Source organism: Pangasianodon hypophthalmus, chromosome 10 (assembly GCF_027358585.1).
Source record: "Pangasianodon hypophthalmus isolate fPanHyp1 chromosome 10, fPanHyp1.pri, whole genome shotgun sequence".
Classification (NCBI taxonomy): Eukaryota; Metazoa; Chordata; class Actinopteri; order Siluriformes; family Pangasiidae; genus Pangasianodon; species Pangasianodon hypophthalmus.
The window spans coordinates 6,570,751-6,673,566 of NC_069719.1; the positions used below are offsets into that span (position 1 = coordinate 6,570,751).

Consider the following 102,816-nt stretch of genomic DNA (forward strand, 5'->3'; position numbering starts at 1 on the left):
TGTGTGTATGTGTGTGTGTGTGTGTGTGTGTGTGTGTGCCTAGAGAGGTGGGGGTGGTGTCAAACAGAGAGCATAAATTGGAGCTGAAGCGTGCGCGCTGCACAGTGCATCTGAGTTTGTGTGTATGTGTGTGTGAGAGAGAAAGTGAGATGTTCTTCCTCTTCCTCGTGCCTCCTCTCCCTCTTCTCCTCTGTGGACCTTTATACATATATACTGCCTCTGTTATATATGTATATCCATTTTAAAAAGATATTCCTCTTTATTTATTCCTCGGAGTGGCTACACTCCACTGAAGGATTTTTTAGGTTAAGGTATGGAGATTCTTTCTGCTTTTTTTTTTATTTTTCAGGGAGGTGATCTGGAGGTGAATGACACTCCGCCTTCCCCACCTGTGTTTTTTTTTTTTTTTTTTTTTTTAATTCTTGCATGTGTGATACAGTGCTACCTGGCTATCTTTCTACCTACATACCTCCCTCTATCCTGTCCCATCCATCCATGCAAATTCCCACCGCCATCCTGCTTCTTCTCCTCAGTCGAGGTGCGTCTTCGTCTGGAAGCAACTGCCGCAGGAGGTTCTCCACGGATGGAGAACAGAAATAGCGCCGGGGGAAACGGGACATATATGCTCCTTTCTCCGGATTCTCCAGTTATTTTTGAAAAGAAAAGGAGGACAAGATGGTGGCGTAGGGATCTCTGTCTCTGACGGCCATCGCTGTAACAGATTTTAATTGTTTAATGTAAAAAAGATGAAAATGTATCTATATGTAATGTTCTTTGATTTAATATTGTATTGTATGTTATGTTATGTTATATGTATGAATATACAGGGGTTACAATAATAACCTAGTGGTTTATAACAGCTGTATGTTGTGCATGCATCTCTGTGAATAGGGAATGCAGAGAGAGAGAGAGAGAGAGACAGAGAGAGAGAGAGAGAGAGAGAGAGAGAGAGAGGCGAGAGGCACAAGGTGGGGGTAGGGAAGGATGGAGAGAGAGAGAGAGAGAGAGAGAGAGAGAGAGAGAGCGGTAGAGCTCCCTTCAGTAGAAGGCGGATAGCTTTACATTGCGGTGTGTCTGTGAGCTTCAACATGGACGACGATGCTGAGGTGAGTCTTGAAAAGATGCTCGAGCTGAAAGAGCTGACAATTCACACCTCTCTCTCTCTCTCTCTCTTTCTCTCTCTCCCTTTCTGTTGTATATTAGCATATTAGCATGCATAGGAACGTGGCTGGTGCTCTGGATTCCTGCAGGTCTATGCTGTAACGTGTGTGTGTGAGTGTGTGTGTGTGTGAGAGAATGTGTGTGTGTCTATGTATGATGGGGCTGCTTCTTACATAATGCTCTGTTGCTAAAAGATAAAAAGGAAAAGCAGTGAAGTCGACTCCATGCCGTCTGGCTGCGGAAGGCGTTCAGATTTCATCTCACATCAGGATCAAGATCCCTTGGAAAGCAGGTCTATGCTATATGCTCTGTCTCTCATACACACGCACACACACACTCACACAGTATTTACACAACAGGGAAGAAGATGGCGTCATGATGGATGTATGGATTCATTTGGAAGCATGCTGAATGGAACTGCAATTTGATAGGGCTGGGTGTGAATGTATATGAAAGAAAGAAATTAGGAGCTTGTGCATGGACCGCAATTACGGAAACAAGAGGGCAAGTAAGGAGAGAGAAGATATTACGACAGACTAGAGGACGGGAAGATTACGCACGCCATAGACGGAGCGATAATGAGAGAAAGGAACAGGAAGAAAGAAATATAGATGTAGGTGTGAGCTATGGAACCATAGGTTTGAGCTCTTTGTGTTCACAGTGGACCTTGATTTAATTTCAATACAATTAAGGCACGCGGTGAATGCCAAGAGAAGAACCATTACACACCACCCTGCTCACAGAGACATGGAATGTGTAGATATGAAGATAGATAATCAGCATAACCTCAGAAATGACACAGGTTATGACACGGCCTAACACCAACTAACAACATTTACTATGTAATACTTACGCTATTGTCTGTCTTTGTGCATCGGGCCCTGTGCAGGATCCTGAAATAAAGCTTTATTAAGCACAATTGTGGATTGGATTGCTTTCTTTTCTCCTTCTTTCCTTTCTAGCCTACATTATTTGTAACACCTGCCTTCACATGACAGGCCTTGGTCATTTTAATATTTTGACAAATGTCAGCCTGTTATCCATTTTTAAGCAGAAATTCCTAATATTACAAGCGTAGCCTGATATAGACCTTTAAAAGGTCACAGGCTGCATCCAAAACCTCATTCTATCACATTACAAGCAGAAATCATAGCTCTAAATAGGACACCACTATAGCTTTTTAATTGTAGTACACCTGGATGCCTTTTCAAACAGAACTCTACATATAGAGCATTATAATGTGGAGCAAAAGGTATTTTTCACAGCCCTTTGTAGTGTGTATATGTAGGGAAGAAGGAGTGGGTTGGGATACAGCCAGAGCTTTAAAACAGGCCAAAAAACAGCCAAGGTTGCATTATTATTGTGACCTACATTCAGTACACACAACGCAGAAATGCCAAAATCACAACAAACAGCATGGACATACTAATAAAACTGGACATTCATATTAAAAATTACAGAAATGTATATATATACAAGGCTTATTGTGAATATATCCAAGACTACACTGTTAATCAGATATATTGCATATATTTAGAGAAACCAAGCACAGACCAAGCCCCTAAATACTCGTCTGATTTTATCCTTTGGATTATATTTAGGTTATAAATCTGTCATTAAAGCAGCCTCTGCGTGATCAGAGACATCAGGGCCTTTACTGCTAAATTCACCTCCAGATGTGCGCGCGTGCAGAATGAGGCGCTCAGGAAACGCAGCACAAATGCGCAATGAACCTGAACTGTTTATGAGATGTTAAAAAAAAAGAATAAAAAATACCTGCTTCAGCCTTTACCAGATGCATCAATGCAGACATGTTTCACTGACATTGCAAAACACAAAATGCGCAAATATTGATTCCATTTCATTATCTAGTACAAAAAATAAAATAAAATAAATAATAATAATAAAAAAAATAATAGAAAACCCAATCCCTTGAACTGTCCTTCTCTGATAATTAATATTTATTTATTATTTCCCCTCTCGACTAATAATTCACCCTGATGTCCTTTCAAATCAATAAAACCACGCATTATATGCACAGCTGATTTTAAGATTAGATTCCACAAATCTAATCTAAATACCCTGAATAATATGCTCCATTCAATTAAAAAATATATAATGCATAAAATCCAGCCTCGTGCTCGTTTTGTAGAGGGAATGAGCTATAAGAAAAATCCTACTGTCATCTGAATAAGCGAATAATGCTAAAGCACAATCTGATTGTGATTAGTATTGATTTTTATTTATAATTTGCTTATTATATGCCATTCAAGACTGCTGAGAGAGATCAACTTTTTAAAAAAAAAATATCTGAAACATTTAAGAATCTCTGCAATGCATTTGGACACCGTTATTAGGCCTAAACTCTTAACTGGAATTATTTTCACGCATTTTCTGATGTAAATACAAAAGTAAATATAAGGCTATAGACAGACATTGGCCACGCGCGCGACTGGCAGCAGTCTGATAAAACGCGCGCGTGACTGAAATCCGCCCTCGACCCCCAACCTTAACACAATGCAATAATGCAAAAAAAAAAAAAAAAAAAAAAAATTTACAATGCTATATAATGTATAGCTATATAGCTACAAATTTACACTCTCTTTTTAAATATATAGTCAGTGACATACAGTAATCAATATGTAGAAAATACATTATGCATTTTATAGAGTAAATATATAGTAAATGGAATTGTATAAATGACATGGCTTTATTTTTATGTTCATATTGCAATGCATGCTCACCAGGTACAAATAAAAGTATAGAAATGCATAAAGATGGCAATAAGATGTACAGGATATAAACAATAGAAAGGTATATGATAAATATGATATTTTTCTGTTATTCTTATTTTGTTTATCTGTTAATGCACTTTCTGTGGGAATATATGGCATATAGATGCATTCATTTTGCATCTACAAATGTACAAATGTACATATATATGCATGTTTTGCTATGCAATCTATCTATCTATCTATCTATCTATCTATCTATCTATCTATGCATAACAACACATTGATTTTATATATTTAATATTCAATATTAAATAAGAATATGGTTTTAAAAGATTTGAGATAGCTTTGAATTTTAAGGCTTTATCTTACAACTAATTGTGAATGTCTCTGCACATGCATTGTGTGTGTGTGTGTGTGTGTGTGTAGCTATATATACATATAAGTATATAAATATATACATAAATATATATGTGTGTGTGTCATTCAGGCCACTCGGTTAACAGACATTTCTGCTATCTACGATCATCCCCTTGGTGTTTTTCATCAAAAAAATTATAAAAAAGCACCTTAATCTTGTGTCTTTGTGGTGGTATATTTTGAGACCCTGATTGGACAAGACTGAAAGGGGGTTGGGGTTGGGGACGGGCAGACGGTGACTGTCTAAAATGCACTGCTCTTACAGACACGTGCCGTCCCCCATCCTGCTGTCGTGTCAGTGTCCCTTGAGACTGTGTGTTCCTCTGGGACAGCAAAAGAGAGTGAGATGCAGAGAGAGGTCAAAAGTGGAACCCTCAGGCACCCTGATTTAGAGAGGCCATAGGCATCGCCACGTGCCACTTCACACACTGTTCAGTCCAACCACACACACACACACACACACACACATGCACAAATCCACACAAGAACCCAAATTTACACACTTCCTAAAATGCATGTCTATGATCACCCACATTACTACAGTATCTACATGACTTCTTGCAATCGCTCACACAATTTCCATCTTTTGCAATAATGGACCTAAATCTTTAATGAGTAGAAGGCCTCTAGTTGATGGATGGGTTTAACCTCCCTGACAGGTCGACCGTTGGAATATTTACCAAATGCAACGGCGTCTTCAGCACATCTGAATAAAGGGCCAGAGAGAGAACAGATCCACTGCTACTTTTCTTTGGGGGGGGGAAATCATAGCTCTGTGCTTTCTGCTATTTACTGTCCATGTTAAACCATGCAAGGATATTACTACAAAATATAAACTCACATACATACAGACATGCTGAATAGCAGATAATCCTATGCTGAAAGCAGAAACAAACACACACACACACACACACACACACACACACACACAAATGTCTACAGTATATACAGTGCTGTCTTAGGCACATGCAAAGAAGGGCTGTAATGCAAATATGCCTTCAAAAATAATGAAATTAAATGTTTCTACATAAAAAATACTTTAATGTGCAGTAAACAGAAATAAAACTAAATGACAAAAACTAAAATAAATAATAATAATAATAAAAAAAAACTAAACAACAAACACACACAAATATATACATATATATATATATATATATATATATATATATATATATATATATATATATATATATAGCCTCAGGTACAGTTTGTGCAGTTTTATAAGTAAATGAGCTGGTAAGTTTTACTGAGCGTCTTGGAGAATCCGCACAGGTCTTCTGGAGACTTTGACTGTCACACTTACTTTTTTTTTTTTTTTTTTTGTATGCAAACTCAGAAGCCTTCATTATTTTTTTTCTGTCTAAAGAAATGGTCTGTTATGTCTTTCATTACTGACATACAAAACATTTTTCTGTAACATTTCATTTTTGGTTGGAAAAGTAATGTTTGGAAATGTTTTTTGTACTGACTCAATAATAAATATGCACTGTAATGTACTGTAACATACATATACATATATATATATATATATATATATATATATATATATATATATATATATATATATATATATATACATATATATATATATACAGTATATCCATGAATACATTGAAAGTAATTGATTCAAAAATATCTCACTATATCTTGTAGTATAAAAATCTTATCACAATTCAAAACACATCTTTTTTGCTCTTTTGTGTGTCTGAAGGCTGTTCATTTGACAGACCATGTTTAAAATCCATAAAATGTATAATTATAAAATATCCACTCTTCTTACTTTTGTTTGTTGGTGCAGGTGTGTACAGGGAAAAAAATGTGTGAGAAATAAAGTTCAGTGTTTTGTCATTCAGAATAGTGGACTGGATTACAGCTTTAAAATTCACAATAACATTACAAATTCCTCTTTGTGACATATTAAAAAAATAAAAATCGCATAATCTAGTAACATTTTTGACCAGTGTATATAAAAGCAGCTGCCCTTATATCATGCTCATGATTTTTACAAATCAAACACACACTTAATGCATTTTCACAAATTCCTGCCAACATGAAACCCATGGATGCTCTGAGAGGAATTCTGGGAGACTCATGCCAGGGAATTTGCAGGAGATGTGCTGCCCTCTATTGGCCTGGGCCTTTTATTTCTGCACCATGCCGCCATTTCCTGACTAGTCTCTTTTCCTTAAAGGACAGTGTCCACCTTTTTCTCTCCCTCATCAAGTTTCAACACACATTTACATATTTCATTATTAGGAGCTGGTTGAAATGGGGATATGCTTTAATTTGAGCATTTGGAGCATAATTAATAATCTCTGATAGTCTATTTGTAAAGACTTTGCTATACTTACTTACCTGAGTAGCTACACATGACATGAAGTTCATGCTGAAAGGTTAACAGACAGCACTATGAAAATGCAAAAGTCTTATAAACCCAGTGCACTTGCTGCTTGTTTGAGATTTTTTTAAACTTCAGTCCTGTCTTTAGTTGTGTACTTGTCTGAGTCCATGACCGAGATGCCTTTTAGGCACTGTAACTCTTAAAATTGAACTTTATTTGAAATTGAATGTAAGAAAACATCCATCCATCCATTTTCTGTACCGCTTATCCTACACAGGGTCACGGGGCAGCCTGGAGCCTATCCCAGGGGACTCGGGGCACAAGGCGGGGGACACCCTGGCCACGGTGCCAACCCATCTCGGGGCGTAATCACACACAACAGACAATTTGGCTGATGTTGCCAATCAGCCTACAGCGCGTGTTTTTGGACTGGGGAGGAAACCTCCAAAGCAGGGGGAGAACATGCAAACTCCGTGCACACAAGAATTGGAAACCCCAACCCCAGAGGTGCAAGGCACCAGTGCTAACCACTACCCCACCATGCCACCCTGTAAGGAAACATACCTGTAATCAATCAAATGTGTTAATCCAGGTACCAAGCGCTCTCTCTCTCTCTCTCTCTCTCTCGTTAGAAATTGCTGCATAGCTTAACGGAATTGAGTTTTTTTTAAAGCATAGAATTAGCAAATACACAAAATGTGGTTAACTAGCATTCATGCTAATGGCATGAGGAATTTAACGACATTCTAATCATTAACTTAAAATGTATTTTTAAATGAATACTTTCAATCTATAATTTGAGTAGAAGGTTGTATGTTCAAAGTCAATATCACAACATCATTGAAAATAAAGAAAGAGGAATGCGAGAGGTACTCTTCTTCTTCTCACGATCTTCAGGAAATTCAAATGATGTAAGTTCTTTCTGTCACTTGTAGAATATTCCAAATGTCATCGGGGTAAATTTGTTCAGGTTTCATTGACTAAAATGTACATTTTTTATACGCTATAATGGACTCATGAGTTTTCAAGCATGAGACGTTAGATGCAAATGCAAAAGTAATAAGATTTTTAGTACTTATTAATATTTTGAAATATTTTAATGATTATTTCAAGTGTAGGTGTGGGTATAGTGGGCTAGGACATGCTGTTTTCTACGTGTTGTAGAGGTTTTATTAATGTTTTAAGTAAATTATCTGACACATGCACATAGCATCATGTGAAGGACACTTTACCTGTGTCTTTCACTACACTAGTTCTCTGGCCTACCATGTGTTTAAAGCTCAGTTCATTACTTAATGTACCAAAAGCTACTATGAAACAAAACATTTTAGATATATTGCTAGTTTACTTAGATCTTTCAGCCTCACGATAGCTTTATTACCATTTTTTTGGTCCTCATGTGGAGAGACAGTAGCAACCAAATAGCAGTCACTCATTTTCAGCAGGCGATTGATCCTGGTCAGGGTGGTGGTGGATCCAGAGCTTATCCCGGGAACAGTGGGTGTGAAGATGGACGCTTCTTCGCAGGGCACCACGTACACACATTCACACCTAAGGTTGATTTATCTTAGCAAATCCAAGTACTGGTATGTTTTAGGAATGTGGGAGGAAACTTGAGAATCCAGAATAGACACAGAAAGAACATGCGAAACTCCACACAGACAGTAACCCGAGCTCATGATTGAACCGGTAATACATTTATCAAGTCTCTTAAAGCTAATGGACCACCAAGCAATTTCTTTTCTTTTCTTTTTTTGCATAATTAAACATTCAATATGAGCCTGTTCTTAGAGAGCTCTGTACTGACCCCTAGCTGCTTGGATGTAGTGAGAATATCACCCTCATTTGGATTGTGGAAGTCCTGCTTAAAAGATAGCAAACGTTTTAGTATCATCACAGTTTCCCAATCCTGGTCCTGGAGTATCCGCTGCTGTGCAGACTTCAGTGCTATCTCTGCTCCCAGGATGCCTGATCCAGCTCATTTACAGCCCTTCCTGAGTTGAAGTGGGTATGCTAAAGCAGGGAAAACACTAAAATGTGAAGAACAGCAGGGTACTTCAGATCAGGGTTGGGAACCTGTGCTCTGGCAAGCCTTGCATTTCATCAGTCCAGGAATTTTGAAGAAAGTTTGTTAAACATGAACACATTTGAACAAAGCAAATTCAATTGTTAATTCATCTTCATTAAAAACACTTTATTCTGGTCAGGATTCCTGTATTCCAGGAATACACCCTGCCAGTCCATCATCTGGCATTTCCATTGTCAAACACACATACAATCACATCCAGTGGCAATTTAGCATAGCCAGTCCACCCACTAGCATGTCTCGGGGAGGTTGGATGAAACTGGAGAACCCGGAGGAGGAACATGCACATACAGTAACCTGAGCTCGGAGACCCTCAAGCTGTGAGGTGGCCCTCTGCACCCCCGAGCTATACCCACAACACAAACCTACTTGTTACAACCTAACATTGTCAAGCTATGTCGCAACAAATTACTTACTTTACTCACCAAAGGATATTTAAAGAACAAAATTAGGAATGGGAGAACAAAAATGATAAATTCATGTAGTGCGGCAGAAAAAAGGCATAACTGACGTACAAGAACGAATTTCCCACATTTTACTATTATTATTTTTACATGGTCCAACATTAATTGCTTCCAACTTTCTCATAGTGTCTGACTGCAAGGTGTACAGATGATTCACCAAATTCATTTTCCATTACACACTATCTCTAGCCATTGCACTGAACTCACAAGATAACAGCAGACAAAGATACAAATCATCATGCATATTGACTTTCCCTGAGGTGACATGATCTAAACGTGGCAACCATCATGGCAGGAAGGCTTGTACTTTTAAGTGTACATAAGTTAACCGATTACATTATGTAAGACAAGTCAAAACTACGATGCCTCTGGATATTGTAGATTAGTCACTAAGAACTTCTGCTGTAACTACACAGACTGTCCTGTGCTCATCCCTGTACTCATTTACAATACACTCACACTGAACATCCTTTCAACACATTCAGTACTGATTGACTTTACATTATACACCTGTAGAGGAGGAATGATGTGTATATTAGCAATTATTATTATACAAGACGACGATTGGTGCCCTTTTGAGTCTGGCTCCTTTCAAGGTTTCTTCCTGAGAACGGTGAGATCTTGATAATCTGCTTTGGCATGTATGTAATAAACAAAGACTAGCCTGTGCTCATCTTCACAGTACACTCATACTGAACATCCTTTCAACACATTAAGTACAGTTTGACTTTATATTATACAGTTATGAAAGAGTAATGCTTTATAATAATTGCACTATCCAGTGTCACTCAGAAGAGGATGGGTTCCCTTTCAAGTCTGGTTCCTCTCAAAGTTTCTTCCTCATGTTGTCTCAGGGAGTTTTTCCTTTCCATGATCATCTTTTGGCTTGCTTATTAGTAATCAAAATCTGCATCCAGATGTCTGTACAGCTGCTTTGTGACAAGGTCTATTGTTAAAAGTGCTACACAAATAAAAAAAAAGAATATGTAAAAAGGGATGTCAGCCACTCAACTGTTTAAGAAAAAGAAAAAGAAAAAAAAAAAGTACAGAGTTGAAAACTAGCACTGCCTAATTACTTAGTGTGTCTGCTCTAGTCAAATGCACACACACACACCCACCCACGTGTAACATTAGACCATACATAATTTGACATCTGTTCGCAAGCACATCTTCATTTCAGCTGTCAGCAGAATCAGCACTTGAGAAGTCTGAAGTGTTTTTTTTCATACCAACAACCGGCAAAAAGCCTTTCAATTCTCTCCGTCACATTCTCACTCATTCAACAACCACCACCACATCAAATACAACAAAAACATATGGAACTCAACCATAGTTGTCTGCAAACTTTTGAATGTATAACAATTTCAAAGACCAGACTTTGGAAATGGGCCATTTTTGCAGCACAATCTATCATCACACCCACTGCTCATCTTGCATGCTAAATCATATCTGTTTTTTTTTTCGTTCTATATGCACAACTGCGCTCGAACAAAACTGAACCACACTACATTTTTTAGCAGCTTTTTATTATTCTGATCAGTGTCAGAAGTTTTGCAGGACCCCTTTTAAATGCACGAACATTAACATACTACAGGAATGGTGGGTGGAGTACGCAGGCGGCTACTGAAGGGATCGAGGGTGAAGGGGAGAACCAGGCGATTTGGGGCATGGGTTAGTGTGGGGAAGTGAAGAATGTAGTCAAACAAGGTGAGAATGCAACACGTCTTGTGCTGAGTATACCACATTTATTTTCATGAACTGAGTAATAGAAAGAGAGGGTCCACAGCCCACCTCGCTGCTGACTTAAGAAACAGAGAAGAGAAAGAAAAATGGATGACAAGAAGAGAGCAGCCCATAGCAACATTGTTAACTTGAAGGGAAAAAGGCAAAAAACAAGGTCAGAGAAGACTTTTAAACACAGCCCCATTTTTGCACACCATAAAAAATTATACAAATGACAAACTGAACATTTCTTGGTGTTTGCTTAAACTGTCCTGACCAAAACCCGCTCTTACCTCCAGGCATAAAACAAACAAACAAACAAAAAAAAATCCTGAATATTCATTATGATTAAATGATTTCACTCTTATAAGCAAGGGCTAAGGACGTCTTTCCTTTTTTGTGAAAGGCAATGACATTTTGCACAGGCTACTGTAGAATTATTCACAATGTAACATCCACTCAAAGGCCACTCCCACTGTGCATCCTGATGGGATCATTTCCAATGACACAAAAAAAAAAAAAAAAAAAACTGGGGAGAGATTAACAAAGAAATGAAACAGACTGCCCGTTCAGGCAGGGCCTTAGAATCCAATACTAAAAAAAATCCACTATAGACTTTAGTGATGAGGCAGACCAGCCTTGCTCTTGGACTGTAAAAACAAAACAGTTAAAAAAAAGAAAAAGGGAGAAGAAAAGAGGAAGCAGCAAAAAAAAAAAGGAGAATGGGACGAAAAAAGGAGCGAAAATGATCACCTAAGCATCCTATAGAATTAAGTTGTAGTCCTATGAATAATCGTTTTTTTTTTTCCTTTACTACAAGTTCAAAGTAAGTCTTTTAAGTCAACAGAAATCAAGAGAAGAGTCTTCATTTAGGTTTTTTTTTTTCATTCATTTTTTTTTCTTGCTTTGAATCCTTGGTTAAGTCTTTCCCCAGAATAATCAGTGAAAACATCTGGATGTATAGTTGGGGAGAGCAGGACCATGTCAGTCTTTTTCCCCAAAGAGAAGTGGCTTTTACTTGACACGTCCTTGACGATCCTAGGAAGAAGTGAAAGTGAGAGAGAAATCGGTAATCAAAGAATAATAAACCTTCATAACAAATACAGGGCTTTATAAATGGTGTAGCTGATGCCATACACATATATACTTATTGCTAGCATAAAAAAAAAAAAAAGCCTGTCTGGAAATATAACAATTCAACTGGACAATTTCACATGATGCTCATTCAAGAGTTTTGGCTAGTTGGCAAAAAAAAAAAAATGCCTCACACTGCCTTTTGTTTTATTGCTCCTGACAGTTCATATTTACAGCTGCAAATAATTAAAAAATAAAAATGAAATACTACTCTTCCATCTCTAAGAGAAGTGCAATACACTATGTAGCTTTTATTCCGTCATATTACACCCATTACACTCGACTGCAACACAAGGCTGATATCAAGTACTATTTTAAAATCACCAGCCACAGGGCAGAGTATTACTACACTTTTTTTTTTTTTTTTTTTTGCATTTTATGCAGCTGTTTCTGATGAAGTCTCAATCTAACTTCTAGAAATGACAGTTCTGTAAAACCCAAAGCCTCATGTACAATTTGAGCTTTACAGCTTTAAATAAATTTATCTACATTTTTACAGTTCAAGCTATTTATATTCCGCTGGCCGCCTACTCCCTGCTGGCTCAACCCAGAATCAGGTCGAGCCAGCCTTTCTACTCATCTCCAATTCTTCTTTGCTAATTTAGGGTGAAAAAAAAAAAAAAAGTACTATCACGAGATTCAGATGTAATTAAGCATATTCCAAACATGTAATCATTTAGAAGAACAGTGCTTGTGCAACAGTGTGGTTTTTACACGGTATATTTTAGTGCTTCCTTGCTTCAACACATCAGATTATTTACCAGACTTGCGTTAGTTTAACATGGACGTGCCGGCCCTGGCTAAATCATGACTTTTGGCTAGCTGGATAATTTAACATAATGGATTGAAATACTGTTGAGCTTAGCAGACTGACACATTCGATTACAGGTTCACCATTCATGTGGGAGTCTGGTTTAATACTGTTTCTAATTAGCATGTCTGCTCATGCTGTACTAACTTCTAACTTCCCTCTAACAGGCCTTTAGCTCCATGGTGTTCTTAGAGTCTGGATTGCACTAGCATGAGAATGGGGTTTTTGATACAAAGCACTTCTATAAGTCACTCTGGATAAGGGCATGCTGTTTTAAAAAAACAAAAGGGGAGCACTTTGAAGGATTTGATGAAATATAGTCTTATAAACGCCAAACTCCATTTTCTGGTTCTTTCAAAGGAAAAACTGATTTGTTCATAAATTAGGTGAATAATTGAGAATTCAGTGTTGCATAAAATCATTACGATTATTATTTTTATCCATTGTCAGGCAGCCCTACAAGCAACCAACGTGAACAACATCCCTTTGTTCAAGGTGTGCCTTACCTGCAGTCTGTAGTGACTCCGGCTGGGATTACTCGAGTATGGGTCGTTCCCCTGGACCTCCACCTGCACAAGTTTAAAAAAAATAAATAAACAGCTGTAAATTTTGTGCATTCAGCTATGGAATTAGAGATGGGCAGTACTGTCACTGTGAAAAATTATAGCTCCAAACCACTAGATCATAACCACAAAAAAGTCAAACACAAATCTACCATCAGCTACTGCTATGTACGGACACTGGCGAAAAAGAGACAGGTCATATCTGGCATTTTCCGTATAAACAGAAAACCCTTTGTGATGAGTGAAGAAAAAAATGATATGATCATCAACACAACAGCATGGCAACCAGTCTACAACTTTCAACGGTGTATTTAAATAGATCAACATTAATCTGCAGTTGTATTTTGGCTAGAGGTGAATCAGAATGCTAATTTGAGATGCACTCAGTGGCAAGTACCCAGAAAGAAGAAAGAATTTTTTTTTTTTTAAATTAAAAAACAAAACAAAACAAAACAAAAAAACAAAACAAAAAAAAAAACCTCGACTAGGGGATGGACGAGCTCAGGGAGTGAGATTTGGGCAGATTTGGGCTTACCTTGCTGATGAAGACGAGCAACAAACAGACACAACATGACTAGCACACAAAATGTGTCATGTGCATTAATGTGAATGTGTAAATACACCACATTCAAGCTACTTAATGAGAAATCTGTCTAATAAGCGACCTCGACTAGGATTAGGCAGGTTATCCGACTAAACAGAGTTTAATTCAGGTATATAAGTGAACTGTTTTTCATGTGCAGTGACTCATGAAGCTTGTGACACAAACTTCACGATCACAAATTAAAAATAATCACGTAATTAAATTGTGTAACAGGTTTGCAGCGTAATTCTGAAGGACCATGATAAAATATTGGTGTTCAAAAGGCGTTAAACACAGTATTGTTAGGAAGTGATGCTGTTTAACAGTGCATGCACACTGCACATGGCACGAGCGTCTCCTTCTGCAAGCATGTTTGAAATTTTTAGTTCTTATTTGTTTTCTTTTACTTATAAAGTATTTTGTATTCATAAAATGGAGACATAATAGTAATTACTGGATGTGAGAAAGGAATCTGAATTTTGGGTGCTCAGTAACTTAGATGATCATTTGTTGACCAAAATATTGTACAATACAATTACAAAGCACAATATTACAACTGGTATTTGTATGAAAGTCAACATTTGTGATACCTTTTCTTGGTAGACACTGAATAAAAGTATTGCTGAACTCACAACACTAGGTAGATATTAAACTACTGGATGCCCAAAGCACAGGAGAGCTATTTATTCTACCATTACATCCAGTTTTGAACACAACACTGTACAGTTTTGAATGTAATGCATCACAGGGACTGTATAAAGATGTCTGAATTGGGCCTGAATTGTGATTCAAACTGAACAGATTTCTGAGGCCTCAGAAGTGTCAGAAAGGCATTTCACACAGCGTGGGCCATGGCATGACTGTCTGCACTACTTCCACAGTGGCTGGCCAGCAGACTCGAGAATAAATGAGCTCTGACAATGTGTCATACATTCTCTCTGAAACACGTTTATTACAATGTTGCTTCATAGAGAATCTGCCCTTTTAAACTGATTCCTCATAGCCAAAAAAAAAAAAAAAATTTTTGTTTCTTTTATAACTTCTTCTGTAACTAGGCATGTTACCACTAGAGGAGTGAGTTTGTATGGAATTGGTGCTGTAGGCTGCATACTTCAGTTTAATATGGAACGAGAACAGAAGAGTCATATGAGCATTCAAACTTTCAGTGACATAAAATTTAAAAACCCTAAACCAAATAACATCTCACATCACATGCACACCTGTATTATAGTCCATCACATAAAAGAATCCCACTGGACTATGTGATTTTGTATTGTGTTCTTTCTCATTTCCATCAAATCCACACAACTTTTTATTTGAATGGACAATGAGAAAAGATGTGCTCTCATATTTCTTGCTGATGTTTCTCTCTCCTTTGTTGGAAAATGTAAATGCTCAGAGCTTTCCAAAGTTCATTAGGATTTGGCTCTCAGAAGCACTTCTGACAAAGCATAAACCAGGCCCCGAAATACAATTTACACAGGATTGGATTTACATCTTACTGCTTTATCACCAGATCTAGCTCAAGCCAAGGAGCCAAGTAACACAGCTACAGTAGCATTTAGTAGCCAAGTAGGAATTCTATATAATTTTGGCCAGATGAGGTCAGCTTCAAACAAAGTCGAATGCTTATTTACTTAAGCACATTCATGGAAATGTAGGGTTAAGTTCCCGTAAATCTGGCTCTAATACGGAGATGTGTTTAGGCATGTTATAAACTTGTATCTAAACTCCAGGCAGCAAACTGCCGCATGAAAGCACGTGTTTTAACAATAGGGGCAAAGCAGACTGAGTAACCAAACAAAACTGACAACTGCTGAACGCATTTCTATACACAACTAGTAGCTAGCCCGTTGTTACCCTGCCAATTCATACTACTACTACTACTACTACTACTACTACTTCACATATACACACACACACACACACAGTATAATGACCAGAATTTCTACCTCATATTAAAATGCACTGATAGCCTCTTGTGACTGTATTTTGTGGCTCATGTACATACAGTTTAGCAAGTATATGTAGATAAGATGCATGTAGATACAATACATAAGTTTGTGAACACCTAACCATCACACCCATGTGGGCTTTTTGAGCATCCCATTCCAGATTTAGTCCCCCTTTGCTGTTACAGTAACCTCCACCCTCCTGGAAGGCTTTCCACTAGCTAACGTAAATTGCAGCTTTTCACCTGCCTTTCAATCGGATACACTGTTTAGCATCAGGGCAAACTAAAATGCAGCAGTGCTGAAATAATCTGAGTGCTGGCAGTTAAATGAACTTCAAAATGACATTACAGAGGGACACAAAAGGTGATTTGTCTTCTCTATGACTGATCTATTCGCTGTGATGCCACATGCACCTATTGCCTACGAATGAAGATTCTACACAGGACACTGTTTAATATGCTACTTGTCCTTTCCATCGTACTAACCTCCTCTTTGGAGTTTCACACTGCAATAATCTTTTTAAAAAATGAAATCCTCCTGTGGGATTTTTGAAATGCAAAACCCCACATCAAAGCCTTTGTTTTATTCCGACATTTGCAACACACAGCTTTGTACAGTGAAAATATCTTAAAGATTCTACACTTGCAACAAATTCATCCTGATTTCAAAGTATGCATACTGATTTCAAAGTATTCGATTAAAACACCTTAATAAATAAAAGTAACAACGAAAAACTGTACTCTAATCTTTAAAGATGAAGATGTAAAACAAGAACAAAGTTGGAATCGTCCGTCTTCTATCTCTTCATGTGTGGTTCTGTCTTAATGGTTTTTATTGTTTTATTCATTTATTTCATTTTATTTGTATTTTACTTCACTGTTACTATACAACACCCTTTTGGCTGCCACTTGTGCTATAGAAATAAAGGAGATCTGACTTGACAAGCTTTTGCACAGCTCACTGATATGTTTCAGATCATTAAAAAGCATGTACTGCCAAATGAGTTGCTGAGAAAAATACACATTCAAATTGTGTGGGAATATTCAAAACTCCTTGTTTTGTGCTTCAAATCTGTTGTGTATCGTTGTCAAGTTGTATAAGCTTGCACAGCATCAAATATCATAAAAAGATAATTTTTCCCTACTAAAAGAACTTCACTCATAAAATATTGCACCTACTATCTACCTCTAGTGAGAGCTATGTAATGACCCCAGCTGCTTTACATACAGCACTAGCATTCACTAAATGTTTGTATTTTAGTTTGAAGCATGCTGGTGTTTTAGCGACTGGTCTCAAACCTGACTCTGGCACCAATTGATGGAGCGCAGTGGTAAAATGACAATGTTGGTCAACACTTCTGCAAACTCCCACACTGAGTTATTTATACAAGCTCAACAGCAGTCTAGACAACTTTACTCACTTCTGCAAGTGGGAAAGATTACCTTTTTAACACTTTCCTCCTCCTCCTGGCGCTTCTCATAGTGCGAGAAGTCGTCAAAGATAGAGGTGGTGTGCTTGTAGCCCGCGATGATCTTGAGCACCTGCCGCGCCTTGTCGAGCGGGACCTCTTGCGTGTCACGCGAGTTGGTCACTGGCTTGTTCTCGTTGTTCTCAAGGCGGATGTGACGCAGCTGACTGTTGGGCACGTCCTTGACAAAGATCCAGCGCACATCAAACCGACCCTTCCACTTATCCTGCGACCACACGCCGGCACACGTGTTGTAGTCCACGGGTGAGCGCATTTCGGCCACACCACAGAAATGGCCGCTACCGTTGACGCTGAAAAGCAGGTACAGGGGGCCCTTTCCACCCAGAGAGCGGTATGCTGCGTCCAGTCGCTTGTTGCCATGCTCTGTGCTGCACCACACGTTGTACTTGATGGAGCGATGGATGTCGTCCTCCGAGTAGCTCTTAATAATAAACACACGTCCCTGTTTGGGGTTCCAGTCAAAGTCCTTCGGGTTGTAGTTGTTGACAAGGCGCAGCTTCTCAAGGACCGGGTGCGGCTCTGGTGGCACACTGACTCCACCTATTCCGGCACTGGGAGGGGACTGGCTGGCCCCACCTGCTGCATCTCCAAAGCCGTTGGCACGATTACGAGGAGGGACCCAGCGGGTCTGTTGAGAAGGTTGTGGTGGAGGGGGTGGGCCTTGAAGTTGGGGCGGAGCCATACCTGGTTGCCCATTAGGAGCCTGGGGATGCTGTCCTAAAGCAACAGTAGGGGGTGCAAGCTGTCCGTTGGTGAGGGGAAGCTGCGGCACCCCTCCGGCAGGTGTAGCTGGCTGAGGGGAGGCCTGATTGGGTGGCTGTCCATTGGTGGGCAGTGCTGGCTGTTGGGGTGTTGCTGCTTTCGGCACCGCCCCTTTGTTATCCCATGTGCCAATATCCATGTTGTGTTTGATTGGTGGAGGGGGAAGGTTCGTGCCCCCCAAGGTGCCTTTAGTCTTGATCTTAGGCTGGGGTTTGGCAGGCTTGCTGGCGATGTCCGCCCAGGACGCCACTTTGGCAGGCGCGATGGAAGGTGCAGGCATGCTGGGTGCTGCTGATACCTGATTCAAAGGTCCTCCAGGAAGTCCAGAACCAACAACTTTAGGTGTCATGTCTCCTGCCCCGATCTTAAGCCCTGCCATACCCTGGTCCAAACTGTTCATCCCTACAGCCTTGTTAAGAGGCTCATTGGCGGTGAACGGAGACTGTCCATCAATCACAGCACCCCCGAGTGAGCTGGGTGCGTAGGCATAACTCTGTGTGGACTGTCCCTGAGAGCTGCTGCTCCCCCAGGCAGAGAAGTCGATCCCACTGGGGAAAAAGTTGAAACCATGCTGACCCAGGAAAGGGTTGCTCCCAAGTGCCCCTGACTGGCCAAACATGGCATCCGGGAGGAAGTGGTGCTCCCCATTGCTAAGCTGTCCATAAGAGGCCAGGTAGGGCATGGGAGGATCACCACCTGTGGACCACGCCGCTTCATTAAGCGAGTAGGTGAATCCTATGGAGGGGCTATAGTAGCTAGGCATATAGGAGTCGGACATGGCCGTATATGCATTGCTCTGCAAGAATGGAGAAACAATCCATTAACAAACAAACATTAATAAAAGCACAGAAAGTTTAAAAACTCACTATAAAGCGGTAGAAATAATTCCACTCTCTGATCCAGTGGGCCATGCCTATTGTGATGATGTTTAGCTAATTAACACACCCTTTTTGATTAAACTAAATAGAGAAAACACTAAAACGTACAGGACAGTAGAGCATTAGACATAAAAGATTTAGGTTTAAGCTTGCAAAGCAAAAATTAAATCCTCACACGACCCCGTAATATCCTTGAAGGAATCCTTTGACTGCACCCCCAGACAGAGGAGAGTCCCTGTTCATTTTCATGGGGAGTAACTAGCAATTATGCAGCCCCACCTCCGATTTTACTAAATCTCAATGTGCTCAGTCACACATTTCATCTGACTCGGGTTTCTGGTGCTCGTTTACCACATGCCACTGTTTCAAAGCTAGATGAGTGCACCCAGAGTGTTATGTTATACATCTACAAGAATTCAGTGCTGATGCCATATCCATCTCATCCAAAATGGGTCTTCATCCAAGTGTCGCACATAATATGTAGATGAAAATAAATAACGCCTTAGAGTCTGTTCCTCAGGGTACAATAAATGTAGGAGTAAGCAGATTTAGTATTTGGGATTGAAGATTTATAAATACATTCAGCCAACTAAGTATTATGTAACGTAGAAGAAGAGTTTAGGGCAGCGATTCTCACGGTCTGGGCTAAAGACCCAAAGTCTTTCTTCTTTGGGCATTCTCTGATCTAACATAGCTTAACATGGAAGTTTAATCAAATTTAGTCAGATTAGAAAGAAGACATGGCAAAGAGAATGGCTAAATCCATTTATGTTTCTGTTTACATATTTACAATATAAGGAAGAAACAGAGGCAGAGATTAACTACAGAGGAACCCAGAGATCCTTTTTGTTTCTAAACAGGCAGTAATATTCTGTAAATTGCTATATAAATTTGATTTCATTAAAAAAAAAACCACACAAGAATGTATTATTTGCACTATACCACTAAACAGACACAGGTGTTGCACATGAATACTGCACTTCTGCCTCTTGTCTCTTATTACACAGTTTCCCACGATTTGCAAAGAAAGAGCTACCAAAATCACCACACAAAGAACAAGTGTAAACTTAAAGAAACTAATCAAAGGCTTGTTTCCTGCATCCTTCATGTTGGAAAAAAGTATGCAGAATGTGCATACTCTGAATTGTTAATTTCCAGTGAAACAGTGAACAATGCAGTTACAGCATATTCTATTCAGGAAACAAAGGCCTGTGACCAGGATGCAATTAAGGAGGATAATAGGCACCGAACAAGGAGCTACAATAGTTGAGTCACCATTTATGTCTCCAGGCTCCCTCTATTGTGTGGACGTGTAACAGGACCTACCTGTCTGGGCTGAGCGTTCAGATAAGGCTCGAACTCATCATCATTTAAAGTCTCCTTTTGGGCAACAGCTCCGTTTTGCACTGAAAGAGGAAAAGAAGAGAGGTTACTCAGCACAGTCTACATATACTGAACCTCAGCTGTAGCCACACACAAATTCCACTTTTACCTCAGTCACAAGTGACGTTTGCGAGAAGTGAAATTTATATCAAAACGTATGACCCAAATGAACAACTAGTCACTCCATGCATTACGTGGTAGAAACATATCATGTGCTTGGTTTTCAGCCCTTCTATTTGTGGCTTATGAAAATTATTGCCTGCTGGTTAAAATACCAATTATCGTTCTCTTTTGGAAAGTAAAAAGGTAGAGATAAATATCATGCCACACAGATCCGTGTTGCAAAAAAAACACACGAGAAGACAACGGTAAAGTTCTGGACAAGAATCAAAAACAAAAAACTGAGTTTAAGTGCATGTTAACTCTATATATGCTACAATTCTGAGAGCTCAGATTGCTGACTGAAGAGAGGAAAGAATAAAAGAAAAAAAGGGGGAGAAAAAATCCCCTAGAGATTTTTTTTTTTATTAGGCACAGTGCCATAGATCTTAAAGATCCATCACCAGTGATCAGTGTAGTGTAACCAGGAATGCATGATTTAATTTTAATTTCATGTAATCGTACAAAAGTGGTAGAGATCAAGATCGATCATCATCAGAGCTGTCATTTGTCATTCTAGTTATTACAAGCATAATTAAGTGGCCATTTATGCCGAATTGTTTTAACCCTTGTGTTCTGTTCGGGTCAAAATTACCTGGTTAAAACACTTAACTAGACTAGGAATGTTTTGAACTTTATTTGCTTGGCTCATTTTCTCTACTGAACATGAAAAACTCACACGGTAAATTCACTTTTGGGGCGTCTGCTACACCCTCCAAGTCTTATATCCAATCACACACACTCCTACATGAAGGAGCATCCTCAGGCATGAGAGGTGGCTGTGTGTCTCTTTACCGTTCCCAGAAAACACATGTATTCAAGATGGGTCATTTCAAATATTATTTTTTTTGGGTCAGTATGACTCAAACATTACATTCATTTCTAAGAAGTGAACAGAACACAAGGAGTGTTGTGACTAACAAAACTAGAAAAAGTGCTTTTACTATGATGCAAAAGGTTTCAAATCTACATTTAAAAATGGATCCACTTTGTTTTAGTTCTTAGAGTTAAACTTCATGAACAAAAAGCTTTCAGAAATTAAATATACGACACTCTAAGGGTTCATTCTTTGCCTCATACATATATTTGAATAGTTAAATTCCTGTGATGATAAAGATAGTCCATGGGGTAATTTATATACTGTATGGTACCTGAGTGCAAAAAGTTTAATAACCCCTGGTACAGTGCACTAGATAGGGAGTATAATCCATTATTTTACACGTTATGAACTGAACTTCTATAGGGACTAAAGAGGCATTTGTGATTCAACCCAAGTCAGCCAGGTAACGATAGCTAGCATGCAGTTGTAGCTAGCTATCGATTACTAATTACTGTTACTACGCTTTCTAAACGCGTAAAAAGTTAGCTAACTTCATATTTCTAGAGTTTCTATGATCTCGTGTAGGGGGGAAAAAACCTTATAATTTTCAATAAGTTAGAGAAATATGGTTAGCTGAGCCAGTACACGCATCACTAAGTGCACTTCCTCAGATTCATCTCCAGTACACTAAACCTGGCCTGACCGCTAGCAACGTTAGCCAGCTAGCTACCTTGCTAACTGGCTACCTAACGTGGGCTCATAACGCACTGTTCCGCCAACCCAGACTAACAGCAGACGCGTTGACTGAGTACTTCAAATAAAAAAAATAGCGTATTTGCTCGAAATCCAAAGAGAGAAGTGTGTGAGTGTGTAAGCGACTTGGAGAAAATGGAGTAAACTACAAGGCCTACGTGCTAGTCGTGTAGTTAGCATTAGCGCAGCGCGCGGATCCTCAGCCCCACGCCAACAAGCCACACTGCACCCTGGGTGCCTTCTCACTCCGCCTGTGCTTACCTTTGTTTCCTTGGCCTTTCGGTCTCTGGATTGGGTCCAGGTGATTCATGAAGGTTTGAGTTGTGAGGATGAAAAGAGGGGAAAATAAAAGAGATTTATATTGACCAGTGAGTCGGACAGCAGGTGGTCAGGCCTACCGCTGCACTGCACTACAGAGAGAGAGAGTCACTGCTAGCTACGGCGCTCGTGAAAGGTTCATAAAGTGCCTCTCTTTACCTGTCCCAGAAGGCTGCTGGCTGACATTTCCTTCTCCCTGGGGCCTGCGTATTTAATTTCGTTTTTTTTTTTCTTTCTTAAAGTCAATGCGGCAGGGTATAGGAAATGTCTTAGAGAGTTAGCCAAGTGTCCCTGTCTCTCTATAGAGCTTAAGTGTCTACACAATGGCGGGCTACAGTTCCTCTGCCGAAAGAACGTTTTTTCCTACCCGGATTTGGTCAAATCCCGCCTCCTGAATTATGATTGGCTACTGATTGACGCTCATACCCAGCCCGACCAATAGGCCATCGGAATCGTGAGCCTCCAGCCAATCGTAATCCGGAGGCGGGTCCTTTTTTTAGGAACACAGGTGGGAAAAATAATGTAGTGCGTAAGAGGCTTGACTTCAATATGGCTGAGCGGGCTCGGTCGCGGAGGATGCTCGGAAGATGCGCTCATTTACCACAACAGACTCGCGCCATCTAGCGGCAAGGAGTCATTTTTACAGCCTCGAGTCAGTGATGTGGTGCTGGGGTGCGCGATCTGATTATAGTATCGCATCATAGAAAAGTATCGATTCTTTTCTACGATACACGATAAGTCTCACGATATATAGATTTGCAAGAATAAAATATATTACAAACTAACATTATTTCTAAAATTAATTAAATAATATTTAACACTGTATAAGACAAACAATTTAAAAATCTGTAAAAAAATGTGCAGTAATAATAATAATAATAATAATAATAATACTTTTTTATATAGCATATATATTATATATATATTTTATATAAGGCCTCTCAAGGAGCTTTCATTGGAAAAGAAAATAGAAACAGAAGTACATAGCATAAAACATAGGACATAAGCATGTATCAAAAACAGTAAATAATAAAATGCAATTCAATAATAACAACAATAATGGTAATAATAATTAAAAAAAAAGTCATCAAGGAAAAGTTATCCTAAAGAAATAAGTTTTGAGAGAAGAATTTTGTGTATTATTATAACTACAAATTCTTAACATCAAATCCAGCTGATTTTTTTAAAATTATTTTGTCATTTTATAATTTAATTTCATTAAAATAAATTTGTTATTAAAAAGATTTCACTCAGTGACATCTCAGTAAAGTGTATTGTGACCTAGCTGATCATGATATTGCAAAAAACCCAAAGAATATCATTGTATAGGTTATGCAATTACCATCTTATCTTCTCAGAAATTATGACAAAAAGGTTTTAATGGAAATTACGCATTAACAGTCTATCAGTGTCCAACAAATATTACAAAAATTGGCACAGACATCCAGGAAGAGGTATTACACAATAAAACACATGATCCATGATGTACACCCTCAAGGTCTTATTTGCTCATGCCTACTTTTGATTCAGCATTTTAGGATTTTAAAAATAAATGGTCCTATTTGGGCAAAATATGTAAATTCTGTAAAATTTTCACTATAAAATCATGTTTTTTTCCCCCCTTTTTTAAAAGATATCATGCTCTTGATCAATAACAATACATTCATTTAGCAAGTTCATTATGTTAGGTTTTACATCTTGTGAAATGCCCTATAGTCAATAGTCTAATAGTACACCAACAAAGTAGAACAGTGATAGGAGTAGCTGATAAAAAGAACATTTCATTTTAATCCTATCAATAAGGCCATTAATGATGAAGCGAATAATTATCAACGATATCTGCTGTCATTTTGTTTATTGTCCACTAGATGTCACCCTAATAAAGCTATAATGCCCAATAAAGTTACAATATACAGTAGTAACAGATTTGCATGAACCATTTCCATGGTCAGGGGACAAGAACAGCTCTGTTGTGACAACAGTATGTGAATGTGAAAGTCTGATTTTTGAAATGAACTAAGAAGTGGCACCACCTAATCATGTATGCAAGAAGAATGCATTCGTAGAAGATCTGATCTGTTCCTGATCTGGTCTGCTACAAAATAAATGCAACACTACAGTGCTTATTTAAATGAACATGACCTAGATATAATTCTTAAGTCTCCATGAAATGCTTAGAAGTAATAAAACTATTGGTGGCAAGGTTTATCTGGCAACCTGTCCACCCATATAGTCTCTCTCATGCACACAAACTCTCATTAAGGAGAAAATGAAAAGAGGTAACTAGGCATGTATGTTCTTGTTTTATTATTCCAACCAGTCATCCAGTGTCATTGTGTCCATACAGATCATTACAACACCTCGATTCTGCCTTTCAGCCAATTCTGCATTGACCACATGCAGTTCAGTGCTCTTAACGCACTAAAGAATAGAAGTAAAGGGTGGTCCATTCCTCTTTTATCTGCTCTGCCTCTGCACTGCACTTATTTATACAGCTCACTAAGGGTTGCATGTGATTTTCTTAGTTATGAATCTAAGAACAGCAACATCTACAACAAACACTGAGGTCTAGAATAAAAGTTGAAATGCAAACAGTAGCTAATCATATAACTCATAAAATTAGTCACATGCTCAGTTGTAATCAAACAAAACAACAGTTCTGTAAAGTACAGTTCAATACAGTTCAGTTCTGTATTGGTTTGCTATTCTTTACACATAATAACAGGGAACTCATAATGTAAAACAAACACTGTCCACATTTCCATGGACAGCTAGATTGCCTAATCGGTGACCAATGAGAGAGGAGGAAAGTGACATCATCTGTCCCCTAACAAGCAACATAGTTACATTCCAGTCCACAGAGACTGGAAGTGTCCAGGCAGAGAGTGTGGCTTGTGCTGTCTGGCTGAGAGCCAGAAACACTGCCTTTTCCCCTCTTCTCTGCCCCATGCAGGGAGTGATGGGTCATGGGGTTGCTCTGACAGGTGGCTCTTATATTTATAACGACGCATGAGGAGTGATCTCAGTGGAGTCCCATGGCAAAATGGCTCGGGGGTGACGTTACCCTCATCTCCCTGAAGACAAGAGCTAGAAAAAGATCTCAGTCTGTATATATAGATCTGGAGGACAAGTGCAGATCTAAGATCAGTATTCTTCTTTTACAACTTATTTCTTTTAGCTGTTTATAGTAAAGCCACGCTGGTCCTACTCCAGGATTCTGGGCCTTGGAGCTCCATAGAATAACACCTGAAATCACGTTCCTCAAGCATTTATAATGACTAAAGTAACTTGATGAAGTTGCAGATTTTAGCTTGATTTTGAGTTTTTAGAAGTTCCATTCAGAGGTTTAAATATGCATGGAATAAAACACTCGAAGGCATGCTGTTACATGAAAATAATCAGTGACAGGGTGGTGTGATATAGCCTGACATGAACGAAGTTACTATTACCACCCTGAATTTGATTATTTTCCAATAACATCATGTCCTAAAGTGTTTTATTTCTCTGAAACCACAGCAATAAGTCAATGCTCACAGTTTTGTATTGAAAATGATGCATTATACTTTGAACTATTTACAGTTAAATTTAATGTTATGGAACATCCATGACAAGATTTAGTTCCTGTTAGCACAGCAGGTATAAACAGACGTTTCCTCACCAGGATCTCTTTTTCCTTTCTCTTGAAGTTAATAAGACAAAAAAAAAAAACAAACCCAAACATACAAACAAACAAAAAACCCAACCTCTGTGTACTGAAGACTCTCCCATGGTGGAAAACCTATTGACTGTTATGAAGCGCTGACACTGGAGACTCCTTCCATAAATGTTAAATAAACATCTCCTCACAGAAAACTTCACAAATATTAATGATCATATTTGCTAAATGAACATACTGTCTTTGCTAACTGAATCCATTAATTAGAGCAAGCGCATTAGTATAAGCCTGTGATTGATCTTGCAGATGGAACTACAGTCAGAGCTGCTGGTATAGAAAATGAATCATGACCTTCTGACCAATCAGATCTGAGAATTGAACAGTGCTGTGGTGTAATTATAGATATTTATAGTATATTCATCAGGCATAGAGTGTGTATAAGGTTTGATGTGTCTAAACCCACAGTCAATAACAAACAGTAGATACTTTATCACTTCTGAACAAAATTCAAAGTATGCACATATTTTAATATATCTTATAAATCTCATCATTTGAGCTGTGTGGAGGGCTGAGGTGATGGAACGTAACCTCCCAGCTGATAGAAGTGGCCCTGGCAGTTTGGTGTGTGTTATAATTAAACGTGTAACTGCTAAGTGCTGCTCTGAAAGAATTTTGTTTATTCACATCCAAAACGATGAGACTGTAGTGGCAATGTCATTCTAATCAGTAAAGGATGATGGGAGAAGTCGCCCCTCAATAAGAAAGTCAATGTACTGTAACGTTTGGATATGAGATTAGTATGAAGATGATGCATCAACTAACAAACTTGAAATGGGCTATAGGTTGCTCCAGTTCTCAGCAGAATGTCTAAAATATTTCTAGATTTATAATTTATACTGTATATCTCATTTAATATATGACAGTAGGCCATAAACAGATACAACAATAAAACTATGTTTTTAGTGAATTTAGACTATTAAAAATAGGTTTTATTAATTGACTTTATGAACCGATTCTGCACTATTAATGTAGTAATTTTGACAAAATGCTCATTGATAAAGAATTTGATGAGGAATGATTTATTTTAAAAATGATCAAATGTTGTTTTCCTATCTGATTTTAAAATATTTAATGTATAATTATTCATTATTAATGCCAACTAATCACAAATATCCTTTCTCACCATGCAGTAAGAATGATGATGATAATGATGATGATGATGATTATTATTATTATTATTATTATTATTATTATTATTGTTAACTTTTTATTACAATCAGAACAGGTTTGTGATTGTAACATTTCTTGTCATTTCATTGACGAACGTCAACGTAATCACCTTCTCTCTTTAGAATTTTGACAAATTTCACATGAGATCAGGTTAGAACGATTCACTTAATGGTTTACAGGATGATATGCAGCCAGCGAAACCACGAATCAAATAAATAAAAAAATATATGTGATATCACGCCACATTTTTACAAGGAATTAAATTAACTTAGCCCGTAAACGGTCTAGGTGAAGAAATCTTACAATTGTTTTAAGATTTAAAATTTTTCAAAATTCTTTTCAGTGAAAGAGTCGAGATTGTTGCCAAACCCTCCCTCCCCACTGACTATATTCTACATTAAATATGGTGTTATATGTAGTTCTTGATTACGGAACCATGCTGAGATTATTTTCATCTGTTTTCTTGTCTCAGTTTGATTGGCCTGTTGCTGTAGGTGAGCAGATCTGCCAGTTTACTGGCCAATAAAAATAGCTGCAGTCTCCATGATGTCTTTGCTGTGTAAATCATTGGCTGTGCGTAGGGAGAGATGGGCTGCATCCAAGGAGGTCATGAGTGGGTGAATTTTAGCAACATGGGCTATGCAGATCTTGTGATACACAACGTTTCTGTGAAAAAATGATTCAAAGATCTGTGAATGTGCATAAGCATGAATGAAGTCAGTGCTACCTGAATATTACAGTATTTATATCTGCTATGTGGTGCAGAATTTCCATTTCTGTATTTGCAAAGTTTGGAAGATCTATAGCATACACAGCTTCTGGACTAATGTATTCAGAAGTCGTGTAACCTCTCACACGTAGTTCTACCGTATAACTGAAGGCTTCTGAATGTAAGTAAAAATTTACAGTGCTGTTGAAGTGTTCAGTGGACGTTCCCTTTAAAGCCGGGTGTCACTCTGATGTAGTGAGAGAGCTGATTCTCATAGCTGACATTCTGAAGCACTCACACTATCTCACTCATGTGAAATCGGATAATCCTTCTTCTTACGGTCTCTCTTTCTCCCACTGTCACTCTTTCTCTCTCACTACAGTATAACCTGTAAATCATTGCTGTTTGACCATGTGAGATGACAACTCTCTTACCCCATTCCCTCTGCTCTCTCTCTCTCTCTCTCCTCTCAACTAAATTGCCTTCACATAAAACCAGTTTTAGACTGAATAATTACAGCAGTCTTTTTACTTGCCACACCGAAGGAGATAATCACAATAAAATCTTGCCAGAATTCTTTAACAGACTGTGAGATAACATGTTCTCCATGTCAGATTACATGATAAAGATCCTTTAACGATAGACCTGTGATTAAAGAAAATTACTACATTCTCTCTTGCTTAAGTCATCAATCAGTGCGGAAACAGAAACATTCTTTAAAGCGAGAGTAAGGTATATTAATATATTAAGTATATTTTTTCTGTCCATTAGTATGTTTCATTCACATTTCTCCATTGCCACTACTGTATTTGTAGCTCTCCCTACAAATCTTTGTATGAAGTTTTGCATCATCCTATGTTGTCCTCTCATTGGTGGCTTTTAGGCGAGTTTTGTAATAGAGGTTACACTCTGAGAATTGAATAAAAATATTCAAGACACTGCCAGAACTTTGTCTTTGGTTGCAATGGCACTAAATCGGCCAGTGGTGAGCACATTATGTTCTACATAACACCATTGATCTCAACTCATAACCAAAGAATTCCTTTTTGATGTGTGATTTTTGTTTTTGTGGCCAAAAAGCATACAGCGTAAACCTGGCATGTACACGCCATCTCTGAGTTTGATTAATTTAGCATTAACTGTACAGTACTTCTTGCACCTTAGCATAGCTATAGATGTATATGACACATTATATAGGTTTACTGTTTATATTATATCCATGCTATGCATACATTTTTATATGTTTGCTTTTAAATGTGATTTTACTTTTCAATATTTTCAATATTTATTTTGCTTTATCTTATTTTATCTTTATTTTATTCTTACTTTATTTCTTATGTGTATTTGTGTCTTGTCTTTTAGGTATGCTGCTGGAACACTCTCACTGGATCTTATCTTATTAAGAGGGTTGAATAAATTCTTGTGGTTTAATATTTTATTTTAATATTTTAGGGTTTAAAATCTGCAAAATTAGTCAGCCACTAAATGTATTGGGATTAGGAATGTCACCCATTCATTATATTCTACTGTTAAATTTAAAACTTCTTCTTGATTTTGGATGCATGGTCAGATTAGATATTTTCAACTGGCTTTGCTGACTGGTCTGCCATCTCACTCAGAAGGAGTTCTCTCTCTTTCTTCCACTGTCATTCTTTCTGTCACTACAGTATAACCTGTAAATTATCTCTGTTTGACCATGTGACATGACCACTCTGTTACTCCATCCCCTCTGGTCTTTCATTCTCTCTCTCTCTCTCTTTCTATAAGCAGCGCCCTCGTGTGCTTGTACAACAGGAATGTTCAACAGTAGGGTGACAATCTCGTAGTCCATCATTTACACACACACACACACACACACACACACACACACACACACAAAATGACATCAGTGGCTAGTCTGCATTGCTAGGATATTCCAGCCTGCCAAAGGCCAAAAGGGGAATGTAGCACCCATAGGCCACTTCTGTCATGTTGTCTCTTTGCATGTTGTCAATTTGAGAGGGTTAGCTTTTAATAAATAGGTAACAGAAGAAGGTAGATCTATTTGCCCAGCTCTGAAGCCTATTGAACAGGGAAATGTCACAGTATGGGTCCTATAAAAGCTATGTTAGGCTTTATTACAGTCTGAGCTGTTAAACAAGGACGTTATAGATGCTGTAGTTTGTTAGAGTTTAAATATCTTTGCAAATTTAGTTAGTGCCTCAAGTGACTAATTAGAGTGATAGGCGATTAGATTAGATCTAGATTGTTCTAATAACAAAGCCATTCTTACCATTTCTCAATTTATTAAACATTTAATAATAAAGATTTCTTGATTCACCTATTCTTCGTTAGATAATTAAATTTTAGTGTATTTGAAAATAGATTAAATTCATATACTCAAACTATATACCTAGAATAGGATAGTGTTGTGCATTTTTTGCCCCATTTCAGATACTTTTTTCCTTTCCAGTTACAGTTTAGTAAGGATAAGTGACTGAATTTTATACTTTTATTACACATCACACACACACAACGGTTCACTAAATAAATTACTCCACTGAACACAATTTTGGGTTTTAATTTAAATAATTGATTTTGTGTTATGGAAAATACAACAATCTTTTCCATGACCAAAAATGAAACTTGGGTGGCACATTGGCACAGGATTGCAGTCTCACTGCTTTGGGTTCCTGATTTGATCCCAAGCTTAGGTTACTGTCTGTGCAGAGTGCTGCATGTTCCCCTAGTGGCTGCTTGGGTTTCCTGTGGGCTCTCTGGTTTCCTCCAACTATCCAAAAACATGCCGGTAGGTGGCTTTGCTATGCTAAATGGTGACCTGCACATGCTGTCACATCCGGGGTGTATTCTCGCCATGTGCCCGTTCCTGGGATAGGCTCTAGAGTCACCTCCACTCTGACCAGGATAAACTGGTTGCTGAAGATGAATGAATGAATGAATGAATGGAAAAAATTAGACCCAGTGTTTCAACTGAATAGCAACTGAATAGCACTAATATGCTTTACCTTCATCAGAGCATTTAACAGCAAACAGGAACCAAGTACAACTTTAATATATGTACATAGCAACAGAAAAGCTCTGAGTAGTCTCAAAGGACTGAGCAGTAACCTACACAATTTCTTAATAGAACTAAAGCCTAATTTAAGACTGTGTCTATCTGCTTCATAGAAGGGACCAGGAAATGCACTGGTAAAAGTTACTGTCTTTGACTACAGACACACCGGATCAGAGTCACTCAATGTGTTTAGGTCTACTGTCCTGCTACACACACTCACACACTGCATACAGCTGTCATTGACAATCCACAACCTCAGCCTTAGTGTTCCATGGCCAAAATAAGTCAAACAGGTCACATAAGGTCATTCTTAAAACCTTTTCAACTTATAATAGAGGTAGGAAGTAAATGTGGGAACTTATAATAGAGGAAGGAAATAAAAGTGAATGTTGGTAATCAATGTAAATGTTTAGGGTAAAAACACTACTTTTCAACATTACTAAGCATAAGCAATATTAGCCATTATGCATGGGTCACAATGGCTGCGTGACTCAGACATTGTGACATAGGTCACAATGGCTGTGTGAGTCCATAATCAGTCCTCAACATTACAAAGATGATGAGGAGAATTTGTCAGATGTGGCCAAACCCACTCCCCTTCCCTCCATCCAGGCCCTGCTTTAATGGCTATGCCAACCCAAGGACCAATCCCAGGGGCAAGGGACATGAATTCACTGTTGAGGCATAGGTTCTCGGTGTTACATGTAGGTAACCTCAGGTAATGAGTATGGTCAAAATGTCCAAAGACCATGGGCAACATACCCCAGGAACCTCTGACGGTATCAACCTGTGACCATGACTCATAAGCTAAGAGGGGAGACTTAATCAGATAAAGAAACTGCAAGAATGGAAGAAGTTATGAGTACTCAATGACTCTAGTGGGACTTGATGCACCCCAACAAGTCATGGTCTGAGGATCTTAATGTAGCTATGGTTGAGCTGTTTCCTTTGGCAGCAGATGGCTATCTGGAACAGGTCACTAGCAGCCTCCCAGACACATTAACAACTTTGGTCTATCTTATGTTCCCAGGAAACAAGACAATCTTATATCTCAGAATGCTGAGTGATCCCTGGTGCTGGGCATATTCTCTTATTAATTTGTCTTAATTACTTGCATAGAGCAGTAACTCTGGCAAGAATAAGAATGTACCAGTCCCTGTGGCAATGAAATTTGAGGGCAGCACTAAGTGTCTTGAGCTGTTTGATACTAATGAGGGAGGATGCACAGGCTAATTTGATAATTTCTCTGGCACTGGGGGGAACAGGAGATAATTTCTAGAGACCAAGCATGGGACAGATGGATAGCTGGGAAAGGAATGCTTTGTGTAACCATGCCTGCCCTCAGTAGTTGATCTAGGGTAAGAAAGGAGACTGTTGATTGGAGTGGCTGAATGTGTATTTGGAGGGAACTTGAAGCGCATTTCTAATTTCCCTGCAGTGTTGGAAGCAAGCAGCGCAATAAGACAGGAGAAGGTTAATTACAGTGGTTTTGTACCAAGAAAAGTCTCAAAAGTGGAGAGAAGAAATCTCTCATAAGTTGGATATGGAGGACTCCCAGAGTTCTGTCATGATTAGTAGCAGGGAAAGGTCTAACTAAGCTGCTCTTTAATTCAAGTTGCATCCTGCCAAGACAGGGTGTGCCAGGACTGGAGGGACTGATTGAGCAGACTTGTCATGGTGAAGTTTACTGCTTTTCTCTTCCAGGAATCTGTTGCCTCTGCGTTTGGCAAATTCTTTTGTAACTATTGATTCCAGAAGGCAGGATAAAGTTTTACTGTAAGCAAGTGCAAAAATTGTAAAACAGTCCAAGGTTAAACCAGGATAGTATAGAACAGGCAATGCTCACAATCAATATGAACACACAGTGGTCAAAATACAAGAAAACCAGAACAGTATACAGAGCTATAATAAGGCTCAGAAACTCAGCCGAGAAGCAAGATGATTGACAAAGTATTGTGACAAACTGTTTGGAATGTGTGGGTGACAAGGATGAGGATTTAATAGGGAGTTAGCAAGGTGTAGGTTAGCAAAGCTGGTTGATAGACCAACATAGAGAAGAAGGTGTATGAAATATATACAATCATTTAGTGTTAGTTATATTTTAAGGGTGTAATGCTCTAAATGCTAAATGCTCCTAATTTACGCTCCAAAAAGGGTTTACTCTTGGAATAAAGCAACAGTGTCTACTTAAGCAATATCGCACAAGCAAGAGCGCCAATATTTAGTATAACCACACAGCAACGAGTGGATGTTACTTTTACACAACAGTTCTATAAACAAGAAATTAATATCGAGTAACTGATATTTCGGACACAGTATGGCTAAATGTTTTGTTTATTTTTGCTCCATAGTGTGGAAATAGATCCCGAGGAAGCCATACTCACTTTATAGCACGCCAGCTAGCTAGCTCACATTGATTTGTACATTGCCATTAAAGGTGCTTCTGGTGAAATTGGCATCCCTTATCCTCTTCGTCTGACAAGCTTATATATTTTAAGCCAAAAGTTATATTCCTGAAAAGTATCGTTTGCTATGTTCAGTGACGATGTTGCTAACTCTATTGTAGGAAGTGGAATTTTATGTTGTGAACACAGACGAGCGGAGTGATGTGCAATTGAACAACTCGTGGTATGAGTTACCTCTTACCTGTTGTTTTATTACATGTTTATTTATTGAAGCTCAACCAAATTTTATTAGCTGTTTATGGTGTTAAACCATTGTTATGGTGTGGTTGGACAAGCAGCATAAAATCCTAGTGGCAGTGTACTGCATGCATTACCGCAGGTTATAAAAAAGAAAAGCAGAATTTAATGACACGGTGATCAGTGACACGACCTGAGTTTTTCTTTCAGCTTGTGTACACACATACACTAACAAATACACACAGACTGGATACATAACCTTAGAGAAAAAGTGAGTCAGAGACCATTACAAAAAGAGATCAGTATGGTGGGTTGAGAAATTAGAGATCTACTGTTTGCTGAATTTTCCCCGTTTTCCCCAGTTTAGTTAACGTGAACATGACATTACATCATGCTGTATTTACTTATTGTAGTACGAGTGGGTTATAGCCATTAGTGTCATTAGTAAGAGAAGTGGTGTGCTCACAGCTCTGCATGTTCCACCAGAAGCAGCTGTTTGTCACGCTGTATCTGTGGTCTTGCATCACCCCACCATGTCCAAAAAAAGCCAGAGAGGGAGGCCAACTCACTCTACACCAACCCATCATAAGGCTGCCTACTCAGGAAACTCACATCCCACTGGGATATACTGACAGGTCAAATAGACCGAATATAAACCTGCCTTAAGAAGCTACAAGATACACTCATGGAGCATAATGTCAGTGATCTAAATTCAATGTGGTTTTTAAATTGCTTTTTAAGTTATAATTTGACTTTGATGGATCAAATGTAGATTCAATTCATTTCAATTTAATTTTAGTGTATAGTGTTTTTAACAATGGATATTGTCACAAATCAGCTTTACAGAAATAAATACATTCAGGATATAAATTTATAAATAAATGTATGAATTTATGCCTAATGAGCATGCCAGAGGCGACAGTGGTAAGACGATATGAGGAAGAAACCTTGAGAGGAACCAGACTCAAAAGGGAACCCATGCTCATCTGAGTGACAATGGATAGTCCGATTATAGATAAAGCCCTTCTATAACTGTGTACTACATGGACAAATAGTGCAATTGTGTAACCAGGAAATTCATTACAGTTTTCACATGAAGTCTGTTTTGTTGAATCTATCTGCTGTTCACTGATGGAGACAAACTGATGAAGTGCAAAACTGCTCGCGGCAACCGCAGCCCCAAAGCCACCACAGCAATCTCAGTCCCAAGCCATTACAGTACAACTCCCCATATGAACCGCAGTCCAAAGCCATCTCCACAGTCCCCAAGCGGCACCATCCCCAGCAATCGATGCAATTTTTCCATAGTAGACTTTCTATAGACATTATGAAATATATTTGCAATGAAATTTCACTTAGCAATCATTCTAAACTCACTGAAATTACAGTACACTACCAGTCAAAACTTTGCACACTCTTGACCAAAACAAATAGATTTCACATAGAATTTAAGGGAAGCAGTATGGAGCTCGGACTATTTGTGAACTTCTGGGTAAAGCTCCTTATGAAGCTGGATGAGAAGATGCTGAGAGTGTGTAAAGCTTCATCAGGAATAGTATTAAGAATTTAAAATATAAAATTGTTTTGATTCGTTTAACACTTTTCTAGGTCACTGCAAATTTCGCTATGTATTATTTCATAGTGTTAATGTCATCATGATTATTCTAAAATCATACAAAACAGTAAAAATGTTTTTAAAAAAGCCTTTTACAAGTAAACATTTGACTGGTAGATTACAAACTGATCATCTGGCTATAACCTATTGCCCACCTTTATAATGGCAATACAGTACTTTTCAACTAGATCACAGTTATGTTCACTACGCTCAGGACCACAAAGTTTCGCAACTGAACCTTTATCATAAAGATAACTTGCTACAGAACACATCTTTACGTGCAGAAAATGTACAAGTGAAATAAGGACTAGTTATCAAAATACAAAAATCAACAAAAAAGAAAACACCTGCCTTCATCTTCATGTTTCATAACTAGCCCAATTTGTTGTAAAAAGCATGAACCTGGCAACCCTGCAGATGGGACTCTCAAGGGAGCCAAGGGGGCGTATCTGAAGTCACACAGCTCTCTGTAGCTCAAACATGTTTTTGAATCCTGAGTAGAGTCTCGTATCAGTGCTGTGCTGATTTCTTTAACCCGGGTTCAAGCAGCCGGGAAATTGTGTCTTAAAACAGAGAAAGAAAGAGAGAGAGAGAGAGAGAGAAAGAGAGAGTGTGTATGTCTTTGTGTTTTCGTCTATATGATGTTGACACAGATGCAATGCTAGCCTGTTAGCTCATGAAAACAGTGTTTCACAGAAGAGCGTTTTTTAACCCCCATGGCCTATTTTTTTTTAGAGGAGATAAGTGTGGGCTGGATTAAGTTTAAATGTTTATTACACCTCATATAAGTGGTATTTTGGAATAGTGGAATAGTGTACTTTACTATGCAATCTGTTGAATTGGTCAATACCTGCATTATCAAATCAAGAGCCTTGTATTGTTACATTTTAAATGTCAGAGGGAATATAATCACTGAACTTGGGAGAGCAAATTTGACATAATTTGAATTAAAAAGGACAATTTTCTAAAAAGCAAAGAACAATTTTAACATTCTTCATTTTTTATTCCTTACTTGTACAAATAACCTGGAAGATGTGTAGAACATGATAAAAAAAAAAAAAAGATTATGCCGTAGCCTTAGCAAAAGTGTACTAAGTGGCTGAGAAAACCCGTTTGGAAAACTGACTTCTGGTCTGGAAGGTCTGCTTGTGTTTGGATGGGTCTCCTGTCAGTCATTTTATAGACACTCAGCGGGCCATTGTTGATCCTGGGGGCGGAGCTTCGTTAACAGGGGCGGGAATGGAGTGGGCTCAAGGAGTTAAATTAAAATGTCAAACCCACCTAACCATTAGAGATCTAATCTTGGGGGAAAAGACTAATCTTACCTAATGCTCCTTTAAATGATAATGATTCTATACATATACAACAATTGTGTTGATTAAAGAACTTGAAGAACCTTTTGAAGGATTTACACTGATGTACATAGCTAACAGTTCTACATTTTGAAGACAATCATTTTGCAGATTGGACAGCTTACTTTAAGCAAAGAGTGCACTATTTAGCTAAATAAAAATGAAAGTGATTGTTGTATAGCTGAAAAAAATATGATATAAGGGGCATTCTGAGTTCAAATCACACTTCCTCATTTAACCGCAATGTCCATCCAAAACACACACACACACACACACACACATCAGAGACATTCCACCTCACCTGACAACAAGGGCTGAAATTCTGCAAACATTCTGCACTGTTCTCTTAATGTTCTATAAAGCTTGTCAGACAACTTGTCACACAGAGCTGTACATCTCAACTACAAGAAAGTATTTAAAGCAATGGACAGAGCCTCTAAAAGAAATCAGAGGGAAAAAGGAAAATTGTCAGACTACACCTCATTTACACCCCTCCCCCCACCTCATGAAAACTGGCAATCTCTTTAAGTGCAATTCTGAGTGTGCTACACACAGGTGAGTGGGCTATACAAACCACCTGTAGTAACACACTCCTTTCTCTGAATGTACACTGAACACTTTTTACAAACACTCCCTCACACAAAGACTAAATTTGATAATATATGTTTACTTGTGCATTGCACTACAAATCATCTTGCACTATGTGCTGCTTCCCCCAAAATATCTCTTTTGCACAATTTCATGTACAAAATATCTCTTTTGCACAATTTCATTTACAGTATCTTGAAGTTTTTGTACAGTCTCTAAGACTGTGTATGTATAGTCAACTATTTAAGGTATATGTATAGTCAGATGGTTAACTGTTGTATAGGTCTATTATTGTTTTTTTTATACTTCTATTCTATGTTCATATTTATGTTTTAACTTGTATGTAGCACCGTGGTCCTGCGAGACACGACATTTCGTTCCACTATATGTCCACACATGTAGCAGAATGACAATAAAGCTTGACATGACTTGACTTGATTTCTTTTCTTTCCTTTGTTAGGATCAGCTCATTACCTCTTATTAATTGATCGTGCTCCGAATATTTTTTATGTGAAATAATCCTGGTGCTGTACTGTGAACAAGACTGCAGTCTTAAACTAAAAATCAGCACAAGTTTCCTCAAACTGATGTCTGTCTTTCTGCTCGTGAAAGTGCAGGCTGTGAGTTTGGATACAGAGATTTCTTTGCTTGACTCTTGGTATGTTCAGGGTTGGTGACATGCACTTCACACCCACGTGATTTTCCGAGAATGACGCAACTCAAGACCTTGGAATTATAAGGTTCTGACTTTTTATTTTCTTTTCCAAAAAAAATAAAGTGCTGATACTATAAATATGTTATTTACATACCACAGAATATACAAAAAAATATAAATAACCATAAGGATTAAATGTTGGATTAACTTAGTAAGGTTCAAAACTTTAATATCATCAAATTATCAGGTGCAACATTAGAACTGCAAACTCTCAAACTATCTTCCAGGTTTTAAAAAAACTGTGAGACATTCTGTTTCCATTACCAGTGGACTTGTACTTGTGCCATTGGTCTTCAGTGATTGACTAAGAGAGGAAGTTTCTTCTTTGGTGACTGCCAACCCATTTCCTGGACAGTTTGCTTATCATGTGTTTTTACAAACTGGATGGTGGTTTTTGGATATCAGAGTTCTCTGCTCAATTGTTGCCGTGCATTTTGGATTCATTAATTCAGCAAAACCCCATCTCTACACTATATCTATCTATCTATCTATCTATATATATATATATATATAGAGTTAAGATGTTTGGTTATTGAAAGAAACTGATATCCTCTAATATTCACTCACTGCTCATAGGAGCAGCTGAGGCTTAGTGTTTAGAATTCTGTGCTTGGGATTTTAAGAGCAGAGTTCAACTTTCAGGACAAAGGTTACATTTACAGCATTTGGCAGACACCCTTATCCTGAGTGACTCACATTTATCTCATTTATACAACAGAGCAGTGGAGGGTTAAGGGCCTTGCTCAAGGGCCCAGCAGTAGCAGCTTGGAAGTGCTGAGATTTGAACTTATGACCTTCCGAACAGGACACCAACATCTTAACCACTGAGCTACCAGTGGTGTTGTTGCTGGTGCTGGTGTTGGTGGTGCTGCTGGTGGTGCCGCTTGTGGTGCTGGTGTTGGTGCTAGTGGTGGTGCTGGTGTTAGTGGTGCTGCTGGTGGTGCTGGTGTTGGTGCTAGTGCTGGTGCTGGTGCTGGTGTCGTCTGGACCCAAAACCACAATCAGTTGAGGTTATGGGATGAGTGTCATGCAACTTTTATTTGCAGCTGGCTTAACTGAGACTAATTGAATAATTACTATCAAAATTATTCAGATATTATTTAAATGTAACCCAAATAATTAACTAACATAAAATTAGGTAACTGAGATGAGTTAATGGTGTTTATGCATGCTTTCTTATGTAAATTCTTAATCGAGTAAAAGGTGTGTCTTGAAGGGGAGAGGTAAAGAATGAGAATTAAGAGTGAATGTTTTAAATTATTACATGTACATGTATTACAGTAATTTTTTTAGTTTGTTTTACCATAAAGTTTGTTCTGATGTTGAATTTATTTAATCATTCTAATTGAACGTTACATGTTTTTGGACAGTTTTGCTCTGGGATTAGAGGGGTGTCCTCCAGCTTTATTTTTGGAGCTGGGCAATGACCTAGTGACCCTTCCACACTGCAGCTAGCACAGTCCACTTCTGGACACTTTAGAAAGAAAGTATCTGGTTCTTAGCAATGGCTCCAGATGCGTGTTTGTCAGCAGAATGCCCCACTTTCACTTCCACCAGCAGCCTACATAATCATCCAAATAATCTGTGTGCCAGACGCGCCTGAACCTCCGTTTGAATCCCCACCTCTTTTTCGAGCACACCCCTATATGGCTGTGATTGGCCAGAAGCAGATGACCGACGTCCCTCAAGAAGGAAGACTGGTTCCGAAACTGTGTCTCCAAGCCGCACTGTATCACCTGGAAGTGGGGGCAGGAAAAAAGCGCGGCACAGAGAGACTACCTGAAGGCTGTGCTGATCAGCCCGGCTTCCTCTGTTGGTTCTGCTTTCCTCTTTAACCGGAGATAGCGCGAGGACAGGAGAGCAGCGCGCGCTTTCGCTTCGGACGCACGAGCGGCGCGCGGCGGTGTTTATCATGAGTTGCCCGGACGTGATGCGCCCGCTTTACAGCCATTACGCACCTCACGCGCCTGGAGCCGCCGCGTTCGTCGGCAATTTTCCGGTGAGTTTTTCCCACTTTATTAACTCAAAACTAATCAGAAATCATAACTGTATAGTCCTGTTTTCAATTTCCTAACCAGGGTTTGCTTGGCCAAGTGCGCACCATAGAAACCTCCAAAAGGCGCATGTTTTGCGCTTTTACGCATTAACTGATTTTTTTTTTGTTTGGTATCTGGATCGTACATATTCTCTACTGTGTAAAGTGCTATACCTTAAGAACACTTAAGAACACTGCTTAGTTGTCAGTCATGCACACATGCACATTAATGGGTTTGGCTATTACGACATTGTTTGGCAAAGGCTCTCTCCCATTCAACCCTCTCCCAGACTCCCACTCGTGTCAGCAGTCCATCGTCTCGGCACAGGAACCTAATGGACGCCTCTGGATCAGAGGAGGTCCCAGTTTTAGGAGGGAACTCAGTGCCAGGGAGCCTGTCCTCATCCGCGTACTCCTCGGGTGGACAGAAAGAGAAGCAGGTTGGGGAAGCTGAGTACCTGAGCTCTCGATGCGTTCTTTTTACCTACTACCAAGGGGACATCAGCAGTGTGGTGGATGAGCACTTCTCCAGAGCTCTCAGCTCCTGCACAGGGATGGAAGGCAAGAGGAGAGCCAGCCAGGCCAGCACAGGTGAGCCCTGAGAAGACACAATTATAGTGCATTCCCTTAGGGAAGTCTCTTGTATGCATTTCCAATAACATAGAATTGTGTTTATTAGACTTGAAAAACATAAAATTGACTAAATTTTTAAATTTGACTAAATTTATTTTTAAGAAATAAATAATTTTAGTATTAGGCATTTGATTGAGTCAATACGTAGATGAACACCTGTAGCAGGTTATAATGTAGGCTGTTTTTTTAAGACATCTAGGTGCCTTGCTAAATGCAAGTGAGTTCAGGTATGTACATTTGGTTTGTATTAAAAAATGTTTACAAAAATGATAAATTATGGAGAATTTTGCCAGCGCTACAATTTATATTCAATCTGCCATTTGAGTTTATTTGTCATTTCAGTAGCTGTAACTGCAAGTTTCCTGGCAGCTGACCGGATATCTAAAATGTACAAATGTCCTTAACCATTTGCATGCTCATGGGTGGAGGAAAATCACTGATCGTTTTGACCCCTAAGAGCCTGGGTATTGGCTTCAGTGACAATACCACTGCCCTTGTCCCCCTTTCTGATTATGTTGCTCTCGTTGCCATCTACATTCTACTTTTTTCAATGTGGCTTCCTGCCTCCCAACAGATACTATGTTTAAATATGGTGGTAAGCTTCGAGGCTCGAGGCTGTATCGGCTTCAAACAGCTCAGGCGGCCTAGCTATCCCCACACCAAGATTTATGGCTGACGCCCCCTCCTCTGATTCAGACTACATCACCGGTGTCTTTTTTCGGAAGAATTCTAAATATAAATGTAATGGCTAAAAACATAAAATGCCCCCTGACATTCTACAAGGGCTGACAGGAGGCTAGTGAAAACAACTGTTGGGGTGAGAAGGCGGTAGACACGAATAGGGGAGGGTAGCAGAAGAAGAGGAGAGGTGCTATGTGGTAATAGGGGGGTAGGAGGGGTTTGTTGAGTTGTACTCTCTCAACTTAAGAGTGAGAGATGTCATCACAGGAGGTGATTTAAAGTGGCAAAGTCCTTGTGCTGTGTTGCAAGCAGCATGAAACTGCTACCTTATATAGTTTAAGCTTAGGCTCTATGGAGAGAAGGGACAAGCCCCTGTCTGTCCTTTACTCTCTGTAATACCTTCTGTCCTCTTCAATCTCTTTTCTCTTTCGTATTTATCAAGTCATTCATATTCCTTCTGTCGGTGTCATGTTCGCTCTCTCACTGCCATCTCTCTCTGTCATGAGGCATTGTTTATTTATGTGATCTATTATAAGAGCATTTGAGATACATGCAACACCATATGATCCAACCTGAAAGAAATGAAGTGCAATCATGTGACATGCATGACTTCACTGAGAAGCAGGGGTCCTAATGTGGACACACTTTGCTACTGACAGTCAGCTGCCTTCTGACCCCGCCTGTTGTTTCCCTAATGAAATCCTATATTAGCATGCCATACCATACTGATAAAGTGGTTTATTTAGTTGCAAGTTGAGTGAAGTGTCTTGTTTCTACAGAAGTCTCTACATTCAAAAAATGAGGCTGTAAGAAATGAGAAAGGACATTTTAGGCTTTGATTTAAATCAGGAAAAAGGTGCCATTGTTACAACCATTTAAAATGTTATACCTTCTGTTGCCATACGCCATCCAGATCAGTGCAGGTGCGTTTATTTATTTTTTTTAGCACACAAAAAAGAAATTGAGACTAAACAAGAAAATTTGTTTCATGCCCAAGCAAATTATCAATACGCTGGCATTATGCGAGGGTGAATCAACTGAAAACCTTAAAAGTGTGACATAAATTAGAATTGAATTGAATTTCTAAAAGAATTTGGACACTCGTGAATCATTGAAACACTCGCATAGAACAAAATGGAGATTATGTAGAAAAATTATTCTCTTTTCTACACCTATTTGCAATGAACAATGCAATTTTTTAAATTTGACTAACACTTTCTAACAGCAAATTACACTTGCACCAGCATGAAATGAGTCCTTTAGATAAAATCCAATGTCTTTGGTCATTTTAATCCTGCTATTAATAAGCACCTAAATTAAAATGAAGCTGCTTATGGTTTTGACTTATATCAAAGTCTCCACCTCTTGCTTTCCTTTTTTAAGGCTAACTTTCTTTCTCTTGCTCTGCCTTTCTCTAGAGCCAACATCTCCAAACAGTCGGAGGAATTTCCCTCCATCCTTCTGGGACAGTAATTACCCGTCACCTCCCAGTCGACCTCATTGTGACCCAGCAGGGACCCCAGCCTACTCCGTGGACCCCTACGCCCAAGCTCTACACGCAGGTTTACCTCATGCCCATCCTCACGCACACCCCTCTGACTCCTGGGGCTACACCCAAGGTCAGGTGTATGGACCCCCACGGTCCCTCCATGAACTCTACTCTGCGCCGGGGCTGGAGGCGCACTATAGTCCCCTGCTCATGCCTGCTGTCAGGCCACCCCACCTGCCCCCCACCTTGCCAGGCCATTATGAGGTAGCGAAACTGGAACCTACACCCACGTGGCCTGGACTGCTACCACCAGGAGACATGGCACTCGCCCTAAACATGGACCCAGGTAGGAGCAGTTTACTGTGAGCTTCTGAATCCCAGATCAGTAAAACCTAGGGAACACCAAGTGCAAAAACCCCAAGTTCTTGAATATTTTAAAGAATGGTCTGTGAATTCTGGCTCTGAAAGTTCTTCAAGCTCAGCTATATCATTCAAGTTCTTTATTGGTATCAACTAGAGATGTGCATGGGATTGCTTTTTAAATTCTGATCAGGCAGTTATTATTTTATCTCCCTGTGAAGTTTTCTAATGAATTTATTTGGTTCCAAAATGTAAACAAACTAGTAGCCTAACAGTAGTCTAATTTAAACCACTGTGACCCTGACCAGGCAGTTACTAAGGGCACTGCAAATGCACAGTGTGTCTTTCTTTGTCCTGCAAGCTTAATATCTGACTGCTTGTGTGACTTTTCTGTTGCATCCCTTGGGGTCCAGTCTTATCAGATCTCTAGTCTCAGTCAGATACCCTGTGAAAAAAGAATAGTGCGGAATAGTGTACCTCCTATTCATATCTATATTTGTATCCGCTTAGAACACATCTGTTTAATTAGGAATAATGTTTTCATATTCAGTTACATCCCTATTAGTGAGACTGGAAGCAAGACAAACACTTGATTAAGAAAAGATTCCCTACATCACTATTCGGACATACATATTGAATCTTTTCATAACCACGGTAACCACAAGCTCATTTGAATGTAGCATTAGTTCTAAGGCCAGAGCCAAAAAGACATGTAGGAATGATCTAGTAATATTTCCAAATACAGATCTAACAGTGCATTAAAACGAAACTCATGTATTTGAGATTTTGATCATGAGAACACAGTTACTAAGCAAACTTCGATGCGAAGAAATAACTTAAGACTGAGATTAATAATAGTGCTAGATAGCACATAGCCTTTATGTTTTTTGTTTTTTTTTACAGAAATAATGTAAAGGCAGTGTAAATGAGACAAAACTATCAGGAATATTAACGTTTTCCTCAGATGTGCTCATAAATTACCAAGATAAGACTAAAATTACTAAAACTACAGTTACTCTTAGCATTTGCTTCAAACTGAACTTTAATGGGATCCACCATATTGACAGACAACAACATTGAGCTACAACTCATAAATAAGAAGTTATAAGAATCTTTAGCTCCTGACGCTGTGTTTATTAACTTTCTTTAACATTCTATATAGGTTTATATTAATGCGCTCATTCTAATACGATATAATTTCTGTAGTACTAATTTACAGGGACTGGTATGGCGGACTCATAATCAATGCTTAATAATAAATGGATTACAAAAGTGTTGTTATTTAACAAAGAAAAATGTATAATCATTCATATAGTAAATGTTTCTGTAAGGATACATTTATTTAACATTTATGGAAGTCTTGAGTGTCAGTACTTTGTAACATTCTGTACGTTTTCCGCCACAGTAATATCTTTAGGACGGAGGACATTGCGCTCTCTGGTTTCTTTGTAACATGACAAGTTGTGTGTTTTTGTCCTATTATCCTCGATGTTAAAAATAGAGGCTGGTGAGAGAAACTACTGTTTATAATGTAAGTGATAGAACAGGAACACAGCATTAAGCTTAACCGATAAATGGACAAAAGTATGATGTCATTCATAAATGAATTAAAAATGGTTTGTGTTGGAAAATTGTCATGGTGCAAGGGGAATAAAACACTCCAAGGCATGCTTTTATGGGAAATTCTTCAGCTTTGTGGTGGTAACAGTATCCCTGTTCCACATTGTGCCGCATCACACCACCCACTCGTTGATAATTTTCCTATAACAGCATGCCCCCAAGTGTTTTATTTCTTATATGACTGAATTAGACACGAGTCTTATAACAAAAATAACGTCACATGATATTTGGTGTAAGAGTTATCAGTAACACCTGACTGTTTGCTTGACTCAGTGTTTTGCTCTGCTATAAAAAATCTGACGGAGATGTCATTCTGTTTGCTCTTAACCATCATGACATGCAGCGAGTATATAATGGAGAACAGGTACAAACCAGTGCAAGCAAGTGTTTGTGCTCATTGTTGTCAAGCATCCATGGAGACCTGTGTCTTCCTGTATCCTTATTGTCTTGTCTTTTGTGCCCATGTCTGCTTTGCACTCTAGGGCTGCAGCCGCATAAGAAAGGAAAGGAGCTCTACTGGTTTTAACGACCATCTTGATCATCAACTCGTCCAATTAAAGCTCTGGAGGGCTGAAGACCGACCCATTGTAACTGAGCTCCTCTCTATCAGACCCCTTCGGCCTTGCCAGGTTTATCTGTGCACCATGGAGATAAAAAGAGGATGGAAAGAGAACAGCAGAAAAATGAGAAGGATCCAGCTCTGTGCATCTGTCTTTCGCTCTAATCCTTTCATTCTCTCTCTTTTTTTTATCTCTCCTGTTTTTTTTTGTGTGGTGTAACAAAAAGCCCATCCTGCTGCCAGCACAATCACTTCACTTGAGAAACTTGAATGAACAATGGAGATCCAGGATGGAAAGAAAGAAATGACAAACATTGACAAAGAATTAACAAGCATGAAAAAAATAAAGGTAATAGCAAGTTATTCATGATATATACAACAGCTCTGTGATGGGAATTTCAAATTTTACTTTGTATTATATCGTACATGTGGGACATGGAGAAAATATAAGTTGCCAAAAGGATGTTTATGGTTGTTTGTTTTTCTTATTAATTAAGTGTACTATTTTGTTTTAAATATTAAAACGTATTGACTGAATTTGACTACATTTGAAGGCCAGTGATATGTGGAAGTGTACTATTCAGAAACCTTTCACATTAAAGTAGCTTCAGTTGGGAAATTATGTATATAAAATTTGTATGTATTTATGTATGTATGTATGTGGCATTTTTCATGTATAATTACTACAAAAACCCTGTCCATGAATTCACATATTTTATTTAATTTGTTTTCCTGTGATAGCAAGTTATTATTTTTCATTTGTCATTAACACAATATTAATTTTTCTAGATCTTGAAATAATGAAATTTGCTTTTTACAAGATAACATAATTAAGACAATGAAAAAAAAAGATACTGATAGTTAATCATACTTAATATCTCACTTAACATTCATAACACAAGCCTGTTTCTCCATTTGTTATGTTCTTTTATGTTAGGTTTATTCTAAATTCATCCTGAATGCTACACAGACAGTTGTTTCAAGCAACAATTTTGTTTAAGGCCTACACGCTTTAATTTTTCAAGCAATTAAATTAATTATATCATTAGTTTCGGGGAAAAAATCTGAAGGTTCATTATTCACTATTTCGCTGTCCTGTGATCTCAGAAAAGAATGTGTTATCTTAGAGGATAAATTAACACCACAAGAAAACAAATAAAATTAACTTGTCATGAAAAAAAAACAGAGAAAATGAAATATGTGAATCAGTAAAAGTTTTTAGGGCTACTGTGTATAAAATATGATCTTTGTTCTTTGAACTTTGCTGAAGTTGGAAGGTGAATATTCGTGTTGTATTTTGCTTCTATTTATTTAAATTCACATAAATAAAGTCTTTTTCAGTCTGCTGTAATAGAATAAATGATCATTTTCTCAGATAAACTGGGATTAACTTAACAAGTGCTTTGACATGCTGTAAATCAAACATGACTGAATGCATTGGGTTGCCAAATTTTAGAGTGTGTGAATGCCGGTGAAGGACTGGCATGTAGTGAGAAGCTGTCACTGCTGTTGAGCAAGATGGTATGTGTGTGTGTGTGTGTGTGTGTGTGTGTGTGTGTCTGTGTGTTATTGGCTCCACAGAGACATGCCATGAGCTTGACCTGTATGATGAAAGTTCAGAAAGCTGTACATTTTTTGCACTTATTTAATTTAGCCACATGTGGAGCATCCTAATCCTAATGTATATAGTGGTTTATTTATATTATTTATATATCTAGAATATAGTATACATTTATAGAAGAGAAATGTTTTATAACCCGCACTCTCTTGTGTCACCCAGATGAGGATGGGTTCCCTTTTGAGTCTGGCTCCTCTCAAGGTTTCTTTGTCCTATCCTCTCAGATAGTCTTTCCCTTTCCACTGACGCCTCTAGCTTGCTCATTAGGGATAAATTTAAATATAGATCTTATATCCGGATTTCTGTAAAGCTGCTTTGGGACAATGTCCACTGTTAAATGTACTATATAAATAAAAATGAATTGTATTGAATTAATGAACTTAGGAATACTTTTATGAAAAGACAGCTGAATAAAAGTCTGAAGGTAATATTACTATATTATTATTGAAATAGGTTGCCAGTGCCACCATTTTCATCAGCTGCTGAGAAATTAATAAATAAATAATACTACACCTAGGTGTGCGCATGCACATACACGTATTAAGCTGATAGAACCATGTAAAGGGGAAGTTCATATTAGAAGCTCCATAATTTAGTCTTGACAGAATTAAGGTATAACTATTGCATAGGAAATTTGCCGTTAAAGCCTCCTCGTGTTTATGAGAGGGCACTGCCCTCTATTGGTAATGACATCTATTGCTTCCTCATTGCAGATACAGCAGCATTACCCAATTCCAGCAATGATGAAGCTTCTTTACACTTTGTGGATTTGTACTTTTTCTTCTCAGCTATGTACAGGAAATGTTATTAGGTGGTGTAGGCTAGTCACTGTTGTTGAGGTGTGATTTTAACCATTCTTATAACTAGGTGTACAGCATTGGGCAAAACTACATTTTAACGCTAGGTCTGTGTTACCACCGTGACCTGTTGGTGTCTCTCATGTTCTACAATCCAACAAGAAAAGACAAAAAAAAAAAAAAAAAGACAAAAGAACAAAGGTTGCACTTTGCCTTCAAAGAAAAATCACTTCCCACACTCCATTAGTTAAAATTAGTAATACTTTTTCTCGGTTATGCATATTACAGTTTCAATTTTAGTTTTAGTAGCTGTAATATAGTACCCTGTCTTTTAGTCTTATCAGAGGTTGGCAGACCTATCAACATGTTTTTAAGGACCTTAAAATTCTTTGCTCATTCAGGGTATAAACTCAAAGAATAAATGTATAGAAAGTTTGGGGGACAAAAAAATTATTCAAATTAGTTTAAAGCCATAACGTGAAGCCACATTAGTGAACCCCACCCACTCCCAGCACCTGTCCCAAGCACGATAAAGTTGAGGACGGTTGCGTCAGGAAGGGCATAAAAACTGTGCCAAATCAAATATGTAGACCAATGATCTGCTGTGGTGAGCACTAATGGGAGCAGCTGAAAGAACAACAACAACAACAACAACAGTTGTTGTAAGAGTTTTGTGATAGCTTTACTACAATAATCCTGATACACACATTGCAATACAAGCATAATACCTGAGATAACTGTCACATGTTTAAAACTAACCAAAGACCAGAGGTTAGTTATAATAATAAAGTTATTACAAAACATACTGTAATAATGATTTACTGCTCACTAGTTCTCCATGAGTCAGCTTATTTTCCATAAAATACTTAAGTACACATGACTGCTGACCCAGCGTTTCTCACACATTACCACAATCAGATGATCGAGAGCATGCACCTTTATATGCCCAATTAAAGGCCAGAGAAATGCACACAGATAGATAAATTTCTTGTTGTCATCTTTGTGTTTTTGCATGCCCTGACACCAGGTTGTGGTAATGTGTGGGAAATGCTGGGTCAGCAGTCAAACTGCAAACAATGTCAGTCCATAAAGTGTCTGTCTTATACGTACTGCCATAAAAACCATGTGTGTATGAGTAAGACTAGAGGTCACAACTCCTGTTTCTCGTCGAGCTACAGTAGCAGGATGAAGCCATATGTGAAAGAGTGGGTTTCCTGTGAGATATTGTGGTGGTCTCTCCCCCCTTCTCTTGGTCTAAGAATCTGAGAGTAGTTTCGGTCACATGCACTCAGACTTGTGTTATTGTTTTTGTGAAGTCCAAGCACTGTCCTAAATGTTTGTCTCTCAAAAATGGAAATTCTGATGGAATTTCTGAAGATTTTTAACAAATTTTTTTTATCATGCTAGCTAACATTTGCAGGATCAGAAATAAAGCTGTTCCTTGTTAGCCTTAACTAATTCCTAATCTCTCAAATGTTAGCTAGCTATTAGCATTCAGTTAGTTTGTATCATTAGAGTTATTATCAGGCTAGCTAACATTTGTGAGACATTTGTTAGTTAGCCTGAAAGGTTAGCTAGGCATTAGCATGCAGTAGGTTTGTATTTATCATCAGAATCATTATCATGCTAGCTAACATTTGAGATTTTTGTTTAGTAATAAAGCTTTTGACAGTTAACTTTAGCTAATGTTTTCCAATGTTCACAGGTTCTTTGATGAAAGAGACACTAATTTACTATCAGTATCTTAAATCAGTGTGTGAGGCAGATGTTTTTTCTTTTGTGAATGTTTCTTATACCTTTAATTTCATACTTTAAGTAAATTTAGGTGTCTATACTTTCCTACTTGACTGAAGAATTTGAAGCTGTAGAGTAGTAGCAGTTAGGATACTTTTACCACCTCTGAATAGCAGAGACATTAAGCATAAAAAAAAAGATAATCTGTCCCTCTGACTCTCACAAAGAGATAGAAAGAAAGGCGTAAGGGTGACTTATGGGGTAACAAACAGGATGTTTGACGTAGATAAAACCCTTTCCAAGAAACCGAAAGAAAAGACATAAGCATCTTACCGGTACTTCTTCTACACAGCCCACAGAAACCATCAAAAAAATAAAAACAACAATGTGACAGTGTATGTTTATGTATATTTACTTTCCCTATCAATAAATGATGTAGTAGGTTTCAGTAGTTGAAATTGAACAATTATGTAATGAGTATCAGCCAGGAATCCCTTTCAATGTAAAAAAAAACAACAACAAAAAAATAACTTTATTACACCATTACGAGAGCACATCAGGAAAATATGTACCAACATATTTAACTTTCTACCCTGAGAATCCAAAACAGCTAGACTGTGTTAAAATTGACCTTTAGATAACACCCATTTAATTCCCAAAACAGCCACTTATGCTTATCACCAAAGTAATTAAATATATACTAATAACTTTGATCACCACTGTAATGTAAAAAAAACCCAAAAAACTCACAAATCTATACACTACTGAAATTTTTTCTTGCATTGACATGCAAATTAAAGATAAAAAATAGTATATTTTTATCATAATGTAATTAACCATAATTTATTGAAAAGCTTCAAAAGACATTTCAGTCAAGGACAGAGGCTGCTAATCCTGCTTATTTCATCATTTCATAAGTTTTTACTATACCATGCTTACTTTAAGCTTGATTCATTCCCAGAATGTAGGGTTGAGAGTCTCACATATTCTTTGTGTTTGTATGAGGTATTTACAGGTATTTCAGTTTTCTTACACCAAAACTGCAACTTGTACCCTAGGTGTATGTGTGTGTGTGTGTGTGTGTGTGTGTGCAATGCCCTTCTGGCCTGTCATTTCGTGACAGGCGCTGAAACCACTGCTATGCTGAATTGCATAATCAGATAATGATGTTCACAAATGGTTTTTCTATAAGATACTGTGGTGGTGTGCTTTCCATCTCTCTCTCTCTCTATAGGGGTATGACAGTGGTTTGAACCATAATTCACTCCATTATATAGGGGAAAGCCGGCACAGTTGTAGCATGGCACAATCGTAACATGCTTGTTTTCTCTAACTGCACAGAAATGTCACTTCTTTACATCCATATACAAGTTCATCACGATTCTATATTTCTGTTTGAAAAACAAACAAAGAAGTGATAAAATGTTTTTTTAACAAACATCTTCATCCACTGTTGATAGAGATATTTGTAAAAAACATTTTGTGCCAGATAATTAAAAGAAAAGGAACTGGAAGTGTTTTGCTAATATTATTTTTCCTCCAATGTGCAGTTGTGTACACTTATCTGTACATTATATTGTTAGTATAGTTTTCATAGCACAGAGGTTTTACAGTCTCCTTGAGTTTGCAAGATTGTGAGAAATCATGGGTGTGACCTGCAGCACAACTGTAGCAAAACTCAAGGTTGCAGCGGAAGGTTGCAGCACTGAGACAGAAATAATTGCACCAAATGATATATGAATACTGCAACTGATACATAGCTCACAAATCATAGAATTATAGTTTTTAAAAAATGAAATAATGGCTAATCCATAGTAACCATACAGTATACCATACAATAATAATGGAGGGCCAATGATCATTTTTAATTATTTACTATATTCCAATATTATATTATTATTTTCCAAGTTATAATTGTGAGGCTTTCCTATACAATAGTTTTCTCTCACACATGCAAACATGTCTATATATCAAATGGAAATATTCATGACTCATTTCATTACCCAGTATTGCCAACTACGATGAGGTAGCAGGGTGTGATTTCCTGTGTCCAGTAATTTTGTAAGACTGGCATTACACTGTGAAGCAGATGAATTCTCAGTAGATGACTATATGACTCCACACTCAAATAAATAAATAAATAAATAAATAAACAAACAAATAAATAAATAACTTCCTTTAGGCAGGTTATAGGAAAACAAAGATGTGCGTCCATTATAAACTAAACTTTCATAACCCTTGTGTTTTTTTTTTTTTTTTTTTTTTTTTTTTTTGCTGTCTTTGACATCATTTTACAAAGCCTACTACTTTTTATGCTCAGTGTGTTTAACCCAAAAAATTTCCACACATGGTATGAAAACCTGCTAATCTGAGTCATATTTATCAAAGCCTGTGAAAATTTATTATTGACTAGATAGGTATATTGAAAAAACAGGCATCTACTTGAACGCTGCATCACGAGACATATATAACGGCATCATAACCCCACCATGTGACACAGCAGATGTCAGTTTATTTCCAGTTGTACAGCAGGGTCATAATATCATTACAGGAAATAGTTACTATAGCTGCCGTAAACACATCAGGCCGGATATGCTCTATTTCCGAAGTTCTGAGATATTTTGCAGCTAAGAACCCATTTTAAAAACAAATCTCACATAGCCCCCCTCACATTTCTTTAATGAACATATTCATTATATTAATATATATTATATATTATTAAAATATATAAACTATGTAACTATTCGTGTTATTAAATACATGCACAATATTTTACATTTACAGTAATATTTGGCTTAAAAACCTAATAAATATAATAACTTTTGCTATTATTGTGTATTATTGTGTATAATAACTTTATTATTATTATGAGGGTTGTGATGTTTTATGTTTTTTATGTTATATGCTTTACTTTCACAGTACTAAATAAACAACTCATTGCCTATTTGTTTTCCTACTTTTCTAGTCCTCCACACCAAAAATGCATATTAAATGAAAAATCATTTTAGAATTACTGTAATGTTCAGGCAAGAGCATAATTTGTAGGAGCAATGACTCTTTATTCTTATAGTTACATGAGCAGATTCACTGGTTATTGTCATAAGTGCTTCTGCAGTGTCAGAAGATATTAACACAGAAGAGAGCACAAGGAAAAAGCAAGAAACAGGAAGTATGAATTCAAAACCCTTTCTATAAAACCGAAAGACAGGCTGTTTGAAAATAAAGTTCCATCTTCTTCTGAGTCAGAGAGTATAGGGTAACTTCATCTGGTTACAGTAGGCTAGGACAATTCAACACTTACTGGCAGAAGATAGAAGTCCATAAAAAATCCAGCTGAAACTCCTGACTGAACACCTGCCATATTTGGCTTTTAAATGAATGTATTAAGTAGAGCAGTTTATAAATAAACCTACAGTTTTATACAGTAATAGTCATGGGGATTGTTGACTGGTTGATAAGATTTTACCCCTTTGTCCCAGATTCATCCCAGGTAGAACATACTCAACATTCTCCCTCCCATGAGTGCTAAACGCTGTGCTCATCATCTGCATAAACATTTTTAAAATACCCTAGACTCACACGCTCTTTGAAAAGCTTTGCACTTTAATGCACTTGTGTTCTGCTGTATGTAATGTTGAAAAGCAAGACCTTCTGCCAAGGACTAGTTCACCAGGCTCCTTAGTCTACCTCTTTCTGATAAGAAAATGACAGCAACAACTTCATTCAGGACAGGGAAAGCTGCCTTCTTTGAACCAAGAGGCACTATGAATATCCAGTGATACCCTGTGGCTTAGCCAATGCCTTATTCTTGTTTCAATCCAGTCATCAAAGTCTTTCATGACAATTAATGACTTTAATAATAATAATAATAATACCTGCCTTTACATTGTAGACATTGGACATTGTAGATCCAACGATGGCAGTGTAAGGTGGGGCAAAATGCTAATCTGTATCTGTAGAAAATAAGATGTGGCTACCCCCATTTTCTGTATGGCCTGAGTAGGATCCCCATTGGGTAAAAAAATACACCTAAGTAACATATGTTTGTCAAGATGCCAAAAATATAGCTAACATAACATTTGTCTACATCTTTTGAAATATGCTAGCCTTAAAAATTTATTAGCTAGCACTAGCTAATTACTATCTTGAAAAATCCAATGTTATGCCTCCATATATTGGTAATGATCCTCTTGGTCATCTGGTTAATTTAGAGGGTTTCCTTGTTGGGTGGACGAGGGATACATGGCATTTCCTGGCATTTGACAGAAATGGGTTACACCAATGCACAGGGTGTCATACTAGCGACAGTTAAGGAGTGTTTAAAAGGGAGAAATCTCTCTCTGTGGACTCTCTTTCGGTTCTAGTTTGCTCTGCCTTCTTGTTTATCTCCCTTCTCCTCTTTTCTTTTCTTTTTATCAGGTGTTTCCAGTTGAGGCCAGCTGTTTGGAGATGTTAGAGGTTCTCTTCAAACTGCCTTATGGGTTGTCTGTGTTTGTAGAGTATTATTGTGTTTTTGATCATGTTTGAAATCAAAACAGAATTATGGGGTGAAATATAAAGCAAATGTGGCTGTGAAGTCCCCTTTTCGTCCCCCTCTCTTTTGTTTACGAAATGGTTTAATCATCGGTTCGTAACAATAATGTGAAAAAAAAAATTGACCAATGTTTGGACTCTTTGTTTGTTTACTGTGGTCATTGGGACCAAGAAGGAGTTTGCTTCTGCGTTAGCTAGCTAAACTTGCTTGTTCCTCGCTGTTGGACAATGATAAAGTGAACTTGCAAATATCCAAGAGATTTTTTTAGTGGGCATTTCATTAACTACTCACAGCAAGATTTACCAAGCCACCCATGTAAGTTGTACCGAACCATGACTACTACTACTACTACCATGAGCAACTAACCTGAGAACAACTGGATGTCCACTAATTAGACATTTTGTGAAGGACAATGTGCAATCTAGACTTTCAAACAATCAGATTACTTACTGTAGACTGACAACATGGGCTTGATACAACACAAGACTGATTTATTAGAAAAAATGACCAATGCACCCTAAAGAAGGAAGGTTGATTACACACCAGTATTCATGAAACCTCATCATAATCATTATTGATATCAGACATTAGGGTTATTACTTAATTGTGTATAATGATGTACACAAATAATGATGTTTACAAAAATATTTTGACTAGTTTGGCTAGCTTAAGTTTCACCTTATCACCCATGCCACACATTGTTATGAGGATCCCACTTACAGAACCATGGCTTTAGTTACAATACATAGTTTTTATAACTTTTTTTGGCTTGCTTTCACCATACTAAATCAGCAGCCCATTGTCTATTTGTTTTCCTACTTTTCTAGTTCTCCACACCAAAAAAAAAATTAGGAAGTATCATTTTATAGTTACTATAAAGTTCAGACAGGAGCATAATTTCTAGGAGCAATGACTCTTTATTATTATTGTTTGTGAGCAGATTCCATGCATTTTACTTTAGTTTTATTATTTTAGGCCTGTGCAATCATCCTGTACCTTGTGACACTCCACAAGCCCTGTCTTTTACACTGTGTTTTACATTGAGTGAGAATAAACGACGAAAATCCTAGCTCAAGAGGAAGAAAAACAGGATGTTTGAGCTAGTGCAAACCCTTTCTAAGAATTTGAAACACATGGTGTTTGAAAATAAAGTTCAGTCTTACTGAGTAAGAGAGTCTGGAGTAACTTCATCAGGTTACAACACTTCTGTTTCCCTTTGAATATTCAATTCAAAGCTTTTATTGTCATGTGCACAGTGAGGAAGTTTCCCTGAACAATGAAATTCTTTCTTTGCTGTCCACATTGAATGCCAAGATAACAGAAACTATATAGAAATATGCACATACATACAAACAAACATAATAAAGTGTAGCTTTTTCTCACTTTCTGAATCTCTTCTGTGTTGAGGGTACTTTATTTAAAATAGCTGCAGTTGTTACCTTGGTTGTTTAATTTTTCTTGCCATGGTAATGTCTGTTCTATTTTCTCTCTATTGCACACACACACACACACACACACACACACACACACACACACCCCTCTGATAAATAATTTGCTCACGTTTGTATTCTTGTCTTGTTATGGCTAATAATTATAACTTCAATCTTTTCCATTGCATATGATTCCCTGTTTTTAATCTGTCATTTGTGTTCTGTGCTTTAGTTACTGTCCATAAGAATTGACTTTGCCTCTCTCTGTCTCTGTCTGCTCAGAGAATACTTGCTGTTTCGTGTTATAACAGCCTTGCTTTTTCTGGTTGGAGCAGTTGTAAATTCATGTCATGGTGTATGTATAAGGCCCCAATAATGCTTCAAAACCCTAGGTCTGTTGTTTTTTGTTTCAGGCTTGACTCAGTTTTGCTTTCATTTGGCCTCGGTCTTGACTTGATCTCAACTCCCTTAAGACTGGGTATTGACTTGATCTTGGCTAGTATTGATCTTAGACTTGTCTTCGACTTGACAAAGGTAGTTTTGAGTACAACTCTATATTATAGCTTGCTGCATACAATTTCATTCATATCTGGAAAAACTGCCTTCTTTAAGACCACATGCAGTATGAATATTCAGTGATTCCCTGTAGCTTAGCCAATGCTCCTTTCTTGTTCAAATCCAGCTGTCAAAGCCATTTCAGGAGATTCTGTGGTCTGGGGCAGCTAGTTAAAGTTAACTGTTCAACGTTTAATTTTCAAATTTCCCAGAGATGTTGTAGTGGGCATTCCATTAACTAGCATATCACAGCAATATTTACCTAGCCACACCAATAAGTCGACCACCACACTATGACTAATTAAAGGAACAAGCATGCTGATGTGTCAACCTGATGTCATCTAATTTGTCATTTTTTGAAGGACATAGTGCAGTCCAGACTGCTGATTTCCAAACAAGACATGATTGTCATACCAATAACTGACAGTAAAGGCATGATTCCAGTTACCAGACACAGATAAACACATCATACACTATGACTAATTTGTTAGACAAAATGACCAATGCCCTTTAAGAAGGACAGTTGATTACACACCATTGGTTTTATGAAACCTCGTCATAATCCTCCAGTTTTGAAAATAGTGTATAATTTACTAATAAACATTGCATAAGGAATGACATCTTTTGTGGTTGTGTGTCACAAACACCTGATGAGAGATGTAATACAATGGTATATAAATCAGGAACAATGAAAAAGCTCTCCATCCATAAGTGGGTTCAAGACCTAAGGAACACACACATTCAGGTATGTTCCATAGGCGCACAGATACAGATGTTATGTGGACTGCTTGGATACAGAGAAACTAGCTTTTATTTTTATTCAGTGAACAGTAGCCAGTTGCTTTCATGTGCTATTTAAGTACACCCATACAATGTGAAGAGGGGAGTACTTAGGAGAATGAATGAAGCAAATCTTTTCCTACCACCACATTGACAAATACAGACATGCAAATCTTCTCATTGTTTACAGAATGAGGGTTTTTCTTGCCATCACTGCTTTTGTGGCTCTGACCAGTGCAGCCAGTGTTTCTGTGGAAGACTTGGAGTTCAATGCCTGGAAACTGAAGTTTGGTGCGAAATGTTCAACCATAGCAAACACAATAAGCCAGAAAATGGGTGCAAACAACGCTGACTGTCTTTTATATCCATCTTTAATCTGCTGTCATTCAGTTTTAACACTAACAGTTTTTTAGATTTATATTCAGATGTGATGCTACTTTGCAAGCTTGAATAGAACTTGAGTACACCTACATTCCAGCTTATGTTTTTTTCTCTTAGGTAAGATCTATAAGTCTGTAGAGGAGGAGTCTCAGCGTAAGATGACCTGGCTGGAAAATCGCAAATTCGTCCTGGTACACAACATGCTTGCTGACCAGGGCATTAAGAGCTACAGACTCGGCATGACCTCCTTTGCAGACATGGTGAGATAAAAATTAAATAATGCAACAAAAGGTAATTAGGTTTAATCCTTTGTAGTAGTAAACCACCATCTCTTTCTCCAACAGGATAACCAGGAGTACAGAAAATCCAAGGGCTGCCTGGGGTCCTTCAACAAAATCAAGAAAAACAGTGCCACTACATTCCTCCGACAGGCAGGGGGTGCTGTTCTGCCACCAGCTGTTGACTGGAGAGAAAAAGGCTATGTGACCCCCGTTAAGGATCAGCAACAGTGTGGCTCTTGCTGGGCCTTCAGTGTGGTAAGAATCTGAGAGAATATTAATTGAGGGTTTGAACAGTTGTTTATGCTGTAAGTGATACTGGCATAATAAATGAAAGGGTAATGCCAAATTGGTCCTAGGTACTGCACTATGCTACATTTATTCCATTTTGCACTTCTACAAAATTAGTGTCTTTAACAATATATTCATTTCTCGCTACTCTGTTTCCATCTTTTTTCAGACAGGGGCACTGGAGGGTCAGACATTCAGGAAAACCGGGAAACTGGTTTCCCTCAGTGAGCAGCAGCTGGTGGACTGCTCTGGAAATTTTGGGACCATGGGCTGCCAGGGTGGCTGGATGGACCAGGCGTTTGAATATGTGAAAGAAAATGGAGGTCTGGACACAGAGGACTCCTACCCCTATGAGGCCATGGTGAGAGAACTGTTGATACACATTAGTGATATAAGCAGTTGTGTTTTGAAGCACACATCAGCAGTTGTCCTTGTTGTCAAATGCAGAAATGTTTGTAAAATTGCTTACTGTTTTGCTAAACTTGTTGAAGAATATACATGATTTTTAAGTAAAAAGGATTAAAATAGATGATGTATAAGAATCATGAGTTTTACCAGCCATTTTGCCTGTTTAACAAATTTTCCAAAAATATTCAAGTCAACTGAGGCTGTTTACTGGTTCTTAAAGTGCTAGCTGAATCCTCTAGGCTCTCTTCATTGCCTCTGTCCCTGTAGGATGGGAACTGCAGGTTTGATCCAGCCAATGTGGGTGCCAACTGCGCTGGATATGTGGACATAAACAGAGGAGATGAAAATGCTCTACAAGAAGCTGTGGCCACAGTTGGACCTATTTCTGTCGCCATAGACGCAGGACAGCCATCCTTCCAGTTCTATCAATCTGGTAAGATTTGTAAAACAATCACTAACCCAATCACTAATCACTAGCAGTGCAGTACACAAGCATGACTTGGATATGTTTATGAACTTTAGATTATTGCTAGGAATTGTCTAAGACCTATCACCTTTTTGCTTCACTTCTGTTTTAGTTGCTTCTTTAATCCACTAATTAACAAAATTACTGATTGTGTTTTTAATAAATCAATTATTGCTTCATTAAATTTAGGTGTTTATGATGAACCTGCCTGTAGCAGCATTGCTCCGAATCATGCTGTCCTGGTTGTTGGTTATGGCACTGAGAGTGGAGAGGACTACTGGCTGGTCAAAAACAGGTAAATGAACAAGAAATGCAGCAAATAACAATGTTATATTGATTCCTTACATAAACTGAGGGTCAGTAAAATCCTTTACCTATCTCTGTCTTTCTACTTATCTATCTATTTGTATTTGGGATGTAAACAAATATGAATACATTATTTGAAATAAATACGTATAATGTGTTCTAAATGGATACACATACAGATATGAATTGGAGTCACACTATTACAAACAAAAACAAAGACAATATTCATTAACATGCATTTACAGCATTCATTCATTCACCCCGACCATTCCGACATCTCTGAATCTGTCAATGATACAATGCTACACTATTCAGAAAATGAACCACATTGGTCTATCCACGACCCCTTAAAGGCCCAACAACACCCTGGTTTCCAATAGTGGTTGGAAATCTTATCCCAGAGAGAGGCGGGTTTATGTCACCCCAACCAGGCTTTCTGCACCTGTGGGTTTGGCCAGTGGACAGATTGATGGCTATGTCATAGAAGTTCAAGAGTGCTACCCTAGCACAAGGGAGGAGCTAGGTGCCCTCTATCAGCCACACTTCCCAGCAGTCAGACATGGGGTCTCCCACTTGTGTTGGGAGCATCATTGTAGACTGCCTTTTGGCTGACAAATTTGGAAAGCCTTCTCAGAAGAGTGGACATTAAACAGTGACTAAATCTTATTCCAAAAGTCTATGAGTGTGATAGTCCACAAACCTTTGGCCATATCTTGTATATAGCCCAATAATATGAGTGAGCACATTTTATTTTGATTTCGATGGTAAAATATGCCAATGATTTACCATATTGTTCATTTTATTGGCTTTTATGGAGCAGTTAATGCAGTGGTCCACACTGACTGCTTCACTCCTCACTAACATTACATTTTTTCACAGCTGGGGTCTTGGCTGGGGTGACAGTGGCTACATCAAAATGTCCAGGAACAAGAATAACCAATGTGGTATTGCCTCAGCAGCCAGCTATCCTCTGGTTTAAATGTTACTGATGATGTAACTGCATTTTTAAGACACTTTTATTATTGGGAAACTCTTAGAAGAAGAAGAACAAAAATTATATATAAAATGAAGCATCCAAAACCACATTATTTAATAGTGTGAAAACTGCATGAAATTATACATGAAGTAGTTCTGTTAAATTGTTCTACAGCAACACCTCTGTAACGCAGAGAGGAAATTACAGCATACACTATAACTTCACATCTGTCAGGATTTTTTTTCTTAGAATTTGCATCCTGAATTTCCTTGCACGGCTCCAACAATTGTTAGATCATCAAAGGTCAATGTAATGCTTTGTACTGGGAGGCTTGTGGGAAACTCAGCCCTTACTGTTGTGTATTTTCTTACTATATGAGTGCAAAGTGCTGTATCAATGTAAAATTAGATGTGAATTTTAAAATATTAAAAAGATCAAATGTGGCTGTTGTCTTGGTCATTAATGAATCTTTACATGAGAGAAAAACTTGATGCATTTGAAAAAAGAGAAAGCTGATGCCATTCAGGTGATACTAATGCTTGGGAATTGAAGTTATATGCTAAAATATTTAGTTGTAGATACTAGGTACGTTAAAATGCTTTCGTTGGGCAGTGATGGGTCCATAATCTGTGGTATTTTGACCCTCTAAATGGTTGATATACTGTATTTCTTTGAAAATATAATGGCAAATTGTCATAAAAGGACATATTGCCTAGATGCCCTCTGTGCAATTGTATTATACTGCAAATTTGTGAATTATCAATATATGTGATGTGTTTTAAAGTTAAGGTGACATGGTGCCTACTTATTTATGGATGTAAAATACTGTATGTGCTGTATTTAAGTTTTCATTGAATTCTACATACATTCATGACTAAATCTCAGACTCAAATCTCATGATGGATAGAATGAGGGCTCATAATCTGGGGTTGAACCCTAAATTAAAATCTGACAATTCCAACATATGCTTTTATTTTTGTTGTTGTGTTTATGATTCAGTGTTGTGTTTTTAGCTTTGCTTTGTTTGGTTTGTTAATGTGTTTTACAATAATGGGTCACAATGGGTTGTAATTTCAGAGTAATATTAAATAGTTTCAAAAGACATTTTATTCAAGGACAGAGGCCCCTAATCCTGTTCTCCCGAACATTCATCTAACACATTTCTTCAGTTTTTACTGTACATGTGATTACAATGTGTGCATTTTCTCTGTGTGTACATATATATCCAGTTGCCTTCGCCCTTTCAAAAACATGCCTCATAATCCCCTGCCCCTCCAATTTTCACCCTAGGTGGTGGTTAACAGTAAACAGTTAAGTCATGGTGTAGACAGATGGTTTTCCTGTGAGATTTTCTTTGGTCTATTGCTCTCTCTCTCTCTCTCTCTCTCTCTCTCTCACACACACATACAGTATGAATCTTTACTCTACAACATGTGATGAAGTATATCTATTTGGGTCTATTAATTAACACATCTGGAGACTTCCACAAGGCTGCGAATGCCTTAGGAGATAAAGCAAGAAAATTCTAATTAAAAATAAATTTAAAATAAAAAATTATTATTTAAAAATCACTCAACACTTTTAATACTCCAAGTAAAAGTTTGGCTGAAAAATTTCCACAGTGCACTTAAACCTATTCTTATATACACAACACAAACTCAGCAGAAGGATTCCACCTTTGTTTTTGTAAAGTTGTTCTAAGAGGTAAAGCTGTTGTAAAAGACATAAGGAGCAAAAATGTAACGTGCACAAGCACCATGCTTATGCTTTTTACATAAATGTAAAAGGCATAAGCACCATAAATGTAACGTGCAGAGCAGGGAATTTCCTTTGTCCTTCCCTATGCTGAAAAGGCTCTGAAATTTCACTCCCACTTATCACTAGCTGACACACAGTCCCACCATGACATCCCCTACCTCAGTAACTGCTTATGCACAGATTCCAGACAGACAGACAGAACACCCTATCAGATTACCTGATTTTAAAAAAAAGACACCTTAAAAAAAAAGACACCTTTTAAAAAAAGATTACAAACTCAGTGCTCAAAACACTTTCTTTATGAGAGAGGTCAGACGAGAATAGCCAGACTGGTCGCGTTTGACGGGCAGGCTCCAGTAACTCAAAAAACCACACTTTACAACCGTGGTGAGCAGGAAAGCATCTCAGAATGCACAACACATTGTCAGAATGCACAACACATTGAATTTTGAGGTGGATGTAGCTATTTGAATCTTAGTCTGATCTGGCAGTGGTATGAAGTAAACATATCTACATGTCAAATATTTATGACTTACAGTATTTCATTCTAACTACGTCATCTCTAATTACGATGACTTATTTCTCATTGAGAAAGACATTGTGTTATTGCACAGTGAAGCAGATGAATACTCTGCAGATGACCACATGATCCCACACTGACAGAACTGAACTCAAATAGCTTAAGTTCCTGTAGTCACGTCAAGTCAAGTCAAGTAGCTTTATTGTCATTTCAACCTTATACAGCTAGTTAGTACACAGTAAAATGAAACAATGTTCCTCCAGGACCATGGTGCTACATAAAACAACACAGAACTACAAGAGACTACACATTTTTACATAAAGTGCATGTGCAAGCATCTGCAAACAGCACAAGACAGTACAATGACTACCAAAACAGGACAATAGGCACAGTAAGTTACAGTGCAGCACCGACTAGTACACAGTTCTAGTAAGAAGTCTAGTCATAGGAAACAAGAGATGTGAGTCTATTGTGATCTAATGCTTTAATGAGGGGACTGCCCTTCATTTAAATTTGAGATCTTTGACATCATGTGTATATACAGGTTAGTATTTTATATTGGTGCAGTAGAAGAAGATTTGTGATCACTTTTTTGTAAAGTCTCCCACTCATTCTGAATATGCTCACCCACAGATTTCTACATGTGGTATAAAAACCTGTGAAAAACACTACTGAATCATTCTGAGATTGTTCCTAGTTTAGTATTTAGTAGATAAGCATATATCATAAACAGACACTTTACAAGAACCCTGCTTCAAAGGATTTACATCATGTGACATAACAGTTTGTAGGCCAATGTTCTGTGTATTTATTGTCCTTTGTATTTATTGTTCTGGTCGGTGTATTTATTGTCCTGCACTCATCTCACGCTGTTGTGTATTTGCACCTTATGTTGTCTTATGTACTGTTATGTGTTGCACCATGATCCTGGAGAAATGACATTTCATTCCAATGTATACAAGCTATATGGAGGAATGACAATAAAAACCCACTTGACTTGATTTGATAACAGATGTCAATGTATTTCATATTGTACAGCAGGGTTAGATTACCATTACAGGTTATTAAGGTTGATAAACAGGTTATACAGTTATCGAAGATGCTATAATGATGTCAGGCTAAATAAATAGTTCAGGGGTTCTCAAACTTTTTGCCCCAAGGCCCACTTTACCTGTAAAAATAAATAAATAAATAAATAAATAAATCACCTAACAAACCGGCAAACCAGTAAGTAAGTAAGTAAGTAAGTAAGTAAATAAATAAATAAATAAATAAATAAATAAAATTCTACAGAGACTCTCAGCACAGATTTCTTTCATAAACATGTTGTATTTAAACAGATTATTTGAATAGATTAATTATTTAAATCTTGGGCTTGACATTATTTATAGACCTTTTAAGGACTGCATTAAAACAATTTAAATTCAACTGACCTGGCAAGCAATTTAAAAACTATAGATTATAAGCTAAAGGCCTTAATTATTAATAAAAATAATAACCTTGATAATAGTGGATTTTGCTTTCCAACACTGGAATAAAACTTAAAAATCACCGACTACTTGCTTTGCGGACGATCCTATAATATCTATGTCCTATAATATCCTATGTATATGCCTTGCTTTCACAGTACTAAATAAACAACTAATTGTTAACTTATTTTCCAATGTCTCTAGTGCTCTACACTAAAAAAACACATTATAGCAAAAGTAATTTTACAGTTACTGTCAAGTTAAGGGAAGAGTATAATTTGTAGGAGCAATGACTCTTTACTCATAGATTAAATGAGTATCTTGTGACACTTTGGGGACACTCTTTTCTCTTTTAGAAAAATCAATGATTACATACCAATGAATTTATGAAATCAGGTCATATTTCACTAATGCTGAAAGTGGTATGTGATTTCCTAATATAAACTGAGTAAGGAATGTCATGTTTTGTGATTCTGACTTACAAATGTTTTGTGATTCTGACCCTGAAGATAAAGCACTTACTGTACTGGTATAAGCAGTTCTGTTTTGCAAGAAGCTTCAGTAGTTGTCCTTCTTTTAAAGGTGCATAGATGTAGGTACAATTGCTTACTGGTATGCAAAGCAAAACATGTTGAGTGAAAGTTAGGTGTTAATTAGTTCCTGTATTGATTCCTAAACCAACGTGCTAAGTGAGTCCTCTAATCTCTCCTGATTGCCTCTCTCTCTCTTTCTCTCTCTCTCTCTCTTTCTCTCTCTCTCTGCAGAATGGGAAGCTGTGGCCACCATCGGACCCATTTCTGTCCTCATAGACACAAGGCAACCATCCTTCCAGTGCTATACATATGGTGAGTCTCACGTGCAACTGGCAAAATAATAATTACTCAGCACTGATTAACACTACCAGTAGAGTACACATGCATGATTTGTATACCTTTTAGGAATGTTAGGTTATTGATAGCAATGTTCTGAGATCTTTGGTTCAATTTTGTTTTATTTGCTCATTTATTTGACCGATTAACAAAATTACTTGAATTTAGGTGTTTACGAGGAACCTGCCTCTAGCAGCATTTCTCTGAACCAGGGGTCCTGGTTGTTGGTTATGGCACTGATACTGAAAAGGACTACTGGCTAGTTAAAAACAGGTAGACAAACAATAAACACAGCTAATAACAGTATTTCATTCTTAATGTTGGGGGTCAATAAAATCATAAATCATTATTATGTTTTTATGTCTGAATTATATTTTATTCCCCCAACTGTAAAGGTATATGTAAACACCTACATGTTTAAATAAGACTTAATAAAGTAATCATGTTATCAGTCATTAGACATCTTAATTAGGCACAGTAAAATAAATGAAAAAGAACATGCTGATGGGGAAGCAATCTTTTGAGCAACCTAAAATATTGATTCAGTAAGCACTAATATAAGATACGAGTGATTGCAATTTATTTTCCTTTCAAAGGTAATGCATGTAAATTCACTGGTAACTTTGATTATAGATTTACTATATTGTTAACATTTATATTGTCCATTTTAATCACTAAATGTATTGTGAGTGAAGTGATGTGTGGCCAAGTATGGTGACCCATACTTGGAATTTGTGCTCTGCACTTAACTAATCCAAGTGCACACACCCGGAGCAGTGGGCAGCCTTTTTTTTTTTGCTGCGGCGCCTGGGGAGCAGTTGGGGGTTCGGTGCCTTGCTCAAGGGTCTCAACTCAGTCGTGGTATTGAGGGTGGAAGAGAGCACTGGTCATTCACTCCCCCCACCTACAATCCCTGCCAGACCTGAGACTCGAACCCACGACCTTCGGGTTGCAAGTCCGACTCTATATCGATCTTTATCGGAAGACGTTGTTGAGATTTTGTCAAGAGCATCTTTAAAAACAGTTACAAGAGAAGAGTCTATTAGATACTGATAGCAATTCAGTGTATATAGAGGTGTGAGTCATATTTACCATCTTTCATTCCCCCCTGAGAAACAATGTACTCGACCTACAGGATTCTACAGTATATATGTTATAAACATCTGCCATACATGTTTGTCATAACCTCAACAACCAAAAATTCTTTGTTCCTGTATATTACACTGAGTGCCATATGTATGTATGTGAGAGGCACAGTGCAAAACATGACTTGATGTGGCCACAGAGTTTACATGCATTTAAGCTGCACCTGCAATTACCAACTGCACTTTGCACATGTTGCATCATAGAGTCAAACTAAAAGGATTAGAATAAACAAGAAATGCAAGTTCAAGAGATAGATTTGCTAAAAAATCTGGTTTACAGATCTACATTAAAAAAGCTGTTCAATGCTTATGTTTCAGCAAAGCCAGATGACAGACACAAGCTAAATAAAGTTGATGAATGTGTGGAGGATATTAGGCACTGGATGCTGAGTAACTTCCTCTTACTTAATTACAACAAGGCAAAAGTACTTCTACTAGGACCACAGGCAGATAGAAGTAAGATTTCTGATTATGTAGTAATTCTGGACGGACTTTCAGTTGCACCATCTTCAGCAGTGAAAGAACTTGGTGTGATTATTGACTCCAATCTCTCATTTAAAGCTCAGGTAGATAATACGACTTGGATAGTTTTTTCATCTTCAAAATATAACTAAAATAAGAAATATAATCCCATTACATGATGCAGAAAAACTAGTTAATGCTTTTCTTACCTCTGATTTGGACTATTATAATGCCTTGCTGTATGGATGTTCCAGTATGTGCATGAACAAGCTCCAGTTAGTCCAGAATGGAGCAGCCAGTGTCCTTACTAGAACCAGAAGATTTGATCGAATCACCCCTATCTTATTCACACAGCATTGGCTCTCATTAAAAATTCACATTGATTATAATATACTACTAGTGACCTAGAAAGTGCTGAATGGCCTTGCCCCACAGTACCTGAGTGAAATTCTAATCAATTAGGATCCACTACATTGGCTTACCTCAAAAGGTGCAGGCTCTTTATTAATACCTAGAATAAAAATACTGCATCAGGGGGCAGAGAGAGAATCACTCACTGCTGCTGAGGATGGTACCACATGGATGCCCTAAAGATTGCTCTTATGAAAAACAGTTTGTACTAGTCTTACCAATATACAAGTCTTACCCATTCTTCAGTGGATAACTTAACTTGAATACTTTAGAATTAAGCAAAAATCAGTGTGAGGCCAGACTAAAAGATAAAACAGACAGACAGACACACACACACACACACACCACCACCACCACTCTCAAAGCCTCCCCTTTCTTGCTGGACATGTCCCACAATGTCTGCATGTCTATTGCATGTCTGGATTGTAGGCTACTTCTAAGCTCCTCCTGCAGTTGTTGCACCTGGTCTTTGGGTCACCTCCGATGAAGAATATAAGGTCCATGAGGACTCCCTTGACAATAGAGATGCTGTGTGACTTAGATGGTTTTATCTTCATTTAGGCTCAGCTGATGTTCTCTTCCAAATTTCCAAGCAGTCTCCTAGTGCATGGAACAGTGGTGGCTGGAGTTGAAATGTTGTCCATGAAAGCTGAGAGGAGGGAGATGCTGCCCAGAGTCAACCCACTGGTCACCCACAACCCATTCTGAGGCTCGGATTATGACCTCAAATCATAATCCATGCAGGTCCTTGAAGTACGATTTTACCAGGGTTGTGATGGTGTCTGGAATGTGGAAGAAACTGAAGTCAGACCACAGAAGTTCATGAGGCACTGATCCAGGGCATTGGCAAGGTCCAAAAAGACTACGTGGAGGTCCCTCATCTCTGCTTTTGTCGATTGGATCTGGTGCCAGATCTTGCTCATATGTTCTAGGCATCCAGAGAACCCTGATATCTCTGCCTTCTGGATGTTTTAATGTATTTATTTCTCTGCAGAGAAATTCTGGACTGCTTCTGGACTGCTCTGGAAAATTTGGGAACAAGGGCTGGCTTGGTGGTGAGATGGACCAGGCATTTCATTATGTAAAATACAATAGAGGATTGGACACAGAGGACACCTACCCCTATGAGGCCAGGGTGAGTGAAATATTGAAACACTGTAGTGATTTAGGCAGCACGGTGCTGCAGAGAGTAGCACATCTCTAGGGTACCCATTTCACATCTCTGGAACCATCTTGACCCAGACCAAGATAAAGCATTTACTAAAGATGAATAAATGAATGAATGAAGTAGTCATGTGCAAGTGCACAGATGTTTGTAAAATTGCTAACTCTTATGCTGACCATGTTGACGAAAATATAACAATGTTGCATAGTTAGGTGTTAATCAGGTGTCATGGGTTTTTAGCAGCCATCCTGCCTGTTTGACAAATTTCTGTATACTGTCAAATCCTTTAATGGTTCCTACGATAATCTTCTAGCTGAATCCTCAAGCCTCTCCTGGTTGCCTCTCTCTTTCTCTCTCTCTCTCTCTCTCCCTCTTTCTCTCTCTCTGTCTGCAGGATGGAGAATGCAGGTTTCATCCAGGCTCTGTGGGAGCCACCTGCACTGGCTATGTTAACATTAACAGTGGAGATGAGAATGCTCTACAAGAAGCCGTGGCCACCGTCAGACACATTTCTGCTGCCATAGATGCAAACCACATATCCTTCCAGCTCTAGAAGTTCGGTAAGTCTCACCTGCAACTTCCACAATCATTGTCCATCACTGATTAATACTACCACAACCTTGATCTGGATACAATAATGAATTTTCATTATTGCTAGGAATCTTCTGCATTCCAAGTGCCACCTTTGTGGCACTTGTTCCCAGCAATTTAAACCTCCAGAATTTTTACCCAAGTTTGTGTGTCAAGTACTTTATGTTTATTTGTTGACTACATAAATATCCCTTAAAAATATCCCTTAATAAAATATAGACCCCCCCACCCCACCCCCCCAAATACATCCAGAACTATGGAAAATATGCTCAATCTCACTAATTGACCTACAATTGGAAAGAAACATCTTTTTGGTGTTTTAAAGGCTGTATTTTATTTCTAAGTACATATTTTTGTTATTTATAACATTTGGAAAGAAGAACAATTTCTGTTATCACGGACAGTAACAAACACAAAAACAAACACAATTTCAAACATTTAGAACAATTTTATTTGTAAAACAGAAGGAGCCAACGAGCAGTCATCCACCGGCAGCTGTAGATGGCCCTGACCTTGTCCAGAGTATCAACCCCTCCCTTTGTCTTATACGAGTCCAAGGCCATTTGTGGTTTTCTCTCTTCTCTGGTGCACAGGACAGCATCTTTGTTCATTGTGCTCATCAAGGACATTTTTCCCTTTCTTGGGGCAATAGGAGACGACAGTGGCTCTGACAGCGGTCAGTGAAGGCAAACCTTGAAGCTGTTACCTTCTTGTTCTTCATCGCATGCTCAGAGGGAAGCTCCAGCTTGTTTTTTCTCATTGTCCTGTACATGGTAATCTTCCTTTTCAGCAGTTTCTCACCCTGGGCGTACGATGTGAAAAAATTATCACATGTAATGTTATGACCATTCAGTCCTTCAGCCATGTCTAATACCACCCTCAGCATATCTGGTGGGGCTGGGACCATTTTGATGACATTAGCAGCACTAAGTCTACCCTGCTGTTCAAGTAGGGAGACGGACCATAATAACTTTGCATTTTTGAAACGTAATGTGTCTGCTGGTGGTTAAGAGACAACAGGAGGGTCAACACTAAGAGTACCATTCTCATCAGAGGAGGATGCCTCATATTCAGGGTCCTCCTCAACATTATCCTCTGTCTCAGTCACATTCTCCTCCGTGTCACTTACACTGTCAAAGAACTGTGACAAAATGCCATTGACAGAAAACCTTTGCTAAGAGGTCATTTTTAATTCATTTTCAATTTTTTTTTCATAAAAAGAGAGCCCACAGATCACCAAGTGAAATTTTAGAGAAGGCTGCTGTGGAAGCTTTTATATGTTTGCTCCTCCCCTATGTTGGGTGAACTATCAATGTCCTCGTGAGAATTGTGTTTTTCCTTTCCCCATGTTACGTGAACTATGAGTGGTTCTCGCAATACTACAGCAGAGGCACTAAAGCAGAGGCAAGTTTTTTGAAGATTATAAAATTGTATGTTATAGTGACCCGCAATATCATCCAAAACAAATGCGTGTAAAAATTTGATATTTCTTACATGTTTTATACAGCTAAAACAGCCTGGGGTCAAATTGACCCCAAAGAACACTGATGCTACCAAATGTGTACAGGACATTGAAAACATATCATCATGTTAATTTTATGTTTACCCCATTGTCCCCATTAAATTAGGAAAAGTCATTAAATAAGAAGCAAAAAAAAATGATGTCAATCATGTATTTAGAGACGTTAAACATTGAATGGGGTCAAATTGACCCCAAAGATAATTTAATGTCTCTTGTCAAAAGCAATTGAAAGGACTTGCAATTGATTATGTCTTAGCAGTTGTTACATGAGGACCTACGTGAAATGTTGGTAGGACAACACAAGTGTGCATCAGCTCATCTACGTAAACATGCATTTGGACATTCTGTGACTGATGTCAAGCATCTAGATGCTGATCTGGAAACAAGACATGATTAAGTGTTTACCAACTGCTAATGGCATAAGCTTGATTTCAGTTATGAGATGAATATAAACCTGTTTCTTTCTAACTTGTTTTCAATCGTACTATAGTTAAAGGACTGTGATTTGGTGTACAAAATGATCCATATACTTCAAGTAGGAGGGATGATTGTACATAAGTGGTGCTGTGGATGTGTAGATTATATTCATGTGTAGATTATATTCATTATATTCAATATTCATTTATATTCATGTCATTTTTGCAATTGTAAATAATTTGTAAGTAATTTGTAATTTATATTTGTATACACTGCCATGATTAAGAATTCTGCAATACACTAATTATAATTGTGTTCTAAAAATTGATAAAAGGAGCCAGTTCTATGTATTTGCAACTACTTTTTTAGTTATACAGCCAACTATTGACTTAAAATACAAATAAATTATATCTCCCTGTAAAAATTGTTTAATAATTTTTTTCTTGCTATACTTCATATTTTCTCATACAGTATATCACAGATCATATACATTTTCATTTCACATAGATTCTGACTCTAGATAAAACAGACAGTTAGCTACACTTTTGTATTTCCTGTTTGTGACTATCTGAACAAAGTAAAAGCAGTGAGCCAGTGCAACAGGATGTGAGTAAAATTGAGGAGGAGTAACACCTTGGAGAAAAGTAAAAGCTAACTTTATTCAGTTCACATTGTCTTTTCACCACAAACACTGACAAAAAGACAAAAATCTTTTTAGTCTTTGCAGAATGCATGTTTTGCTTCTTGTCACCGCTCTCATGGCTTTGACCAACGCAGATAGTGAAGAGCAGAAGTTTCGGGACTGGAAACAGATGTTTGGTAAGAAGTCATCTTACACACACTTCTTAAATTGTTCAGAGGCCCAAGTGCATTTAATAGCATATTTCTAGCTGGATAAATACATAGTAATAAACACAGAATACACCTTTAAAAATGGTTATAGAGATTATAGAAATACAACAGTATAAAACCTTTGCTATAAAACATTCACGATGTGCTTGTGAGAAAAAATACATAGTTTTGCCCTTATGAGTTTGGGCTTTTCATAGTTCATACTTCCTATGCACTATGTCTAATGTTACATCGGTATTAGTTGATGCCACAAGATTCTGTGTGTGTGTGTGTGTTTGTGTGTGTGTGTGTGTGTATGTGTGTGTGACAAAGTTAGTTAATAAATCATCACCATTCTTATTTATAATTTGTTTCAAATAATTACAATTCATACACTTTATTAAAGTGATACAATGAATAGGGAGTTAAATGTACTCTATATTATTTCTTTAAATAATGTTGTTATAATGATTTGAAGTAGATCTATTGATTATAGTGTAAATGTATCATTGTGCTGTAGGCGGAATGTGAGGAATGCTGGGATGTCTATATAATGCTTAACAGAAACAGACACAAAATTTTTCCTTTTTACACTGAAAATTTGCAGAATGGTTTCAATTTCAGCACCTGCCAATCAAATTCATACCCCTTTCTAATTCTAGTGTGTTTTTTTCTCTTAGGTAAAATCTATAAGTCTGTAGAGGAGGAGTCTCAGCATAAGAATAATTGGCTGAAAAATCTCCAGCTGGTCCTGAACCACAACAAGCTGGCTGACAATGGCATTAAAAGCTACAGACTCGGCATGAACTACTTTGCAGACATGGTTAGATTAAAATAAATTAGTTCCACTGTAGGCCATATATCCACATATATATATATCCACATGTATATACACACAGTTAGGTCCGGAAGTATTTGGACAATGACAGAGTTTTTGTGATTTTGCCTTTATACACCACCACAATGGATTTGAAATAAAACAATCAAGATGTGATCAAAGTGTAGACTTTCAGCTTTATTTTAAGAGGTTCCACAAAAATATGACATTTACCATTTAGGAATTACAGCCATTTTCAACAAAGTACCTCCTCCATTTTCAGGGGCTCAAAGGTATTTTAACAAAGTGACATAATTGTAAATATAACCATAATTTTAATACTTGGATGGAAATCCTTTGCAGTCAATGACTGCCTGAAGTCTGCAGCCCATGTTCTTAAACCTCAAATTCTGAGTTTCCTCCCTGGAGATGCTTTGCCAGGCCTTCACTGCAGCCACCTTCAGTTGCTGCTTGTTTGTGGGTCTTTCTGCCTTCAGTCTTGTCTTCAGTAAGTGAAAAGCATGCTCTATTGGGTTGAGATCAGGCGACTGACTTGGCCATTCAAGAATATTCCATTTCTTTGCCTTCGAAAAGTCTTGAGTTGCTTTCGCAGTATGTTTAGGGTCATTATCCACCTGCACTGTGAAGCGGCGTCCTATGCTAGTTTTGTAGCATTTGGCTGAATGTGAGCAGAGAGTATAGCCCTATACACCGCAGAATTCATCTTGCTACTTCTGTCAGCAGTCACATCATCAATAAACACCAGTGAGCCCGTTCCATTGGCAGCGATACATGCCCATGCCATAACACTTCCTTTGACACATGATGTGGTATACTGTGGATCATGAGCTGTTCCTTTCTTTCACCATACTTTTCTCTTCCCATCATTCTGGTACAAGTTAATCTTGGTTTCATCAGTCCAAAGAATCTTATTCTAGAACATGGGAGGCTTTTTTTTAGATGTTTTCTAGCAAAGTCTAATCTGGCTTTCCTGTTCTTGAATGTTACCAGTGGATTGCACCTTGTTGTAAACCCTCTGTATTTACATTCATAAAGGCGTCTCTTGATTGTAGATTTTGACAATGATACACCTACCTTCTCCAGAGTATTCTTGACTTCTGTTGATGTTGTGAAGGGGTTTTTCTTCACCAAGGAAAGGATTCTGCGATCCACCACTTCAGTTGTCTTCCGTGGTCTTCCAGGCCTTTGGATGTTGTTGAGCTTACCAGTGCTTTCTTTCTTTTAAAGAATGTACCCAACTGTTGATCTCTCTTATAGATTTATGTTGTTTTTTCAGCCTAATGATGGCCTTCTTCACTTGCATTGAGATCTCCTTGGACTTCATACTGGTAGCTCCAGTCGAACAGCTGCCAAATGCCAACTCAATACCTGATATCAACTCCAGACCATTTATCTGCTTCATTTGTCTTGAAGTAACGAGGGAATGGACCACACCTGGTCAATTAACTTCTTGTCAGACAATTGTCCAAATACCTTTGAGCCCCTGAAAATGGAAGTACTTTGCTTAAAATGGCTGTAATTCCTAAATGGTAAATGACATATTTTTGTGGAACCTTTTAAAATAAAGCTGAAAGTCTACACTTTGATCACATCTTGATTGTTTTTCAAACCCATTGTGGTGATGTATAAAGGCAAAATCAAAGTCATTGTCCAAATACTTCTGGACCTAACTGTATATTCAGATTTGCATTTATATCTTCACGATTTACATTTATATATTCAGAGTTATATCTATATATTCACAATTTATGTTTCAATTTATGTGAGGGCTGAAGGCAAACACATACACACACATGCTTACAAGTGTCTTTTCACTTTTAAGCATGAATTGTATAGTAAAGTTCTTTCAGTATACTGTATAACCAGTTCTTACAATTGTGGCAGTAATCTCCATCCACCATCTTTCTGTCAAACAGGACAACAAGGAGTACAAAGATTCCATGTTTAAGGGCTGGCTATTCTTCAACAGGACCAAGAAACACAGTGCAACTACATTCCTCCGACAGACAGGAGGAGCTGCTCTGGCAAAAACTGTGAACTGGAGGGACAAGGGCTATGTGACTGATGTTGAAGACCAGAAGGAGTGTGACTCTTGCTGGGCCTTTAGTGCGGTAAAGAGGAATAGGAGAATTTAAATTGTAAGAGTAAATAATTCAATTATGCTCCTCAACCTCACGTATATCCCTCCAACTTTTGCCATTCCCTAAATGTATACTGCCTTTAACAAGACACTCATTCATTCTCTATACTGCTTCCATCTATCCTCTTTTAGACAGGGGCACTAGAGGGTCAGACATTCAAGAAGACTGGGAAACTGGTGTCACTCAGTAAGCAGCAGCTGATAGACTGCTCTCTAAAATTTGGGAACAAGGGCTGCAACGGTGGCTGGATGGACTGGGCCTTTGAATATGTGAAAGAAAATAATGGACTAAACACACACGACTCCTACCACTATGAGGCCAAGGTGAGTGGAACACAATAATATGAACACAATAACACAATAATATGAACACATCAAACTTCGTTTTGCATGGTATGTCAAATTGTTGTAAAATTGCTTACTATTATGCTAAATCACTCAAACTTTAGTTAAAGGCAGCTTCAGAAGGCTACCCAACACCTAAAAGGTTCTTTGTATCAGCTGATGTAACGTTACAAAAACAATTACAAAATTCAACTTCAGCAGTAAGCAAGGATCAAAACACTTGGGGGCATGTTATTATAGGAAAACAATCAATGATAGAGTGGTGTGATGTGATGTGGTAGCTGTTACCATCGCGAAGAACTAAGAATTTCAGCCATGGTCCTGCCCGTTTGATAAAACCTGGAACAGAAATGCCCTATTCTTTTGGCCTTTGTTAGGTCTATAAAAAAGGGAATTCTCCAATCTCTTTCTTGCTGCAGGATGGGGCTTGCAGGTTTAATCCAGCCACTGTTGGAGCCACCTGCACTGGCTATGTAGATATAAAGAGTGAAGATGAGAATGCTTTGCAGGAAGCCGTGGCCACAATTGGACCCATTTCTGTCGCCATAAATGCAGGCCAGGATTCTTTCAAGCTCTATAAATCAGGTGAGTCTCACACAATCACTGATAAACCAATGCAGTATAAGTGCATGGTATAGATACATACAGAAGTTGTTGTTGTTATGAATTTTCTGTGACACAGAGTTTTTTTTTACTCACTTGATTCACTAATTACAAAAAATGTTATTGAGTTTTTAAAATAATGTATTGCTTCAATGGATTTAGGTGTCTATGATGAACATGAGTGTAGCAGCCCTAACCTGAATCATGCTGTCCTAGTTGTTGGTTATGGCACTGATAATGGAAAGGATTACTGGCTGGTTAAGAACAGGTAAAATAAAACAAAACACCACAAATCACATATTCATATTCATTTCTAGATTATTATCATGCCACTGATAAGTAGACATGAGTGATTATATTTCTTCAGCAAAGCATGAAATACATGGAAACATTACATTGTATTTCACAGCTGGGGTCTTACATGGGGTGAACAAGGCTATATCAAGATGTCCAGGAACAAGGATAACCAGTGTGGTATTGCTACAGCAGCTATCTATCCTGTGGTTTCCAATAAAACTCAACATGTTCAGTGCGAGGCTTGCTCTACCCTCTTTGTACTGGGATGCTTATTGTTGGGTATGTTTTACTGAGAAAATGGAATGCATTGTGTAAATGTAAAAATGGACCTGAATGTGAAAATACTGCTGTTAGACAGGTATTGTTGTAGAAAAAGTGTTTCAATGGTCTATCTAAAGCCAATTGTAAGGACTTGTCGAAGCCGGAGTTGCTTAGAATACTACCAAAGAATCATATCAGATAATTTCAGTCAGCTTTTATTTTAAGCACTTTGCTCATTGTCTATTTTTTACAGCTTGCGGTATTTGTGGTATTTGAGACTAGTCTTGAGACCATAAATCACTGGTCTTTGTCTTGTCATAAACTTGGATGAAATTCTACTTGGCTTTGTTTCACTCTTGGCCTACAAAGTCTCAAAATATTTTTTTGACACCACCCAGGTCCATAACACCTTTTTCATAAGTACTTTGTAATGTTGCCATTACAGAACAAAATGTAAACGTCTTTCTCTGCATGTGGAGGTATTCTGTATAGTGCCTATAAATTTCAAGTGACTATGTTTCAAAATACTTCATTTTCTTATGTTCAAAATAATGTAGCACAAGTACTTGTAATGCACAGCTGTATTTGGTTTCAGAAATTTGTATCAGCCAAAAAGTTCTAGTTTTTAAAGAATTTATTATTTTATTTACCTGGAAATAAAAGGAAATGTGTTTTGATTTGCAAATCTTTATATGTGCTGTTGCATTTCTTTAAAAAATTAATCTGCTAAAAATGAACATGTCCTATGTATGTCCTGTGTAATTATTTGTACAGTCAGTTATATAATTTGAAGTCAATCAATCACTAATGTTTACATTAGTGAGTTTCTTTATCCATACATTTACACAAACTCCAGAGCTCTCATGGGAAATTTTCAGAGCTAATTTGATTTTCATGAAAACCACATTTCTTGTGTAAGTGATTACACAAGAATGACTTCCAGCTTGATAAATGAAGCCCATCATACCGAACATTCACTCAACCCTGTTACCTCAACACATTCACCCCTATGAAATACACAATCAGCCATAACATTAAAACCACTGACAGGTGAGATGAATAACATTGATCTTCGTTACAATGGCACCTGTCAAGGGGTGGGATATATTAGGCAGCAAGTGAACAGTCAGTTCTTGAAGTTGATATTTTTGAAGCAGGAAAAATGGGCAAGTGTAACGATCTGAGCGACTTTGACAAGGGCCAAATTGTGACGGGTAGACAACTGGGTCAGAGCATCTCTAAAATGGCAGGTCTTGTGGGGTGTTCCTGGTATGCAGTGGTTAGTACCTGCCAAAAGTGGTCCAAGGAAGGACAATTGGTGAGCCAGCCAGAGGGTCATGGGCACCCGAGGCTCATTGATGCGCGTGGGGAGCAAAGTCTAGCCTGTCTGGTCTGATCTCACAGAAGAGCTATTGTAGCAAAATTGCTGAAAAAGTTAATGCTGGCTATGATAGGAAGGTGTCAGAACACACAGTGCATTACAGCTTGCTGAATAGCTGCAAACTGGTCAGAGTGCCCATGCTGACCCCTGTCCCCCGTGAAACTGCCTACAATGGGCACATGAGCATCAGGACTGGACCATGGAGCAATGAAAGAAGGTGGCCTGGTCTGATGAATCACATTTTCTTTTACATCATGTGGATGGCCGGGTGCGTGTGCATCGCTTACCTGTTGAGAGATTGCACCAGGATGCACAGTGGGAAGAAGGCAAGTTGACGGAGGCAGTGTGATGCTCTGGGCAATGTGCTGCTGGGAAACTCTGGGTCCTGGCATTCATGTGGATGTTATGTTGACATGTACCACCTACCTAAACATTGTTGCAGACCAAGTACACCCCTTCATGGCAATGGTATTCCCTAATGGCAGTGGCCTCTTTCAGCAGGATAATGCACCAAATTTTGCCACACTGCAAAAATTGTACAGGAATGGTTTGAGGAATATGACAAGGAGTTCAGGGTGTTGACTTGGCCTACAAATTCCCCAGATTTCACTCCGATCGAGCATCTGTGGGACGTGATGGACAAACAAGTCCCATCCATGGAGGCCCCACCAGGACTTAAATGATCTGCTGTTAACGTCTTGGTGCCAGATACCACAGCACACCTTCAGAGGTCTTATGGAGTCCATGCCTTGACAGGTCGGAGCTGTTTTGGGGGACCTACACAATATTAGGCAGGTGGTTATGTTATGTTATGGCTGATCGGGGTATAATGCCTATAAGTTTCAAGTGACTGTATTTCAAAAGAAGTTTCTGGACACCTGATCTTCACTTTCATATGTGCCTTTTGAATATCCCATTCCAGATTTAGTCCCCCTTTGCTGTTATAATAACCTCCACTCTTCTGGGAAGGCTTTCTACTAGATTTTGGAGCGTGGCTGTGAGGAGTTGTATTCATTCAGCCACAAAAGCAGTAATGAGCTCAGGCACTGATGTCAGGCGAGGAAGTGTGGGGTGCAGTTGGTGTTCCAGGTCATCCCAAAGGTGTTCATTGGGGTTGAGGTCAGGACTCTGCGCAGATCACTTGAGCTTTTCCACACCAACCTTGGCAAACCATGTCTTTATGGAGCTCACATTGTGCACAGTCATGCTGGAACAGGTTTGGGCCTCTTAGTTCCAGTGAAAGGAAATTATAATTCTACAGCATACAAAGACATTCTGTACAATTGTGTGCTTCCAACTTTGTGCCAACAGTTTGGGGAAGAACAACATATGGTGTCATGGTCAGGTGTCTACATACATACATACTTTTCGCCATATAGTGTATTTTGAACATTCCACAAGTCACATGTTCAGAAGGAAGTTGCACCATCTGGATACATGAAATGCTGGTATGACAACTCAACTGAGAATGAGCTCATCTACCTAAACGTGAGATTGGACATTTTGTGAATGTAGCATATAGATGGCTGATTTTGAAACAAGACATGATTGATTTGTTCACCAGTTACCAGATGAAAATAAGCCTGTTTGACATTCACAATCATGCTATAGCTATAGGAAATGTTTACATGAATTTCAGAGTCTCTTAGTATTTGGTACATCTCCTTTTTCCTGTAATGACAGTATACACTCGAGCTGGCATGGACTTCAAGAGTTTGTGCAAAAACTTGTGATCCATTTTAGATCAAATCCATTGAAGTGTTATCTGAACATGTGATTCAATAGAAGAGGCATAAGGAAAGTCTGAGCTTTCGTACAAAGCAGTTAACGTGGTCAATATCACACATTTGCTTACCTAGAAATATTTGCTTTCTCTAGAAATAGAGACAGAAATAGTGAAGAATCTTGAATATTAAATATGCAATCTATTGAACATTTACTTTCTTTGTTTTAAATATTTCAAAATTCTAAAACCTTCTGCTTATTTCCAAAATTGCATATTACTATAGTTTTATGTATTATGTAAGTAATTTGTAATTTATATTTATATAGGCTGCCACAATCTATTAAAATTTTGCTCTACAAATTGATAAATGGAGTCAGTTCTATATATATGTGACTATATTATTAACTTTATAGGCAACTATTGACTTAAAAGTTTTTTTTAATTTATTTATTTTTTTATTGCAGTAGTTCATATTTTCTAATATACCACAGTTGTTTATTTTTATTTCACACACAATTCCCAGCTATGGAGGAAACCTGAAATAATTCTTGAGTTTATGTTATTGAGTATTTCCTCTGTAAAGTTATCTGTAAAGTTCCCTTGACTGTGGAATTTCCTCAAATAAAAAATGCTATATAACCTTCCAGTAAAAATGAGTCTTTGTGGCTGTGTGTGACAAGCACCTGACCAGACCTGTAATACAGCAGTATATAAACTCAGGAACAACGTGGCAGCTGTCCATTCAAAGACACACACAAACAGGTATGTACCACACACACACACACACACACACACACACACAGACATTTGTCCTAGGTCGGCACAGGTCAACTAGCTTTTAGCCCTTAGTTTTATCTAGATACAATGACTTTAGTTAATACAGGCAGTTGGTTTCACTTTTGTATTTCCTATTTTTGACTATGAAACCAGTGAACGAGTGGAAAAGGATGTGAGTAATGGTGAAGAGGAGTAATATACAGGAGAATGGAAAAAGCTAATGGTATTTAGTTCACATTGTCTTTTCGCCACAAACACAGACCAATTATCTTTTCAGCGTTTGCAGAATGAGGGTTTTACTTGTCGTCAGCGCTCTCGTGGCTCTGTCCAGTGCAGCCAGTATCTCTCTGGAGGACCTGGAGTTTCATGCCTGGAAACTGAAGTTTGGTGAGAAACCTTCTTAAACTATGGCCTGAGAGCATTTCATAAAACATTACTAGTTGGATTAATAAACAGTAATATACACAGAGTACACTTTAAAAAAAATCATTAAAATAATTAAAAAAAAAGAAGAATCAACAAGATCAACTGATTTCAAATACAATTAACATATTTATTGGATTTTAATAATGTAATTTAAGCCACTATCTGATAGGTTTAAGAAATATTATAAATGGTTATAGTTATCTGAATTATAGAAATACAACAGTAGCTATTAAACATTTTCAATAAAGCATTTACTATGTGCCTGTAGAACAGAGTAGAACAAATGTTTACTTTCACAGACTCTGAATTTCAGTATTCATTTGGGCTTGTGTTAGATCGGTCAGTGTTGTTGGTTTTCCAGGATAAATGCATGTTCCATTTAGTCTATAAACCCCTTAAGCTCTCATTTTATTAATCATTTCTTAATGTTAAAGTATATTATTCAGTAACTACAGAAAAACTACACAAGAAAGGTAAGTAGTCACCTATAAAGAATGTAAATTTGGAACTGTCAGTTCCTGGGTGTTTAAAGGGGTTAAAGGACATTATGTACTGTGACACACATCATTTTGGTATTACTAGATGCTACAAGTCTATCGGTGTGTGTGTGTGTGTGTGTGTGTGTGCACGCATACATGTAGATCTGCAGGGGTTCACAGTGGGTCCTACAGTTTTATATTACTTTACTGGTATAGAATATAATGGAAAAAATGAAGTGCTAAATAATTTAAATGTATTTAAATGCTAAATAAATTAAATGTATTTATGTAATCACCTTTATTATTTACAATTTGTTTGAAATAGTTCCAAATGATGCACTTTATTTAAAGTATACTACACAAATAAAAAGGGGTTACATTTAATTTATTATTTCTTTTAATAATGTTGCCACAATGTTTTGGTGTAGATTCACTGACTGTAGATTCACTGACTGTAAGTTAGAAATAGATGTAGGCAGCAGCACTACATTATGAGGTCTTTATGTTAATTAATATATTAATTAATAAACATTTTGCAGAGAAACGAGTACAATACTATATTCCAAATAATGTGTTGATGTAGGTAATATTACCTTTACACAGTATAGATGATTGTTCTCCAAACTGGTCTTCAGACTTCTCAGGCAGTGAACATTATCTCTTATCTCCCAAAACACCTTTACCTGACCTACAGCATTCATGGTTGTTTTGCTTAGGCATGTTGGGAGAGAGCACAAATGTGGGTTGTCCCTTGTACCAGTTTGAAAATCTACAGTATATAATGCTTATTTCACAATAATCTGGAAAAACAAGAGACAAGATATTTCTCCTTTGTTATGTAATTTTGCAGCATGTTTTACATTTCAGCATCTGCCAATCAAATTTATGCACCTTTTTAAATAGTGTGAGTTTTTTCTCCTAGGTAAGATCTATAAGTCTGTAGAGGAGGAGTCTCAGCGTAAGAATACATGGCTGGAAAATCGCAAGCTGGTCCTGGTACACAACATGCTGGCTGACCAGGGCATTAAGAGCTACAGACTCGGCATGACCTACTTTGCGGACATGGTAATTAAAAAAGACTAAATCTTTTGTATCACGTCTGTAGAAGCCTTGCTTGGCCTGATGCCTAACCATAGTCTATGGATAGCCAAGTATGTGTCCTTACAAGTGAAGTGTAGTAATCTCCTCCCACCATTTCTCTGTCTAACAGAGTAACCAGGAGTACAGACAGTCTGCGTTTAAGGGCTGCCTGGGATCCTTCAACAGGACCAAGAGACACAGTGCAGTTACATTCCTCCGACAGGCAGGAGGAGCTACTTTGCCAAAAACTGTGGACTGGAGGGACAAGGGCTATGTGACTGATGTTAAAGACCAGAAGCAGTGTGGCTCTTGCTGGGCCTTTAGTGCGGTAAGGAGGAACAGGAACTAATGATTATGTAGCAAGCAATTTTAATTCAGCACAAGACTATTTCAGGTTCTAATGTACTTGCCCTTCCTCTGCCTACTGCCATTTAGCCTTTAATCCCAAGAGTAAATAATTCCATAATGCTAATAAACCCTACGTTCATCCCCATTTGTCATCTTCTAAATGTATGGTGTCTATCACAAGACAATCATTTGTTGTCTATTCTGCTTCCATCTATCCTCTCTCAGACAGGGGCACTGGAGGGTCAGACATACAGGAAAACTGAAAAACTGGTGTCACTCAGCGAGCAGCAGCTGGTAGACTGCTCTGGAGCATTTGGCAACCTGGGCTGTGGTGGTGGCTGGATGGACTGGGCCTTCGAATATGTGAAAGAAAATGGAGGACTGGACACAGAGGACTCCTACCCCTATGAGGCCGAGGTGAGTGGAAAACTGAAACAGTAATATGAACACCTTCAACCTTTGTTTGGTCCTGCCCATTAGATAAAAAACTGGAACATAATTGTTGGATTCTTTTGGCCTTTGTCAGGTCTTTAAAAAAGGGAATTCTCCAATCTCTTTCTCACTGCAGGATGGGGCTTGCAGATATAATCCAGCCACTGTTGGAGCCACCTGCACTGGCTATGTGGACATACAGAGTGAAGATGAGAACGCTTTGCAGGAAGCCGTGGCCACAATCGGACCCATCTCTGTCGCCATAGATGCAGGCCATGAATCCTTCCAGCTCTATGAATCAGGTGAGTCTCACACAATTGACTGATTAACCAATGCAGTATGAATGCATGGTATAGCTATATTTATGAACTTGAGGAAATTCTATGAATTTGCCAAGACATTAGGGTTTCCTTTACTGATTTGATTCAATAATTACAAAAATTACTCACTCAGTTACTCAATCTTTTAAAAATAAATTATTTCTTCAATGGATTTAGGTGTCTATGATGAACCTGACTGTAGCAGCACTGACCTGGATCATGGTGTCCTGGCTGTTGGTTATGGCTCTGATGATGGACAGGATTACTGGTTGGTTAAGAACAGGTAAAGAAAAACAAAACACAACAAATCAGGTATTAAAAAGCAGGTTCAATTTACTAGGTTGCAAGAAAATAATATTTCTAGAATATTATCAAATCAATGATAATTATACAGGAATGATTATATTTCTTATGTGAAGGATGTAAAGGAAGTAAACTATAAAGTGTGGGTCCACATTAAACACTAAATTCTACACTAACGTTAAATTGTATTTCACAGCTGGGGTCTTGAATGGGGTCATGACGGCTATATCAAGATGTCAAGGAACAAGAATAACCAGTGTGGCATTGCCACAAAAGCCAGCTATCCTCTGGTTTAAAGGTGTGTACAATAAGGGATCATAATTATGAAAGAGGTATCAGAGACACTTAATTTCCTCTGGTATTAATTTCTTGTTTAAGTCATCCTACTTTTGATCAGACATTCTACTAAAGATGTCTAGGTAGAATCTATTGCCTAAACAAAAATCTCACATTAAATAAAATAGCTTATAAACCACACTGACAGAATTACATTATCACATAATGAATGGACTAAATCTATTAAATAATTCTACAGGTGGGAGAAAACCAACATCTTCATGACTAATTCAAAAAGGATGCCGCAGTCTATACAATAACTTCACGACTTGATCATCAACAGGAATTTTTCCCAGGAATCACAAACTTGAATTTCTATACACAGCACTTTCCTAAAACAAGTGTTTACACCTCAAACTAATCTTATTGTAATTTTACGACAATACATCTTTTATATGGGATTGTGGAAAATATGGGATAAATGCAAAAAATAAATGTGAATTTAACAAAAATATTTTATATATATAATAATGTGGTTGTGATGTGTGTTATTAATAAAAGAAAATGAGAGAACCACTGAAAGGGAATAGATGCTTTGCTAATAAAATATAGAGTTGCACTGGCATAAAATATTTAGGCATAAAATACCATCATTTCCAATTTTTAATAGGAGTTCAGTGGGCAGTGATGAACCTGTAATCTGTGATGTTGAATTTTTTAATATTATATGAAAGATAATAGCAAACCGTCTGGCATTGCTGCTATAAATAGTATTAGCAAAACCAGGAAAATGTTTCTGCAGCCATACTAATATTCCAACATATACACTTATTTTCAACATAAATAGTTCAATATTTTGGATTTTGGAAATACTAAACACTTTAATAAAGGCTACGGGAGCTTTATTATTGAATGTCATGGTGTTTTCCCTTCCACTGATCCATCTCTGATAATTCGATGAATAAAAGAAACAGAAGTGCCTAGAAGAGCACTGAGTGAGGATAGTGAAAATGAGAAACTCCTCTTGTAGTATGCAGAAGGTTTGAGAGTGTGCAAAATGAGTCTCTAATACAGGATTTCTCTAACTTTTTGTAATAAGAGCCCTCTTTAACTGTAAAATGAATTCCATGGACCCCTCAGTACAGATTTATTTCAGAAGCATAATAAAAATAAGAAATATTATGCTCATTATTCAAATGTGTACAGTAATATTATTGTTGACATGAAGTTTTGTATTCCTTAATTCTCCACTGGCAGAACACAATAGGTCCAAGTTAACAATATTTATAGGCCTACTGGTTTTTGAGTTACTGAGGTTTGGATTAAACCCCTTTCACTTCAACTGACCTGTCAAACAGGCTAATAACTATAAGAACTATAAGAATTCACACAGGGCAAATCAGAATGTATGGTAGTCACATTAGTATATGTGTTAATCTTTATGTGTGGACACGTAAAATAAGTCACTTTCGTGTATACTTACATGGAAAATTAAATAATATAAAATGATAAAAGTTACAGTTCTATGGAAAGGTTTGGGCACAAATTATATATTCTGTTGATTTTTGAAGTGAAAAGAAGTAAACACAACCACAGCAGCAAACTACTAAAAAAACCAAACAAACTAAAAAAATACTAAAAATTAAACTAAAAAATACCCTTCCAGTTGTAAGGTCTCAGAACTTAATTAAACTGTTAGTCCTTAACTGACTCAAGACTCAATTGCCTTAATTGAGTCTTTAGGCAGGTAAAAAAATTGTAATCGAGAACAACAATTCCAGGGCATAATAAATTTTCTGACTCTTGAAATCTTGTGCTAAGATTCAACACGCTTACAAAGTAAAGAAAATCTATAAAAAGATATCAAAGCACTCCCAGATTACAATTTTCATTGTCTAAAATTTCATAAGAAATGGCAGGCAAGCTCTGGAAGATAAAAAAAAAGGACATGCAGAAAGGTTTAACTGATATAGGAGTGGTGGTGCACCATTTTACTTTGTAGCACTGCTTGCACAAACACAATCTGCATGGAAGAGTCATCAGAAGAAAACCTCATTACAAAATTATAAAAACATCTGATGTATGCAAAACACCAAGATAAGCCAGAGGCATTCTGGAAAAAATTGCTGTGGACTGATGAAGTAAAAATAAAACCCTTTTCCCACAATCACCAAAGGTATGTTTGAAGAAATCAGTGAACACTCTTCCAGTAACTAGAAGTTATCAATGTTCCTTCAACCCTGTTACCTGAACACATTCATCCCTATGAAATATTTGGAATATTCCAAGTCACATGTTCAGCAGAACACTGCACCTTATGTTACCTGAAGATCGTGGCTGGACCAAAAATAAGTTCAACCCTGTTACCAAAATTGTACACTGAATGTGAATTATTAATTAAACAAATACATTTTAAGTAAAACAATGTCCTAGAATGTCATTAATATGCTTATGCCATTAACATGGATGCTAGTTAATCACATTTTGTGTATTTGCTCATCACATTCTAAAAATTGATACATTCAACCCTCTCAGTTACTTAAGAGCAAAATGTAGCCATTACCAGCAAAAAAACTTGTATAAATTTGCTGTCTAAGATACATTATCATATAGGTTAATTGTTGTCTGAAGTAGGTTAACCCTGTTTAGGTTAAATGTGTGTTTTTCTTATATTCAGTGTTGAAAATAACAATAAAATGAACACTAAATGATAAAAAATAGAGTTCAATTTTAAGAGTTACAATGGTTAGATAGCACCCCATCATGAAATCACCCTAGACAGGACTTAATGTTGCTGGTCAAAGGCAGTCTAAATGCGTTTCCATTAATGATTGTGATTTAGTGAGGGTTACATGAGGACCTACATGAAATGCTGGTACGACATATGAATCAGCTCATCTATTTAAACATGTGATTGTATATTTTAGGAATGAGGTCAGACATCTAGATGGGTGATTTCGAAACAAGGCATGATTTATGTGTTTACTAACTGTTTATGGTTATGATGTCATTTACCATATGCACATAAACCTGTTTGATTTTCTCTCTCTCTCTATAGCTATAGATCATGATTTGGTATACAAAGTAACCAATGTTCTTAAATAAGGAGACATGATTGTACATAAGAGGAGCTATGGATGTGTAGATAATATTATAGGAACTGGAAAATGTAATTTATACACATAAATAATTTGGAAGTAATGTGTCATTTGAGATGTATAAGTAATTATTTATATACACTGCCACAAACAAGCAAGAATTATGCTCAATATACTAATTACAAGTTTGTTCTAAAATGGAGTCAGTTCTGTGTCCAGTCCCCTCTCAGATTATTGGAATAGCAAGACCAATTTGTTTTTTTTGTTATACACTAAAGACTTTGGACACATGGCACTTTTGTTTGAACCCACTCATTTTTCAACTGATCAAAAATATTGGAATATGTGACTGACAGATGTTTCTTGTTGCCCAGGTGTGCCCTGTTTGAATGATTGTTTAAACAGTTAATAGCTCTGATTGTCTATTCTTGGTTTGAGCCTTGGGTTTCACGTGTGAAACTGCATTTGTTGTTAGAAATGATAAACCAACATGAAAACCAGAGAGCTGTCTATGGGAGAAAAGCAAGCCATTTACCTCCATAGTCATGAATTTATGATGAAGCATACAGTCTTGCATATCTGATGAATGAAGATGACATTCATCTTTGGGAGCTCTTGCAGATACCGACAATTATGAGTATACAGGAACAGAACAGAAAACACAGGAACCACTGTAAATAAAAAGGGGAAGTGTTTATGCAAGTAGCACATTACCTTCTCTGTGATTGCAAAATGAGGGTTTTACTTGTCGTCAGCACTCTCATGGCTCTGGCCAGTGCAACAAGCATCTCTCTGGAAGACATGGAGTTTCATGCCTGGAAAATGAAATTTGGTGAGAAATCTTGTTAAGCACTTTTCTTAAATTTTTCAGAGGCCTAAGAGCATTTCATAAAATATTTCTACTTGGACTAATAAACAGTAATATACACAGAATACAACTTAGAAATATATAAAAATAAAGATAAAAGAAGGGTGATGTATTCACAAAGAAGAGTAGACACAAGTGTAAAGTGTAAATTTGGAGCTAGCATCTGTTGCTGGTAGTTTAAAGGGGTTAAAGTTTTAATGTACTGCGTGCATAGAGGGTACATTACTGGTAAAAATATAATGGAAAATGTGTATGCATGTACGTATGTATGTATGAATGTATGTAAATGTATTTAATAATGAATAAATCCTCAACATTGTAATTTTTAATTGCTATTAATGAGTTAATTAATAAATCATTTGGAAAAATTGAGTGCAACACTATATATGCATTCCAACTAATGCACTGACATAGGTAACATTACCTTTAGACAGTATAGATCATTGTTCTAAAAAAGGTTTTCAGGAACCGGTTTTGAGTAAATATCTCCCATGGCACCTGTACCAATCATACAGGGTTCATAGTTACTTTGTTTAGGTTTAGCTGAGAGAGAGCAAAAATGTGGGTAGTCCTGAGTAACTGGAAATCCATATAATGATTATTTTACAATAATTTGAAAGAATCAGAAGGCTAATGACTATAAGAACTACAAGAATAAGAAAGTGTATGGCAGCCACATTAGTTCATTCTTATCCATTAATGTGGACATTTATGTAAAACTAATCACTTACAAGTGCAGTGGATATAAGAACTCTACACACTCCTGTTAAAATTGCAGATTTTTGCAATGTAAAAAATGAAACCAAGAAAAAGATCATCCCACCTTTAATGTGATGTAGCAACCAACAAAATTCAAGTGAAAAATAAATAGACTTTTTAATAGAAAAAATGTAAAAGGAAACCCTTGTATAATTGGTCATTTGACTATGCTCATAATTATCCACATTCAAACTCATGTTCAAAAGTAATTATCATACAATAAAGTGATTGATTAGCCCCAAATAGCAATCAGCTGTTTCTGTGGGATTTTCTTGACATCTTTTTGGTTTCATCTGAATGCTGAAGTCCACAAAGAGCTTACAAAGCATGTATGGGATCTCATTGTTGAAAGGTATTGATAAGGAGAGGGGTACAAAATAATTTCCAAAACATTAGCTGTACCATGGAACACCGTGAAGGCCATCATTAACAAGTGGAGAATATCAGGCACCAGAGTGACATTACCAAGAACATAATATCCCTCCAAAGTTGACAAAAGGATAAGACGAAAACTTATCAAGGAGGCTGCCAAGAGAACTGCAAAGAGACCATTAAAGGAGCTGCAGGAATATATCTGGCAAGTACTGGGCACTCTTTGCATGTGATGACAATCTCTTGTATTCTTCACATGTTTGTGCTATGGGGTAAGATTGGCTACAGAGAAGGTTTTTCTCAACAACAACAAAAAAAATCCAAACCCAGATCAATCACCCCAAACCAGGTGGAGAAAATGTGTTACTGAGGAGACCAAGGTAAAACTTTTTGACATAATTATAAAAGATATATTTGGCATAAAAACAAGACAGCTTATCACAAAAAGAACATCTTACACATGGTGAAGCATGGTGCTGACAGCATCTTGCTATAGGGCTGCTTCTCTTCAGCTGGGACTGCAGCTCTAGTCAAGATAGAAGGAATCATGGATAGCTCTAAATTCCAATCTATTTTGGCACAAAACCTGCAGGCTTCTTTTAGACAGCGGAAGATAAAGAGGAATTTTACCTTCCAATAACAACCCTAGGCACAAATCCAAGTCAAGGAATGGCTTTATAAGAAGATGATCAACATTTTGGAATGTGGAATGACTTGAAGTGGGCTGTATAAAGGAGATCCATTTGCAATTTGGAGCATTTTTGCAAGGAAGAGTGGAAAACAATTGTCACTACCCAAAAAGACTGAGTGCTGTATTACAAGCAAAAGGTGCTGAAACAAAATATTAGTTAAGGCGTATGCACACTTATGCAACCCCATTATTGTAAGTTTTTTATTTTTTCTCTCTAAAATATTTCTATTTGTTTTTTGCTTTAATTTTGTTGGATGCTATATGACATTAAAGCTGGATAAAGATGACAAGTTGATGGCTGCAATGTAGAGTCCAAGTACACGGGCTTTATATGCTGAGAGATGGGAACTATTCTGGAAGTGGTGTGCATCCTGCTTAGTGGACCTGATGTGCTGCCAGGTGCCTAAAGTGTTAACCTTTTTACTAGAACTACTGATTTACTGGACCCCCTTCATGGTGGGAATACAGTGGTCACCTCCAAACACCTTTCTAAGGTGAGTTGGTTTCCATGGGTGGCGACTTCCATGGGTGAGTCGGTTTCAAATGACCATTGGTAAAGGGTATCCAGGTGTTAAACACTGCCCCAGGTGGTTAAGAGGGTGAAATGCAACACTAGTTATGAATGTAACTATTATGAAACTCAGTTAGCAACCAGGGTTCCCTGTCATTTGTAACCACCATCAACCTAGTAAGCATTCAATGAGTAGGATCCAGGAACAAAACCCCTGGAAGTTATCTGGGGTTCACAAAACCACAGTTACATTCATAAATAGTTTTTCCAAGCTACCAAAATGATATGGATCTGCACATAAGAAATAGGTAAGGAAATGTGTGTGTATATCTGTGTATCTGTAAATATTGCTTTTGTATGCATTTGTATGCACTTCACCTGGTTCAGCTACACCTGAGAGGGAAATAAAGATCTCTAATGGTCACGGTCACCTGACTGTGGGATCATCTCATGTTAAATGATGCCATTTCTGCAATAAAGTTGTGTAAGTTTAACTATGTACACATCTCTTGTGTTTTGTGTGTGTGACAAGCACCTGATCAGAGCCATGAAACACAGTGGCATATAAATTCAGGAAACCCATGACAACTCTCCATCCATAGAGAGTTCTACGGAATCAGGTATGTACCACATACACCTAGATACACATTTTGTGAACTGGCTTTGCACAGATTAACTATGTTTTAGTTTTAACCAACCAGCAAATCTGGTTAATCAAACAGTTGTATTTCATGACAATTGAGAGGAAAAGGATGTAAGTGTAGGAGAGTGAAAACAGAATGTGAATCTTTTATTCTGCACTCTTCCTTCCACTAAGCACACAAAAACATCTCATTATTTGCAGAATGAGGGTTTTAATTGTCATCACCACTCTCGTGGCTCTGGCCAGTGCAGTCAGCATCTCTCTGGAAGACCTGGAGTTTCATTCCTGGAAACTGAAGTTTGGTGAGAAATATGTAATATAATCAAACTGTCAAACACTTTTTGTAAATGTTAAAAAGGGATAATAAGAACAAGCATTAGTAGTAATCATTGCCTATTTACCCACATCTACATAAACTTTAAAAATCTACACAGTGCTCCTATATATATATATATATATGAAAACAGTTAAGAATAAAAAGTCATAAAGTCATGCACTATTTTCATTTGTCAAGTTCAGTTATCTTTTGCTTTTTTTCCTAGGTAAGATCTATAAGTCTGTAGAGGAGGAGTCTCAGCGTAAGATGACTTGGCTGGAAAATCGCAAAGTGGTCCTGGTACACAACATGCTGGCCGACCAGGGCATTAAGGGCTATAGACTCGGCATGACTTACTTTGCAGACATGGTGAGAAGAAAAATATGTGTACAGTGGGGTCCAAAAGTCTGAGACCACTATTGAAACTGCTTCTGTTTGGCATTCTTTGTCAATTTAACACAAAGGTTTCCATTACAAATGACATCATCAGCAACAATCTGTGGAGAAAAGAATCTTAGAAATATTTACAAGAATTTCAGAATTTCTTACTATTTGGTATGTCCTCTTTTTGTGATAATGACAGTGTGCACTCGACCTGACGATCCCTATTAGATCAAATTCATCACTGTGTCATCTGAACACGTGCTTTTTGAATAGTCAGGATGGTCCATATTTCCTTTTTTTGTTTTAGAATTTTCAAACTTTATCAAAGATTTATTTCCAGTTTTAAGTATATATATACTTTTAATGTATGTATGTATGTATGTATGTGTGTATATATATATACACACACACACACACACACATACACATTAAAACCACAGACAGGTTGATATATATACACTGAAGTGAATAACATTGATCTCATTACAACGGCAGCTGTCACGGGGTGGGATATATTAAGAAGCAAGTGAACAGTCAGTTCTTGAAGCCGATGTATTGGAAGCAGGAAAAATTGGCAAGGATCTGAAAGTGTAAGGATCTGAGTGACTTTGACAAGGGCCAAACTGTGATGGCTAGACAGCTGGGTTAGAGCATCTCCAAAATGGCCAGTCTTGTGGGGTGTTTATATATACACACACATCTCATGTGAATTAAACTGTGAGTGTAAATATTACTGTAAGTCATAACTTTAAATTAAACAAATAATAAATGGAGAACCTCCAGGTTCTCCACTATTCTGCCACTGCCTACAAACATGCTGTGGGTAGACTGGCTACTCTAAATTGCCCCTAGATGTGAATGTGTGTTTGTGAATGGTGTCTTGATATGGACCGGCATTCAGGGAACTCCCCATTGTTCTTCTGAGAAGCTCTACATCAGGGATAAAGCGATGAATGAATGGTTGAATGAAAACATATCAGTTAGTATGGACATCATACTTTACTATATTTGTGAGGACAACTGGAAAGACAAGACACGTTCACACAGTCAAATGAAAACAGTCTTCATTAAAGCAGCAACTAATTTCACTTCATCTCCATCTCTAACAGAGTAACCAGGAGTACAGACAGTCTGTGTTTAAGGGCTGCCTGGGATCATTCAACAGGACCAAGAAACACAGTGCAGCTACGTTCCTCCTACAGGCAGGAGGAGCTGTTCTGCCAGATACTGTGGACTGGAGGGAAAAGGGCTACGTGACTGAGGTTAAGGACCAGAAGGATTGTGGCTCTTGCTGGGCCTTCAGTGCGGTAAGGGCAGGGTTGGAACATGATTACTGGAACATGGCCTTTTTACCCTTCCTTCACTGTCAGTGAGTGCTAGATTTAACAATCTACTTTTACAGGTCCACTTTTACAGGTCCATTTTTACAGGTCCTGGTGTGAACAGACTGTCTGATTTATTCTTTCGCCCTGTTCTCCATCTATTTCTCCATCGTCTATCCTCTCTTAGACAGGGTCACTGGAAGGTCAGACGTTTAGGAAGACAGGGAAGCTGGTGTCACTGAGTGAACAGCAATTAGTGGACTGCTCCGGGCAATACGGAAACATGGGATGCGGAGGTGGCTTAATGGATCAAGCCTTTGAATACATTAAGGACAACAAGGGAATTGACACAGAGGAGTCCTACCCTTATGAAGCCACTGTGAGTGAAACATGAAAACACTTAGACGAACTCATTCAGATGAATGTTTGGGGACAACTCCATTTGATGGGCATGTCAAACTTTTTGTGAAATTGCTTAAAATCCCAACTTGCTTTTTGCAGGATGAGAGCTTTTTTTTTTTTTAATTTAAATTGAGTAATTATTTATTTAGCCACGTAAAAATGCACAGTCTTACAATATTCAGTAATATGCAGTACAATTGCCCTTTTTGTTATAATATGCAGAACAAAGTGCCCTTTTTCTCACTCTTGACAGGATGGAGACTGTAGGTTTAAACCAGCCACTGTGGGAGCCACCTGCACTGGCTATGTGGATATAAACAGTGAAGATGAGAATGCTCTACAGGAAGCCGTGGCAACAATTGGGCCCATTTCTGTCGCCATAGACGCAGGCCACCAGTCTTTCCAGCTCTATAAATCTGGTGAGTCTCGCATGAAAATTCTAAACCAATGCAGTGTTGCTAATCGTTTCTTCCTAATGCTTCCAGGACAATCTGAATGTTATTGTTTAGTGGTTTACATATATTTGGCATCATCTTTGGTCCATTAATTTACTGATTACAATGAATAATTGATTGCTTAATGTTGGGATTGATTAAAGGAATCTACAATGAGCCTAAGTGTAGCAGCATGGACCTGGATCATGGTGTCCTGGCTGTTGGTTATGGCAAGGATAATGGACAAGACTACTGGCTGGTCAAGAACAGGTAAAAAAAATTAATTAATTAATAAATAAAAAATCAACATAAAAATTGAATAAACAGATAATATTTTGGCTTGTTATGCCTTTTTATTTCTAAGTTAAAAATCTAAACATACGGCCCAATAAAGTTTATAATCTGGCCCACCCAATGAATATTTTGTAGGTGACATATATCTGTTTGTTCATTCAGAATGTACCTGTCAGATAAATACTGATGAATACATTTAAGAATGGAGTGGATTTTGTGTTACTGGTCTACTAAGCTTTTTTTGTTTTTTGTTTAGCTCACTTCACATTGTGCCAAGTGTATTCTGGCCTGTTACCTCTAATGAGTTTGACACCCCTGATCTAAAGGCTCAGAGGAAATATTGGAAATGACTTGACAGTTTTCCAATTCCTAATTATAACAAGTCCATTAGTTAATATACAATCAAGGAAGTTAAAACCAGTAGTCTACACTGACCACTAAATTTACTCACTGACTTGACTTTTTTTTAACAGCTGGGGTCTCGATTGGGGTGATAATGGCTATATCAAGATGTCCAGGAACAAGAATAACCAGTGTGGTATTGCCACAGCAGCCAGCTATCCTCTAGTTTAAAGGTGTGTACAATAAAATGTACAGTAAAAATCAATGATCTGACAGCTATTAAAGGCTCTTTTATTACTTATTTTAAGTAATGGTAACTGGCAATTGGTTTCAAATGTAAATAATATCAATCTATTCTAAGTATCAATATCTACTACTTTAACAAATGTTTCACATTAACTAACTGCAATAAATGCAAAAATCTTACCTATTGATACTTTTCTACAGGGGAGTGGAAAACAAGTCCATGGCTAAATGATCTGCAGCATCTATATTACTTGATTATGTAGACACATTGCACAGTGGAATCTGTGTAAAAATACAGTAATTTTTTTTTTTTTTTATATAAAATTGCTCTGGAAAACTGAGTATTGTAGCTGAACTTTATTTTCTACTATTCTGTGGGAAGAAAGGATGGTTTGAAGACAAAAATGAACATGAATGGAATAAATAAATAAAATAATGGAAAAATGTGTAAAAATAATGAAATTCTGGACATTATTCCTACAATATTGAGTAATAGTACACTTTTTTTTAATCACAGAGAACATATTAAGACTTTATTTAATGCTTATTTATTTATTAATGCTTCCAGTCCTAATGCTATTACACTACAAAGAAAGAAATAATCAGAAAATACTATAATTTACCTTTCTGAACTTAAAAATATTACTGGAACTATGTTGATACCGTGTATTGGCATTTTTAATTCCACTTTCCTTGGTGTGATCCTTTGCCTTTTCTCTTTCTTTCTAAATTATCTCATGATCTGGTAATTGCTCAGAGCAATGTAAACAATAACATTCAAGAAACTGATCAAAAATGGATTGTACCATCACTCAGAAAAGGCACATGCTGAAACATTTTAACCTACTAAAGCAAATATAATGTTAAAAAGAAAGACAGCAGCAACAAAAACCTATGCAGCTTTGGATGAGCCATGTCTTAATGCTTTAAATTATCTTATTTTAGAGAATTATTTAAATATGTTCAGAACTTCACATAGTCACTGCACATGGCAAGCATAGGAAACCAGTGACACTTCACAAACACAAAAGGAAACAAATCTACTTTAAAAAGACAAGCGTTAACAAACATCAGGTGTGACAGATGAACTAGCATGGTTTCAGGAAACATTGAGAATATAAAGAAACTGGCAAGCCAAAAGGGACAAAAGTGTTGAGTATGGGACATAAACAAGAGCAAAATTTGGACAAACCTGACATAAAAGTACATCAAAGTAAAAGTTATGTGACAATATATGCTTTTGGCTTGTAAGTGAAACTTAAACCAAATTAATGCAATCAGTAATTAAGGTGGCTAGAGCAACAATATTCTAATTAGTATTGTGTCATGTAAACGCAGCAATCCGATTGACTCAGTCAGACTAAGACAATATTCTGAATCCCCAAATTCTGATTCCCACCCCTGGAATATGCCTGCTTTAATCAGAAATTTGTTTCATGTAAACACCAGAAAATCCACTGAAAGCAGATACATGCGCGTGCTCAGTCCGCAAGGAATTGTGGGTGCTAACAGATCCTTAGCTTAACAGATGCTTACCCGACCGTTTCCATTTCAAGGTAGTGTTGTCGGGCATTTTTGATGGTGAGAAGTATTAGAGTTCTAATTAAATTAGTGTGAAAAAGTAGTAATAAAACTAATAACTGAGCATACTCTATAACCAATGGCAGCATCTTGAATCTCCTGGGAAATAACAGTGGGAAAGGAAAAGCACATGTGTAGTTTGGCATACAACAACATGTATTACAAAAATCATGTATACAGGAATATTCTGATGCCTGTACGAATATAAACATTGTATTCAGAATATGGCTGCAACCCGAATATAAACCATAAACATAAAATTTGATGTGCATCTAAACATAGTCCATGTGAGACAATCCACAGCGATTGATGGTATCTAATCTAAGAATCCAAGATGTCCCATTTGCCCACACTCTGAACTTGGTAGTTAAAAGGACCATAGAAAAGATGCAGGATCCATGACATCCAGTAAAAAGCAAGAAAATGCTCAAGCTTTAAAGCTCCACTCAAATGCAAAGTTTGAGTAAGATACACGAGATGGTGATGGTGGAAGCAGGTATGAAACAAAACAACAGTGTTGCATTATGGGATTGTTCCACCATTTTTTCGTAGGGTTAGTTCTTTATTCACACACTAAAACCATGCAGGACCTCTTAGTTCCAGAAATTGTAATGCTATGGCATACAAAGACATCCTTTACAATTGTGTGCTTCCAATTTTGTGGCAACAGTTTGGGGAAGACCCATATACGGGTGTGATTGTCAGTTATCCACAAATTTCTGGCCATATAGTGTATGTATCATCAACATAGAAGTGAAATGTCATGGTCAATAATGTTAGATGCTGAAGTCCAACAGTACAGAACATAAACATATCCACAATCTGGGGCAAGCAGTTGATCACTTACACCATTACGATTCTGTAATGCTTCGGAAACCAGATTTAAATACATTACTAAAATACTAAATACTAGTTTTAGTACATTATACATTAAATACATTTATTATTAAATAAATAGACTATTAAAAATATCTCCAAAATCTTAAATATAAATGTGAGTTGGAAATTGGATTAAATTAGGATTTTCGGATTAAATGTATTAACCTCAATAGACATTACAGAGTGAATTTCTTGTCAGCTACTTTGTTCTTTTGGAGCCAAGGGCAAGTATGCAAGAGGTGGAGACTGACAAGAAGCTGATCAAAGCCATAACACAGTGGCATACCGAGTCAGGAAATCCACAACAGGTCTGCATCTGTAGATGAATCCAACGTTCAAGAAACACACGGATTGAGGTACGTACAACATAAATACTGTATGTATATACATTATGTAGACTGGCTAGGCACAGATCAGTTATAATTCACTTTTATCCACCCAGCAAAAAACTCTGAATAAAACAGTTATTTTTGAATTTCGTATTTCCTGATAGAACAGGATGTATGCAAGAGTTTGTGGGAGGGAAAACATTTTGTACACTGGAATAAATAAAACAAATCTTTATACAAAAGCAGAAATGTGAATCTTCTTATTTTTTTTGCAGAATGAGGGTTTTGCTTGTCGTCACCACTCTTGTGGCTCTGGCCAGTGCAGCCAGAGTCTCTCTGGAAGACCTGGAGTTCATTGCCTGGAAATTGAAGTTTGGTGAGAAATCTTATGTCTAATTAAACTGTCAAACACATTTTGCAAACCCCAAAATCTGTCTGTTTGTCTCACATCTGCACAATGAACGCTATGAAGAAGAAAAGGAATTTTCCTTTACCAGGATCTGTTCATTTTTTTTCCCTCTTAGGTAAGATCTATAAGTCTGTAGAGGAGGAGTCTCAGCATAAGATGACTTTGCTGGAAAATCGCAAACTGGTCCTGGTACACAACATGCTGGCTGACCAGGGAATTAAGAGCTACAGACTCGGCATGACCTCCTTTGCAGACATGGTGAGAAGGAAAAACATGTACAGACACAGTGGGGTCCAAAAGTCTAAGACCACATTGAAAATCAGGGTTTTTTTTTTTATTTAAAACAGGAAATAAACAGAAAATTCTAAAAAAAAAAAACAACAAAAAAGGAAATATGCAACATCTTGACTACTCAATATTCAAGATGTTGCACAATTTCCAGGTCACTATTTAAATTTAAGCAAAGTTGTGATAGTGACCATGTTAACTCTTTTGTACAAAGGGTCAGATTTTACGTGAGTCTTATCCCCTCCACTGAAGCATCTGTACAGACGACATGGCGATGGAGTTGATCCAAAATGGATCATCAGGTTTTACACAAACTTTTGGAGTCTGTGTCAGTTCAAGTGCAGACTGTCATTTAAGCAAGAAAGGGGATGTACCAAATACTATGAAATTCTAAAATTCATGTAAATATTTCTAAGATTCTACTTTTCACTCAAGTTGTTGTTGATAATATCATTTGTAATGAAGACCTTCATGTTAAATTGAAAAAGAATGCCAAACATTCACTAGACTTTTGGATCTCAAACCTTTGGATCCCAGTGAATATAATCCTTTACAAGTATTTTTGTGAATATTTACACCAGGGGTGTCAAATAAATTATATGCCCATGGGCCAGAACGAGCTTGATATAGGTTCTCATAAGGCCTACTAAATATTTGTAGAATCGATATTTGAAATTAAATACATCTTATGGAGTGGTTAGCAGATTTGCCTCGCAACTCTGGGGTTGGGGGTTTGATTCCTGCCTCCACCCAGTGTGCAAGGAGCCTGCATGCTCTCCCTTGGGGGCTTCCTCCAGGTACCTTGGTTTCCTCGCCCAGTCCAAAGACATGCGTTGTAGGCTGATTGGCATTTCCAAATTGTCTGTGGTGTGTGAACGTGTGTGTGATTGTGCCTTGTGATGGGTTGGCACCCCGTCCTTGGTTTTCCCCACCTTGTGCCCCAAGCTTCCTGGGATAGACTCCCCCGCAACCCTGTGTAGGATAAGCAGTATATAAAATGGACGGATGGATGGATGGATTGAGCACTAGGCATCTACACTACTGAAAATATGTGTTAATTATCTGTAATTCTTCATTAGCAAGCAAAAAAAAATTCACTCTATGACCATGTATTTTGTTTTAATAAAAAAAGGTTTCATAGTAATAAGTGGAAATTTATGCAATCAAAACTTTTACATCTTTTATTTGCAAACAGTTTTGCAAAATATTTTGATATAATTCCATTTCAATATTATGGGATATTTTGTGAAGATTCATGTAGATAATAAATGTTTAGAAATGAGAAAAATTGTTGATGTGCAATTGCAAGGGCGTATACTCCTCATATATGCCATTACATATGTACATATACAAAATATTTATATGTATAGCTAAATTAATGGCTAGATTACATAAGGCTATATACCTTGACAAGGGTCATGTGGTTACTGAAGATAAATGAATAAAAACATTTCACTCCATCTGCATCTCCATCTCTAACAGGATAACCAGGACTACAGACAGTCTGTGTTTAAGGGCTACCTGAGATCCTTCAACAGGATCAAAAGACACAGTGCAGCTACATTCCTCCGGCAAGCAGGGGGAGCTGTTCTGCCAGATACTGTGGACTGGAGGGAAAAGGGCTATGTGACTGAGGTTAAGAATGGTTGGAGCTGGGCCGTCAGTGCGGTAAGGGCAGGGTTGACACATGGTTACTTTATTCTTTAAAAGAGTCTTTATTCCAATCTTCCACCAATCACTGCTACATGTAATGAGCGGCAACACTACATGTCCTGGTGTGAATAGACATCTCTGTTTCCTTTCACTCTGTTCTCCATCTATTCCTCCTTCATCTGTCCTCTCTTAGACAGGGTCACTGGAAGGCCAGACATTTAATAAGACGAGGAAACTGGTGTCGCTGAGTGGGCAACAGTTAGCGGACTGCATGTGGTCAATGTGGAAAATTTATTGCCCGGGTTTTAGTGTGCCTGAAGTCTTTGAATACATTAAGAACAACAATGGAATTGACACAGAGAAGTCCTACCCTTATGAAGCCACTGTGAGTAGAACATGATAACACATTATCTAGTTTTGGCAGACTTATCAAACTTTTTTGTGAAACTGCTTGCCTTTTACAGGACAAAAGGTGCTTTGTTGTTATTTTGTTACATTAGTTTGTTGTTATTTATTTATCAAGTTTTCAGTTTTACAATATGGCATAATATGCAGTATGAAGAACTCAGGTATGTTCTTTTTCTCTCTCTGCAGTGTGGGGATTGCAGGTTTAATCCAGCCACTGTGGGAGCCACCTGCACTGGCTATGTGAATATAAAAAGTGGAGATGAGAAAGCTCTACAGGAAGCTGTGGCCACCATCGGACCCATTTCTGTTGCCATAGATGCAGGCCACATGTCCTTCCAGTTCTATGAATCTGGTGAGTCTCACATTGAAAATCATAATCCAATCCTGTGTTACCAGTTGGTACTCACTAATGCAAGTCAGAGTTCCTTCCAGCTCTATGACTCTGGTTAGTCTCGCATGAAGATCACAAACCAATCCCATGTTACCAGTCAGCACATGTCTGTACTTTACTGATTAACAAAGTTAATAATTAATTGCGTAAGGTTGCTAAAATTAACCATTATCTGGTGAGACATCTGGTGAGTCTCACATTGAAAATTATAAACCAATCCTGTGTTAGCAATTGGTACTTTGCTAATGCTACCAGAACAATCTGAATCTGAATGCTGTCATTTAGTGGTTTACTGTCATTTGGCATAATCTTTGTGCATTACTTGATTGATTAAAGGTATCTATGATGAGCCTGACTGTAGCAGCACTGAGATGAATCATGCTGTCCTGGTTGTTGGTTATGGCACGGAAGATGGACGAGACTACTGGCTGGTCAAGAACAGGTAAAACAGCAACAACATACAATCAAATTAGGTAAAAGTAGCGGTCCATTAACCACTAAATTCTTCACATATCTATTTTTTTAAACAGTTGGGGTCTTGTCTGGGGTGACGAAGGCTATATCAAGATGTCAAGGAACAAGAATAACCAGTGTGGTATTGCCACATATGCAGTCTATCCTCTGGTTTAAAGGTGTGTTCAATAAAAGCCAATAACATGACAGCTATGAAAGGCTCTTTTTTTATTTTAAGTGATGAATATCGACATTAACTGCGTGTCATATATAAATAATATCAATCTATTCTTAGTAACCATATCCACTACCTTAACAAGTCTGCAACACCTGCAATAATGATACTGATTGATACTTTTCTACAGGTGGATGAAAAGCAACTCCGTGTCTAACTCAACTATCCACAAACATAACTTAATTTTCACCATGTGATATATTTCTGTGATATGATGCATATAGTCTCAAGGCTGTTATGATAAAAAAAAAAATAAATAAAAAAATAAAAAAACAGAAAAGACTATAAAACAGCTTTCTTCACTAAACATTATTTTTGCAGGAAGATGGCCAAAAGTATGTGGACACTTGACCAATCATGTATGTGCTTGTTGAAGATTCCATTCCAGATTTACTCCATTCTTTGCCATTATAATAACGTACACTTTTCTGGGAAGGCTTTCTATTAGATTTTGGAGGGTGGCTGTGGGGATTTGTGTTCATTTAACCCAAAGAGCATTAGAGAGGTCAGGAACTGATATTGAGTGAACATCCCTGGGGTGCAGTCAGTGTTTCAGTTCATCCCAAAGGTGTTCAGTGGGGTGGAGGTAAGGACTCGGTGCAGGCCATTCGATTTCTTCCACTCCACCCTTGGCGCACCATGTCCTTATGGAGCTCTCTTTGTGCACGGGGCATTGTCATGCCGGAACAGGTTTGGGCCTCTTAGTTCTAGTGAAGGGAAATTGTAATGGTACAGCATATAAAACCATTCTTGACAATTGTGTGCTTCCAACTTTGTGGCAACAGTTTAGGGAAGGCATGTGGCTGGTGTACAAATACTTTTGGTCATATAGTGTATAAAATGGCATTATTGATACTGGAACTGTATAGATGTCTATTAAGTTTGCCTGTTTTAGTTCAGCTTTCCTTTTTGTGGTCCCTGTGCATTTTCTCTTCCTTTCTAAATTAACTCATTCACTGACATATTCCTTGCCAAACAGACTTGGCATTCAGTGGCCTGATAGGTTTACATCTTGGAAATTATCAGTAAAAATAGGAAAGGAGGATGTCAGTATAGTCTTTTCAGCCCTGGGAAACATAAATATATATATTTGTTTTCCCCACTTTTGTGAGATTTTGTTTTGTATTATATTGGTTTATGTCTAAAATGACTAAGTTTGCTTCCACTGTAACTGCTGAACCATATGCTCTTTAAGATTAAAATTGTTCATTATCTTAAATATATCTGTCAGAGTTTGCTGTCACTTTGATCAAGTTTTGTTATTTTTCCTGTCTGTTGATTTTATTTTACAATTAGTCTTTATTATGCTACTTCTCAGTACCCAAGGATGGTGTCAGTATAGTATAGTCAACTCTGGGAAACATTAATATCATATATATATATATATATATTTGTATAATATTTGTTTTTCTATGTTTGAGGGATTTTGTTTTGTATTATTTTGGTATATGTTCAAAATTAGTATTTTGAACATATACCAAAATTAGCAAAATTAAATTGCTTCACTGTACCTGCTGAATGATATATATATATGTTGTTTAAGATTAAAAATGTCTACTTTGACCTTTGACATGGCTCTTTTGATGAGAAATAAATTCAATTTGTATAGGAGCAACTTATCTTCAATATCTGTCTGAGTTTGTTGTCACTTTGACCACGGTTTCTGACCTATATAAAGACAATGGTTATATATCCAATTGCTATTAATGCATGCCCTTTTATACATCCTGAACTTTTTCTAGATTCAACTAGAATATGCTTATTAGGCATTGTTCTCAACGATCAAGTTATCAATTGAAACCAAATGGCTACATCACTTTAAAGATAGAGAAACATTCATTACACTGTTGTTCCCATGAATGCATTGGGTACTTTGATGGTCTAAGTTTAGATTTGCAATATGTCTATCAATATTTGTCCAATACACGGTTACTCTAATGCAGTCCAAGTGCCACACACAAGTTTATAGAGAACTAAAGATCCCTTTGAACCATGGGGGTCTCCTGAGTCTTGCAAGAGAAGTGAGAAAGAACTTTGAAGTGGGACATTCAAACACCTTGGACAGGGATACCAGTGGACACCTATGTCTCTCTGCTGGGAGAATGAAGACACAATGTTCAAGGAAGGCACAGGAGCTTGCATCAAGCAACTGGCATTGAATGCAACAGAGTGCAAACCAAGTGACAAGGCCAGTGCCTCCACCCACTCAGCTGAAGACGTCTACACCTGGTGGAACTGAATCTTCAGGAGTCACATCTTGGTCAGCCTCTTCATCATCACCATCACC

The 102,816-nt window shown here is 37.6% G+C and overlaps 5 protein-coding genes across 6 annotated transcripts; 4 read left to right on the forward strand and 1 right to left on the reverse strand.

Moving 5' to 3' along the window:
- Nucleotides 1-10,930: 10,930 nt before the first annotated feature.
- On the reverse strand, nt 10,931-22,897 carry ythdf2 (YTH N6-methyladenosine RNA binding protein F2). The gene is made up of 5 exons (XM_053237629.1): nt 22,481-22,897; nt 20,431-20,510; nt 17,418-19,022; nt 13,381-13,443; nt 10,931-11,967 (listed from the first exon to the last, which is right to left on the reverse strand). The coding sequence occupies exons 1-5, from the start codon at nt 22,527-22,529 to the stop codon at nt 11,944-11,946; spliced, it is 1,821 nt and encodes a 606-aa protein (XP_053093604.1). The 5' UTR covers nt 22,530-22,897; the 3' UTR covers nt 10,931-11,943.
- Nucleotides 22,898-39,589: 16,692 nt separating this feature from the next.
- vgll2b (vestigial-like family member 2b) lies at nt 39,590-46,667 on the forward strand. Its single transcript, XM_026944233.3, has 4 exons — nt 39,590-40,097; nt 40,424-40,724; nt 42,866-43,282; nt 45,399-46,667. Exons 1-4 carry the CDS (start codon nt 40,011-40,013, stop codon nt 45,440-45,442), a joined length of 849 nt encoding a protein of 282 aa, XP_026800034.1. The 5' UTR covers nt 39,590-40,010; the 3' UTR covers nt 45,443-46,667.
- Nucleotides 46,668-56,856: 10,189 nt separating this feature from the next.
- LOC113545032 (procathepsin L) lies at nt 56,857-60,422 on the forward strand. Of its 2 annotated transcripts, XM_026944072.3 has the most exons (8): nt 56,857-56,888; nt 57,114-57,214; nt 57,422-57,564; nt 57,649-57,840; nt 58,043-58,234; nt 58,549-58,714; nt 58,937-59,042; nt 59,933-60,422. In XM_026944072.3, exons 2-8 carry the CDS (start codon nt 57,115-57,117, stop codon nt 60,030-60,032), a joined length of 999 nt encoding a protein of 332 aa, XP_026799873.3. In that variant the 5' UTR covers nt 56,857-56,888; nt 57,114; the 3' UTR covers nt 60,033-60,422. The 2 variants fall into 2 exon arrangements, with proteins under 2 accessions (XP_026799873.3, XP_026799874.3); XM_026944073.3 differs by lacking the exons at nt 56,857-56,888; nt 57,114-57,214; nt 57,422-57,564 and having other exon boundaries at nt 57,819-57,941.
- A 10,571-nt stretch (nt 60,423-70,993) lies between these two features.
- LOC117598270 (cysteine proteinase) lies at nt 70,994-84,129 on the forward strand. The gene is made up of 16 exons (XM_053237514.1): nt 70,994-71,177; nt 71,870-72,012; nt 73,944-74,138; nt 74,300-74,491; nt 74,932-75,097; nt 75,278-75,383; nt 75,525-75,703; nt 79,461-79,542; nt 79,835-79,944; nt 81,385-81,527; nt 81,673-81,870; nt 82,116-82,307; nt 82,459-82,624; nt 82,820-82,925; nt 83,142-83,243; nt 83,481-84,129. The coding sequence occupies exons 1-15, from the start codon at nt 71,087-71,089 to the stop codon at nt 83,239-83,241; spliced, it is 2,169 nt and encodes a 722-aa protein (XP_053093489.1). The 5' UTR covers nt 70,994-71,086; the 3' UTR covers nt 83,242-83,243; nt 83,481-84,129.
- A 5,966-nt stretch (nt 84,130-90,095) lies between these two features.
- LOC113545070 (uncharacterized) lies at nt 90,096-101,926 on the forward strand. The gene is made up of 18 exons (XM_053237515.1): nt 90,096-90,140; nt 90,365-90,465; nt 90,706-90,848; nt 91,973-92,170; nt 92,373-92,564; nt 92,841-93,006; nt 93,186-93,291; nt 93,789-93,882; nt 96,155-96,216; nt 96,642-96,719; nt 96,968-97,068; nt 97,217-97,359; nt 98,872-99,057; nt 99,236-99,427; nt 99,637-99,802; nt 100,178-100,283; nt 100,372-100,473; nt 100,660-101,926. Exons 2-17 carry the CDS (start codon nt 90,366-90,368, stop codon nt 100,469-100,471), a joined length of 2,133 nt encoding a protein of 710 aa, XP_053093490.1. The 5' UTR covers nt 90,096-90,140; nt 90,365; the 3' UTR covers nt 100,472-100,473; nt 100,660-101,926.
- Nucleotides 101,927-102,816: the final 890 nt, after the last annotated feature.

Coding starts and splice junctions, on each gene's coding strand:
- vgll2b (XM_026944233.3), top strand. CDS start 40,011: ATGAGTTGCCCGGACGTGATGCGCCCGCTTTACAGCCATTACGCACCT. Junction 40,725..42,865: donor AGCCAGCCAGGCCAGCACAG/GTGAGCCCTGAG, acceptor GCCTTTCTCTAG/AGCCAACATCTCCAAACAGT. Junction 43,283..45,398: donor CGCCCTAAACATGGACCCAG/GTAGGAGCAGTT, acceptor TTTGCACTCTAG/GGCTGCAGCCGCATAAGAAA.
- ythdf2 (XM_053237629.1), bottom strand. CDS start 22,529: ATGAATCACCTGGACCCAATCCAGAGACCGAAAGGCCAAGGAAACAAA. Junction 20,511..22,480: donor GAAAGGCCAAGGAAACAAAG/GTAAGCACAGGC, acceptor TTCCTCTTTCAG/TGCAAAACGGAGCTGTTGCC. Junction 11,968..13,380: donor GGAGTCACTACAGACTGCAG/GTAAGGCACACC, acceptor ACTTCTTCCTAG/GATCGTCAAGGACGTGTCAA.
- LOC113545032 (XM_026944072.3), top strand. CDS start 57,115: ATGAGGGTTTTTCTTGCCATCACTGCTTTTGTGGCTCTGACCAGTGCA. Junction 57,565..57,648: donor TGACCTCCTTTGCAGACATG/GTGAGATAAAAA, acceptor TTTCTCCAACAG/GATAACCAGGAGTACAGAAA. Junction 57,841..58,042: donor CTTGCTGGGCCTTCAGTGTG/GTAAGAATCTGA, acceptor ATCTTTTTTCAG/ACAGGGGCACTGGAGGGTCA.
- LOC113545070 (XM_053237515.1), top strand. CDS start 90,366: ATGAGGGTTTTAATTGTCATCACCACTCTCGTGGCTCTGGCCAGTGCA. Junction 96,720..96,967: donor CAAGAAACACACGGATTGAG/GTACGTACAACA, acceptor TTTTTTTTGCAG/AATGAGGGTTTTGCTTGTCG. Junction 100,284..100,371: donor TACTGGCTGGTCAAGAACAG/GTAAAACAGCAA, acceptor TTTTTTAAACAG/TTGGGGTCTTGTCTGGGGTG.
- LOC117598270 (XM_053237514.1), top strand. CDS start 71,087: ATGCATGTTTTGCTTCTTGTCACCGCTCTCATGGCTTTGACCAACGCA. Junction 75,704..79,460: donor ATTGTTGGGTATGTTTTACT/GAGAAAATGGAA, acceptor GTGTGTGACAAG/CACCTGACCAGACCTGTAAT. Junction 82,926..83,141: donor TACTGGTTGGTTAAGAACAG/GTAAAGAAAAAC, acceptor TGTATTTCACAG/CTGGGGTCTTGAATGGGGTC.